This window comes from Scyliorhinus torazame, chromosome 25, assembly GCF_047496885.1.
Source record: "Scyliorhinus torazame isolate Kashiwa2021f chromosome 25, sScyTor2.1, whole genome shotgun sequence".
NCBI classification, from domain to species: Eukaryota; Metazoa; Chordata; class Chondrichthyes; order Carcharhiniformes; family Scyliorhinidae; genus Scyliorhinus; species Scyliorhinus torazame.
The window spans coordinates 42685581-42829759 of NC_092731.1; the positions used below are offsets into that span (position 1 = coordinate 42685581).

General features: G+C 50.1%; 1 protein-coding gene across 4 annotated transcripts; it reads right to left on the reverse strand.

The window, feature by feature from the left end:
• Nucleotides 1-23589: 23589 nt before the first annotated feature.
• On the reverse strand, nt 23590-106497 carry LOC140402506 (pancreatic secretory granule membrane major glycoprotein GP2-like). 4 transcript variants are annotated; one of them, XM_072490364.1, is made up of 9 exons: nt 106456-106497; nt 65454-65553; nt 59397-59446; nt 45122-45281; nt 39280-39356; nt 39010-39174; nt 34921-35019; nt 27328-27410; nt 23590-24852 (listed from the first exon to the last, which is right to left on the reverse strand). In XM_072490364.1, exons 3-9 carry the CDS (start codon nt 59428-59430, stop codon nt 24787-24789), a joined length of 684 nt encoding a protein of 227 aa, XP_072346465.1. In that variant the 5' UTR covers nt 59431-59446; nt 65454-65553; nt 106456-106497; the 3' UTR covers nt 23590-24786. The 4 variants fall into 4 exon arrangements, with proteins under 4 accessions (XP_072346465.1, XP_072346463.1, XP_072346466.1 ...); XM_072490362.1 differs by lacking the exon at nt 106456-106497 and adding an exon at nt 69142-69209 and having other exon boundaries at nt 65454-65556; XM_072490365.1 differs by lacking the exon at nt 106456-106497 and adding an exon at nt 69142-69203 and having other exon boundaries at nt 65466-65553.
• Between the last annotated feature and the right edge of the window lie 37682 nt (nt 106498-144179).

The following is a 144179-nucleotide window of genomic DNA, read 5'->3' on the forward strand; positions in this document are numbered from 1 at the left end:
TGTTCCCTTCCCCACTGCCTCACTACATGCTTTGGCTTCCTGAATATCGGCTACCTTAGTTGCTGGACTACAAATCCGGTTCCCATTCCCCTGCCAAATTAGTTTAAACCCTCCCGAAGAGTACTAGAAAACCTCCCTCCCAGGATATTGGTGCCCCTCTGGTTCAGATGCAACCCGTCCTGCTTGTACAGCTCCCACCTTCCCCAGAATGCGCTCCAATTATCCAAATACCTGATGCCCTCCCTCCTACACCATTCCTGCAGCCACGTGTTCAACTGCACTCTCTCCCTATTCCTAGCCTCGCTATCACGTGGCACTGGCAACAAACCAGAGATGACAACTCTGTCTGTCCTGGCTTTTAACTTCCAGCCTAACTCCCTAAACTTGTTTATTACCTCCACACCCCTTTTCCTACCTATGTCGTTGGTACCAATGTGCACCACGACTTCTGGCTGCTCCCCTCCCCGTTAAGGATCCTGAAGACACGATCCGAGACATCCCTGGCCCTGGCACCCGGGAGGCAACATGCCTTCCGGGAGTCTCGCTCGCGACCACAGAATCTCCTATCTATTCCCCTAACCATTGAATCTCCTACAACTATTGCTTTTCTATTCTCCCCCCTTCCCTTCTGAGCCCCAGAGCCAGACTCAGTGCCAGAGACCTGGCCACTAGGGCCTTCCCCCGGTAGGTCATCCCCCCCAACAGCATCCAAAACGGTTTCCTTGTTTTGAAGGGGAACGGCCACGAGGGAACCCTGCACTTTCTGCCTGTTTGTTTTTTTCCCCCTGACTGTAACCCAGCTATTCTTGTCCTGTACCTTGGGTGTGGTTACCTCCTTGTAACTCTTCTCAATCACCCCCTCTGCCTCCCGGATGATCCGAAGTTCATCCAGCTTCAGCTCCAGTTCCCTAACACGGTCTTTGAGGAGCTGAAGTTGGGTGCACTTCCCGCAGGTATAGTCAGCGGGGACACCGGTGGTATCCCTCACCACCCACATCCTACAGGAGGAGCATGCAACTGGCCTAGCCTCCATCCCCTCTTACCTGACAGAATATAGCTGCCCAGTGAACTAACTAGATCTCCGCCCCCCGACTCTGCTCCCAGTCAGCTACACTTTCTGTAAACTCCTGGCTCTCTTCGCACTCTTTGCGGAAATGTCGGAAACAAAATGAAAGCAGCACCTTACTCCCTCCTCACCTACCTCCCTCGGTCACCAAACTCTCACTATAGCACTCAAAATGCACCAAATTCAGCACTCCCTCGGTCACCAAACTCTCACTATCGCACTCAAAATGCACCAAATCCAGCACTCCCTCGGTCACCAAACTCTCACTATCGCACTCAAAAAGCACCAAATTCAGCACTCAGTGCAAACAAAGTCTGCACTGTAGGGGATCACTTTTATACTGTGAATCTAGCCTCTGAAAACTGGCCTAATCCAATTAACTAATTAACAAGCTCCAGCTGCAAGTGCCTACAAGGAGAAGCCTGTTTAAAGCTTATTGAAAATTCACCTTCTTCTAAACCAAACAGCAACTTTTAAGTTAATTAACTAAATAAAAGAAAGACTAAACTTGAGATAAAAATGAAGCCTTATACTCCCTCGGTCACCAAACTCTTACTATAGCACTCAAATGCACCAAATTCAGCACTCAGTGCAAACCCTTCCTCTTTTTGCTAACGAAGCGCATAACCTCATATGTATCCACATTACACTGCATCTGCCATGCCTATACCCACTCACACCTTGATAGTTTGCGTGGTAGTTACCGAAAGGAGCATCATCTGGAATTAAACAAGATGCAGTTAATCTGGGAGGTCGTAAACAGAAAGATTTAAAGGCCTTTCAGCGACCTGGAATGCTGTCGGGGGCTCAATGTTGCAAACATTGGCGGATGTCACTTTACTGGATGCTGGAACGATGACAGAGTGAATTCCAGGGCCTCAGTCAATTTACAGGAGCAGACAAGGGCCATCGCGGGAATTGGCACTTGTCGTAACTGGGAGTATGAAGGATATCGGAAATTGCAGCAATTAGGACCTTGGAAGGCTACCAATCTCGCTGCATGGGACAGGATATTTACGGGAGCTGGAGAAAGTCACGGATATGGGGAAGGACTGGGCATTATAGGGACTTACAGATTGTTGTCGATGTATAAAATTGATGCACATATAGGGAGGGTTCAATATGCAGCCAGGTGATCTGGTTATATTGTATTGTCCCAAGGAGTTTACAGGGAGGCTGGAATGGCTGCAGGGAGTTAAAGAAATAGGGAGGACAGCAGTGAGTGTAAACATATAATCAAGGCTGGGAAAAGTTTTGGCATAGTTTTGTAGAGGATAATGAAGAATAAGGGACATTAAAGCAGGTGGTGGGGTACAGGGATAACGACAGTTTCAGTGACTGTTTCAGTTTATACAGTGAATGATTGCTGTGGGCGTTACAGGATCGAACAGAGTAAATAAGTTAGATTTTCTGAACGGTTTTTGCAGAGATAGACGGTGGTGCAGGGCCTGGAATAATCTGTCAGAATCATAGAATCCCCACAGTGCAGAAGGAGACCATTCGGCCCATCCAGTATACTCAGACCCTCTGAATGAGCTCCCTGCTTTGGCCTACTCCCCCGCCCTGTTCCATTAACCCCATTAAGCCACCAAATCTTTTGGCAGCACGGTAGCACAGTGGTTAGCACTGCCGCTTCAGAGCACCAGGGTCCCAGGTTTGATTCCCGTCTTGAGTCACTGTCTGTGCGGACTCCACACGTTCTCCCCGTGTCTGCGTGGGTTTCCTCCCGGTGCTCCGGTTTCCTCCCACTAGTCCCGAAAGACGTGCTGTTAGGTAACTTGGACATTCTGAATCCTCCCTCTGTGTACCCGAACAGGCGCCGGAATGTGGTGACTAGGGGCTTTTCACAGTAACATCTTTGCAGTGTTAATGTAAGCCTACTTGTGACAATAAAGATTCGGATTAATAATCCAGCATGACCAGTTCATCGGCCGTGCACATCTTTGCGCGGTGGGAGGAATCTAGAGCTTGCGGAGGAAAGGCACGAAGGCAAGTGTATAATGTGCAAATTCGACAAAGACTGTCACCCAAGGTTGAAGTTGAATCTGGGTCCCTGGCGCTTACAGCCGAAAGTGCAAAACATCATGTTACCGTGCTGCGGATTTATGGAGATAGCTATTGTTTTCGGGGTTGCAGATGTTTCTGTGTGAATATCGTGGCATACACTCATAACCATAGATGTTTACAGCAGGGAAACAGGTCCTTCAGCCCAGCTTGTCCATGCCACTACCTCTATCAATCCATTCCAGATGCTCACCACCCTCTGTGTGAAGACACTGTCACTCTGGTCTCTATTGGATCTCTCCCCTCTCAGCTTAAACCTATGCTTTCTAGTTCTAGACACCTATACCTTTGTGAAAATATGTTGACTATCTACCTTATCTATACCCCTCAATATTTTAGGACCTCTATAAGATTACCCCTAAGCCTCCGACGTCCCAGGAAAAAAGTCCAAGCCTATCCTGCCTCGCCTTGTAGCTCAGACCATCAAGTCCTGGAAGCATCCTCGTCAATAACTTCTGCACTCTTTCTCGTTTCACAATATCCTTTCTGTAATAGGCTGACCAGAGCTGAACACGGCCCATGCGTGATCTTACCAATGTCTTGTACAACTTCAACAAGTCGTCCCAACTCCTGCATTCAATATTCTGACCAATAAAACCTAGCACACTGAATGCCTCCTTCGCCACTCTGCCCACCTGCGACTCCACCTTCAAGGAACTTTGAACTTGTACCCCGCGATCTCTTTGTTTTGTAACTACCTCTCCCCAGCTCCCTGCCGTTAATTGAGTAGGTTCTACCAAAATGCATCACCTCACATTTATCCAAATTAAACTCCATCTGCCATTCATCGGCTAACTGGCCCAATTAGTCAAGATCCTGTTGCAATCTTTTATAAACTTCTTCACTATCCACCATGCCACCAATCTTGGTGCCATCAGCAAACTTACTAACCATGACTTCTACATTCTCATCCAAATCACTATTATTTACAGCAAATAACAGTAGGCCCAGCACTGATTCCTGAGGCACACCGCTGGTCACAGGCCTCCAGTTTGAATAAAAACCTTCCACAACCAACATTTGGCTCCGGAGCCAATGTTGTATCCAATTGCTACCTCACCCTGGATTCCGTGAGATTTAAACTTTTGCAACAACCTACCATGTGGTACTGTGTCAAAGGCCTTGCTAAAGTCCATGTAGACAACGCCAACCGCACTGCCCTCATCTACGTTCTTGGATGCCCCTTCAAAAACCTCAAAATTGGTGAGCCATAATTTCCCCTTACAAAGCCATGCTAACTTTCCATAATTAGCCCTTGCCTGCCTAAATGCCTGTCCCGCATAATACCGTCTTACAATTTACCCACGACAGAAGTAAGGCAAACCTGTCTGTATTTCCCAGGTTTATCCCGACAGCCCTTCTGAAACAAGAGCGCAACGTTTGCTACCCTCCAATCTTCATACACCTCTCCTGCTGCTGTCGATAGTTCAAATATCTCAGCTAGGGGGCTGGCAATTTCATCCCTAGCCTCCCATAATGTCCTGGGATACATTTCATTAGGTGACTGGGATTTATCATCATAGAATTTAAAGTGCAGAAGGAGGCCATTCGGCCCATCGAGTCTGCACTGGCTCTTGGAAAGAGCACCCGACCCAAGGTCCACACCTCCACACTATCCCCATAACCCAGTAACCCCACCCAACACTAAGGACAATTTTGGACACTAAGGGGCAATTTATCATGGCCAATCCACCTAACCTTCACATCTTTGGACTGTGGGAGGAAACCGGAGCACCCGGAGGAAACCCACGCACACACAGGGAGGATGTGCAGACTCCGCACAGACAGTGAGCCAAGCTGGAATCGAACCTGGGACCCTGGAGCTGTGAAGCAATTGTGCTATGCACAATGCTACCATGCTGCCCTATCTATCCTAATGCGCTTTAATACCTCCAGCATCTCCTTTCTGCAATATGTACACTCCTCAAGACATCACTTTTTATTTCCCCAATTTCCCTCATATTCGTGTCTTTCTCAACTGTAATTACTGACGAGAAATATTCATTTAGGACCTCTCCCACCCCTTGTGGATCGGCACACAGATGATCTTGTTTATCCTTAAGAGGCCGTCCCCTCTCAAAGTCACCGTTTTAGCGTTTATGTGTCTGAAAAGGGTCTTTGAATTTTCCTTTGCCTTATCTGCCAAGATAATCTCATATCATCTTTTTGCCCTCCTGATTTCTCTCGTAACTCTACACCGACAAGCCGTGTCCTCTTGGATTGGATTGGATTTGTTTATTGTCATGTGTACTGAGGTACAGTGAAAAGTATTTTTCTGCGAGCAGCTCAAAAAATCATTAAATACATGGGAATAAAAGAAAATACATAATAAGGCAACACAACATGTACAATGTAACTACATAAGCACTGGCATCGGGTGAAGCATACAGGGTGTAGTGTTAATGAGGTCAGTCCATAAGAGGGTCATTTAGGAGTCTGGTGTCAGTGGGGAAGAAGCTGTTTTTGAGTCTGTTCGTGCGTGTTCTCAGACTTCTGTATCTCCTGCCCGATGGAAGAAGTTGGAAGAGTGAATAAGCCGGGTGGGAGGGATCTTTGATTATGCTGCCCGCTTTCCCCAGGCAGCGGGAGGTGTAGATGGAGTCAATGGATGGGAGGCAGGTTCGTGTGATGGACTGGGCGGTGTTCACGACTCTCTGAAGTTTCTTACGGTTCTGGGCCGAGCAGTTGCCATACCAGGCTGTGATGCAGCCCGATAGGATGCTTTCTATGGTGCATCTGTAAAAGTTGGTGAGAGTCAATGTGGACGTGCCGAATTTCCTTAGTTTCCTGAGGAAGTATAGGCGCTGTTGTGGTTTGTTGGTGGTAGCGTCGACGTGGGTGGACCTGGGATCCATTTGATCCCAGCTGCCTATGCAGTTCATTTGCCTCCTTCTTCCTTCTGACCAGGGCCTCAATAACCCGAGTCATCCTGGGTTCCCTTCTTGTCCGAGCTTTATCCTTAACTCTCAGAGGAATGTGCTCATCTTGAACCCTAGTTGATATATTTTTGAAAGATTCCCACTTACCAGCTGTCCCCTTGCCTACAAATAGGCACCCCCAATTACCTTTTGAAAGTTCCCACCTAATACCCTCTCAATTGGCCTTGCCCCAATTTAGAATTGCAACTTTTGCACTGGAACTATTATTCTCCATCGCTATCTTAAAACGCTTGGAATTATGGTCACTTGTACCAAAGTGATCCCTCACTAACATTCCGTCACCTGTCCTTCCTTATTCACCAAGAGGAGGTCAGGTTTCGCTCCTTCTCCAGTCGGGCCATCCACATGTTAAATGTGGAATTGTTCCTGATTACACTTGACAAATTGCTCTCCGTACAAACGCTTAGTGCTGTGGCTGTCCCAGGTAATGTTGAGAGAGTTAATGTCCCCAAATATTACCACCCTGTTTTTCCGGCAGGTATCTGTTATCTCTTTACCTATTTGCTCCTCAATATCCCACTGACTATTTGGGAACTATAGTATAATCCTACCAAAGTGTCCTCACCCTTATATTTCAGTTCAACACTTATAGGCTCAGTGGGCGAAACCTCAGATATATTCTCTCTCTGTACTGCTGTGATACTGTCCCTAATCAAAAACACAACTCCCCCTCCTCGCTTACCTCCTGTTCTCTCTTTCCTGTTGCATCTGTACCTCAGAACATTGAGCTGCGAGTCCTGCCTCTCCTTTAGCCAAGTTTCAGTAACAGCATTAATATCTCAGTCCCATGTACCTATCCATGCCCTGAGTTCACCTGCCATGCCCGTTAGGCCTCTTGCACTGAAATAAATGCAGTTCAATCTGTTTCTCTACCTTCCACTTTTCTTCTTACAGACTTTTGTTTCTATCCTCTCTTCATCGCCCACCGACTTCCTATATTGGTTCCACCCCCCGGCCCCGTTATTTTAAGCCCTCTACAACAACACGAGCAAACAACCCCCCTCGGACATTGGTTGCAGTCTTGCAAAGGTGTAGACTGTCCGATTTGTAATTGTCCCACCTCCCCCACAACTGGTTCCAATGTCCCAAAAATCGGAAACCCTCCCTCCTGCGCCAATTAGGAGTTAAACAAAAATGTAGGACCTCAAAGGTGGTAATCTCAGGATTGTTACCAGTGCCACAAACCAGTCAGAATAGGAATGTCAGGGTAAATAGGATGAACGCGTGGCTCGAGAGAAGGTGCAAGAGGGAGGGATTCAAATTCCTGAGGGATGGTACCTGTTCTGGGGGAAGAGGGATCAGTACAAACCGGACGGTCTGCACCTGGGCAGGTCTGGAACTGATTTTGTGTGGGGTGGGGGGGGGGGGGGGGGATTGCTAGTGCTGTTGGGGAGGGTTTACACTATTGTGGCAGGGGGTTGGGATCCAATGCAGTAATGTTGCCACCCAGGTTGATAGGGTTGTTAAGAAGGCGTATGGTGTGGTGGCTTTCAGGAAGAGGGGGATTGAGTTTAAGAGCCGTGAGGTTTTGCTGCAGCTTTATAAAACCCTGGCTAGACCACACTTAGAATATTGTGTCCAGTTCTGATCGCCTCATTATAGGAAGAATGTGAATGCTTTGGAGAAGGTACAGTGGAGATTTACCAGGATGCTGCCTGGACTGGAGGGCATATCTTATGAAGAAAGGTTGAGGGAGCTAGGGCTTTTCTCATTGGAGCGAAGAAGGCAGAGAGGTGACTTGATAGAGGTGTACAAGGTGATGAGAGGCATGGATAGAGTGGACAGCCAGAGACTTTTCCCCAGGGTGGAAATGGCTGTCACGAGGGGACATAATTTTAAGGTGATTGGAGGAAGGTTTTGGGGAGATGTCAGAGGTCAGTTCTTTACACAAGAGAGTGGTGGGTGTGTGGAATGCACTGCCAGCAGAGGTGGTGGAGTCAGAGTCATTAGGGACATTTAAGCGACTCTTAGACAGGCACATGGGCAGCAGTAAATTGAAGGGGTGTAGGTTAGGTTGATCTTAGATTAGGGTAAACGGTCGGCACAACGTCGTGGGCTGATGGGCCTGTACTGTGCTGTACTGTCCTATCTTCCTATGTTCCTCGCAGAGAGAACATTCTGAGCCCGCTCTAAAAGGAGACGCATCCTAATATCACTGACTCTCCCAAGTCAGATGCAGAACTTTCCTGCGCAATTTTCTGATTAAAACGTCACTTTTGATGAATGTAGGGATTTCAGATGCTTTGTAGTCTAGTTATTTGGTGCAGTATAGTTATTTGGTGCAGTATAGTTATTTGGTGCAGTATAGTTATTTGGTGCAGTATAGTTATTTGGTGCAGTATAGTTATTTGGTGCAGTCTGGGCAGAAAACCTGGGTTGCAGTGTGTTTGACTGCTGTGGTCATGCTTTGAAATACATCCTCGTTTGAAAGATTTGGAGCCAGAGGTGCAGTTAACTAATTGTAAAGAGTTTTGACAAATTCAACATTGTTTCGAATAAGGGGATTCACTGGGAGTTGATTAGTTGTCAGCTTGGTAAGATGTTCTCATTGGACTTCCGGTGGTGCCCTCGAGGAAGCAGGTCGCAGGTCGGATCGCTCCCGCCCGAGATGGGCAAACGGACCTTTTCCAACGGACTTTTTCGGGACCTGGCGACCTGAATCGGTGGAGGGGACGATAGGGAAGAGGCTTTCCCCTCAGGGTATGGACAGCTGGACCAGAATTGATCAAGTGGAGCGGCAAGGATCGAAGCGGGAGCAGCGGGGACCCCAGACCGGACGGTGAAGCATGGCGGGTGGCAGGGACCAGGGAGCGGAGGCTCACTGGCCAAGGGAGCAACAGATGGAGTTCTTCAGGAATTGCTTCGCCGAACTGAAGAGGGACATGTTGGACTCGATGAGGGCGGTAATGGACCGAATGGTCGAGACACAGGCGGTCCAAGAGAAGGCGATGGGCCAAGGCGGAGAGGAGCAGCAGATGGGAGAACTGCGAGGTGCGCATCTACCAGGACTTGGGAACGGAGCTGGCCAAGAGGCGTGCAGGATTCATCAAGGTAAAGGCAGCCCTCTACAAAAAGGAGGTGAGGTTTGGAATGCTGTATCCTGCGAAGCTTTGGGTCACGTTTGAGGAACTCCATTACTACTTTGAGACACCAGAACAGGTTTGGGCTTTTATTAAAGATAAGAAGCTGGACGGGAACCAATGGGCACTTAGTGTTTTCAGTGCTGTACAGTGGCGGTGGTCTGTTAACCTAACTGGCTCTGACTAGGAGTGGACTTTTATTAAGAGTAGAAGCTGGACTTGAACTAAAGGACTCGGGGCTCTCAGAGCTGTTGTGTGGCGGCGGTTTGTTCAATTATCCTGTTCTGTAATGTTTTATCCAGGATTGTTTTCAGCCGGGACAGAGAGCGGGGGCTGGAGGGCGCACTGCTTAGGGTGTTTTGGGGAGATTGAAACGAGGGTGGGGGGGAGGTAGAGAGAGGGGCCCTGCATAGGGGGCCCTGCACTTGGTATCTTTTGGCGGGAGATCGGGGCCTCTGATAGGGGGATGGGCTAGGGGCTGGTTAAGGGACTTGAAACGGCACGGGGAGATACAATCAGGTTAATGGGTCCTGTGTGTGTGGGGGGAGGGCCCGAGCACTCGGGCGGGAGACAGTCAGGCGCCAAGGGCAGGGGTCAGCGTAGCTAGCGTAGCTCACGGGGCACCAAGGAGAGTAGGAGGAGGGGCGGGCGAGGGCCAAGCGCAGGGCTGGCCTGGCAGGTCAGGCCTCGGGGGGGGGGGGGAGGGGAGGTGGAGGGGGGGGGGGTGCAGCTAAGAAGTAGAGCAGAGGAGAATTAAGTGGGCAAGGGGGGGTGACCAGGGATCCCCCCGGGGGAGAAAGTCGCTTGCAGTCTCTCAGGGAACAACGCAGGAAACTGGCAGCAGCAACACCCGAGAAGGGGGGTGGGGGAGGGTGGAGGGGAGGGGGTGTGGGGGGGAGGGGGGTGTGGGGGAGGGGGTGCGTGGGCGTGGGGGGTGTGGGGGGGTGAGGGGCTGTGGGGGTGGGGGTGTGGGGGTGGTGTGGGGGTGGGGGGGGGGAGGATTAGAGCCACAATAGTTTAGTTCAACACGTGGGGCATGGGAAAACAGAGCTGATAGGGGAAGTGCCTTATGAACATTATTATTCTTTCCCACTGTTCGTTTTCACTATGTTAAGGCTCTTTGCACAGGGCCTTTTTTTTTCTCTGTAAATGTTACAAATTTGTTTTAAATAAAAAATTTCCAACAAAAAAAAAGATGTTCTCAATGATGGGCGGAGCTAATACATCAGGCATCTTGCAGTAGGCAGGTCACTTGTGCTCTGAATAAAGCTGTGCCCAGAAGTGAAACTTTTGTTGCTCACTGCAGTTCCGTGAAAATAAATTAACCACCTTCAAAGCAGTGGAGGCTTGTCTGATAGCAAGGGGGAGCTGAAACTCGCATGTAAATATCTTCTCAGTACATCCAGTGTCATGGGACTGTCCTTTTAAGAAAGGGTTTTGTCTTATCACAGGGCTTCAGTGATGTCATTTTGTGGGTGGAGCTGAGTGGTGGCTGTGTGAGGTTTTTGCTTTCGCTTGAAAATTTGACTGCGGTGGACTCAGAGTGAGAAAATAATTATTTTGGCCTGTCTCTCTCTATTTGCATTTCAAATATCTGTTCCAGTAAAAACGAAACATTGATTACAGCTGCCTGCTTCGGCAACGTAAAAACATACAGTTTGCTTTCTGGAAGGAGTTAAATCTGTTGGGGAGATGGGATTAGAATCTCCGGGAAAGCCACTCTTATTCAAGTGAGAATGCAGAGTGCTGGGCCACACCCTTGAAAAGGGGTTTTGGTTTGTGGGATTATGTTTTTGAATTGGAACAGTTCAGCAATAGTTAATTAAGTGTTATACACAGATCACTGTAGCTGTGGGGTGCTTTCTGTTTGTAATTGACAAAATGTCTTGCTTATATATATGTCAACTAAGTTCTTAGAATAGAGCTTGTTTTGATTAAAGTGTCAAGGAAGACAAACAAACCATACCTGAAGGGAAGGCTCTTGTGCTTATCCTACCCAAATTCAATATAATGTTTGTAGGTCAGGTGGACTTCATAATATAATTTGGAATTTCTGAAACCTTGCCCGAAACAAAATTGTGTGCTCATGGGATAAAAGTCTATCATTCGCGATTGGGTTTGGCTTAGTGAACTTAAGGCAGGTGAGGGGTCAACTTATTTGTGTTTGCTTTTCAGGTGTTGCATTCAAGTTTCAATAGGGAGTGCGTTGTAGACAACGGCTCATTCAGAGGGTTAGAAGTTTTTGGGGGTGGAGAAGGTCATGCACCAGTACCTTACAAATGGAGAAAAAAGAAAGGCTTATCGAAATGGCAACAAGAGGTGATTTGTGAAAGGTTGATTGATTGAGTGATTGATATTTATTGTCAAATATTCAGAAGTACAGCGAAAAGTGGGGCTGGTTTAGCACACTGGGCTAAATCGCTGGCTTTTAAAGCAGATCAAAGCAGGCCAGCAGCACGGTTCAATTCCCGTAACAGCCTCCCCGACCAGGCGCCGGAATGTGGCGACTAGGGACTTTTCACAGTAACTTCATTGAAGCCTACCAGTGACAATAAGCGATTTTCATTATTCATTTTTTTCATTTCTAGTATTTTTCTGTGGCCAAGGGAACGTACACAGCACGTACATAGTAGGCAAAAGAATAATCAACAGAGAACATTGGCAAATGGTACATCGACAAACAGTGATTGGTGACAGTGCGGAACAAGGGCCAAACAAGAGCAGCATAGGGCATTGTGAATAGTGTTCTTAAAGGGAATAGATCAGTCCGAGGGAGAGTCGTTGAGGAGTCTGGATGCTGTGGGGAATAAGTGGTTCCTATGTCTGGATGTGTGGGTCTTCAGACTTCTGTATCTTCTGCCTGATGGAAGGGTCTGGAAGAGGAAAAAGCCTGGGTATGAGAGGTCTCTGACAATGCAGTTTACCTTCTGAGGCAGCGAGAGGTGTAGACAGAATCAATGTGGGGGTGGCAAGCTTCTGTGATGCGTTGGGCTGAGTTCGCCGCACTCTGCAGTTTCTTGCGATCTTGGGCCGAGCAGTTGCCATACCGAGCTGGAATGTAGCCGAAAAGGATGCTCACTATGGACATATGTAGAGGTTTGTGAGAGCAGGTGCAGACATGCCGAATTTCGTTAGCTTCCGCAAGAAGTAGCGACGTTGTTGGGGTTTCTTGACTGTTGCATCAACGTGAGTGAACTAGAACAGACTGTTGATGATAGTGACCCCCAGTAACTTAAAGCTGTCAAACATCTCCACTTCGGTGCCATGGATATCGGCGGGGATGTGCGTTGTGCTGCGCTTCCTGAAGTCGATGATCAGCTCATTGGTCTTTCCAACATTTAGAGAGAGTTTGTTTTCTGTACACCATGCAACCAAGTGATCAATCTCCCTTCTGTAATCTGATTCGTTGTTGTTTGAGACACGACCCACCACAGTCGTATCAACTACAAACCTATAGATTGAATTGGCGTTGAATCTTGCCACAGAGTCGTGTGTGTATCCGGAGTAAAGTTGAGGACTGAGCACACATCCTTGCGGGGCCCCGGTGTTGAAAACACAGAAGAGAGTTATTAGTAATTAGTAAATTGGTTATAAGTAATCATATTAACGCTTTGTACCATGAAAGGGAATCAGAAAACCAGATATCATAGGTGCCCAAGGGGGATATTGTAAGAAGCAAGGAACCTATCAGATGAGGAGGAACCAGGCTGCAACCTCCCACCACCAATGGGACACAGGCGCCGACCGGCTTGGACACAACAACGAGCCCAAGGACAACCCCCAGACCCGAATGTGATGAGCAAATGACTGGCCACACAACTGGACACGGGTCAGTCCTGACCCCCACTGACGGATTAGGGACAATGGAACCTGGATATGAACATGTAAATGTCATGATCAATCTCACCAGCCGACATATCCCGGCCTCTTGCTGTGACATGAGCTATTGGTGCCCATGGAGAGGGAAATTTTGGAAGGGACAGCTCTGAAAATGCGTAAGCGACAGACAAGAAGCCTGGTGGCGTTGGCGGTTGGAGGATATGGGGCAGGAGTGTCAACGATAAACTCCCTTGGCATTGCAGAGGTAAGTGATGAGATAGAGCGTATGAAAGGACAAGTGAGAACTGAGGTCAGAGGGCGTATACCAAGACACCGATACAGCAGCAGATCTCAACGAACAAGCCAATAGGTGAGTATGGGAAAGCTCAAACAGTTCCAACCATTTCAAGGGACCATTAATGAATTAATCAATAGACAAGTTGATATTTCAAAAGAAATACACAGGTTGCAAATGTGCAGCATCTCTGTAATACAACTGCTTCAGAATCCCCAGATTAACCTCTCCCACATTGATCAGCACCAGGGCTCATTGGGTGAGAAACAATCAATTGAAGGCTTGGGTAAAAATGGCCCACCAAGATCCGGATAATAACCCCACCCTCCTAGTGGGGATGATGATGGATATTCCCGAGCGGAGGAGACTAGCACTCATGAGCTCCTCCGGGTAAACAATGTGGGACACTATGGGAGTGGGGTGTTAGGCTGAATGAGGCCTCTGAAAATGAAATCAACCTCAGCCAATGCAAATGATGTGGAGGCTTTGTAGAGGGTGCGGAAGCGGTCTAGGAGGATGTTGCTTGCTATGGAGGGCATTAGCTATGAGGAGATGTTAGATAAACTCAGTTTTTCTCAGTGGATTGACGGAGGTTGAGAGGCGACCTGATAGAGGTCTACAAGATTATGAGTGACATGGACAGAGTGGATAGTCAGATGCTCTTTCCTAGGGTAGGAGACTCAAATACAAGGGGACATAGGTTTGAAGTGCGTGGGGAAAAGTTTAGACCAGATGTGCGAGGCAAGTTTTTAGCACAGAGGGTGATAAATATTGGAACGCGTTGCCTGGGGAGGGGGTGGGAACCGGTACAATAGGAACATTTAAGGGGCAACTAGACAAATCTCTGAATAGGGTGGGAATGGAAGGATACGGACTCCGTAAGTGCATTGGGTTTTAGTTTAGGCAGGTACCATGGTCAGCACATGCTTGGAGGGCCGAAGGACCTGATCCTGTGCTGTATTGTGCGTTGTTCTTTGTTCTAACTGGTTGTGTCCAGAGAAGGACATTAATGCAGAAGACTACTGCGGGTACACTACATGCGAGGAATGCACATGAGCAGTAGATGGGACCAACCAGACTGTCCTAAATAGCGCAAAATACATAACTTACTGTATTGTAATCTCACAGAGCGAAGATGCCTCGTCCTAATATTATTCTGGCCAATTTAGCTGAAACAATTAACATTGGCGATCTCCAGTTTATCCCGGTTGACGATGAATGTGGACTGAAAATGATGACATTGAGCGGAATGATAATGACCAACATAATCCACGGCTGTGCCCAGAAGGAACTACCACACATACCGCAACAAGAGCAGACTGGACTGAGCTCAAAAACAGAGGCTCTGGAATAAAGAGCAGGAGCAGATTAAGACGCACGAGCATGGCTAAGGAAATGTTTAAATCCCAGAGTTTCTTCAGCAAGATCTGGAATTGGGGACTGAATACCAATATCCACCCATGGATATGAATTCTATCACACGTGGTTGTAATCTTGTAGTCACGTGTCCTGATTGTGTTCATTGTTGCAATATGTTGCCTCAAGCGACGAATCAGGAAATGGTAAAGGGAAATGTGTCCCTGAAATATCGAAGAACTGCTGTGACTATTGCCCATTAGTACTTCCAGCCCTGAGCCCAAGCTCCACAATATCAGTCTGTCTATTCAATAGCCTATTCTTAGGTGAACCAAGAGCCAGATGAGGGGACTGAAGGGGTGTTCTGGGCAAAAGACCATTCGATCAAAGTTGCTGGGACATGTGGCACATACATAGGCAAGTTTGTTACACAAAGTCTAGGAAATCAACAGTAGAAAATGTATTCCCTTAGCAGAGGCAATTGTAGCAATTATTAACTATTAAATATATAATCTGAAAGAATTGTAGTAATGAAACATATACATTTTTGTAAACAGTAAAAGGCTCACATGGCAGAACGGGATTAAGCCAACTGAAGTTAGCCACATCCTTCAGGGACGAGGAGTCACATATAATACAGTCTGGTCAGCTGAAAGCATTTTTTATCAGCAGCCCCAGACAGCACTGATGGATAGAGACAATAGCTCCAGTCAGGGACCAGGCTGAGACAGGACGGGCTGTATATACAAAAAAACGAAGAACTGCAGATGAAGGGTCTGAAAAACATCAAGAGAGTATGGGTAAAACGCTAAATGCCAACGACCTAATCACACAGATCCAAGCTACCGAGAGGCAGAGGTCCATTGGTCAATGTATGCATCTATAACAATAATGATTGGAGCATGTCCAGCCAAGGTGGGCTACCAGTCTTTTGAAAATGGCATTTTGAAAATTGGATGCAGTTGAACCGTGATGTCACAGCCTGCAGGTAAGTGATTGGCTGGTGACTGGTAAGTAGTTTTTCTTTTCCCTGAGGTGTTATCGTGCGGGGCGCAGTGGCTGCTGAGTGAATGCTTGCTGAGAAGGGGAGTAATTTTTTAAAAAACTTACTGTTGGAAGTTTCCAGCTGAATCCAGTCGGAGTGAGGACAGAGTGACTGCTGGGTAAGTAATAAAGATTTAAATTGTTTGCACATGCCCATAACCGCTGATTGCTGTTCTTGTATGGGATGCAGTAGTTGCTGGTTAAGTGTTTTATTTTTACCTGTATTTAAGTTGGGCAGTTCCTAAACCCTAGACACTACACTTGTACTGTCCCCCAGACTTCCACCTGTTTTAACATAGGGGGTAGAGTGAATAACAGGTAAGCTCTTTCTTTCTTTTTCTTTTTTTTTATCTAGAGGGGATGGCAGGGAAGGCAGTGCAATGTTCCTCCTGCAGAATGTTTGAGGTGAGGGACGCAGTCAGTGTCCCTGCTGATTTCACCTGTGGGAAGTGCACCCATCTCCAGCTCCTCAGAAACCGCGTTAGGGAACTGGAGCTGGAGCTGGATGAACTTCGGATCATTCGGGAGGCAGAGGTGGTCATCGATTGTAGCTTCAGGGATGTAGTTACTCCGAAGAATCAAGATAGATGGGTGACGGTGAGAGGGGCTGGGAGGAAGCAGTCAGTGCAGAGATCCCCTGTCGCCGTTCCCCTCAGTAACAAGTATACCATTTTGGATACTGTTGAGGGGGACGACCTACCAGGGGTAAGCCACGGTGAACGGATCTCCAGCACTGAATCCGTCCCTGTGGCTCAGAAAGGAAGGAGGGGGAGCAGGAGAGCAATGGTTATTGGGGACTCGATAGTTAGAGGGACAGATAGACGGTTCTGTGGCAGCGAAAGAGACTCACGGATGGTATGTTGCCTCCCGGGTGCCAGGGTCCATGAAGTCTCGGACCGTGTTTCAGAATCCTTAAGGGGGAGGGGGAACAGTCACAAGTCGTGGTACACATCGGTACCAACGAAATAGGTAAGAGAAGGGACAGGGATTTAAAACAGGAATTTAGGGAGCAAGGGTGGAAGCAGAGAGGCAGGACCAACCATGTTGTCATCTCTGGTTTGTTGCCGGTGCCATGTGCTAGTGAGGTGAGGAACAGGGAGAGAGTGCAGATAAACACGTGGCTGCAGGGATGGTGTAGGAGGGAGGGTTTCAGTCACGTGGATAATTGGAGCACATTCCAGGGGAGGTGGGACCTGTACAGACAGGACGGTTTGCACCTGAACCAGAGGGGCACCAATATCCTTGGAGCAGCACGGTAGCATAGTGGTTAACACAATTGCTTCACAGCTCCAGGGTCCCAGGTTCAATTCCGGCTTGGGTCACTGTCTGTGCGGAGTCTGCACATCCTCCCCGTGTGTGCGTGGGTTTCCTCCGGGTGCTCCGGTTTCCTCCCACAGTCCAAAGATGTGCAGGTTAGGTGGATTGGCCATGATAAATTGCCCTTAGTGTCCAAAATTGCCCGTCGTGATGGGTGGGGTTACTGGGTTATTATGGGGATAGGGTGGGGTGTTGACCTTGGGCGGGGTGCTCTTTCCAAGAGCTGGTGCAGACTCGATGGGCAGAATGGCCTCCTTCTGCACTGTAAATTCTATGACACCCTGGGAGGGAAATTTGCTGCAGCTCTTCGGGGGGTTTAAACTAATTTGTCAGGGGGCTGGGAAAACGAGCTGTAGTCCAGAAGCCAGTGTTGAGAGTAGTGAGGTACTGAGGAGGGTATCAAGGTCGCAGGAGTGTACCAGCAGACAGAAAGGTGTGTCGACTTCAATGCAAGGAGCATCCGGAATAAGGTAGGTGAACTTGGAGTATGGATTAGTACTTTGGACTATGATGTTGTGGCCATTACGGAGGCATGGTTAGAACAGGGACAGGAATGGTTGTTGGACGTTCCGGGGTATAGATGTTTCAGTAGGAGTAGGGAAGGTGGTAAAAGAGGTGGAGGAGTAGCATTGTTAATCAAGGATAGTTTAACGGCTGCAGAAAGGCAGTTCGAGGGGGATCTGCCGACTGAAGTAATATGGGCCGAAGTTAGACATAGGAAAGGAGCGGTCACGTTGTTAGGAGTTTTCTATAGGCCCCCAAATAGTAGTAGAGATGTGGAGGAAGAAATTGCAAACAGATTATAGATAGGTGTGGAGGTCTCAGGGTAGTTGTCATGGGTGACTTTAACTTTCTAAATATTGATTGGAACCTCTATAGGTCGAACAGTTCGGATGGGGCAGTTTTTGTACAGTGTGTGCAGGAGGGTTTCCTGACACAATATGTGGAAAGGCCGACAAGAGGGGGGGCACATTGGATTTGGTACTGGGTAATGAACCGGGACAGGTTTGTTTGTGGGAGAGCACTTTGGAGATAGTGACCACAATTCGGTGTCTTTCACTATTGCAATGGAGAGGGATAGGGCCATACTGCAGGGCAAGGTTTATAATTGGGGGAGGGGTAATTATGATGCGATTAGGCAAGAATTAGGGAGCATAAGATGGGAATAGAAACTGTCAGGGAAAGGCACAAATGAAAAGTGGAGCTTGTTCAAGGAACAAATACTGCGTGTCCTTGATAGGCATGTCCCTGTCAGGCAGGGAGGAAATGGCCGTGTGAGGGAACAATGGTTCACAAAAGAGGTTGAATGTCTTGTCAAGAGGAAAAAGGAAGAGGATGTAAGGATAAGAAAACAAGGTTCAGTTGGCTCGCTTGAGGGTTACAAGGTAGCAAGGAATGAGCTAAAAAAGGGCTTAGGAAAGCTAGGAGGGGGCATGAGAAGTCCTTGGCCGGTCGGATCAAGGAAAACCCCAAGGCTGTTTACTCTTATGTGAGAAATAAAAGAACGACCAGGGTGAGGGTAGGGCCGGTCCAGGACAGTAGTGGGAACTTGTGCATGGAGTCTGAAGAAATAGGAGAGGCGTTGAATGAATACTTTTCTTCAGTGTTCACCAAGGAGAGGGGCCATGTTTTTGAGGATGAGAGTGTGATACAGGTGGGTAGGCTGGAGGAGGTAGATGTTCTGAGGAAGGATGTATTAGCAATTTTGAAAAACCTGAGGGTCGACAAGTCCCCTGGGCCAGATGGGATGTATCCAAGGATTCTTTGGGAGGCAAGGGATGAGATTGCAAAGCCTTTGGCTTTGATCTTTGGGTCCTCACTGTCCACGGGGGTAGTGCCAGAGGACTGGAGAGTGGTGAATGTTGTTCCTCTGTTCAAGAAAGGGCATAGGAATGACCCTGGTAATTATAGGCCAGTTAGTCTTACTTCGGTGGTCGGTAAGTTAATGGAAAAGGTCCTGAAGGATAGGATTTATGACCATTGGAAAGATGCAGCTTAATCCGGGATAGTCAACACGGATTCGTGAAGGGTAAGTCTTGCCTCACAAATTTGATTGAATTCTTTGAGGAGGTAACTAAGTGTGTAGATGAAGGTAGAGCAGTTGATGTTGCACACATGGATTTTAGTAAGGTGTTTGATAAGGTTCCCCATGGTCGGCTCATGAAGAAAGTAAGGAGGTATGGGATAGAGGGAAATTTGGCCAATTGGATAAGTAACTGGCTATCACATAGAAGACAGAGGGTGGTGGTGGATGGAAAATTTTCAGACTGGAGACCAGTTACCAGCGGTGTACCACAGGGATCAGTGCTGGGTCCTCTGCTATTTGTGATTTTTATCAATGACTTGGAGGAGGGGGCTGAAGGGTGGGTCAGTAAATTTGCTGCTAACACCAAGATTGGTGGAGTAGTGGATGAGGTGGAGGGCTGTTGTAGGCTGCAAAGAGACATTGATTGGATGCAGAGCTGGGCCGAAAAATGGCAGATGGAGTTTAACCCTGATAAGTGCGAGGTGATTCATTTTGGTGGAAAACATTTGAATGCGGATTACAGGGTCAACGGCAGGGTTCTGAGGAATGTGGTGGAACAGAGAGATCTTGGGGTTCATGTCCACAGATCTCTGAAGGTTGCCATTCAAGTGGATAGAGCCGTGAAGAAGGCTTATAGTGTGTTAGCGTTTATTAACAGGGGGCTTGAGTTTAAGAGCCGCGGGGTTATGCTGCAACTATACAGGGCAGCACGGTCGCACAGAGAATAGCATTGTGGCTTCACAGCACCAGGGTCCCAGGTTCGATTCCCTGCTGGGTCACTGTGTGGAGTCTGCATGTTCTCCTCGTGTCTGCATGGGTTTCCTCCGGCTGCTCCGGTTCCTCCCACAGTCCAAAGACGTGCAGGTTAGGTGGTTTGGCCATGCTAAATTGCCCTTAGTATCCAAAACGTTTAGGAGGGGTTATTAGGTTATGGGTATAGGGTGGAAGTGAGGGTTTAAGTGGGTCGGTGCAGACTCGATGGGCCGATTGGCCTCCTTCTGCACTGTATGTTCTATGTATGTTCTATGTATGACCCTGGTGAGACCACATTTGGAGTATTGTATGCAGTTCTGGTCACCTCATTATAGGAAGGATGTGGAAGCATTGGAAAGGATGCAAAGGAGATTTACCAGGATGTTGTCTGGTTTGCAGGATAGGTCTTATGAGGGACGGTTGAGGGAGCTAGGGCTTTTCTCTTTGGAGCGGAGGAGGATGAGAGGCGACTTAATAGAGGTTTATAAGATAATGAGGGGGTTAGATAGAGGGGACGTTTACAGACTATTTCCTCGGGTGGATGCAGCTGATACAAGGCGGCATAACTTTAAGATTCAGGGTGGGATATAGGAGTGATGTCTGAGGTAGGTTCTTTACTCAGAGAGTGGTTAGGGTGTGGATTGGACTTCCTGCTGTGATAGTGGAGTCGGCACTTTAGGGACTTTCAAGCGATTATTGGATAGGCACATGGAGCACACCAGAATTACAGTGAGTGGGATAGCTTGATCTTGGTTTCGGACAATGCTCGGCACAACATCGAGGGCCGAAGGGCCTGTTCTGTGCTGTACTGTTCTACGTTCTGTGTATAGCTGCCGAACGAAAAACAATGTAAATTCAGAGTTAATCTGGAACCTGCCCCAGATTGCTCTCCCAGGTATGTGCGGCAAGCTTTAAAACTAAAGAATGTATTTAACCAGAGTTGCTGTCTCCGTGAGTCCTTGTGTCGGCTGAACCGTAATTAAGAAGCAAAATCCCCCACGTGAGAGGCAACTTAACCCTTAGTCTATCAAAAGGCTCCTACACGTGGTAAACACGGCTTTTCCCACCATCACCGTCAGTGGGATAAACACGGCTTTTCCCACCATCGCCGTCAGTGGGATAAACACGGCTTTTCCCACCATCACCGTCAGTCGGGTAAACACGGCTTTTCCCACCATCACCGTCAGTGGGATAAACACGGCTTTTCCCACCATCACCGTCAGTGGGGTAAACACGGCTTTTCCCACCATCGCCGTGAGTGGGATAAACACGGCTTTTCCCATCATCACCGTGATGGGATAAATACTGCTTTTCCAACTCATCGTCACCCTCAGCCAAATTCGGGAAAAATTCAGCCTCAGTCTCCATATTTAAACGAGGATGTGCATGTATTGGAGGTGGAACAGTGATGATGGATAGATTAATCGCTGAGATTCGGGGTAGAGTAAAACTGTTGATATTGTCTCAAGATCAGAGAATAAAACATACACGATTCCGTGAGGCGTTTGTTGACACTGAGAAAGTTTTTCTGGTGGTCTCGGAATCTAATCCACGAGAATCAGACTCAGGATGAGAGGATTATAGTAACCTTGCTGTGCAGAAGCAGAATCACAGATCTCTGAAGACAGCAGGACAAGTAGATCACAGCGCCAGGGACTCGGGTTCGTGTTCAACCTTGGGTGACTGTGTGTGTGGAATCTGCACGTTCTCCCCTTGTCTGCGTGGGTTTCCTCCGGTTGCTCTGTTTCCTCCCAGAGTGCAAAGATGTGCAGGTTAGATGGATTAGCCAGGCTAAATTCTCCATTAGTGACCAACAGGTTAGGTGGGGTTGCAGGGATAGCACGGGGGATTGCGCAGAGGTAGGGTTCTCTTTCGGAGAGTCAGTACAGACACGCTGGGCTGAATGGTGGTCTTTTTCACTGTAGGGATTCTATGATCATTTAAATCGGAGATGAGGACAAATTTCTTTTCAAAGTGTTATGGATCTTTGAAGATCTCCACTCCAGAGAGTTGTGGAAGCTCCATCTTTGAAGAGTGGGAAAGAGAGATTGTTGTTCTCAAAATTCAAGGATGTGCGAGGGCAGTTTTTTACACAGAGAATAGTGGGTGCCTGGAACTCGCTGCTGGATGTGGTGGTGGAAGCAGGGACGATAGTGACGTTTAAGGGACCTCTTCACAAATACATGAACAGGATGGGAATAGAGGGATAAGGACCCTCGAATTGAGGAAGTCTTTAGGTTAGGGGGCAGCGTGGTCAGCACAGGCTTGGAGGGCCGAAGGGCCTGTTCCTGTGCTGTACTTTTCTTTGTTCTTTGTTGGGAGTGGCCAGGAAAGTCGAGGTGAAGCCCAAGGTCAGCATGATGATTTTGAGAGGTAGAACAGGCTCGAGGGGCTGAATGATCTCCTCCTGCTCCTATATCTTGTGTTTTTCAGCCTTGTGAACAGCGACATTTCATCAGCAGAAAACTTGGCAAAATGGCCAGACTGAGAGAGGAAGATGAAGCAGGTAGAGGACAGAGGCACAGAAAGATCCCACTGGGAGGAACAAGCCTAACATCAGTATCAGCGTCAGAATAAACTTCAATCTGGACCAGGATGGTTTTCACTCCCAATCGGATCATAAGAACATAAGAACTAGGAGCAGGAGTCGGCCATCTGGTCCCTCGAGCCTGCTCCACCATTCAATGAGATCATGGCTGATCTTTTGTGGACTCAGCTCCACTTTCCGGCCCGAACACCATAACCCTTAATCCCTTTATTCTTCAAAAAACTATCTATCTTTATCTTAAAAACATTTAATGAAGGAGCCTCAACTGCTTCATTGGGCAAGGAATTCCATAGATTCACAACCCTTTGGGTGAAGAAGTTCCTCCTAAACTCAGTCCTAAATCTACTTCCCCTTATTTTGAGGCTATGCCCCCTAGTTCTGCTTTCACCCGCCAGTGGAAACAACCTGCCCGCATCTATCCTATCTATTCCCTTCATAATTTTATATGTTTCTATAAGATCCCCCCTCATCCTTCTAAATTCCAATGAGTACAGTCCCAGTCTACTCAACCTCTCCTCGTAATCCAACCCCTTCAGCTTTGGGATTAACCTAGTGAATCTCCTCTGCACACCCTCCAGTGCCAGTACGTCCTTTCTCAAGTAAGGAGACCAAAACTGAACACAATACTCCAGGTGTGGCCTCACTAATACATTATACAATTGCAGCATAACCTCCCTAGTCTTAAACTCCGTCCCTCTAGCAATGAAGGACAAAATTCCATTTGCCTTCTTAATCACCTGTTGCACCTGAAAACCAACTTTTTGCGACTCATGCACTAGCACACCCAGGTCTCTCTGCACAGCAGCATGTTTTAACATTTTATCATTTAAATAATAATCCCTTTTGCTGTTATTCCTACCAAAATGGATAACCTCACATTTGTTAACATTGTATTCCACCTGCCAGACACTAGCCCATTCACTTAGCCTATCCAAATCCCTCTGCAGACTTCCAGTATCCTCTGCACGTTTTGCTTTACCACTTATCTTAGTGTTGTCTGCAAACTTGGACACATTGCCCTTGGTCCCCAACTCCAAATCATCTATGTAAATTGTGAACAGTTGTGGGCCCAACACTAATCCCTGAGGGACACCACTAGCTACTGATTGCCAACCAGAGAAACACCCATTAATCCCCACTCTTTGCTTTCTATTAATTAACCAATCCTCTATCCATGCTACTACTTTCCCCTTAATGCCATGCATCTTTATCTTGTGCAGCAACCTTTTGTGTGGCACCATCTGTACATTGCTCCAACAGAAACACCTTTCACACCTTGTGGTCAAGAATTTATAGATTTATTGAGCACACACTTCATGCAATAACATTGAAACACCCGCTTAACCGATCAGCCCACATGTGATGGTGAGGGATTCGAACATCTTACACTTCTCAGCTTAATATTCAGTGAAACAAACTCCCCACAATCCCAATCCTCAGGACAGTCGACTGCTTCATTCGAGACCTTTCTGACCACAGGTTTGTGGCTGTGAAAGTCCATTAATGGGAAGCTCACAGACCTGATTGTGTAATAGAAACAAGAGACAAACCAGTGAGCTGTAAATGCTGAGGCGGTCAGGCAGTAACTGTGGAGAGAATCCCAGTTACTGTTTCAGGGTCAGGAGCCAAAGCATTGCGCTCAAACAGGAATCTGGGGTTTTCTCCACAGCCGCTGCCTGATTGGCTGAGAGTTCAGTGTCTGCAGGAGTTTTCCCGGATATTAGTCCTAATCACGGCTCGCTCACACGAGCAGGTTCCCAGCTTCACGCTGCACAGTTGTGACCAACAGGACATTTCCACCGGGTCTATTGGTTGACATGAGTGAAGGTGGGAACACATTGCTCTCTGCTCCATCAGGAATATCGCTCCTCCAGATAAGGAGGATCTGATTGGACCCACCACATATCAGAAAAGCTGATTCCCTCCCTTGTTTAATAGGCTCCTGGGATCAGTTATCAAATATTTCACTTTGATCAACAGAATGTGTTCCTGTGAAGGAAACAAGAATCCTGGATTTAATTCTGTCCCAACAACACCATTGTCGAGGAACCCTGAGGGAAAGGATGATCTCTACCCAGAGGTTGTGCTGGGATTCACTGTTGTCTGGACACCCATTCTCGCTGCTGACAAATCTCTGAATTCAGCAACTGGACACAGATCTTTATAAAATCCTCTCATTCAGCAGACGGTTAAAAAGGGTCATTTGGGGTCAGTCTCTGTCCCACAGCCCAGTGGTCAGGAGTTCCAAATGGAGGTTATACTTCCCTATTCCACAAAGCAAAAACTAAAAGCTCCCACATTCCCCAATATGAAGAAGAATCAATCACGATGTAACATTAACACAGCGAGCGATTAACCCTTTGCTCGCTGCTGAACATTGGAAAGCTATTACTGAGCGAAGCTGTGAACACACAGGTCACTAGGTGCTCACTGGTACAATTCATCACCCTCAATCTTCTGGAGCAGCCACAGCCCAGAGCTAATCGTCTCCGACACTCAAATGAAGGTCCAGATCCGGGAATCGATTCCTGAGCGCCAGCTTCAGCTACATCACAGACAGGAGAAATGGTTAATATTGCAGTGAGGGTGGGGGGGATTGTGGGGTAGTGTTTGGGGACAAAAAGCCACCTTCACTGCCAATCACTGGCTGGAACGGCACAGGCTGTAAGGAACGGGGCAAATTGCTGCCAATATTTGAAACGGAAAGATCCGAGGGAGAAATGGATTCAGGGACAGACAGTGTGGGAGAGGCTGTGAGAGTAACAGAGAAAGTGGGAGACAGGATGAGGCAGAGAGATAGACTGGAGTGGAAAGAAGGAAGGGATCAGGGGTGAGCTAGCAAGGTGGATACAGAACTGGCTAGGCCATAGAAGGCAGAGAGTAGCAATGGAGGGATGCTTTTCTAATTGGAGGGCTGTGACCAGTGGTGTTCCACAGGGATCAGTGCTGGGACCTTTGCTCTTTGTAGTATATATAAATGATTTGGAGGAAAATGTAACTGGTCTGATTAGTAAGTTTGCAGACGACACAAAGGTTGGTGGAATTGCGGATAGCGATGAGGACTGTCGGAGGATACAGCAGGATTTAGATTGTCTGGAGACTTGGGCGGAGAGATGGCAGATGGAGTTTAATCCGGACAAATGTGAGGTAATGCATTTTGGAAGGTCTAATGCAGGTAGGGAATATACAGTGAATGGTAGAACCCTCAAGACTATTGAAAGTCAAAGAGATCTAGGAGTACAGGTCCACAGGTCATTGAAAGGGGCTACACAGGTGGAGAAGGTAGTCAAGAAGGCATACGGCATGCTTGCCTTCATTGGCCGGGGCATTGAGTATAAGAATTGGCAAGTCATGTTGCAGCTGTATAGAACCTTAGTTCGGCCACACTTGGAGTATAGTGTTCAATTCTGGTCGCCACACTACCAGAAGGATGTGGAGGCTTTAGAGAGGGTGCAGAAGAGATTTACCAGAATGTTGCCTGGTATGGAGGGCATTAGCTGTGAGGAGCGGTTGAATAAACTCGGTTTGTTCTCACTGGAACGAAGGAGGTTGAGGGGAGACCTGATAGAGGTATACAAAATTATGAGGGGCATAGACAGAGTGGATAGTCAGAGGCTTTTCCCCAGGGTAGAGGGGTCAATTACTAGGGGGCATAGGTTTAAGGTGAGAGGGGCAAGGTTTAGAGTAGATGTACGAGGCAAGTTTTTTACGCAGAGGGTAGTGGGTGCCTGGAACTCGCTACTGGAGGAGGTAGTGGAAGCAGGGACGATAGGGACATTTAAGGTGCATCTTGACAAATATATGAATAGGATGGGAATAGAAGGATACGGACCCAGGAAGTGTAGAAGATTGTAGTTTAGTCGGGCAGCATGGTCGGCACGGGCTTGGAGGGCCGAAGGGCCTGTTCCTGTGCTGTACGTTTCTTTGTTCTTTGTTCTTTGAGAGAGAGAGCGGGCCAGACAGGAGCAGAGAGGGAGAGAGAAAGAGAAGGTGTTATATTCTTTGTTGTAGCCCCAAAGCGAGAGAATCCGAGGTGACACACGGTGCAAGGGGTTTATTTACAAAATGCTGCCCAGACAGGGCACACTGGTGAACTTCACAAAAGCCCGCAGAGCGCTCCGATTATGTCATTGCGTAACACGTGACATTAACACGTGGGTGGCACGGCGGCACAGTGGTTAGCACTGCCGCCTCACAGCACCAGGGACCCGGGTTCAATTCCAGCCTCGGGTGACTGTGTGGAGTTTGCACGTTCTCCCCGTGTCTGCTTGGGATTCCTCCGGGTACTGCGGTGTCCTCCCACAGTCCAAAGATGTGCAGGTTAGATGGGGTTATGGGGCTACGGGGAGAGGGCAGGGGAGTGGGCCGAGATAGGGAGCTCATCCCGAGGCTCGGTGCAGACATGATGGGCTGAATGGCCTCCCTCGGCACTGTCGCGATTCGAGGGATTCGGTTGTTATATTACACCAGCCAATGCTGTTACTCTGATACATAACAGAAAGTAAAAGATGGGCAGATGGAGACAAAGCAAGAGATTGAGAGAGAGAGAGAGAGAAGGTGAGAGAGGGAGAGTGAGAGAGAGAGAGAGAGACAGAGGACAGACAGAGAGTGATGCAGCAGCAGAGATAGACAGAGAGGAGAGAGAGAGTGAGGGAAAGATGCAGAGACAGAGAATGACAGAGGGAGAGGGGGTGACCCCGGGGTCAGCAGTGCAATGTGGGACTGCTTCACATCTCATTCTGCCCCTTGTTGTGTGATGAGATCAGCCCAATGGGACTGACTGTGACAAAGCCCCTGCTTTAGTTACACTGTCGAGGCTCTGACACCAACACAACAACAGGAGGAGACCACTCAGCCCATCAAACCTGTTCCAGGGGATAGGAGGGCTGCCTGGGTAATATGAGGGTGAGCAGAGGGGGAGTGGAGCTGCTGTATGTGACGTGGAGACTCCTGATCTCTGAATTCAGACAGTGAGAGGCAGGTGTTGGTGTCAATATTTAATCGCAAAACAGTTTCTCACCTCCAGAATGATTTTCTGAATCGATGCAAGATCAAAGTCTCCCATTAATTTGATCACCAGTTTAAACTCTTTGCCGTTAACTCCTAAAGACAACAATCACAGCATGAGAATGTTAAACACACTAATCACAGCTCAGAATGTGTGTGCACAGCAAGAAGTCTGACATCATCAGGTTAAAGTCCAACAGGTCTGTTTGGAGAATGTGTGTGTGAGAGAGAGACAGCAAGATAGAGAGAATGTGTGAGAGAGACAGCAAGATAGAGAGAATGTGTGTGAGAGAGAGAGACAGCAAGATAGAGAGAATGTGTGTGTGTGAGAGAGACAGCAGATAGAGAGAATGTGTGTGTGTGAGAGAGACAGCAGATAGAGAGAATGTGTGTGTGAGAGACAGCAGATAGAGAGAATGTGTGTGTGAGAGAGAGACAGCAAGATAGAGAGAATGTGTGTGAGAGAGAAAGACAGCAAGATAGAGAGAATGTGTGTGTGTGAGAGAGACAGCAGATAGAGAGAATGTGTGTGTGAGAGACAGCAGACAGAGAGAATGTGTGTGTGAGAGAGAGACAGCGAGATAGAGAGAATGTGTGTGAGAGAGAGAGAGACAGCAAGATAGAGAGAATGTGTGTGAGAGAGAGACAGCGAGATAGAGAGAATGTGTGTGAGAGAGAGAGAGACAGCGAGATAGAGAGAATGTGTGTGAGAGAGAGACAGCGAGATAGAGAGAATGTGTGTGAGAGAGAGAGAGACAGCAAGATAGAGAGAATGTGTGTGAGAGAGAGACAGCGAGATAGAGAGAATGTGTGTGAGAGAGAGAGACAGCAAGATAGAGAGAATGTGAGAGAGAGAGACAGCCAGATAGAGAGAATGTGTGTGTGAGAGAGAGGGACAGCAAGATAGAGAGAATGTGTGTGTGTGAGAGAGGGACATCAAGATAGAGAGAATATGGGTGTGATAGAGACAGCAAGATAGGGAGAATGTGTGTGAGAGAGAGATACAGCAAGATAGAGAGAATGTGTGTGTGAGACAGACAGCAAGATAGAGAGAATGTGTGTGAGAGAGAGACAGCAAGATAGAGAGAATGTGTGTGTGAGAGAGACAGCAAGATAGAGAGAATGTGTGTGTGAGGGAGAGACAGCAAGATAGAGAGAATATTTGTAAGAGAAAGAGACAGCAAGATAGAGAGAATGTGTGTGTGAGAGAGACAGCAAGATAGAGAGAATGTGTGTGTGAGGGAGAGACAGCAAGATAGAGAGAATGTGTGTAAGAGAGAGAGACAGCAAGATAGAGAGAATGTGTGTGAGAGAGAGACAGCAAGATAGAGAGAATGTGTGTATGAGAGAGAGAGACAGCAAGATAGAGAGAATGTGTGTATGAGAGAGAGAGACAGCAAGATAGAGAGAATGTGTGTGTGAGAGAGAGAGACAGCAAGATAGAGAGAATGTGTGTGTGAGAGAGAGAGACAGCAAGATAGAGAGAATGTGTGTATGAGAGAGAGAGACAGCAAGATAGAGAGAATGTGTGTGTGAGAGAGAGAGACAGCAAGATAGAGAGAATGTGTGTGTGAGAGAGAGAGACAGCAAGATAGAGAGAATGTGTGAGAGAGAGAGAGAGACAGCAAGATAGAGAGAATGTGTGTGTGAGAGAGATAGCAAGATAGAGAGAATGTGTGTGAGAGAGACAGCAAGATATTGAGAATGTGTGTGTGAGAGACATACAGCAAGGTAGAGAGAATGTGTGTGTGAGGGAGAGACAGCAAGATAGAGAGAATGTTTGGAAGAGAGAGAGACAGCAAGATAGAGAGAATGTGTGTGTGAGAGAGAGAGACAGCAAGATAGAAAGAATGTGTGTGAGAGAGAGACAGCAAGATAGAGAGAATGTGTGTGAGAGAGAGACAGCAAGATAGAGAGAATGTGTGTGAGAGAGAGAGAGACAGCAACCCTCAAGTGTATTGAAAGTTAAAGAGATCTAGGAGTACAGGTCCACAGGTCATTGAAAGGGGCAACACAGGTGGAGAAGGTAGTCAAGAAGGCATACGGCATGCTTGCCTTCATTGGCCGGGGCATTGAGTATAAGAATTGGCAAGTCATGTTGCAGCTGTATAGAACCTTAGTTAGGCCACACTTGGAGTAGTGTTCAATTCTGGTCGCCACACTACCAGAAGGATGTGGAGGCTTTAGAGAGGGTGCAGAAGAGATTTACCAGAATGTTGCCTGGTATGGAGGGCATTAGCTATGAGGAGCGGTTGAATAAACTCGGTTTGTTCTCACTGGAACGAAGGAGGTTGAGGGGAGACCTGATAGAGGTATACAAAATTATGAGGGGCATAGACAGAGTGGATAGTCAGAGGCTTTTCCCCAGGGTAGAGGGGTCAATTACTAGGGGGCATAGGTTTAAGGTGAGAGGGGCAAGGTTCAGAGTAGATGTACGAGGCAAGTTTTTTACGCAGAGTGTAGTGGGTGCCTGGAACTCGCTACCGGAGGAGGTGGTGGAAGCAGGGACGATAGTGACATTTAAGGTGCATCTTGACAAATACATGAATAGGATGGGAATAGAGGGATACGGACCCAGGAAGTGTAGAAGATTGTAGTTTAGTCGGGCAGCATGGTCGGCACGGGCTTGGAGGGCCGAAGGGCCTGTTCCTGTGCTGTACATTTCTTTGTTCTTTGAGAGAATGTGTGAGAGAGAGAGACAGCAAGATAGAGAGAATGTGTGTATGAGAGAGAGAGACAGCAAGATAGAGAGAATGTGTGTATGAGAGAGAGACAGCAAGATAGAGAGAATGTGTGTGAGAGAGACAGCAAGATAGAGAGAATGTGTGTGAGAGAGAGACAGCAAGATAGAGAGAATGTGTGTATGAGAGAGAGAGACAGCAAGATAGAGAGAATGTGTGTATGAGAGAGAGACAGCAAGATAGAGAGAATGTGTGTGAGAGAGAGACAGCAAGATAGAGAGAATGTGTGTGAGAGAGAGAGAGACAGCAACCCTCAAGTGTATTGAAAGTTAAAGAGATCTAGGAGTACAGGTCCACAGGTCATTGAAAGGGGCAACACAGGTCGAGAAGGTAGTCAAGAAGGCATACGGCATGCTTGCCTTCATTGGCCGGGGCATTGAGTATAAGAATTGGCAAGTCATGTTGCAGCTGTATAGAAGCTTAGTTAGGCCACACTTGGAGTAGTGTTCAATTCTGGTCGCCACACTACCAGAAGGATGTGGAGGCTTTAGAGAGGGTGCAGAAGAGATTTACCAGAATGTTGCCTGGTATGGAGGGCATTAGCTATGAGGAGCGGTTGAATAAACTCGGTTTGTTCTCACTGGAACGAAGGAGGTTGAGGGGAGACCTGATAGAGGTATACAAAATTATGAGGGGCATAGACAGAGTGGATAGTCAGAGGCTTTTCCCCAGGGTAGAGGGGTCAATTACTAGGGGGCATAGGTTTAAGGTGAGAGGGGCAAGGTTCAGAGTAGATGTACGAGGCAAGTTTTTTACGCAGAGTGTAGTGGGTGCCTGGAACTCGCTACCGGAGGAGGTGGTGGAAGCAGGGACGATAGTGACATTTAAGGTGCATCTTGACAAATACATGAATAGGATGGGAATAGAGGGATACGGACCCAGGAAGTGTAGAAGATTGTAGTTTAGTCGGGCAGCATGGTCGGCACGGGCTTGGAGGGCCGAAGGGCCTGTTCCTGTGCTGTACATTTCTTTGTTCTTTGAGAGAATGTGTGAGAGAGAGAGACAGCAAGATAGAGAGAATGTGTGTGTGAGAGAGAGACAGCAAGATAGAGAGAATGTGTGTGAGAGAGAGAGACGGCAAGATAGAGAGAATGTGTGTGTGAGAGAGACAGCAAGATAGAGAGAATGTGTGTGAGAGAGAGAGACAGCAAGGTAGAGAGAATGTGCGTATGAGAGAGAGAGACAGCAAGATAGAGAGAATGTGTGTATGAGAGAGAGACAGCAAGATAGAGAGAATGTGTGTGAGAGAGAGACAGCAAGATAGAGAGAATGTGTGTGAGAGAGAGAGACAGCAAGATAGAGAGAATGTGTGAGAGAGAGAGACAGCAAGGTAGAGAGAATGTGTGTGAGAGAGAGACAGCAAGATAGAGAGAATGTGTGTATGAGAGAGAGACAGCAAGATAGAGATAATGTGTGTGTGAGAGAGAGACAGCAAGATAGAGAGAATGTGTGTGAGAGAGAGAGACAGCAAGATAGAGAGAATGTGTGTGTGAGAGAGAGAGAGAGACAGCAAGATAGAGAGAATGTGTGTATGAGAGAGAGACAGCAAGATAGAGAGAATGTGTGTGTGTGAGAGAGAGAGACAGCAAGATAGAGAGAATGTGTGTGAGAGACAGCAAGATAGAGAGAATGTGTGTGAGAGAGAGACAGCAAGAGAGAGAGAATGTGTGTGAGAGAGAGAGACAGCAAGATAGAGAGAATGTGAGAGAGAGAGACAGCCAGATAGAGAGAATGTGTGTGTGAGAGAGAAGACAGCAAGATAGAGAGAATGTGTGTGTGTGAGAGAGGGACATCAAGATAGAGAGAATGTGTGTGAGAGAGAGACAGCAAGATAGAGAGAATGTGTGTGAGAGAGAGGCAGCAAGATAGAGAGAATGTGTGTGTGATTGAGAGAGTGAGATAGAGAGAATGTGTGTTGAGAGAAAGACACAGCAAGATAGAGAGAGTGTGATTGTGTGAGAGAGAGGGACAGAAGGGGAGAGAGAGAACGTCCTGTGCAAATAACACCAAAATACCCCAAGGAAGCCAACAAACAATTCGGTACAAGGCAAAGCCGCCATCACTCGGGTCAGTGCACGCACCCCACCCCCAGCCCCCAACTCTACCCCCCCCCCCCCGACTCCAGCAACAGCCCCACATTGGTGGAGAGGCGCCCGCACGCAGCACAGTCCACCAGGAAAGGACAGGCAGCTCACAGTGAGGAGAGAGACAGAGCGAGAGAACACCCCTCCCCCTCACTCGCCCCGGGAAGGACACCTCAACCCCAGTGCACAGAAGCAGGAGGGCCGCAACTGGCGAGCACCCAGGCGCTAAGCCCAAAGTAAAAAACAGAATAAAAATATAATAACCATGTAATCCCACAACAATAAATTAAAACCAAAACATGCTATGGACAAGCAGTGCACATAGTCTATTGGACCCAAAAAGAAAATGGTGGAAAATCTCAGCATGTCTGGCAGCATCTGTAGGGAGAAAAAGAGCCAACGTTTCGAGTCCAATTCCAGCATCCGGTCTCCGGACACCATCCAGTCCAAAACTGCAAAAGTGAGTCCGTTCTCCTCCACTTTCAGCCTGACAGCGGGCCAATCAAAACCGCCCCGTGCTCCACTCCCAGACAGTAAGCCAAAAGGCAGCCAGTGACAAGTACTGGTCCCAGGCGTGGCAACTGCAGGCAGACAAACTCTATCCTCTCTCTCCCCTGCAAACGGGGCATGGAGTGGTCTGAAGTTTTATTGTGACTAGTGAGGAACAAAGTGAGCTGTACCCGGTCAGTCTGGCATCTCGTGGAGTCCGTGTCTCCGTCTCCCACTCCCCTAATTCATGCCATCTCACTCCCCTCACTCACTCCATCCCACTCCCCTCACTCACTCCACCCCACTCCCCTCACTCACTCCATCCCACTCCCCTCACTCACTGCAGCCCACTCCCCTCACTCACTCCATCCCACTCCCCTCACTCACTCCATCCCACTCCCCTCCCTCACTCCATCCCACTCCCCTCACTCACTCCATCCCACTCCCCTCACTCACTCCATCCCACTTCCCTCACTCACTCCATCCCACTCCCCTCACTCACTCCATCCCACTCCCCTCACTCACTCCATCCCACTCTCCTCACTCACTTACTCCATCCCACTCCCCTCACTCACTCACTCCATCCCACTCCCCTCACTCACTCCATCCCACTCCCCTCACTCACTCCATCCCACTCTCCTCACTCACTCCATCCCACACCCCTCACTCACTCCATCCCACTCCCCTCACTCACTCCATCCCACTCCCCTCACTCACTCCATCCCACTCCCCTCCCTCATTCCATCCCACTCCCCTCACTCACTCCATCCCACTCCCCTCACTCACTCCATCCCACTCCCCTCACTCACTCCATCCCACTCCCCTCACTCACTCCATCCCACTCTCCTCACTCACTCACTCCATCCCACTCTCCTCACTCACATACTCCATCCCACTCCCCTCACTCACTCACTCCATCCCACTCCCCTCACTCACTCCATCCCACTCCCCTCACTCACTCCATCCCACTCCCCTCACTCACTCCATCCCACTCCCCTCACTCACTCCATCCCACTCTCCTCACTCACTCACTCCATCCCACTCTCCTCACTCACTCACTCCATCCCACTGTCCTCACTCACTCCATCCCATTCTCCTCACTCACTTACTCCATCCCACTCCCCTCACTCACTTACTCCATCCCACTCTCCTCACTCACTTACTCCATCCCACTCTCCTCACTCACTCAGTCCATCCCACTCCCCTCACTCACTCCATCCCACTCGCCTCACTCACTCCATCCCACTCCCCTCACTCACTCCATCCCACTCCCCTCACTCACTCCATCCCACTCCCCTCCCTCACTCCATCCCACTCCCCTCACTCACTCCATCCCACTCCCCTCACTCACTCCATCCCACTCCCCTCACTCACTCCATCCCACTCCCCTCACTCACTCACTCCATCCCACTCCCCTCACTCACTCCATCCCACGCCCCTCACTCACTGCAGCCCACTCCCCTCACTCACTCCATCCCACTCCCCTCACTCACTCCATCCCACTCCCCTCACTCACTCCATCCCACTCCCCTCACTCACTCCATCCCACTCCCCTCACTCACTCCATCCCACTCCCCTCACTCACTCACACCATCCCACTCCCCTCACTCACTCCATCCCACTCCCCTCACTCACTCCATCCCACTCCCCTCACTCACTCCATCCCACTCCCCTCACTCACTCCATCCCACTCCCCTCACTCACTCCATCCCACTCCCCTCACTCACTCCATCCCACTCCCCTCACTCACTGCAGCCCACTCCCCTCACTCACTGCAGCCCACTCCCCTCACTCACTCCTTCACACTCCCCTCACTCACACCATCCCACTCCCCTCACTCACTCCATCCCACTCCCCCCACTCACTCCTTCACACTCCCCTCACTCACACCATCCCACTCCCCTCACTCACTGCAGCCCACTCCCCTCACTCACTCCTTCACACTCCCCTCACTCACACCATCCCACTCCCCTCACTCACTCCATCCCACTCCCCTCACTCACTGCAGCCCACTCCCCTCACTCACTCCTTCACACTCCCCCCACTCACTCCTTCACACTCCCCTCACTCACACCATCCCACTCCCCTCACTCACTGCAGCCCACTCCCCTCACTCACTCCTTCACACTCCCCTCACTCACACCATCCCACTCCCCTCACTCACTGCAGCCCACTCCCCTCACTCACACCGTGCAGAGTAATAATTGCCACTCTCTCAGTAGTGGATTTGACGATTGCTCCGGGAGTTTTCCAGGTGAACTTTGAGTTTAAAATCCCTCTGGATGTTTGTACCTGATGATGATGATGTAGCATTTGGGACAGTCATTGAAGATGCAATGTGTGCCCGAGTGGTCTGCGGTGTGGGTGGGAGAGTTGGAACAACAGCTTCAGCTGGAAATAAGGGACACAAAGAGAGGGAGACTGAGTGAGGACAAAATCACAACATCAAAACAAAATACCAAAGTGCCGGGAATCTGAAGTCATTACAGAAGCTTCTGGAAAGAGCACATCTGACAGCATCTGTGGAGCGAGGACCAGAGAGCCTTGCAGATTGATAAACTGTTTTTGGCCGAGGGACAGCAGCCTACAAGGTTAAGTCTGTTCCACAGACAGTGCCAGACAAGCTGAGTATTGCAGATTCTTCTGTGGGGCTGGTTTAGCACAATTGGGCTAAATAGCTGGCTTGCAATGCAGAACAAGGCCAGCAGCACGGGTTCAATTCCCGTGCCGGCCTCCCCGAACAGGCGCCAGAATGTAGCAACGAGGGGCTTTTCAAAGTAACTTAATTGAAGCCTCCTTGTGACAATAAGTGATTATTATCATTATTACCACAATCACCAAACTCCGTTTCAAACCCTTCCAATAATTCAGCAAATGAGAGAGAGGAGGCGGAACAGCCTCCACAATCATACAAATGTGACTCCTACCCAGACTGGTCCCCACACGGACAGTCCACATACTCCTGACCCCATAACAAACCCCTCCCATAACAAACCCCTCCCATAACAAACCCCTCCCATCCCCTCCCATAACAAACCCCTCCCATAACAAACCCCTCCACCCATCAGTAAGCCCCCCACCCTGCACACCAAACCTCGACCCGAACAAGCTCACCTCTGGGGTAGAGGATCCCAAACAGTCACAACTCTGTCAGTTTATCATTTTTTAAAGTTTCCCTCCCTCTCGGCCCGAACTGGCTTCCCCGTATTTTGAATTTGTGCCTCATGGTTCCAGACTCCCAAACCCGGGAAAACAGCTCAGCCACACCCACCCTGAGCCATGCCCACCCTGAGCCACACCCACCCTGAGCCACGCCCACCCTGAGCCACGCCCACCCTGAGCCACACCCACCCTGAGCCACACCCACCCTGAGCCACATCGAGCCTGTCTCTGCATTAAGTATGTTTTAGGTTTCAGTGAGTGTTCATCGGGTCAGAGAGTTTCACAACACAGAAAGAGGCCCTTCAGCCCATCGGGTCAATGCTCACCTTCAAATACCCGTCAATTCCAATCCCATTTCCCAGCACTTGGTCTGTTGTCTTGTTTGCTTTGGCATTTCAAGTTCTAAACGCTACTTAAATGTTCTGAGGGTCCCGCCTCCACCCCCTTTCAGGCAGCGAGTTCCAGATTCCCACCTCCCTCTGGGTGAAAAAGCCTTTCCGCAAATCCCCTCCATGTCTCCTGCCGCTGGTCTGAAATCTGTGCCCCCTGATTATTGGCCCCTCAACTGAGGAGAGAGGTTTCTTCCTGTCCACCCTTTACATGTCCCTCAAATTGTGTACACCTCACTCCGGTCCCCCTCGGCCTTCTCTGCTCCATGGAAAACCGCAGCCTAACCAGGGCAGCGTGGTCGCACAGTGGTTAGCACTGTTGTTTCACAGCTCCAGGGCCCCAGGTTCGATTCCCGGCTGGGTCACTGTCTGTGCAGAGTCTGCACATTCTCCCCATGGCTGTGTGGGTTTCCTCCGGGTGCTCCGGGTTCCTCCCACAAGTCCCGTAAGATATGCTGTTCGATAATTTGGACATTCTGAATTCTCCCTCTGTGTACCCGAACAGGCGCTGGAATGTGGCGACTGGGGGATTTTCACAATAATTTAATTGCCCTGTTAATCTCAGCCTACTTGTGACAATAAACATTATTGTTATTAGAGCTGGAACGCTCCAACCCAGGAACATCCTGGTGAATCTCCTCTGCACCCTCTCCAATGTAATCACATCCTTCCTATAATGTGGTGACCAGAACCGTACACAGTTTCCCAGCCAGGGTCTAAGCAGTGTTTTATACAGCTCCATCATTACCTCTCTGCTTTTATATTCTATGCCATGGCACGTATCCCATATGCTTCTTAACCACCTTATCTACCTGTCCCGCTGCCTTCAGGGATCTGTGGGCATGAACCCGAAGATCCCGCGGGCCCTCTGTGCTTCCTCGTTTCCTGCCGTTCACTGTACATTCCCTTGTCTTGTTCCTCCTCCCAAAATGCATCACCTCACACGTTTCAGGGTAAATTCCACTTGCCGCTGTTCTGGTCCTCTAACCAGCCCGTCTATATCATCCTGAGAGAATACATGTCTGGGTTCTTCAAACTCTCTTTGTAAGACAGACCAGACACCCCACGAACAAGTCTGGTGAACCTTCGGTAAACTCCAGCAATGGGAATAATATCCTTCCTCGGGTAAGAAGGGGATTTGAGGAAAACAGTTTTACCCAGAGGGTGGTGGAGGCGGATCTGGAACACACTGGCTGGGAGGGTGGTGACGGTCTGGAACACACTGGCTGGGAGGGTGGTGACGGTCTGGAACACACTGGCTGGGAGGGTGGTGACAGTCTGGAACACACTGGCTGGGAGGGTGGTGATGGTCTGGAACACACTGGCTGGGAGGGTGGTGACGGTCTGGAACACACTGGCTGGGAGGGTGGTGACGGTCTGGAACACACTGGCTGGGAGGGTGGTGACGGTCTGGAACACACTGGCTGGGAGGGTGGTGACGGTCTGGAACACACTGGCTGGGAGGGTGGTGACGGTCTGGAACACACTGGCTGGGAGGGTGGTGACGATCTGGAACACACTGGCTGGGAGGGTGGTGACGGTCTGGAACACACTGGCTGGGAGGGTGGTGACGGCCTGGAACACACTGGCTGGGAGGGTGGTGATGGTCTGGAACACACTGGCTGGGAGGGTGGTGGAGGCGGTTGCCTCACATCCTGTAAAAAGTACCTGGCTGAGTTCTTGGCACATTGTAACATTCGAGGCTGTGGGACAAGTGCTGGCCAATGGGATGAGGTGGGCAGGTCAGCTGCTTTTCATGCATCGGTGCAGACTCGATGGGCCGAAGGGCCTCTTCTGCACTCGGTGATTCTGTGATTCTATAAGGAACCACATCGACACAAACCACTCGGGGTTTGGTCTAATCAGAGTTCTATAAATTTGCAGCAAGATTTTGCTGCTCCTGGACTCCAATTCTCTGCTGACAAAGCCTAACATACCATTCACTTCCTAACTGCTCGTTGTAAATGCATGCTGGGTCTCAGTGACTTATTGATGAGGACTCCCAGCTCCCTTTGTACGTTTACACTTTCTAATCTCTCACCATTTGAGAAATAATCTGCACATCTGTCCCTCCCACCAAAGTGATGACCTCACATTTTCGATGTTCTCTTCCATCTCCCATGTTCTTGTCCACTCACTAAATCTGTCCAAATCCCCGTGAAGACTCTTTGTATCTTCCTCACAGCTCACATTCCCACTCACATTGCTCCTTTCACAATCTTGGAAAGATTACAATTGGTTCCCAACGTCCAAATCATTGATCAAGAACAGCTGGGGCGGTCCAGAGAGCTGAGCCTTGTGGACCCCACTCGTCAGAGGCTGTCAATGTGAGAGTCACCCCTTTATTCCCACTCTCTGTTTTCTGCTTGTGAACTAATCCTTAATCTTTGCCAACATCTTGTTTAGTTTGTTGACCAAACTCCTGTTGGTAACTTTATCCAAAACTTTCTGAAAATACATAAACTCTTCATGCCCTTTCTCAATTCTGTCAGTAACGTCCCAAAAAACGTCCAACATGTTCATCAAACATCTTCCCCCACATTAACCCATGTCGACTGTGTCCAGTCAGATCCTCATTCTCCAAGTGTCCATTTCTCACATCCTTTGGAATTGATTTGAGCGTTTCCCCTCCGACTGCAGCAAGGTGACTGAGTTGGGAAAGGGTTACAAAGGAGCTGTAACAGTGTCTGATTCAGTTCCTGTCGCTGGAAATTACACTTTGGGTTTCAGTCCCTTACAGCAGGAAGGTCTGATGTAACTTTGTCATTGCTGCTGCTGACCTGGGACATCCCAGAATTACCCATTTACACCATTTAAAACCCCAATATACCTGTGCAGTAAGCGAGGTTACAATTTGTTGTCTTCTGCAAGTAATAAACAAAGTAATCGCTGCAGCGTTTGATCTTTATTTCCTGAGTCCAGTGACAGGGATTTCCACTCCAGTGAAAACAAACTCTCCTCGTCACCTCCCCATCACCCGGAGTGGGATGGGAACCTGAAATGAACAGAGTGAAACAGAGGGAACAGAGTGAAAAGTGTATCCAGTGTGAATACTGTTGGACAGTCAATGTAAATCTGAGATAATAGAGTCTGAAATTACCGTTTAACCAGCCCGGGGCGTTTGTGGAGCAGTGATTGATTGCGACAACAGTCTCAGGAATGATCGATCCACCAGGACTGAAAGAACAATCACACAGTCAGTCGCTGTACTGGGGAAAGCAAAATACAATGAAGCTGGAATTACTCAGCTGGTCAGGCAGCCTGTGTGGAGAGAAACAGAATTAACCTTTCTGTTTGTGATGACCCTTCGTCAGGACAGGGGAGTTATCACAACACCAAACATTAACTCTGATTCTCTCCACAGAAGCTGACTGAGCTGCTGAGTATTTCCAGCCTGTTCTGTTTCCATTTCACATTGTATTCAGGAGGACGTGTGTGAAATGTGCAATGAGATAAACTCAGCCAGGGAGGAACTATTACCATGTTTAGCACCCTGGAAAGTGGACATATCCCCTGAAAGAGACAAAATGTACCCGAGGCTGCTGAGGAGAACAAGGGAAGATGTAACAAAGACTCAAAGCAGCTTCACCCATCGACCGTGGCGAAAGGTGTGGATCCGGAGATCTGGAGGACTAATAACATTGATAAAACCAGGATGAAGAGACAGGAGCACTAAGGACAGACCACTCCGCCTGATGTCTGTTGTGGGTAAATTACGGGAAATAATTGTGTGAGATGATATCTACCATGTTGAAGAAAGACATAAATTCATCAGAGTCAGGATAGATTTGCTCGGAAATCAAGTTTGACTAATGTGATTGCATTGAGGAAGTTACGTGGAGAGTTGATGAGGGTAATGTGCATGATGTAATTCACATGGGTTTTAGCAGGAGTTTGGACAACATCCAACAAGACAGACAGATCAGGGAATTAGAAGCTGATGAGATGCAGACAAAGTGGTGAACTGGACCCCAACTGGCTCCCTGTCACAACAGGCTTCTGGGTGGTGTTATTGAGATTCACCACGGAGTGAGTGTCCCTCACCATGGAGTGAGTGTCCCTCACCACGGAGTGAGTGTCCCTCACCACGGAGTGTGTGTCCCTCACCACGGAGTGTGTGTCCCTCACCACGGAGTGAGTGTCCCTCACCACGGAGTGAGTGTCCCTCACCACGGAGTGAGTGTCCCTCACCACGGAGCGAGTGTCCCTCACCACGGAGCGTGTGTCTCACCACGGAGTGAGTGTCCCTCACCACGGAGTGAGTGTCCCTCACCACGGAGTGTGTGTCCCTCACCACGGAGTGAGTGTCCCTCACCACGGAGTGTGTGTCCCTCACCACGGAGTGTGTGTCCCTCACCACGGAGTGAGTGTCCCTCACCACGGAGTGTGTGTCCCTCACCACGGAGTGAGTGTCCCTCACCACGGAGTGAGTGTCCCTCACCACGGAGTGTGTGTCCCTCACCACGGAGTGAGTGTCCCTCACCACGGAGTGAGTGTCCCTCACGTCGGAGTGTGTGTCCCTCACCACGGAGTGTGTGTCCTTCACCACGGAGTGAGTGTCCCTCACCACGGAGTGTGTGTCCTTCACCACGGAGTGAGTGTCCCTCACCACGGAGTGAGTGTCCCTCACCACGGAGTGAGTGTCCCTCACCACGGAGTGTGTGTCCCTCACCACGGAGTGAGTGTCCCTCACCACGGAGTGTGTGTCCTTCACCACGGAGTGTGTCCCTCACCACGGAGTGTGTGTCCTTCACCACGGAGTGTGTGTCCCTCACCACGGAGTGAGTGTCCCTCACCATGGAGAATATGTACTTCACCACGGAGTGAGTGTCCCTCACCACGGAGTGTGTGTCCCTCACCACGGAGTGAGTGTCCCTCACCACGGAGTGAGTGTCCCTCACCACGGAGTGAGTGTCCCTCACCACGGAGTGAGTGTCCCTCACCATGGAGAATATGTACTTCACCATGGGGTATGCGTCCCTCACCACGGAGTGTGTGTCCCTCACCACGGAGTGTGTGTTCTTCACCACGGAGAGTGTCCTGCACCGGTGCCAGAACCAAGATCTTCACGGCAGTCACCATCTCGCTGTGTTGACCTGGTTGTGTCGCGGGGTCAGTCTGATCTCCTCAGACAGAAGCATTCAGACTCTTCAGTCCCGGCTTTCAAACTGAGGAGTGAAGCTGACGTTCCTTCCTGATGTTCCAGATGTTTCCGTTGCAGTCCAGTGACTTGAGGTCTGACCAAGTCCAGAGGCTCCACATCTGACTGGGACTCATCATATTCCTGGCCTCCAGCAATGCTCTGAGAGGAGGCAGCCTGGGCCATCTCTGCCTCTGCCTGGTCAGAGAGACTGAGCTGCTCACCAGGTTGTGACCACACGGCATCTTTAGAACAAGATCCCCCTGAGCTAGGTATCTCTGCGCTGCTGCAGGAGGTGGATGAAAACTATTGCGGCTCTTCAATGACAACATCGGAGACCTCGCTGGTGTCAGAGCTTTCTTAGGTCTGGCTGGGAGCTCCCAGGACTACTCCCCGGTACCGGAGCCATGACTCATGTCAGGTTGGTGATATGGATGATGGTGTTCTGGCTCGTCCCTCGGTTTATTGGTCACCTCACCCTCAGCACAGGGGTGATCGACTTCCTCCCCAATTAGCTTGAGGATTCCCTCCTTGAAGTCCGCGAGGCCTTTCAGCTTGGACACCCATCCGCTCGTCTGGAATCTCTGTTTTATTGTGAGCCAGCTTGTCCTGCATGGAGACAGGTGGAGAGAGTGTGTGCTGGACGTGTGCCAGGGCGGAAGGTAACAATGCCAGGCAGCTGTGGGTGGTGAGTGGAGGTGGAGGGGTGATGAGGTGCTGACAAAGATTGGAAGAGTTGCAAATAGTGAAGAGGATTGTCAGACACGGATTGTGTCTTGGGCAAAGAAAGGGCAGATGGAATTTAATCCGGACAAGTGGCATTTTGGAAGGTCCAATGCATGTAGGAATTACACAGTAAATAGTAGAACTCTTGCGAGTACGGACACGCAGTGGGCGTACATGTCTACCAATCACTGAAAGTGGCAATGCTTGTGGATAAGGTGGTGGTTAAGACGGCAGGTTGGCCTTCATCGGTCGGGGATTGAATATAAAAATTGCCAAGTCATGTTGCAGCTGTACAGGACTTTAGTTGGGCCTCATTTGGAATATTGTGTACAATTCTGGTCGCCACATTACCAGAAGGATATGGATGCTTTAGAGAGGACAGAAGCGGTTTACGAGGGTGTTGCATTGTATTAGTTCCTCGTTAGTATAGTGGTTAGTATCCCTGCCTGTCACGCGGGAGACTGGGGTTCAATTCCCCGACGGGGAGAGTTTGTACTTTACCAAAAAAAAATTGGGAATTATTTTTTATGGGCAGCACGGTAGCCTTGTGGATAGCACAATTGCTTCACAGCTCCAGGGTCCCAGGTTCGATTCCAGCTTGGGTCACTGTCTGTGCGGAGTCTGCACATCCTCCCCGTGTGTGCGTGGGTTTCCTCCGGGTGCTCCGGTTTCCTCCCACAGTCCAAAGATGTGCATGTTAGGTGGATTGGCCATGATAAATTACCCTTAGTGTCCAAAATTGCCCTTAGTGTTGGGTGGGGTTAACATAGAACATAGAACATAGAACAATACAGCGCAGTACAGGCCCTTCGGCCCACGATGTTGCACCGAAACAAAAGCCATCTAACCTACACTATGCCATTATCATCCATATGTTTATCCAATAAACTTTTAAATGCCCTCAATGTTGGCGAGTTCACTACTGTAGCAGGTAGGGCATTCCACGGCCTCACTACTCTTTGCGTAAAGAACCTACCTCTGACCTCTGTCCTATATCTATTACCCCTCAGTTTAAAGTTATGTCCCCTCGTGCCAGCCATATCCATCCGCGGGAGAAGGCTCTCACTGTCCACCCTACCCAACCCCCTGATCATTTTGTATGCCTCTATTAAGTCTCCTCTTAACCTTCTTCTCTCCAACGAAAACAACCTCAAGTCCGTCAGCCTTTCCTCATAAGATTTTCCCTCCATACCAGGCAACATCCTGGTAAATCTCCTCTGCACCCGCTCCAAAGCCTCCACGTCCTTCCTATAATGCGGTGACCAGAACTGTACGCAATACTCCAAATGCGGCTGGACCAGAGTTCTGTACAGCTGCAACATGACCTCCCGACTCCGGAACTCAATCCCTCTACCAATAAAGGCCAACACTCCATAGGCCTTCTTCACAACCCTATCAACCTGGGTGGCAACTTTCAGGGATCTATGTACATGGACACCTAGATCCCTCTGCTCAGCCACACTTTCAAGAACTTTACCATTAGCCAAATATTCCGCATTCCTGTTATTCCTTCCAAAGTGAATCACCTCACACTTCTCTACATTAAACTCCATTTGCCACCTCTCAGCCCAGCTCTGCAGCTTATCTATATCCCTCTGTAACCTGCTACATCCTTCCACACTATCGACAACACCACCGACTTTAGTATCGTCTGCAAATTTACTCACCCACCCTTCTGCGCCTTCCTCTAGGTCATTGATAAAAATGACAAACAGCAACGGCCCCAGAACAGATCCTTGTGGTACTCCACTTGTGACTGTACTCCATTCTGAACATTTCCCATCAACCACCACCCTCTGTCTTCTTTCAGCTAGCCAATTTCTGATCCACATCTCTAAATCACCCTCAATCCCCAGCCTCCGTATTTTTTGCAATAGCCTACCGTGGGGAACCTTATCAAACGCTTTGCTGAAATCCATATACACCACATCAACTGCTCTACCCTCGTCTACCTGTTCAGTCACCTTCTCAAAGAACTCAATAAGGTTTGTGAGGCATGACCTACCCTTCACAAAGCCATGCTGACTATCCCTGATAGTTACTGGGTTATGGGGATAGGGTGGCGGTGTTGACCTTGGGTAGGGTGCTCTTTCCAAGAGCCGGTGCAGACTCGATGGGCCGAATGGCCTCCTTCTGCACTGTAAATTCTATGATAATCTATGATTGTATGGAGGGCATTAGCTACGAGTCGAGGTTAGACAAACACGGTCTGTTCTCACTGGAACGATGGAAGTTGAGAGGCGACCTGATAGAGGTCTATAAGATTATGAGTGCCATGGACAGAGTGGATAGTCAGATGCTCTTTCTGAGGGTCGGAGAGTCAAGTACTCGGGGACAGAGGTTTAAAGTGCATGGGGAAAAGTTTAGAACTGATGTGCGAGGGAGATGTTTTAAACAAAGGGTGGTAAATATATGGAACTTAATGCCTGGGGGGGGGGAGCAGGTACGTTGGTGGCAATCAAGCGGAAACTAGACAAATATATGAATAGGGTGGGAATGGAAGGATACGGACTCCGTAAGTGCAGATGGTTTTAGTTTAGGCAGGTACCAAGGTCAGCGCAGGCTTGGAGGGCCGAAGGGTCTGTTCCTGTGCTGTATTGTCCTTTGTTCTTCGAGATGCAGGGGAGGTGCAGATGTGTGTGGGAGAGGGAGTGGTGCTGGCAGTGAGTGAGCTCCCTGTGAGTGTGCGAGTGATGGGAGGAGTGACGTATACTGGCAGAACGCAAATGGTCACTCACCCTTTTCCGGCGCTGGGTGCCTGTCCTCCTCAGCAGGCTGTTAGCACTGAGCAGAGCTGTCACCGCTTTCCCTGGTGGGTCAGTGCCCCAGCTCGATGGTCTGCTCCCTGGGAGCGGGTACAGGCCCTCACGCTGCAAATCCACTGTATCTGGGAAAGATCCGCCCTTTATCTCTGTTCTATTTCCCTGGGAATCTCCCATTATTCCCCATGTTTCACTCTGCAGAAGCCACATCTTCCCTTTCCCAGTATTCCCTCCCTGCCCCATTGTTCTGAATAACGATCCCACTTTCTCTGCAGTTCCTGATGAGTTTAATCGCGTTTTCCCCTGGATCTTACCTGTTGAATCTGGACCATCCCGCGACAAGATTTCTGTCACATTGCCAATCAGCGGAACAGTTTTGATTCAGACACTTTACGCTCCTCCATGGCTGCTCCAGAACTTTGTGATTCACACACGGGTCGACAGATATGGAGACGGCAGCTGAATGACAGCAAGCTGTTTATTGTTAAAATAAAGATTAGGAAATATTACACACTGGCTCGGCTGCATTGCAACAAACTCATTTTCAACCAGTGTCTGCTATCAATCCCTGAATTGGAAGCTGGAATCTCTGCTCCTTCTCCAAACCAGTTTACTCCTCATCTCCCAGCTCCGTCTCTGGGGATCTGTGACCCTGGGGATGGAGCATGTAGAACCCAACACTGTATCTGCAGCTCAACACAAACTGTGGACATCGCAGGTGTTAAGATACCAGACAAGACACGTGGCAGGGGGTGAGGGGTGACATGATCATGGACGGAAAGGGGCCATCTGGAATGGGCTCAGTACAGGGTGGATTTAATGGAGGGAGTTAAATGGGGAGATGATGGATGGTAGAGGGGATTGGAGGCATAGGCCTCCGCTAAGGCTGGTAATATGGAACGTCCGGGGACTGAATAGAACATAGAACATAGAACGATACAGTGCAGTACAGGCCCTTTGGCCCACGATGTTGCACCGACATGGGAAGTCAAAAAACAAAAGCCATCTAACCTACACTATGCCATTATCATCCATATGTTTATCCAATAAACTTTTAAATGCCCTCAATGTTGGCGAGTTCACTACTGTTGCAGGTAGGGCATTCCACGGCCTCACTACTCTTTGCGTAAAGAACCTACCTCTGACCTCTGTCCTATATCTATTACCCCTCAGTTTAAGGCTATGTCCCCTCGTGCTAGCCATTTCCATCCGCGGGAGAAGGCTCTCACTGTCCACCCTATCTAAACCCCCAATCATTTTGTATGCCTCTATTAAGTCTCCTCGAAACCTTCTTCTCTCTAACGAAAACAACCTCAAGTCCATCAGCCTTTCCTCATAATGGGCCGGTTAAAAGGCCGGGGCTGTTCGCGTACCACAGGAGTTTTTAAGCGGGGTTGGTCTTTCTGCAGGAGATGCACCTCTGTGTGGAGGACTAGGTTAGGTTAAGGAAGGGGTGGGTCTGGCTGGATTTTCGCTCGGGGTTTGATTTCAAATCGAGGGTAATGGCAATTTTAATGAGCAAAAAAGTGGGATACGTGTGTGCAAAGGAGGTAAGGAATCTGGGTGGGAGATATGTGATTGTGAGTGGGGTATTGGAAGGGGCACCGGTGGTGTTGGTAGATGTGAATGCCCCAAATTGGGATGATGTGGCTTTTATGAAGGGGTTGCTGGCAGCAATCCCGGATTTGGACAAGAACCAGTTGTTCATAGGAGGAGATTTCAATTGTATCTTAGAACCAGGGTTGGATAGGCCGAACCTCAGGTCAGTGGGTGGGGTGTGAATGGCAAGGGCTCGGGGGGTTTATGGAGAGGATGGGTATGGTGGATCCATGGCGTTATCAGAACCCAGGGGGAAGGGAGTATTCCTTCTTCTCACACGTCCACTAGTTTTATTTGAGGATTGATTACTTTGTACTGGGTCGGGAGATTTTGGTTGGGTTGGAGAGGTCAGAGAATGTGGGGATAGTTATCTCGGAGCATGCGCCCCACTGGCTGGAGAATCGGTTCAGATCAGGACGAGAGCAGAGGCTGGGGTGGAGGTTTGACTCGTGGTTGTTGGCGGATGGAGGTTTCTGTGATAAGCTGCCGGCGGTGATTAAGGAGCATGTGGAGTTGAATCAGAATGGGGACGTGTCGACGGCTATTTGTTTAGGAAGCACTGAAGGCAGTGGTCCGGGGGTGAAATTATTTATTTTAAGGCTCGTGTGGATAGGGAAAGGAGGAAGGAACATGACCGTCTCGTGAGCAAGATAGTGGAGGTGGACAGAGAATATTCGAGGGTGCCCACTGTGGAGGGATTGGCGACGAGAAAAAAGTTGCCGGGGCACTTTGACAGGCTGACAACAGGGAGTGCGGTAGGGCAACTGCGGAGGGCAAGAGGGGTGCAATATGAGTATGGGGAGAAGGTGAGCCGCATGCTGGCGCACCAGCTGCGGAGGCAGACTGCATCCAGGGAAATATTGAAGATGTGGACTGGGGCTGGGGATGTGGTGTCAGAGACAGGGAAGATAAATGAGGCAATTAGGGAGTACAAGCAGGGTCTTTAAGAGGCAGACCCGGGGAGAGAGGAGGGGGAAATGGGCGGTGTCAGGACAAGCTGGAATTTCCCTAAGTGGAGGAAGCAAAGAGGCAGGCGTTGGAGGAGCCCCTGGGGCTGAGGGACGTGCAGGATAGTATCAGGGGTATGAAGTCGGGGAAGACCCCAGGGCCGGATGGGTACCCGGCAGAATTTTATCAGGAATTTGCGACAGACCTGGCACCACATCTGTTGGGGCGTTTGATGAAGCGCTGGAGAAGGGGGAGTTGCCGGAGACGATGACGCAGGCAGTAATCAAACTAACCCGATAAAGGGGAAGGACCCGGTGGGATGTGCGTCGTATCGGCCCATATCGCTATTGAACACGGATGTGAAAGTATTGGGTAAGTTGTTGGCGGGGAGGGTGGAGGAGTGTGTCCCGGGGGTGGTGGTAGAAGATGAAACAGGCTTTGTGAGGGGCAGGCAGCTCGCGAGTAATATCAGACGGCTGTTGAATGTGGTGATGAATCCGTCACGGGCTCTGGTACCGGAGGTGGTGGTGTCCGTGGACGCGAAGAAGGCATTTGATCAGGTGGAGTGGCAGTACTTGTTGAAGGTTTTGGGAAGGTTTGGGTTTGGGCCGAAATTTGTGGCCTGTGTACCGTTGCTGTATGTGGCACCAAGGGCGAGGATGAATGATATGAGCTCACGAAGCTTTGACTTACACAGGGGTACGAGGCAGGGGTGCCCGCTGTCGCCGCTGCTTTGCACTGGCCATTGAGCCATTGGCGATGGCTCTCAGGGGTCGGCAGAGTGGCGGGGGATTATGAGGGACAGAGGGAGCAACGGTGTCGCTCTATGCCGATGACCTTTTGCTGTATGTTTCGGATCTGTTGGAGAGTATGGGAAGGGTTATGGGCCTGTTGGGGAGGTTTGGAGGGTTCTCGGGATACAAGTTGAATGTAAGGAAATGCAGGGTTTTCCCGGTGAATGAGCTGGCACAGTGGGATAATTTAGGGGGGGTGCCATTTACGGTAGTGAGGGATAGGTTTAGGTATTTGGGGATTCAGGTAGCAAGAGAATGGAGGGGGCTCCATAAGTGGAACTTAACAAAGCTGGTGGAGGTGGCGAGCGAGGATCATCAGAGGTGGGATACGCTGAATTTAACGCTGGCGGGGAGGGTCCAAGTGGTGAAAATGAATATTCTGCCGAGATTCTTGATTATCTTTCATGCCCTCCCGATCTTTGTACCAAACGCCTTTTTTCGGAAAGTGGAATTTGTATGGACGGGGAAGGTGCCGGGGTGGGGGGGGCCCTGCTACAGAGGCAGAGGCCGCAGGTGGGGTTGGCGTTGCCGAACTTTCTTCATTATTATGGATGGGGGATGTGGACAAGGTGCGGCGGTGGTGGGAAGGAGAAGAGGGAGAGTGGGTTAGGATGGAGGAAGAATCTTGTGAGGGGTCTAGTTTGAGGGCTATGGTGACGGCAGCATTGCCAATGGCTCCGAGTAGGTATTCAGGGAGCCCAGTGGTGCAGTCCACGGTGAAGATATGGAATCAGCTGAGGAGGCATTTTAGGGTGGAAGGGATGTCGGTGCTAACACCGCTGTGCGAGAATCATGGGTTTGCGCCGGGGGGGTGGAGGTGGAGGTGGAGGGAAGTGAGGCTGGCGAAGGTGAGGGGTCTCTATTTGGAGGAGGGTTCGCCAGTCTGGAGGAGATAAGGGAGAGGGTAGAGCTGCCGAGGAGGAGTGAGTTCAGGTATCTGCAGGTTAGAGACTTTGCACGAAATGTCTGGAGGGGGTTCCCTTAGTTGCCGGGATACACCCTGCTGGAGTGACTGCTGCTTCCGGATGTGGAAGGTGAGGGGAGAATTGGGGATATAGACAAGTGGCTGGGGGAGCAGCGAGGCAAGCGGGTGGTGACGATGCTCTTTCCAAGGGTAGGAGAGTCAAGTACTCGGGGACATAGGTTCAAAGCCCGTGGGGAAAAGTTTAGAACAGATGCACGAGGCAAGTCTTTTACACAGAGGGTGGTAATTATATGGGAAGCGCTGCCTGGGAGGTACAATAGTGGCATTTAATGGGAATCTAGACAAATGTATAAATAGGGTGGGAACGGAAAGTTACGGAATCCGTAAGTGTGGGCGGTTTTCGTTTAGTCGGGCAGCATGGTCAGCACGGGCTGGGAGGGCCGAAGGGCCTGTTCCTGTGCTGTATCATTCTTTGTTCTTCACCCTCACTCCCCAAACCCTCTCTCCCCAAACCCACCCACCTTCCCTCCCTCCCCAACCCCCCCCTCCCCCCCTCCCCAAACCCCCCCTCCCCCCTCCCCAAACCAACCCTGCACTTCCCCAAAACAACCCACTGTCCCTCCCCAAACCCTCCCTCCCCAAACCCCCCCTCCCCAAACCCACCCTCCCCCTCCCCAAACCAACCCTGCACTTCCCCAAAACAACCCACTGTCCCTCCCCAAACCCTCCCTCCCCAAATACCCCCTCCCCCCACCCCCCTCCCCAAACCCACCCTACCCCCTCCCCAAACTCACCCTCCCCAAATACCCCCTCCCCCCACCCCCCTCCCCAAACCCACCCTACCCCCTCCCCAAACTCACCCTCCCCAAACACCCCCCCCCCTCCCCAAACCCACCCTGCACTTCCCCAAACCCACCCACCGTCCCTCCCCAAACCCTCCCTCCCCAAACCCCCCCTCCCCAAATCCCTCCTCCCCCACCCCCTCCCCAAACCTACCCTCCCCCTCCCCAAACCCTCCCTCCCCAAACACACCCACCTTCCCTCCCTCCCCAAACCCTCCCTCCCCAAATACCCCCTCCCCCCACCCCCCTCCCCCTCCCCAAACCCACCCTACCCCCTCCCCAAACCCACCCTCCCCAAACCCACCCTCCCCAAACCCCCCCTCCCCCATCCCCAAACCCACCCTGCACTTCCCCAAACCCACCCACCGTCCCTCCCCAAACCCTCCCACCCACACCCCACCTCCCCCTCCCCAAACCCCCTCTCCCCCCTCCCCAAACCCCCCTCCACCCTCCCCAAACCCACCCTCCCCCTCCCCAAACACACCCTCCCCCTCCCCAAACCCCCCTCCCCAAACCCACCCTCCCCCTCCCCAAACACAACCTGCCCCCCTCCACAAACCCCCCCTCCCCTCCCTCCCCAAACCCTCCCTCCCCAAATCCCCCCTCCCCTCCCCAAACCCCCCCCTCCCCCAATCCCCCCTCCCCCTCCCCAAACGCACCCTCCCCAAACCCCCCCTCCCCCTCCCCAAACCCACACTGCACTTCCCCAAACCCACCCACCGTCCCTCCCCAAACCCTCCCTCCCCACACACCCCTCCCCCTCCCCAAACCCCCCCCCACCCCAAACCCCCCCATCCCCCCTCCCCAAACCCACCCTCACCCCTCCCCAAACACACCCTCCCCCTCCCCAAACCCCCCTCCCCAAACCCACCCTCCCCCTTCCCAAACACAACCTGCCCCCCTCCCCAAACCCCCCCTCGCCTCCCTCCCCAAACCCTCCCTCCCCAAACCCTCCCTCCCCAAAACCCAGCCTTGCCCCCCAAACACTCCCTTGGCCCCCCAAAACCTACCCTTTCCCCCAGACCCTCTCTTGCCCCCCAAACAATCATTGCCCCCCCAAACCCTCCCTCGCCCCCCCCAAACACTCCCTCGCCCCCCCAAACCCTCCCTCGCCGTCCCAAACACTCCCTCGCCGTCCCAAACACTCCCTCGCCGTCCCAAACACTCCCTCGCCTCCCCAAACCCTCCCTCCCCAAATCCCCCTCCCCAAACCCCCCCTTCCCCTCCCCAAACCCCCCTCCCTAAACGCACCCTCCCCCCTCCCCAAATGCACCCTCCCCCCCTCCCCAAACCCCCCCTCCCCCCTCCCCAAACTCCCCCTCCCCCCAAACTCACCCTCCACTTCCCCAAACCCACCCACCGTCCCTCCCCAAACCCACCCTTGCCCCCCTAAACACTGCCTTGCCCCCCCAAAACCTACTCTTGCCCCCCAGACCCTCTCTTGCCCCCCAAACAATCCTTGCCACCCCAAACACTCACTCGCTCCCCCAAACCCTCCCTCGCCATCCCAAACACTCCCTAACCGTCCCAAACACTCCCTCGACCCTCCAAACACTCCCTTGCCACCCCAAAACCTACCCTTGCCCCCCAAATCCTCCCTTGCCACCCCAAACAATCCTTGCCCCCCAAACACTCCATTCACCCCAAAACACTCCCTCGCCCCCCCAAACACTCCCTCGCCCCCCCAAACCCTCACTCGCTCCCCAAACCCTCACTCGCTCCCCAAACCCTCACACGCTTCCCCAAACAGTCCCTTGCCCCCAAACCCTCACTCACCCCCAAACCCTCACACGCTTCCCCTAAACCCTCCCTTGCTCCCCCTAAACCCTCCCTCACCCCCCAAAACCTCATTCCTCCCCCAAACTCTCACACGCTCCCCAAACTCTCCCTCGCTCCCCCAACCCCTCCCTCGCTCGCCAAGCCCTCCCTCGCACCCCAAAACCCTCCATCACTCCCCAAACTCTCCATCAATCCCCCAACCCCTCCCTTGCTCCCCAAGCCCTCCCTCGCACCCCCAAGCCCTCCCTCGCTCCGCCTAAACCCTCCCTTGCTCCCCCAAATGCTCCCTCGCTCCCCCTAAACTCTCCCTCGCTCCCCAAACCCTCCCTCGCACCCCCAAACACTCCCTCGCACCCCCAAACCCTCCCTCGCACCCCCAAACTCTCCCTCGCTCCCCCAACCCCTCTCTCGCTCCCCAGGCCCTCCCTCGGCACCTCAAACCCTCCCTCGCTCCCCCCAAACCCTCCCTCGCTCTCCTAAACCCTCCCTCGCTCCCCCAAACACTCCCTCGCTCCCCCAAGCCCTCCCTCGCTCCCCCAAGCCCTCCCTCGCTCCCCCAAGCCCTCCCTCGCTCCCCCAAACCCTCCCTCGCTCCCCCAAACCCTCCCTCGCTCCTCCAAACCCTCCCTCGCTCCCCCAAACCCTCCCTCGCCCCCCCAAACCCTCCCTCGCTTCCCCAACCCCTCACTCGCCCCCAAACCCTACCTCGCTCACCCAAACCCTCACTCGCCCCCCGAACCCTCCCTCGCCCCCCCCAAACCCTCCCTCGTCCCCCATACCCTCACTCCCCCCAAACTCTCGCTCCGCCCAAACTCTCGCTCCGTCCAAACCCTCCATCTCCAAAGCCTTCCTCAGCAAACACTCCCTCCATCTCGGAACACTCCCAATCCAAACTATCCTTCCCCAGATCTTCCTTCCAAAGCCTCATTTCACACAAACTCTCCCTCCCTAAACCCTCCTGATGCCCATGATACCCCTCGCCAAGCCCTCTGCCACCACTTCCACCTCTCCACCCAAATTCTACCTCCACCCAAACTCTCCCTCCATCACCTACCACTACATCTGCCCTCCAACCACTCAAACCCTCCCTGCAGCCTCTCCCACACCTCACCTCCCTGCAGGATCCCACCTCTCCCCAGGGCATAGCTTCCCTCCACAGCGTCACACTGCCCAGTGCCCAAGCTCTCTCCAGCACCACACATCCCTCCAGCGTCTCCCTCACTCCAGTATCCCGCCTCCCTGCATCGCCTCTCCTCCCTCCAGTGCTTCCCCTCCCTGCATCACCTCCTCTCCCTCCAGCGCCTCCCCTCCCTCCAGCGCCTTCCCTCCCTCCAGCGCCTCCCCTCCCTCCAGCGCCTCCCCTCCCTCCAGCGCCTCCCCTCCCTGCAGCGCCTCCCCTCCCTCCAGCGCCTCCCCTCCCTCCAGCGCCTTCCCTCCCTGCATCACCTTCCCTCCCTGCATCACCTCCCCTCCCTGCAGCGCCTCCCCTCCCTCCAGCGCCTTCCCTCCCTCCAGCGCCTCCCCTCCCTGCATCACCTTCCCTCCCTCCAGTGCCCCCCCCCTCCAGCGCCTCCCCTCCCTCCAGTGCCCCCCCTCCCTCCAGTGCCCCCCTCCCTGCATCACCTCCCCTCCCTGCAGCGCCTCCCCTCCCTCCAGCGCCTCCCCTCCCTGCATCACCTCCCCTCCCTGCAGCGCCTCCCCTCCCTGCAGCGCCTCCACTCCCTCCAGCGCCTCCCCTCCCTCCAGCGCCTCCCCTCCCTCCAGCGCCTCCCCTCCCTCCAGCGCCTCCCCTCCCTGCATCACCTCCCCTCCCTGCATCACCTCCCCTCCCTACATCGCCTCCCCTCATTCCAGCACCTCCCCTCCCTCCCACACATACTCTCCCCCCAGCGCCTCCCCTCCCTCCATCGCCTCCCCTCCCTCCAGCGCCTCCCCTCCCTCCAGCACCTCCCCTCCCTCCATCGCCCCCCCTCCCTCCTGCGCCTCCCCTCCCTCCAGCGCCTCCCCTCCCTGCATCGCCTCCCCTCCCTCCAGCGCCTCCCCTCCCTCCAGCGCCTCCCCTCCCTCCAGCGCCTCCCCTCCCTCCAGCACCTCCCCTCCCTCCATCGCCCCCCCTCCCTCCAGCGCCTCCCCTCCCTCCAGCGCCTCCCCTCCCTCCAGCGTCTCCCCTCCCTCCAGCACCTCCCCTCCCTCCAGTGCCCCCCTCCCTGCATCGCCTCCCCTCCCTCCAGCGCCTCCCCTCCCTCCAGCGCCTCCCCTCCCTCCAGCGCCTCCCCTCCCTGCATCGCCTCCACTCCCTCCAGCGCCTTCCCTCCCTCCAGCGCCTCCCCTCCCTGCATCACCTTCCCTCCCTCCAGTGCCCCCCCCTCCAGCGCCTCCCCTCCCTCCAGTGCCCCCCCTCCCTCCAGTGCCCCCCTCCCTGCATCACCTCCCCTCCCTGCAGCGCCTCCCCTCCCTCCAGCGCCTCCCCTCCCTGCATCACCTCCCCTCCCTGCAGCGCCTCCCCTCCCTGCAGCGCCTCCCCTCCCTCCAGCGCCTCCCCTCCCTCCAGCGCCTCCCCTCCCTCCAGCGCCTCCCCTCCCTCCAGCGCCTCCCCTCCCTGCATCACCTCCCCTCCCTGCATCACCTCCCCTCCCTACATCGCCTCCCCTCATTCCAGCACCTCCCCTCCCTCCCACACATACTCTCCCCCCAGCGCCTCCCCTCCCTCCATCGCCTCCCCTCCCTCCAGCGCCTCCCCTCCCTCCAGCACCTCCCCTCCCTCCATCGCCCCCCCTCCCTCCTGCGCCTCCCCTCCCTCCAGCGCCTCCCCTCCCTGCATCGCCTCCCCTCCCTCCAGCGCCTCCCCTCCCTCCAGCGCCTCCCCTCCCTCCAGCGCCTCCCCTCCCTCCAGCACCTCCCCTCCCTCCATCGCCCCCCCTCCCTCCAGCGCCTCCCCTCCCTCCAGCGCCTCCCCTCCCTCCAGCGCCTCCCCTCCCTCCAGCGCCTCCCCTCCCTGCATCGCCTCCACTCCCTCCAGCGCCTCCCCTCCCTGCAGCGCCTCCCCTCCCTCCAGCGCCTCCCCTCCCTCCAGTGCCCCCCCTCCCTCCAGTGCCCCCCCCCTCCAGCGCCTCCCCTCCCTCCAGTGCCCCCCCTCCCTCCAGTGCCCCCCTCCCTCCATCGCCTCCCCTCCCTCCAGTGCCTCCCCTCCCTGCAGTGCCTCCCCTCCCTGCATCGCCTCCCCTCCCTCCAGTGCCTCCCCTCCCTGCAGTGCCTCCCCTCCCTCCAGTGCCTCCCCTCCCTCCCACACATACTCTCCCTCCAGCGCCTCCCCTCCCTCCAGTGCCCCCCTCCCTCCATCGCCTCCCCTCCCTCCAGTGCCTCCCCTCCCTGCATCGCCTCCCCTCCCTCCAGCGCCTCCCCTCCCTGCAGTGCCTCCCCTCCCTCCAGTGCCTCCCCTCCCTGCAGTGCCTCCCCTCCCTGCATCGCCTCCCCTCCCTCCATCGCCTCCCCTCCCTCCAGTGCCTCCCCTCCCTGCAGTGCCTCCCCTCCCTCCAGCGCCTCACCCCCCCGCCCCGCCCCTCACCCCTCCACCTTTTTGTTTGTTTGGAACGGAATACATCAGTTCTAGGTTTGGAAAGTCCATCTCCCTGCCCCTGGGTACGGGCTCTCCACAACACTTGGCTCTGTCTCAACTGGTACCTGGTTCAGGGAATAAACCAAAGTGACAACGTTTCGAGATTCTTGCCCCCAGCTGCTCAAATCCCCGATTCAGAACCTGTGTCCAAGTCCTGTGTGTGTCATTGAATCCCATATGAGACACAAACACTGGATCCTCCCCTTCTCACGGCCAAGTTCCTCTCCAGACAGGAGATATCCTGAACCCCGGCACTGGACGGGCTCCGGATTGTGCCTGCAGAGTACAGTCTCTCTGCCCCTGACCAAACTGTCTCCTATCACAAAGCTTCTTGTTCTCCAAGCACTGGAGATGGCAAACTTCACCAAGGTGCCATGCTCAGTCCCCTCTTCCACACTCCAGTCCTTCTCCTCATCCACACAGGTAACACACACCTCATTCCTGTTGGGCGAAGTCAGGGACTGAGGCTCCTCCATCACCACCTTCCCTGAAATCACACCCTCCGGTCCCTCACCGTTGGCCTGGGACTGCCCCCTGGAACTGAGTATCCAGGAAACTCTCCCATTCCCCGTGACTTCGCAATGTCCACAACTCAGACTCCAGCTCAGCAACTCGCAGCCAAAAGTTTCCTGAGCTGCAGACACTTTCTGCTGATATGTGTCCGGCGTTGCGATGTCTCCCACAGATTGCTACCTGTTGCAGTCATGACCACCACATGCCCGTCCAAGGTGACTTACTGCATTGAGAAGTCAAAGAGCTGGCTAATTTATCAACTACCGGCAAGTTATAATCTATTAGTTCAGAGACACAAGTGAGGCTGGGGAGAAAGGAAAACGAGTAAAGACCAGCAGTTTTTTCAACATTGTCCCTCAGATAAACAAAGCTGTCAGCTCCCCCGGCAAACTCTCCGACTGAGGTCATTGTGTAAACTCCCCCGGCCATCCTCAAACTCAAATCCTCTCAGATCCTTATGTCGCAATGTGCTCTGGCCCTACAATCCATGTCCCTGATCCTCAAACTCCATCCCTCCGCCCACAATCCATGTCCCTCATCCTCAACCTCCATCCCTCCGCCCACAATCCATATCCCTGATCCTCAAACTCCATCCCTCTGCCCCCAATCCATGTCCCTGATCATCAAACTCCATCCCTCCGCCCCCAATCCATGTCCCTGATCGTCAAACTCCATCCCTCCGCGCACAATCCATGTCCCTCATCCTCAAACTCCATCCATCCGCCCCTAATCCATGTCCCTGATCGTCAAAATCCATCCCTCCGCCCACAATCCATGTCCCTCATCCTCAAACTCCATCCTTCCGCTCCCAATCCATGTCACTGATCCTCAAACTCCTTCCCTCCGCCCACAATCCCTATCCCTGATCCTCAAACTCCATCCCTCCGCCCACAATCCATGTCCCTCATCCTCAAACTCCATCCCTCCGCCCCCAATCCATGTCACTGATCCTCAAACTCCATCCCCCCACCCACAATCCATGTCACTGATCCTCAAACTCCATCCCCCCATCCACAATCCATATCCCTGATCCTCAAACTCCATCCATCCGCCCACAATCCATGTCCCTCATCCTCAAACTCCATCCCTCCGCCCCCAATCCATGTCACTGATCCTCAAACTCCATCCCCCCACCCACAATCCATGTCACTGATCCTCAAACTCCATCCCCCCATCCCCAATCCATGTCCCTCGTCCTCAAACTCCATCCCTCCGCCCACAATCCATGTGACTGATCCTCAAACTCCATCCCTCCGCCCACAATCCATATCCCTGATCATCAAACTCCATCCCCCCGCCCCCAATCCATGTCCCTGATCGTAAAACTCCATCCCTCCACCCCCAATCCATGTCCCCCATCCTCAAACTGCATCCCTCCACCCACAATCCATGTCTCTGATCCTCAAACTCCATCCCTCCGCCCACAATCCCTATCCCTCATCCTCAAACTCCATCCCTCCGCCCACAGTCCATGTCCCTGATCCTCAAACTCCATCCCTCCGCCCCCAATCCATGTCACTGATCCTCAAACTCCATCCCCCCACCCACAATCCATATCCCTGATCCTCAAACTCCATTCCTCCGCCCCCAATCCATGTCCCTGATCGTAAAACTCCATCCCTCCACCCCCAATCCATGTCCCTCATCCTCAAACTGCATCCCTCCACCCACAATCCATGTCTCTGATCCTCAAACTCCATCCCTCCACCCACAATCCCTATCCCTGATCCTCAAACTCCATCCCTCCGCCCACAATCCATGTCCCTCATCCTCAAACTCCATCCCTCCGCCCACAGTCCATGTCCCTGATCCTCAAACTCCATCCCTCCGCCCCCAATCCATGTCACTGATCCTCAAACTCCATCCCCCCACCCACAATCCATGTCACTGATCCTCAAACTCCATCCCCCCGGCCCCAATCCATGTCCCTCGTCCTCAAACACCATCCCGCCGCCCACAATCCATGTCCCTGATTCTCATACTCCATCCCTCCGTCCAGAATCCATGTCCCTCATCCTCAAACTCCATCCCTTCGCCCCAATCCATGTCACTGATCCTCAAACTCCATCCCTCCGCCCCCGATCCATGTCCCTGATCCTCAAACTCCATCCCTCCACCCACAATCCATGTCCCTCATCCTCAAACTCCATCCCTCCGCTACCAATCCATGTCCCTGATCCTCAAACTCCATCCCTCCGCTCCCAATCCATGTCCCTCATCCTCAAACTCCATCCCTCCACCCACAATCCATGTCGCTGATCCTCAAACTCCATCACTCCGCTCCCAATCCATGTCCCTCATCCTCAAACTCCATCACTCCGCTCCCAATCCATGTCCCTGATCCTCAAACTCCATCCCCCCACCCACAATCCATGTCACTGATCCTCAAACTCCATCACTCCGCTCCCAATCCATGTCCCTGATCCTCAAACTCCATCACTCCGCTCCCAATCCATGTCCCTGATCCTCAAACTCCATCCCTCCGCCCACAATCCATGTCACTGATCCTCAAACTCCATCCTCCCACCCACAATCCATGTCACTGATCCTCAAACTCCATCCCCCCGCCCCCAATCCATGTCCCTCGTCCTCAAACTCCATCCCTCCGCTACCAATCCATGTCCCTGATCCTCAAACTTCATCCCTCCGCTCCCAATCCATGTCGCTGATCCTCAAACTCCATCACTCCGCCCACAATCCATGTCCCTGATCTTCAAACTCCAACCCTCCGCCCACAATCCATGTCACTGATCCTCAAACTCCATCCCCCCACCCCCAATCCATGTCCCTCGTCCTCAAACTCCATCTCTCCGCCCACAATCCATGTCCCTGATTCTCAAACTCCATCACTCCGCCCACAATCCATGTCCCTCATCCTCAAACTCCATCCCTCTCCCCACAATCCATGTCCCTCATCCTCAAACTCCATCCCTCCGCCCCCATCACAACACCCATTCCCTCCACCCAATCAGTGGAGGCCACAACCTCATCCCAACATTCGAAGCTGGGGAATGTCTTCCCGAGAGATCTCAGTAACTTCATCTTCCTCTCGTTCCCGAATTCCTTCCTAAATACACACCCTTCAATAAAACCTCTCCAAAAATCACTTTCTCGGATAAAACTGCAGTTCTTTGATCAGATCTTTGATCCGAATATCAGGAGCTGTTGGAGTGAGAGATTCACATTACACAGAAAGGGCCCTTCAGCCCATCAGGTCTGGGCCGGTCAAAAACAACCAGCTGACTATTCTAATCCCATTTCCCGGCACTTGGCCAAGAGCCGTGTCTGCCCGGGGATCACAAGCGCACATCGAAACACTTCTTAAATGTTATGAGGGTCTCTGCCTCCACCTCCCTTTCAGGCAGCGGGGTCCAAACTCCCACCACACTCTGGGTGAAAAGGTTTCCCTCACATCCCCTCTGAACCTCCTGCCCCTCACCTGAAATCTCTACCCCATGGTCATTGATCCCTCCACCAAGGGGAAAAGTCTCTTCCTCTCTACTCCATCTATTTTCCGGGGATGATGCTGAATGATCACAATTGTATTCGGTGTCCTGAATGAAGGTTACTTACTCAGATAGCCCAGAATCAACAACAACATCTTCATCTCTCTCAGTGATATTCTGTAATTGAAAATGGACAATCCACATTAGAGAAAATTACAGAGATGGGAAAATGATAGAGAATGTGAGTGAGATAGCAGACATTGAGTTTGTTTACCGATAGAGAGTGAAGTCTCTCTCTGGGAGTGGGATAGTAGACATTGAGTTTGTTTACCGATAGAGAGTGAAGTCTCTCTCTGGGAGTGGGATAGTAGACATTGAGTTTGTTTACCTATAGAGAGTGAAGTCTATCTCTTGGAGTGGGATAGTGGACATTGAGTTTATCTATCTACAGTGAGTGAAGTCTCTCTCTGGGAGTGGGATAGTGGACATTGAGTTTGTTTACCTATAGAGAGTGACGTCTCTCTTGGAGTGGGATAGTAGACATTGAGTTCATCTATCTATAGTCAGTGAACTCTCTCTCTCTCTGGGAGTGGCACAATAGACATTGAGTTTATCTGTCTGTAGTGAGTGAAATCTCTCTCTCTGGGAGTGGGAGAGTAGGCATTGAGTTTATCTATCTATAGTGAGTGAAGTCTCTCTCTGGGAGTGGGATAGTAGACATTGAGTTTACCTATCTATAGTGAATGACGTCTCTCTCTGCGAATGGGATAGTAGACATTGAGTTTATCTATCTATAGTGAGTGACGTCTCTCTCTGGCAGTGGGATAGTAGACATTGCGTTTATCTATCTATAGAGAGTGAAGTCTCTCTCTGGGAATGGGATAGTAGACATTGAGTTTATCTATCTATAGTGAGTGAAGTCTCTCTCTGGGAATGGGATAGTAGACATTGAGTTTATCTGCCTTTCGTGAACAAAGAGCAAGAACAAAGAACAAAGAAATGTACAGCACAGGAACAGGCCATTCGGCCCTCCAAGCCTGTGCCGACCATGCTGCCCATCTAAACTAAAATCTTCTACACTTCCTTGGTCCATCTTCCTCTATTCTCATCCTATTCATGTATTTGTCAAGATGCCCCTTAAATGTCACTATTGTCCCTGCTTCCACCACCTCCTCCGGCAGCGAGTTCCAGGCACCCACTACCCTCTGTGTAAAAAACTTGCCTCATACATCTCCTCTAATCCTTGCCCTTCGCACCTTAAACCTATGTCCCCTAGTAATTGACCCCTCTACCCCGGGGAAAAGCCTATGACTATCCACTCTGTCTGTGCCCCTCATAATTTTGTAGACCTCGATCAGGTCATCCCTCAACCTCTGTCGATCCAGTGAGAACAAACCGAGTTCATTCAACCGCTCCTCATAGCAAATGCCCTCCATACCAGGCAACATCCTGGTAAATCTCTTCTGCACACTCTCGAAGCCTCCACATCCTTATGGTAGTGTGGCGACCAGAATTGAACACTATACTTCCAAGTGTGGCCTAACTAAGGTTCTATACAGCTGCAACATGACTTGCCAATTCTTAGACTCAATGCCCCGGCCAATGAAGGCAAGCATGCCGTATGCCTTCTTGACTACCTTCTCCACCAGTGTTGCCCCTTTCAGTGACCTATGTACCTGTACACCTAGATCTCTCTGACTTTCAATACTCTTGAGGGTTCTACCATTCACTGTATATTCTCTATCTGCATTAGACCTTCCAAAATGCATTACCTCACATTTGTTCGGATTAAACTCCACCTGCCATCTCTCCGCCCAAGTCTCCAAACAATCTAAATCCTGCTGTATCCTCTGACAGTCCTCATCGCTATCCGCAATTCCACCAACCTTTGTGTCGTCTGCAAACTTACTAATCAGACCAGTTACATTTTCCTCCAAATCATTTATATATACTACAAACAGCAAAGGTCCCAGCACTGATCCCTGTGGAACACCACTAGTCACAGCCCTCCAATTAGAAAATCACCCTTCCATTGCTACTCTCTGCCTTCTATGACCTATGACACCGTGAGAACGTGCAAACCCCGCACAGACAGTGACCCAAGCCGGGAATCTAACCTGGGACCCTGGAGCTGTGAAGCAACAGTGCTAACCACTGTGCTAGCTTGCTGCCCGTGTCCTCCGGTACTGGCCCAGTTAAGTTTTGATGCACTAAGCGTCAAGAACCACAAAGACATGTGAGACTTTAGCCAAGGCTTTAATACACTACATAGGAAGCTTACCCGACACAGACGACCCCAGACAAAATGGGTCAGGTCTCAGAAGCTGGGTCTTATACCTAACTCCCGGGGGAGTGGCCAAGGCGGAGCTCTCCGTGGCCAGGTCAGGTTACATACAGGTGACCGAACCTCTACAGAGCTACAGTACAATACACAGGATTACACGGCCACGTTACACACAACTATTATATAACTATGTACAATGCTAGGGAAGTACAGGGGTGTATCACCACAAGTTTGCAGTGCCAGTGGGAGGAGACTTTATTAACATAGGGAAGGTCAAAGTGTCATTTGATAGCGTATCTCAAGCACATCTATCTCATTCCCATGGAAACGCAAGCTCATTTGACTGTGGTGGAAGAGATGTAGGATTGTTGTGGTTCAGAACCCACCTCCCCAATTCTGGTTATTCTCCTATCAGTTTTTAAAAAAGCCTTGTATTTATATAGCACCTTTTGTGATCACCAGAACTCACAAAGTACCTCACCTTACCCAGAACCCGGAACGCAATTGCATGCTGGCCGGACAATTAATGGGGAGGCAACGTGAAATGCATGCTGGAAAAGGGACCGTGATGTCGGAGGGAGGGTGGGGAAAGGGTGGGCACCAAGAAAAGGGAGGTGTGGGCTGGCACTTCTATTTTTAAAAAAATAATTTTTATTAAAGGTTTTCATAAAATATCAATAACAAAATGAGACAGAAAAAAGAACCCAACAGGGTTAAGTACAAAACACAATCTAAAAAAGCAACCCCCCAAACCCCTCCCCCCGTACATAAATAATAAATTAACATTAACACCCCGACTTAACACAACAGGTGTATACACCCCCTCAGACCCTCCAGTGTAAATAACATGAACAAAAAAAGTAAACCACCCCCCCCCCCCCCCCCGAGCTGCTGCCATTGACCAATGTCTATCGTTCTGCCAGAAAGTCTAAGAACGGTTGCCACTGCCTGAAGAACCCTATTACCGACCCTCTCAAGGTGAATTTCACCCTCTCCAATTTAATGAACCCTGCCATATCGCTGATCCAGGATTCCACACTTGGGGGCCTCGCATCTTTCCACTGAAGGAGAATCCTTCGCCGGGCTACCAGGGACGCAAAGGCCAGAATTCCGGCCTCTTTTGCCTCCTGCATTCTCGGCCCCTCTGCCACCCCAAATATTGCGAGCCCCCAGCCCAGTCTGACCCTGGATCCTATCACCCTCGACATCGTCCTCCCTACGCCCTTCCAAAATTCCTCCAGCGCTGGGCATGCCCAGAACATATTATTGTGATTTGCTGGGCTCCCTGAGCACCTAACACACCTGTCCTCGCCCTCCAAAGAGCCGGCTCATTCTTGTCCCGGTCATGTGTGCCCTGTGCAGCATCTTAAACTGTATGAGGCTGAGCCTCGCGCACGAAGAGGAAGAATTCGCCCTCCCTACGGCATCTGCCCACGTCCCCTCTTCGATCTCCTCTCCCAAATCCTCCTCCCACTTACCTTTCAACTCCACCACCGAGGCCTCCTCCTCATCCTGCATCACCTGCTAAGTTTCCGAGTGAAGTCTCTCTCTCTGGGAGTAGGATAGTAGAAATTGAGTTTATCTATCTATAGTGAGTGACGCCTCTCTCTGGGAATGGGACAGTAGACATTGAGTTTATCTATCTATAGAGAGTGAAGTCTCTCGTTGGGAGCGGGATAGTAGACATTGAGTTTATCTATCTATAGTGAGTGAAGTCTCTCTCTCTTGGAGTGGGATAGTAGACATTGAGTTTATCTATTTATAGTGAATGAAGTCTCTCTCTGGGAGTGGGACAGTAGACATTGAGTTTATCTATCTATAGTGAGTGAAGTCTCTCTCTCTTGGAGTGGGATAGTAGACATTGAGTTTATCTATCTATAGTGAGTGAAGTCTCTCCCTGGGAGTGGGATAGGAAACATTGAGTTTATCTATCTATAGTGAGTGAAGTCTCTCTCCGGGAGTGGGATAGGAAACATTGAGTTTATCTGTCTATAGTCAGTGAACTCTCTGGAAGTGGGATAGTAGACATTGAGTTTATCTACAGTGAGTGAAGTCTCTCTCTGGGAGTGGGATGGTAGACATTGAGTTTATCTATCTATAGTGAGTGAGGTTTCTCTCTGGGAGTGGGATAGTAGACATTGAGTTTATCTATCTCTGGTGAGTGAAGTCTCTCTCTGGGAGTGGGATAGTAGACATTGAGTTTATCTATCTATAGTGATTGAAATCTCTCTCTCTGGGAGTGGGATAGTGGACATTGAGTTTATCTATCTATAGTGAGTGAAGTCTCTCTCTGGGAGTGGGATAGGAGACATTGAGTTTATCTATCTCTGGCGAGTGAAGTCTCTCTCTCTCGGAGTGGGATAGTAGACATTGAGTTTATCTATCTCTGGCGAGTGAAGTCTCTCTCTCTGGCAGTGGGTTAGTAGACATTGAGTTTATCTATCTACAGTGAGTGAAGTGCATTACAGCCAGGTTATGCACTTTGGTCTCAAAAATGAGAAGGCTGACTATAATCTGAATGGCCATAAATTAGGAGAGGGGAGTGTGCAACGAGACCTGGGTGTCCTCGGTGCAGCAGGCGGTAAAGAAGAGAAATGCAATATAGGCCTTTATTGCGAGAGGATTCAAGTACACGAACAGGGCCTTGGTGAGACCACGCCTGGAATATTGAGTGAGATTTAACTGAATGGGCTTAATGTCCCATAGCGAAAGCAGTTAGGCTCTGGTTTCCCAACATTGAGAAACACAATGCTGTAATGTCACTCGGGTCAGATAGGGGGTCTTAGGGGGGATTGTGCGCCTGAGGCTGTACATAGCCCCATTTCCTACACTGAGCATCTCCACCCGCTGGAACTCCTCAATGTGGCGGGAGAGCAGATGCCATTTTTAAACCGTGACCTCATTTGTGGAACCCCCAACGCGATCCCCAACTCAACCCCCAATACCGAACTCACTATGCGAGGATTTCCAGGCCCATCTGTAACATCACTGGCAACCCCCCTCCCCCTCCACCCCCACCCCCCACCCCACCCCCCACCACCCGAACACCCGGGCAGGACACCCCCCCGGCCAGATCGCCACCCCATAAAATGCCAGCTTGGAACCTTGGCCAACCTGGTATCCTGGAAGTGCCTCTGCAGCTGGCAGTGCCAGCTTGTCCAGGTGGAACCAGCAGTGCCAGGGTACCACCCTACCCAAAGGACATGTACCTGGGGGCCTCCGAGCGCCTGGGAGACCCCCACGAGTGCAGCTAGTCAGCCTCACGAGTGCCAATCCCCACCCTGGAGAATGGGACACCGTTTTTCAGTGGAATTGCTCCAGTTCCACAAGGCACGGTGCGAGCCCATTAACCCATCCTGAATTGCTCCGGGACCGGTGCCTCTTTCGTGGTTGTAGAACATCACCGATTCAGTCCCGGCGTCAGCACGTGGGCTCTGAATTGGAGAATCTGAAATGGAGAATCCCGCCCATTATACTTTCACCCCAACATGTTCATATTTCTTGGTACAATTCACAAGCCCTCTCCTCCCCTACCCCACACCAATCATTAAACCACTTTTGGGTTGTGACTTGCTGAGTAAATCCTCCAGATCCATCTCCAGTCTCCTCACAGACACAGCTCATTAATGAGCTCTGTATCGGGACTGGAGTTACAAAGTCCTGAGCGAATGTTTAAAAGCAGTGGCAACCAGGGGCTGGTTAATCACAGTGGGCTAAACCAGTTTACAGCTGGCTTGTAATGCAAAACAAGGCCAGCAGCGTGGGTTCAATTCCCGTACCGGCCTCCCCGAACAGGCGCCGGAATGTGGCGACTACTAACTTTCACTGTAACTTCATTGAAGTGGACTTGTGAGAATAAGCGGTTATTATTATTAAACCTTCTCATCATCTAATTCATACCTGATTGCTTACCGGAGCTTCAGGTGTTGCCGTGTGAGCTGGAGCAGGTTCACTCAGGTTGCTTGTTCCTCAGTGTTGAACAGTCCGTGACAGCCTCTGTCTGCTTATAAGGCAAATGGATTGGACCAGAAACTGAGATTTGTATCAGATTAATCAAAGCACCATTATCGTGGAGCCATTTAAAACGTAATCAAAGAGTGAAACGTGTTGGTCTAAATAATAATTTGTGGTCAGGTGGATATCATCTCCGTAACTAGGTCCTGGAGATAAGTCTGACAATATTTACATTACTCTCGCTGAAAAGAATTGTGGTGAGTTTCTAAATCCCCCTGGAAGGTGGGTCCAAACGTATTGATTGTCAATCGGTGCAGTAAACGCACCTATTGACAGGGTGTGATGAGAAGCTATTTGCTAAGTCTATACAAGACTTGTATTTTTTCCAAACTAACACTGACCATTTGCTGGGTGTTTGTCGGCTGAGCCGCATTCGGCTCAGTGTATTTGTTTAACTGTGTGTAATCAATGACTAATCACCGTTTGCCATCTGTTTTAGCAACTCCGAACATGGACGAGTAGAACCGTGAAGATTTTCTGATTAAATCACCTTGTTCAAGTGAATCAATTGCTTTAATAAAGTGACTCTGACACGTGTGCTCGGGAATGTGTCATTGCTTCAGAACAGGAAATTGATTAAACCTCGTTTAGTTGTACCAATCTATAATTTGCCACAATGATTAATATGTCAGGTATCCCAGTACTTGTTCAAGGGGTGTTTTAATGTTGCTCTCACTGTGCTGTCTGTGTGACGTTCGAGCTGTTTTACAACATGCTCAGCTCTTTCATCCACGTCAGAATTGACTGGAGATGTAGGAAACCACAGGTTTGAATCTTGAGCCCCAATTAGTAACAGAACCTTTCTACCTGAAGGGAATATCTGATTTATTTCGAACATCGCAGTTTTTAACTTGTGCTGAATTCCGTTTCATTCTCCAGTCAAAAACCTGAGTGAGCTGTGATTTGCCAGTGATTTCTTTGTGTTCTATTGGCTCCCCCGGCCGGCACTTTGAATTTACTTGGGGATGGACAGTTGAGATATCTGCCCCTGTGTCAATTAGCTGTTCCAAGTAAATCTCTGATTTGAATGTCTACGTAAGGGATCTGATTCTCCTGCCTGGGGCTTGGAAGGCAAATTTCCTTTTGGCCTTCCCAATAGGAAGTGGGCAGCACGGTAGCATTGTGGATAGCACAATTGCTTCACAGCTCCAGGGTCCCAGGTTCGATTCCCGGCTTGGGTCACTGTCTGTGCAGAGTCTGCATGTTCTCCCCGTGTGTGCGTGGGTTTCCTCCGGGTGCTCCGGTTTCTTCCCACAGTCCAAAGATGTGCAGGTTAGGTGGATTGGCCGTGCTAAATTGCCCTTAGTGTCCAAAATTGCCCTGAGTGTTGGGTGGGGTTACTGGGTTATGGGGTTGCGGGGATAGGGTGGAGGTGTGGGCTTGGGTAGGGTGCTCTTTCCAAGGGCCGGTGCAGTTCGATGGGTCGAATGGCCTCCTTCTGCACTTTAAATTCTATATTAAATTTTTATATATTGTTGAGTCTGATCATGAGGATTCCCTGGCCGTCTAGACTTTCCCGTGTTAGTCCGGGTTAGTGCTAGGGTCTGCTGAACTCTTGGTGTTTGGGTTTGACGATTCCTATTTCCTCGCTGTGGCCTGGGAGTTCATGGAAACTGTCCTTAACTGTCCTTGATTTTCCCACTGATTGTCCTAATATCCAGAATTCGGAATTCTATTTCTCGGGGCTGCTGTCTCGGTGGTTGTTGTCGAGGGAGTATCCTGATGATAATTGCCCTCTATGGGACTGAGGTCGCTGTGATTTTCAGTTATCTCTTCTCGGAGACAGGATCTACTCCCATTTGGAAGCAAATGGACGTATTAGTGAGAGGCAGCACGGTTTTGTGAAGGGGAGGTCGTGTCTCACTAACTTGATAGAGTTTTTCGAGGAGGTCACAAAGATGATTGATGCAGGTAGGGCAGTGGATGTTGTCTATATGGACTTCAGTAAGGCCTTTGACAAGGTCCCTCATGGTAGACTAGTACAAAAGGTGAAGTCACACGGGATCAGGGGTGAGCTGGCAAGGTGGATACAGAACTGGCTAGGCCATAGAAGGCAGAGAGTAGCAAGGAGGGATGCTTTTCTAATTGGAGGGCTGTGACCAGTGGTGTTCCACAGGGATCAGTGCTGGGACCTTTGCTCTTTGTAGTATATATAAAAGATTTGGAGGAAAATGTAACTGGTCTGATTAGTAAGTTTGCAGACGACACAAAGGTTGGTGGAATTGCGGATAGCGATGAGGACTGTCGGAGGATACAGCAGGATTTAGATTGTCTGGAGACTTGGGCGGAGAGATGGCAGATGGAGTTTAATCCGGACAAATGTGAGGTAATGCATTTTGGAATGTCTAATGCAGGTAGGGAATATACAGTGAATGGTAGAACCCTCAAGAGTATTGAAAGTCAAAGAGATCTAGGAGTACAGGTCCACAGGTCATTGAAAGGGGCAACACAGGTGGAGAAGGTAGTCAAGAAGGCATACGGCATGCTTGCCTTCATTGGCCGGGGCATTGAGTATAAGAATTGGCAAGTCATGTTGCAGCTGTATAGAACCTTAGTTAGGCCACACTTGGAGTATAGTGTTCAATTCTGGTCGCCACACTACCAGAAGGATGTGGAGGCTTTAGAGAGGGTGCAGAAGAGATTTACCAGAATGTTGCCTGGTATGGAGGGCATTAGCTATGAGGAACGATTGAATAAACTCGGTTTGTTCTCACTGGAACGAAGGAGGTTGAGGGGAGACCTGATAGAGGTATATAAAATTATGAGGGGCATAGATAGAGTGGATAGTCAGAGGCTTTTCCCCAGGGTAGAGGGGTCAATTACTAGGGGGCATAGGTTTAAGGTGAGAGGGGCAAGAGTAGATGTACGAGGCAAGTTTTTTACGCAGTAGTGGGTGCCTGGAACTCGCTACCGGAGGAGGTAGTGGAAGCAGGGACGATAGGGACATTTAAGGGGCATCTTAACAAATATATGAATAGGATGGGAATAGAAGGATACGGACTCAGGAAGTGTAGAAGATTGTAGTTTAGTGGGGCAGCATGGTCGGCACGGGCTTGGAGGGCCGAAGGGCCTGTTCCTGTGCTGTACATTTCTTTGTTCTTTGAGACTGTCTTTTAAATCGTTTGCTGCTGTGAGTCCCCTATTTTTAGTTGTCTCTGTTTTTTAACCAATGTCAATTTTGTTCCTTAGCAAACTTGTAAAGAAATTTTAAGATTTTTTTAACTTCAAATGGTGAAAGTACAAATTCAATTACTGACAAACTGCAAGCTGAGCTCTGACCTTGACTCAGAACGGAATTTAAGATTTTCTTAACAAGAGCTTTTCTAACATTCACAACGGAATTAATTCTTTATGTTAACAATTTTTTCTGACATTCACTAAAATGTTGGCTGCTTTTGGGAGGAAGCAGTTAGCTGCGGAGAATTGCACCGTAACAAAGACAACTGCAGTCTCCAGATTTCCACTTTAAACTGGTACCATTCAGTCGCTGTCAATCCACAAATAAATATCAAGTAATTTAGACCCAAGTTTCTGGGCAATTCCAATTAATTGCCTGCTGAAATAATTAACTTACCTCCAAAACCCAATGTGCAGAGAGTGGGTGGAGATCTCGGTAATCCATTGGGTCCCTTTATACAAAGAACAAAGAAAATGACAGCACAGGAACAGGCCCTTCGGCCCTCCCAGCCTGCGCCGATCCAGATCCTTTATCTCAACCTGTCGCCTATTTTTCAAGGATTTACTTCCCTCTGTTCCCCGCCCGTTCATATATCTGTCTAGATGCATCTTAAATGATGCTATCGTGCCCGCCTCTACCACCTCCGCTGGCAAAGCGTTCCAGGTACCCACCACCCTCTGCGTAAAAAACTTTCCACGCACATCTCCCTTAAACTTTCCCCCTCTCACCTTGAAATCGTGACCCCTTGTCATTGACACCCCCTCTTGGAAAAAGCTTGTTGCTATCCACCCTGTCCATACCTCTCATAATTTTGTAGACCTCAATCAGGTCCCCCCTCAACCTCCGTCTTTCTAACGAAAACAATCCTAATCTACTTAACCTTTCTTCATAGCTAGCACCCTCCATACCAGGCAACATCCTGGTGAACTTCCTCTGCACCCTCTCTAAAGCATCCACATCCTTCTGGTAATGTGGCGACCAAACTTAATATTGCTCTAACTCAACCCCCCCCCCCCGAAGGAATGTGTCTGTTTACACTAGAAGCTGTTGCAGGCGATATCTCAAAACCTGTCTGATAAGCGCTCTCTCTGCAGTCCAAACCCTTTTGGCTGCTGTTAACCTATTGAGGGACTTCTGCTTTGACTGCCCAATGTCAGCAGGTGCCCTGTGCCCGGGGTCATCAGGTGCCCAGTGTCTGGGGTCAGCAGGTGCCCTGTGCCCGGGGTCAGCAGGTGCCCTGTACCCGGGGTCAGCAGGTGCCCTGTGCCCGGGGTCAGCAGGTGGCCTGTGCCCGGGGTCATCAGGTGCCCAGTGTCTGGGGTCAGCAGGTGCCCAGTGCCTGGGGTCAGCAGGTGCCCAGTGTCCGGGGTCAGCAGGTGCCCTGTGCCCGGGGTCAGCAGGTGCCCTGTGCCAGGGGTCAGCAGGTGCCCTGTGCCCGGGGCCAGCAGGTGCCCTGTGCCTGGGGTCAGCAGGTGCCCAGTGCCTGGGGTCAGCAGGTGCCCTGTACCCAGTGTCAGCAGGTACCCAGAGCCCGGGGTCAGCAGGTGGCCTGTGCCCGGGGTCAGCAGGTGCCCAGTGCCTGGGGTCAGCAGGTGCCCAGTGCCTGGGGTCAGCAGGTGCCCTGTACCCGGGGTCAGCAGGTGCCCTGTGCCCGGGGCCAGCAGGTGCCCTGTGCCCGCAGTCAGCAGGTGCCCAGGGTCAGCAGGTGGCCTGTGCCCGGGGTCAACAGATGCGAAGGGCCCGAGGTCAGCAGGTGCCCTGTGCCCGGGGTCAGCAGGTGCCCTGTGCCCGGGGTCAGCAGGTGCCCTGTGCCCGGGGCCAGCAGGTGCTCTGTGCCCGGGGTCAGCAGGTGCCCTGTGCCCGGGATCAGCAGGTGCCCTGTGCCCGGGGTCAGCAGGAGCCCTGTGCCCGGGGCCAGCAGGAGCCCTGTGCCCGGGGTCAGCAGGTGCCCTGTGCCTGGGGTCAGCAGGTGGCCTGTGCCCGGGGTCAGCAGGTGCCCAGTGCCTGGGGTCAGCAGGTGCCCTGTACCCAGTGTCAGCAGGTACCCAGAGCCCGGGGTCAGCAGGTGGCCTGTGCCCGGGGTCAGCAGGTGCCCAGTGCCTGGGGTCAGCAGGTGCCCAGTGCCTGGGGTCAGCAGGTGCCCTGTACCCGGGGTCAGCAGGTACCCAGAGCCCGGTGTCAGCAGGTACCCTGTGCCCGGGGTCAGCAGGTACCCTGTGCCCGGGGTCAGCAGGTGCCCTGTGCCCGGGGTCAGCAGGTGCCCTGTGTCCGGGGTCAGCAGGTACCCTGTGCCCGGGGTTAGCAGTTGCCCAGTGTCCGGGGTCAGCAGGTGCCCTGTGCCTGGGGTCAGCAGGTACCCTCTGCCCGGGGTCAGCAGGTGCCCTGTGCCCGGATACAGCAGGTGCCCAGTGCCAGGGGTCAGCAGGTGCCCTGTGCCCGGGGTCAGCAGGTGCCCTGTGCCCGGGGTCAGCAGGTACCGTCTGCCCGGGGTCAGCAGGTGCCCTGTGCCCGGATACAGCAGGTGCCCAGTGTCCGGGGTCAGCAGGTGCACTTCCCCCACCCCCACTCCTCACCCCACCCCCACTCTCTCTCCCCCCCACTCCTCACCCCGCCCCCTCTCCTTCTCTCTCCACACTTTCCCCACACCCACTCCTCACTCCCAGCCCATTCTCTCCTCCACCCGAACTCTCTTCCCCAACTCCCCTACCCCCACTCTCTCCCCTCCACCCCCCGCACTCACTCTCTCCCCCGCCCACACTCTCTCCCCCGCCCACACTCTCTCCCCCTTACCCACTCGCTCCCCCGTCCACACTCTCTCCCCCGCCCCCACTCTCTCCCCCTTACCCACTCTCTCCCCCGCCCACACTCTCTCCCCCTTACCCACTCTCTCCCCCTTACCCACTCTCTCCCCCTGTTGCTCTTTTTAACCTTATTCTATTTGCTCTGATTACGCCACCTTTGCTCATGAGTCGCCAGGTATCTTTATGATACAGCCACGTGGTTCAAGTTTAGGTTATGATTAATAACACAGCACACCGCTTAGTAAGGATTAAAACAACGGTCATTTATTATATACAACAAGCAATATTAATACCCTAATACTACTTTCTATATAATAAACCTATCACTACTGGCCAATACTTAACTTAGGAAGAGCCCACCAGGTCAGGGAAATGAATGGCTTGTCCAATCGGATCTGGCCCGCGGGATTCAAAAGGCTGCTACAGGTCGGTGGCTCGGTGTCTCTACCGGATAGCGATCGCTGGATTCAAACTTACTGTTGCCGGTTGCTGTTCTTGCGAAGGTCTCGAGCAGGCGAAGAGGAGAGAGAGAGAGATCTGAACTTGGACCCTCACTTTTATAGGGCCCAGGGGCTTCCCGCCTCCCGGGGCGGCCCTTGACCCTGAGTCCCAAGTGATTGGATCTGTCCCCAATCTCTGGGGTCGATGTGTCCAATGGTGAGGCGATTCCTCGATCGGGGGGTGGTCGCTCACCTGTCTTTGTTTCGGCCACTGCAGGCGCCGACAGGTCTGGCCCGGTATTCAATTGCTAATATGTTGCAATTGTTCCCGGGGATAGCCGATTTAACTGTGGATGTCTGGATAGATGGGCTGCAAACAGTCCTGAATGAAACTGCAAATACCTGGGTTGATGGGCTGTTGATAGCCCTGAGTATCGATCTGGGCTAACTTCCCAGAGCCGAATATGCAATACTGTCTGCAGCTGCCTGCTTGTGTCTCGTTAGCTGCTTTTCCCAGCAGTCTTTCGGGTTAGCCATTTCATACTGGGTTTTGGACAGATTAATCGTAACGCAGCCATTTTACGTGGCTACAGTCCCGTCTTGTGATCCTAACGCGAAGCGTGAAGGATCACATAAATCTTCATTCCCTGTCCGGGTGGGGTGGGGGGGCACCTCCTACATGGCCACTACTCTGACCCTAGCTATGCACAAAAATTTACCTAAACAATTCTTGAGGGCGCTATGTCAGGCAGGGGCATGTATCTATAAAAAAATAATCTGGGAACCTCTAATTTTACCTAAACAATTTTTCAAGCATTATACAATCTTATCTCTCTAAACATACAATAACAATCACAACATTTAATATATTCTTTCCTGGCTTGGCAATCAAGCTCAGGATCATACATTTCCATTCATTTTCTTTTTATTTACAGGAAAAACCGCCAGTGCATGTTTTATTATTCATATGTCGCGGGGGTCTGGGGTCTGGTCATAGCTGAATATCGGGGATCGGATCCGATAGACCGGGGTTCGAGCGCGGTACGCTCTCCTTTTCCACTTGCGGAGGCGCATGGTCTGTACCGCACAACTGAGTATAGCCAATGCCAACAGTGCCTCAATGATGTACGACAGGGAGTACCAAGTTATGAACTTGGCACACCAGGATAATGCAGCGTGGCTGGTGACTGGGCCCTCGGTAATACTGGGCCGTGAAGTGTTAACAGTAAAGGGGTTTGGAGTGATGGGGTCCGCGTTCCCGCGCAACCAAAGGTTCATCAAAAGAGTGTTGAGCACGAAGAAAGGAGTCCTCATGGCTGTCTTCTTTCCTTCCTTTTCCTGTGTTCGCTGGTTTTCTCTGGACTTGGAGCTTCTGGAGTTCTGTAAGACAAGCGTAGTGTGTGTAAATACTTCGGTTTAATACCTGGTGTGTTAGTGTGTCTGTCCTTCTTGGGGCCAATTAAACCCTTATAATTGGTCACAGTCTGTGACTCTGCCCCCATTTTTTTTTTCAAAACAAATGTTTGGACACGGCACACTTCCCAATGGTGGACCAGTGCTAGGTTTATCATCCAAATGTTCTGGGATGTAAATAGCATGTGGCAGCAACCCTAAGGTTGCCTAAATAAAATAAACTGTTTTTGAAAGAAAAGGTCGAATGAGGTGCGTGTGGGCTGCGACGGGTAAGATTTGGGTGGAGTCCCCGGGTAGGACGGCTACCAATACCGTATCTTCCCTACCCGAGCGGTTTTGACCAACGGGGGGGGGGGGGTCCCCAGGCAGGGCGGGTCTCACGCCGTTTCTCCACTGCCTGAGCGACCAAAGAACGGACAAAAATGTAGTCATCATGGTGGGGTTACTGATCTGATTCTACCATCCAATCAGAAGAGTAGCTACGATCGGGCGTCTGGTCTGGTGACCACGTATCAGATGAAAAGCTAGTTCCTCTGAATGGGCGTCTGGTCTCGGGGGGGCCTCTGAGGCAAGTCCTCCGAGGTTTCGGCAGAATGGGTGAGTGGCCGCGGTGGGTGTCAGTGGGAAAAGTTAAAAAGTTCAGGTGAATGGGTGTGGGGCGGTGAGAAAATTCTCCTGTAGGACGAACAACATTTAACAAACAGACAGACAACATAAAACATTCTGCAGGTTCCATCAGGAAGGACAACACTTTTCACCAAGTGTCTCCTTTAAATCATCATGTGGACACCTCAGTCCTCGGTTGCGAACAGGGTCGCAAAAGGATTGGCGGAGTCAGGCCCAAGGTCATCACCGTCTCCCGGGTGCCAAACTCTGGAGTGGATCAGGGCGGAAAGGGCTGCGTGGTGTGAGTTGGGATCGTCCTCGTCGTTGCGGACGAGTCTGCAGGAGTTGTCGTGGTGCCAATGAGTAGGGTCGAGTTGGGTGGGGACAAAGTCGGAGTCGTCCGTGTAGTTCGGTGGTCGGTGGTGGGGTTTATTTCAGTAGGTGATGAGGAAGGGGTCACTGGAGTCGAGGTCGGAGTTGCTGGGTGTGGGACCAGGATAGTAGGGAGGCGTGCTGTGGCTGTCGTCAGAGTCACAGTCGCTGTCTGTGCTGCTGCAGTCTGTGGGCGTTCCGGGGCGGAGCGTAAAGTTCGTGGGTGGAGTCGGGGGCGAGTCCGTGTCTGGGCTGGATGTGGAAGGGGTGGGGGTGGTCACGTTGGCTGTGGGCGGGGTTTGGTCGGCTGCGTCAAGCATGACGTGGTGGGAGTGGTTTGACTGTGCTCCATAAACCTTGAGCTGGTTTATGTGAAACCATGCAGTCTTACCATTTTGGTATTTAATTTTATATACCGACGGGCTTATTTTGTCCGTAATTGAATAAGGACCCGAGTATTTTGGAGACAGAAACGTGCTGGGGTTGTACACGGACAGCATTACTTGCTGTCCTATGTTGTACTCCGTCGCATGTACTGCCTTAGCAAAACAGGGCTTGCTCTGTTTTCTGTTAGTGCCCAGTTTAACAGCGGCTGCTAGCTGAGCCGTTTTTATATTTGCAAGTAGTTGTTCCACGGCCTTCTCGTGGGTGAGGGCCGTGACTTCGGGGCTGGTTAGGTCTAAACCCAACAAGTATTCTGTCCCTTTCATGGGGCGTCCGGCCATGAGGGTGTGTGGGGTGAAACCTGTGGAGGTGGAAACAGTGTTACGCAAAAACATCAGTGCAAAGGGGAGGACCGAATCCCAAGTGGTGTTGTTCTGCTGGACCATTTTTCTGAGGGTGGTTTTTAGGGTCCGATTCATGCGCTCCACTATACCACTCGACTGAGGGTGGTACGCAATGTGAAATTTTTGGGTTATGCCAAATATCGTGAGGACGTTCTGCATGACCCGTCCCGTAAAGTGAGAACCTTGGTCCGATTCAATACTGCGGGGGAGTCCCCATCTTGTGAAGATGGGGTGGGTTAGGATTTTGGCGGTGGTTTTCGCGGTGTTGGTGCGGGCTGGAAATGCTTCCACCCGCTTTGTAAAAGTGTCAATGACCACCAGAACATATTTATAGCCATTCCTGCAAGGGGGCAATGGACCTATAAAATCGATCTGGAGGTTAGTCCAGGGGCCGTTAACGGGTCGGGTGTGGCTGAGATGTGCCTTTTTGGCATACCTATCTGGGTTGTTCTGAGCGCAGATGAAGGTGGCGGTGTTGACCTTGGGTAGGGTGCTCTTTCCAAGAGCCGGTGCAGACTCGATGGGCCAAATGGCCTCCTTCTGCTCTGTAAATTCTATGATAATCTATGATAATCCACATAAACCCTGATGGGGTCACACGTGTCCGGGTGAGGGGGGTTCTGAGATGGAGTGGCTAGTTTTCTGGGGGGTGTTCTGGCTATAAAGGGGCCTGTATTATGGTGGGGTGAGATGATTTCACACCCGTGGGGGGTTCCGGGGTATTGTAGATTGGACAATCTACAATAACTACATGATAGCGGACGCTAAGTATGTGTGAGTCTTTGTCCGTTTGACTGTGATGTCCCGTCCTTGTAAGAGAAGGGTCCACCTAGCAGCGCGGATTTGGCTGACAGTACCGTCTTTAAGTCGTCCGTCCAGTAAGAGTTGTGTGGGGGTGTGCTCGGTCAAGATGGTGATGGGGTTCAGTCCGGTAATGTAGGAAAAGTACTGGACTGCCCCGAAAACTGCGAGCAGGTGCCTCTCACAGGCTGAAAATCCCTGCTCCACAGCGTCTAAAATTCGGGAGGCATAAGCTCCGGGTCTTAGCTGGTCGTGCCGTTCCTGTAGGAGCACGGCTGAAAGGGTGCGGTCTGTGGTCGCTACCTCTATGGCGAAAGGGGAAAGTGGGTCGGGAACTTGTCGTGCGGGGGCGGCTCTGAGTGCCTGTTTTAATGAGTCCACAGCATCCGTATGCTGCGGAAGCCATTCCCAGGGGGCTCCTTTCTTTAGGAGGTCTGAGAGGGGCGCTGCCTTGCTGGCGAAACCATCAATGTGGTTTCGGCAGTAGCCAACCAATCCTAAAAACGACCGGAGGGCTGACACGTGTTGGGGAAGGGGCAATTTAGCGATCGAGTCAATTCTTTTGTGCTCGATCTCGCGTTTGCCGTGTGTGATAATAGTACCCAAATATATCACCTTTTCTTCCAATATTTGGGCCTTTTTGGGGTTTACTTTACAGCCAATGGAGTGTAGTAACTCCAGGAGTTCGGACAGAAGCTCAATGTGCTCTTCCTTTGTGTCTGTCTGCAGTAGTAGATCGTCTACATACTGTACCAGGCATTCGGGGCGAGAAGATTTTGCTAGTCCATTTGCCAGCTGTCGGTGGAAAATGGAGGGGGAGTTGTGGAAGCCTTGTGGCAGGCATGTCCACGTGTACTGCTGAGCTCGGAAAGTGAAGGCAAATTTGTACTGGCACGCCTTTGCCAATGGAATGGACCAGAATCCATTACTGACGTCCAAAACCGTGAAATATCGGGCATGGAGTCCCTGTTTGAGCATGGTCTCGGGACTTGTTGCAACGGTGGGGGCTGCTGCGGGGGTGACTTTATTGAGTTCCCGATAATCAATGGTCAAACGCCATGATCCGTCGGGTTTCCTTACTGGCCAAATCGGGGCATTGTTAGTCGAGGCTACCGGTCTTAGGACGCCTTGTTCTAACAAGCTTTCTATGACCTTTAGGATTTCTCCCTTCGCTTCTAGGGGAAATCCGTACTGTTTCTGGGGTCTTGGCTCCGGTCAAACAGAAACCTCGGAAGGACCACCATTTTGACCGACTGCACTCTACCCGCCAGCGAGAGCGGTAACATGTCCCATCTTTTGAAATCCTCCTCCATTTGCTCCACCAACCTCGTCAGATTCAGTTTATGTAGGGTCCCCCAACTCCTGGCTATCTGGATCCCCAGATACCGAAAGCTCCCCTCCGCCCTCCCCAGCGGTAGGTCCCCTATCTCTCTTTCTTGGTCCCCCGCCTGTCACTCTTCCCTACATTGAGCTTATAGCCCGAAAACTCCCCAAACTCCCTTAGAGTCTGCATGACCTCCACCATCCCCTCCATTGGATCCGCCACGTACAGCAACAGGTCATCCGCATATAGCGACACCCGATGCTCTTCTCCCCCCCTTCCATTTATTAGACTCCCTCAATGACATGGCCAATGGTTCGATCGCCAATGCGAACAACAGGGGGGACAGGGGGCACCCCTGCCTCGTCCCTCGGTACAGTCGAAAGTTCTCCGACCTCCGCCGGTTCGTCACTACACTTGCCATCGGGGCTCTGTAAAGGAGCTTAACCCAATTGATAAACCCTACCCTGAACCCAAACCTGCGCAGCACCTCCCAGAGGTACTCCCACTCTACTCGGTCAAAGATCTTCTCCGCGTCCATAGCTGCCACTATCTCCGCCTCTCCCTCCTCCGATGGCATCATTATCACGTTGGTGATAGGCAGAAGGCAGCACATTGGTGTTTAGTTGCCTGCCCTTTACAAATCCCGTCTGGTCCTCGTGGATTACCCCCAGGACACAGTCCTCGATCCTCGTGGCCAGCACTTTTGCCAGCAACTTTGCATCCACATTGAGGAGCGAGATCGGCCTGTACGATCCACATTGTAGTGGGTCCTTGTCCCGCTTTAGGATCAAAGGAATTGTCGCTTCCGACATTGTCGGGGGCAGGGTCCCCTCCTCTCTTGCCTCATTAAAGGTCCTCACCAGTAGCGGGGCCAACAGGTCTGCGTACTTCCTGTAGAACTCCACCGGGAATCCGTCCGGTCCCGGGGCCTTCCCCGCCTGCATGCTCCCCAAACCCTTGCTCAGCTCCTCCAACCCAATTGGTGGCCCCAAACCAGCCACCTCTTGCTCCTCCACCCTCGGGAATCTCAGCTGATCTAGGAATCGTCTCATCCCCTCTTCCCCCGCTGGGGGCTGGGATCTGTACAGCTCTTCATAAAAGGCCTTGAATACCTCGTTTATTTTCGTCGTACTCCGAACCGTGGCTCCCCTTCCATCTTTGACTCCCCCTATTTCCCTCGCTGCCATCCTCTTACGGAGCTGGTGTGCCAGCATCCGACTAGCCTTTTCCCCATACTCGTAGGTCGCCCCCTGCGCTTTCCTCCACTGTGCCTCTGCCTTCCCTGTGGTCAACAGGTCAAACTCCGCCTGGAGCCGTCGTCTTTCCCCAAGTAATCTTTCCTCCGGGGCCTCTGCGTATCTCCTGTCCACTCTCAAAATCTCCCCCACTAACCTCTCACTTTCCATACCCTCTGTCTTCTCCCTATGAGCCCTAATGGAAATTAGCTCTCCCCGATCACCGCCTTCAACGCCTCCCATACCACTCCCACCCGCACCTCCCCGTTGTCGTTGGCCTCCAAGTACCTTTCGATACACCCCCTCACCTTCCCACACACCACCTCGTCCGCCAGCAGTCCCACATCCAGCCGCCACAACGGGCGTTGGTCCCTCTCCTCTCCCAGCTCCAGTTCCACCCAGTGTGGGGCATGGTCCGAAACGGCTATAGCCGAATACTCCGTCCCCTCCACCCTCGGGATGAGCGCCCTACACAGAACAAAGAAATCTATCCGGGAGTAGGCTTTGTGTACATGGGAGAAGAAAGAAAATTCCCTGGCCTGCGGCCTTGCGAACCGCCATGGGTCCACTCCCCCCATCTGATCCATAAGCCCCCTAAGTACCTTGGCCGCCGCCGGCCTCTTTCCAGTCCTTGATTTGGAGCGGTCCAGTGCTGGATCCAACACTGTATTCAAGTCCCTTCCCATTATCAGGCCTCCTATCTCCAGGTCCAGAATGCGCCCCAACATGCGCTTCATGAATCCTGCATCATCCCAGTTCGGGGCGTATACGTTTACCAACACCACCCACATCCCTTGCAGCCTACCGCTCACCATGACATATCGCCCTCCATTGTCCGCTACAATAGTCTTGGCCTCAAATGACACCCGCTTTCCCACCAATATTGCCACCCCTCTATTCTTTGCGTCCAGTCCCGAGTGGAATACCTGTCCTACCCATCCCTTTCTTAGCCTGACCTGGTCCGCCACCTTCAGGTGTGTCTCTTGGAGCATGGCCACGTCCGCCTTCAGTCCCTTTAAGTGCGCGAACACTCGAGCCCTCTTCACCGGCCCATTCAGGCCCCTCACATTCCACGTTATCAGCCGGATTGGAGGGGCTCTCCCCCCCCCCCCCCCACCCCACGCCCCGCCGACTAGCCATCTCCTTTTCTGGGCCAGTCCCCTGTCCACGCCTCCCTCACCCTCCAATCCCCCAGAGGGGGGATCCCCGTCCCGACCACCTCTTCTGTGTCCCATTCCCTTTCGGCCAGTGCAGCAGCAACCCTTTCCCCCCCCCCCCTTCCCCTCCTCCCCTCCCCCCGCTAGACCCCTGCCTAGCTTTTTTGCTCCCCCCATGTCACTCCCGTAAGTCAGCTGACGCCTGCTGACCCCGGCTTCCCCCGCTGTCCCATTGACCTCCCCGCGTGGGAGTCTCCCAATCCATATGTATTCCTTCGTTCCCCTTCACACCTTTCTTCCCGCGCGCGGGAAAACACCCCGCGCTTTCCAAAGCCCGCTCCGCCCCCTCTGGCGCAGCTCCTGTCGCGGCCTTGTCTCTCTCCCCCAGCCCATGTAACATTTCTGCGCGTGATTGACCCCCTATATACAACAACCATCACACATCAAACCTCAAACATCCCCCCTACCCTCACAAACCCTCAGTTAGAGTCCAACTTTTCGGCTTGTACAAAGGTCTACGCCTCTTCAGGCTTTTCGAAGTAATAGTGTTGGCCCTTGTATGTGACCCACAGTCGCGCTGGCTGCAGCATTCCGAATTTCACTTCTTTCCGGTACAACGCCGCTTTGGCCCGGTTGAAACCCGCTCTCCGCTTTGCAACCTCCGTGCTCCAGTCCGGGTATATTCGGATCTCTGCATTGTCCCACTTACTGCTCTGCTCCTTCTTAGCCCATCTCAGGACCCACTCTCTGTCCGTGAACCGGTGGAACCTCACCACCATCGCCCTTGGCGGCTCATTTGCCTGGGGCTTCTTCGCCAGCACCCGGTGTGCCCCGTCCAACTCCAGCGGCCTCGAAGGGGCCTTCGTGGCCATCATCGCCTCGAGCATCGTGCTCGCGTATGCCCCGGCATCAGCCCCCTCCACTTCCTCAGAGAGACCCAGGATTCGCAGATTCTTTCTCCTCGACCTGTTCTCCAGGTCTTCGAGTCTTCCTGCCCACCTCTTGTGTAGCGCCTCGTTCTGCTCCACTCTCACCGCCAGGCCCACGAGCTCGTCCTCGTTCTGACTGACTCTTTTCTGTACCTCCTGGATCTTAGCTTCGTGGACCTTCTGGGTGATCCTGAGTCCTTCAATTGCCGAAAGCATAGGCGCTAACATCTCCTTGCGCATCTCCTCGCGCTGCTCCTCGAAGCAGCGCTTGATGAACTCCTGCAGCTCCCCTTTGTCCCTTGCCGCCGCCATTTTGTTTTCTTTCCCTCGCTTCTCCCGTTGCTCCAGTGCCGCTCCTTTGGCCGTTTCACTTCTGGTCCGTTTAAAAAGTCTATGGAAACTCCTGAAAAAGGTCTGAGAGTCAGTTCCAGACGGGAGCTGCCGAATGCGCGACCTACTCCTCCATGGCCGCCACCGGAAGCCTTGTCCCCGCTTCTTCAATGGCCCTGGTAGATCCTTTCACAGTTGTTCCCTCTGCTGCTAGAATTCACCTTTGATAGAGTCAAGTCAGATTGCAGCTTTAAGCTTGCCCTTCCCCCGCCTGCATGCTGGAAGAGGCCCTTGTCTAAACCTGCAGCCAAAGCCAAATCCTTTACTGCTTCTGCCGGGTCTGGCAGCCAAAAGACACAACATTCCTGGGGACACCGTCAGGGGGATGCTGCAGTCTTCTTCCTACACCGGGAAATGTCAAACAAATGCCGGGGGGGCCCTGTAAAAGAGCCCAAAAGTCCGTTCCAAGCGGGAGCTACCGAATATGCGACCTAGCTCTGCATAGCCGCACCTGGAAGTCCGCTTTACCTGCTCTCTCATCCAGGCCGTACATGGCCGCCTGGTGTTTGACGGTGGCAAAGAAATGGTGTGGGTCTGAAGCGGGGAGGAACAGTGTGATTTTGGCACATGCGTCCCGTAATTGGGTCACTGTGAGGGGGGTGGAATATAAGACCTCCGCCTCGTCTGCTGTGGCGGTGCGGTGGGTTGTTACAGGGTTCATGGGAGCCTGTATTATCTTTTGTGTGGGGGGTGGGTGTGCTTTCCTCCTTTGGGGTTTTCCCTGCGCACATGCTCCCTGAACATATCTCTGCCCTGTCTCTTGCAATTCTTCACAATCAGGGCCGTCTTCCTGGTCTAAACTTTCCCCAAAGGTTTCTTGAAATCCCTTTTGGACAGAAAGCAATGCTTTCAAGTCTGCAATCTGCTTTCGGCACTTTGCATGGTCCAAAGTACTCTGCCTTTGTTCCGTGGTTGTGGCGTGGAGCGCTCTCAAGGCTGCCTTGTTTCTGGAGCTTCTCTAACTGGTTTTCTGTTTCTTTCTTTACCAGGACTGCACGCTGCAGGTCCTGATAAGCCTTTTCATATTGTGACTGGAAACTACTCAAGTGCGCCAGACAAGATTGGTGACCCCGTTTGGCGTCAGTCACCTCTTCGTCCTTTGCTGCTAATTTCCCTTTTAACTCCAGGTTCTCTTTCTCAATTTCGCATACATCGATTTTACCCATCCGATGTATGCCTTCTATTTCCTTGCGGAGCGTCCTGACGACCTCCTCTGTGCCTCGCAATTGTGCCAGACAGGACACAATTGCCATCGGCTTGCGCGCTTTTACTAAACTCTTTTTGTGGATCTCACTCAGGTTCTCCCACCAAGTATGCCCTATACTTCCAGGACCTGAGTCGTCATTATTACAGAAATCCTTCCACATGGGTCATCCTTTGCCCTGCAGAATTTTGCGGATTTCCACTTCCCAAACGGGACACTGTCCCGCTCCTACGCTGCTGACTGGTGCGACAGCAAAATCTTCGGGGTTCCTGAGGCGCTGCATCGCTTGCATTGCCTGCATGGCTCTCTCTTATCTGCTCGTTATGTTCGAATTTGGAACAGGGGGCTAAGGTGGTGTGGTAGATGCGGGTATGGCTTGCGCTAATTTCCAAAATACCAACTGCCGATAGTTTTGACGCAACAAAAAATCTATCAGTTTTGCCTTATAACCCTGTTAGTTACGCATGCATATACACACTTCCGAATTGTGAATTATTAACCAGAACCGCTTGAACACTTGTGGGTTTTTTTTGTTTCCGATTGGATTCTAATTCAAAATGTTGGGGTTCTCCCAGAGTGGTTTTCCACTTCTAAGTCGGGTCCCTGCGGAGTCGCCAATTGTGTTGCTCCTTTTAACCTTCGTCTATTTGCTCTGATTACGTCACCTTTGCTCATGAGTCACCAGGTATCTTTATGATACCGTCACGTGGTTCAAGTTCAGGTTATGATTACTAATACAGCACACCGCTTAGTAAGGATTAAAACAACGGTCATTTATTTTATACAACAAGCAATATTAATACCCTAATATTAATATTTATATAATAAACCTATCACTACTGGCCAACACTTAACTTAGGAAGAGCCCACCAGGTCAGGGAAACGAATGGCTTGTCCAATCAAATCTGGCCCGCGGGATTCAAAAGGCTGCTACAGGTCGGTGGCTAGGTGTCTCTACCGGATAGCGATCGCTGGATTCAAACTTACAGTTGCCGGTGGCTGGTCTTGCGAAGGTCTCGAGCAGGCGAAGAGGAGAGAGAGAGAGATCTGAACTTGGACCCTCACTTTTATAGGGCCCAGGGGCTTCCCGCCTCCCGGGGCGGCCCTTGACCCTGAGTCCCAAGTGATTGGATCTGTCCCCAATCTCTGGGGTCGATGTGTCCAATGATGAGGCGATTCCTCGATCGGGGGGTGGTCGCTCACCTGTCTTTGTTTCGGCCACTGCAGGCGCCGACAGGTCTGGCCCGATATTCAATTGCTAATATGTTGCAATTGTTCCCGGGGATAGCCGATTTAACTGTGGATGTCTGGATAGATGGGCTGCAAACAGTCCTGAATGCAACTGCAAATACCTGGGTTGATGGGCTGTTGATAGCCCTGAGTATCGATCTGGGCTAACTTCCCAGAGCCGAATATGCAATCCTGTCTGCAGCTGCCTGCTTGTGTCTCGTTAGCTGCTTTTCCCAGCAGTCTTTTGGGTTAGCCATTTCAAACTGGGTTTTGGACAGATTAATCGTAACGCAGCCAATTTACGTGGCTACACCGCGCTAAATTCCCCCTTCATTGGGAAAAAAGTGAATTGGGTGCTTTAAATTTAAAAGAAAGGAAGAGCTGGGTGGGACAGACAAACCAGTCAGGTTATGGGGCGGGGGGGGGGGGGGGGGGGGTCGTCGGTGGCGGGGGGGGGGGGGGGGTGGGGGGGGGGGCTGGGGGGTGGGGGGGACATACTGCTCAATAAGAAGACGGCATTCCCGGTGACAAAGACGGTGATGGACCCAGGGGTATGTCACGGTTAGCCGTGTCCTGGAAGGGGCAACAATGGTGTTTGTAAATGTAAACGCCCCCAACTGGGACAATGCTGACTTTATAAAGAAAACCGTGGCAGAAATCCCCGACATAGACTCACAACAGCTCATTCTGGGCAATGACTTTAACTGTGTACAGGTCCCATGGACAGACAGATCCTGCCCCAAATCGGCAAAACAGTCAGCGTGGGGAGGGAAGTAAACACCTTTAAGGAACAGAGGGGGACAGTCGACCAATGGAAGTTCACACACCCAAGGGAGAAGGAGTTCTCTTTCTTCTCCCAGGTCCACAGGGTCTACACTGGGATCGACTTCTCCGTAGTGGGGAAATCAGAGCTTCCAGGGATAGTAGGAGGGGAGTTCTCCTCAATAGTAATCTCCAGTCACATTACCTGGACGTGAGATTGGAGACGGGCCGGGCCCAATGCCCCCCATGGAGGCTGGACACGGCCCTCCTCACCGACAAGGCGTTGTGTGAACGGACATCACAAGCCATCAACGGTTATGTAACCTGCAACCAAAATGGGAAGCTCTCCCCCTCCACGTTCTGGGAGGCACTGAAGGTGGTGATAAGAGGGGAGGTTATTGCGTTCGGGGCAGTTAAAGACGGGAAGGAGAGAATGGCGAGGCAACAGCTGATCGACTCCGTACTGGAGGTGGACCGGCGATACTCCGCGGCCCCGACCGTGGAACTACTGGCGGAGAGGAAAAAGCTACAAATGGACTTTCAGCTGCTCTCCACTGGGAAAGCAGTGCACCAGCTCCACCAGACACGGGGGACATTTTACGAGCGTGGAGACAAGGCCAGGCGCCTGCTGGCTCACCAGCTGAGGAAGCAGGCAGCCACGAGGGAAATAGCTCAGGGGAAGGATAGGAACGGCAGACTGGACGCAGCACCAGAGGAGATTAACAAAGCCTTTGCGACCTTCTACCGAGAGCTGTACACCTCCGAGCCCCCGGAGGGAGACTCGAAGATGAAGCAGCTCCTCGACGGACTGGACATGCTGATCGTGGGGGAGGAGGGGTATGGGGCCTGGAAGCATCATTAGAACTGAGGGAATCATGGAGAGCATCAGCTCCATACAGGCAGAGAAGGTGCCGGAGCTGGACAGATTCCCGGCGGATTCTCCAACACATTCACGCCAGCACTGGCCCCGCCCCTGCGGGAGATGTTCGCTGACTCGCGATCAATGGGAATCCTGTCACCAACGCTGGCTCAGGCCTCAATATCACTGATCCCCAAAAAAGACAAAGACCCGACGGAGTGTGGGTCACACAGACCGATCCCACTCCTTAATACTGAGGCTAAGATCCTGGCGAAGGCCCTCCCGAGGTGGATGGAGAGCTGCAAAATCTCCCCTGTAAACCCACAGGGTGGAGGGGCAGAGCTGGAGAGGCTGCCGTTCAAACTGGCCCAGACCAAAGTCCAATACCTGGGCAGCCAAATAGCCCTCGGCCGGACACGGATCCACAAATGGAAGCTGCCGAGTCTGGTGGAGGAAGTTAAAGGGGATCTGCCGAGCTGGGACTCACTCCCGCTCCCCCTGGCGAGGAGAGTGCAGACGATCAAGGTCAACGTGCTGCCCAGGATCCTCTTGGCATTGCCTGGGCACTGGCCGACGTGGTGTTGACACTGAGGGAGGTGGCACAGTCGCTTGTTGATGTGACACATTCCCAGAAGTTGGTGGCACAGTCGCAGCGTGATGTGGCGCAGTCCCAGATGGAGCTGTGCCACTCCCTGTGCTCCATAGCCATGAGCGTGCAGACCCTGTTCGAGACCAGAGCGGACCTCTGGGACTGACAGCGACAGATGATGGGGAGCCTCAGGGGATAGCTCCGCTCGTACCCCCATCCCATGGAGTAGCCCGCAGGTCATCGGGCACCCCGAGGGAGGAAGAGGTGATGGGGCCCGCCCTTAAGGCACATTAGAGACGCCCGCAGGGGAGGTGCTGGAAGAGCGCAGCATTTCGATCTCACCTGTATGATGCGTGGATGAAGGACACAGACCAGCTGAACGTTCATTGAGTGGAACACTTTCGGTTTGTGTGCAGTGGCCTGTTATCCGCAGGTGCCCATAGGGCGACATGCATCCTGTCGATCCTTCCCTGGATCCGATGCATCTCACCGATGGCAGCGAACCCTGCTGCCCTGGCATCCTGGTGGGGTCAGCCCACATCCAAATGGATATATTGAGCCGCCTTTGCATACACGGTCTCCGTGACAACGCGAATGCACCTGTGCACCGAGGTCTGTGAGATCCTGGCCAGGTCCCCACTGGCGCCTGGAAGGACCCCGTCGCGTAGTTGTTCAGGCCGACCGTCACTTTGACGGAGACCGGAAGCGGGTGTCCTCCCCCGTACCCCTGTGGTGCCAGGTGTGCCATAATATGTCAGGTATGTCGCACTGTCCCTCTGCTCAGCCGGAGTCTTCGACAGCTCGGTCCAGCAGCTCCTCGAATGTCAGGCGGTGCCAGTACACATGAGGCCTCATGTGGCGCTTCCTCCTTCACGGCCTGTTGGGTGGCTGACTCTCCAGCCTGGGCGGCTGCCACCTGCCCCGTTGCGGCCTGCTCTGCTGCTGCAGCCTGCCCCTCCTCTTCGCGCGGCTCCCCCTCATACGGCCTCAGGGCATCTCACAGAGCTGCGGCGACCAGCAGGGCGACTAAAACTGGTACGTAATCGACAGTTTGAATTCTCCCTCTCTGTGCCCGAATCTGGCGACTAGGGACTTTTCACAGTAACTTCACTTCAGTGTTATGTTCGCCTACTTGTGACAATAAATGATTAAATATTATTACTATTAATGATCTGGAAGAAGGGACTGCAATGTTTACAGATGACACAAAGGTCTGAAGAGTGACAGTAGTACTGAGAAAGCAGGGGGGCTGCAGAAGGATTTGGACAAGCTAGGAGAGTGGGCAAAGAAGTGGCAGATGAAATAGAATGTGGAAAAGTGCAAGGTTATACAATTTGGATGGACAAATGGAGGAAGGGATTGTTTTCTAAATGGGGAAATGCTGAGAAAATCAGAAGCACGAAGGTACTTGGGAATCCTTGTTCGCGATTTTTTTAAGGTTAACGTGAAGGTTCAGTCGGCAGTCAGGACGGCAAATGCAATGTTCGCATTCATGTCAAGAGGACTAGAATACAAGACCAGGGATGTATTATTGAGGCTGTATAAGGCTCTGATCAGACGCCATTTGGGGTATTGTGAGCAGTTTCGGGCCCCGTATCTAAGGAAGGATGCGCTGGCCCGGGAAAGGGTCCAGAGGAGGTTCACAAGAATGATCCCTGGAATGAAGAGCTTGTTGTCTGAGGAATGGTTGAGGACTCTGGGTCTGAACTCATTGGGATTTAGAAGGATGAGAGTGGAAACTTACTTATTGAAACTTACAGGATACTGCGAGGCCTGGATAGAGTGGACATGGAGAGGATGTTTACGCTTGTAGGAAAAACTAGAACCAGAGGACACCATCTCAGACTAAAGTGACGATCCTTCAAAACAGGGATGAGGAGGAATTTCATCAGCCAGAGGGTGGTGAATCTGTGGAACTCTTTGCCGCAGAAGGCTAAGGAGGCCAAGTCGCTGAGTGTCTTTAAGACAGAGATAGATAGGTTCTTGATTTATACGGGGATCAGGGGCTATGGGGAGTAGGCAGGAGAATGAGGATGAAAAAATATCAGCCATGATGTGTGTCATGATGTGCACTGATGCACGTAATGAGACACAGACAGGCAGTGATAACCCACAGCAAGCTGTGTGCATTACCCCAGAAGTTCAATAAAACGTATTGAACTAACGTCAAAGTTTGGTGTCTTCTTTCCAGTACAACTGCATCCAGTTGCAGTCCGTGTTACCCCAGAGTGAATAACACAACATGGTACCAGGAGTCTACTTCATCTAAGTAATTTATCTTGAATAATTCAGTGATGACCAGCAAGTGCCTTCCAGCGGCACGGAGAAGATCCAGGCCCCTCCACAGCTCCGGATCTCCGGCAATCTCAGCACCAACTGGCAGGTCTTCAAGCAGAAGTTTGGTCCCTACATTGAGGCCTCGGGCCTTGAGGATGCGCTGCTCCTATCAACTACGACGGCCCAAGCCATCCAGATTTTCAACTCGCTCACTTTTGCCGAAGGCGACGACAAGATGAAATTCAAGACCGTTTTAGCTAAATTCGACAGTTACTGTGAAGTCGAAACAAATGATAGCTTTGAGCGCTATGTCTTCCAGCAACGCCTTCAGGGTAAGGATGAACCTTTCCAATCCTTTATAACTCATCTCCGTATATAAGCGCAGTCCTGCAACTATGGTGACACCGCTGATTCCATCATCAGGGATCAGATCGTGTTTGGGGTCCACTCCGACTCTTTGCGGGAGCAACTCCTCAAAATTAAAAACATGACCCTGCCAGTCGCAATTGAGACGTGTAAAGTGCATGAACAGGCGAGAAATCGGTACTCCCGTTTCAAATCGGCAGAACAGGAACAACTTGCCTCCCACGAGGCAGAGAGTGTACAGGCCATCGCCCGGATGCGGCACCTAAGTATCGATGAAGGCAGCCATTTTGCGCTTGTCATAATATATACCCATGAACATCATGAGGTAAAAGCAGGAAGTGACAGACACCCAGGTGAGCCAATCAACATACAGAACAGAACACGACCAATCACCAGACAGGACACCAGAGGGGGTGGCTTCCAACTATAAAACAAACGAGGCATCAGCACTCTGCTTCTTTCCACTGGTGACAACTGTAGTGACAGTCAGGGTGTACAAATCATTCAACACCTTCTACACGTGGATTAGAGCTAGCCTGGTCCAGATAGTTAGTGATTGTTTACTTCGAGTAGCAGAGGGTCAACCCAAAGGCAGCTGTGTGCTTCGTTACTGATGTTCAATAAATCTTATTGAACCAATGCCTATGTTTGGTGTATGCTTTATCATTTAACTGCATCGTGTTGCAGTCCGTGTTACTCCAGGGTGAATAACACGACAGCGCGCTTTTCCCAGGGTGCCACGCATGCGCACCACGAACTGGAGAACGCAGCGGCCGAACACCAAACTGCGCAGGCGCGAATGTCGGCTGACCGCACTGCACATGTGCGACGATGCACAGAGCGTAACGACGTCAACGTCATGACGTGCCTGAACTGCGGCACCGCCCACTTAAAGCAGCAATGTCCTGCAAAAGGCAGACGATGTTTAAACTGTGGGAAGCCTGGACATTATGCCGCCTTGTGCAGGTCTGCACCACCGGTCAAGGGCCAGCGATCCCATTTCCAACGCAAACGCGTTCGATGTGTACAGCAAGGTCTACTGGATTCTGATCCTGGTAGCACTGCAGATCCAGAGGGTGACTGCCTGGAGTCCCCATATCGTGTGGGCATCATCACTACATGTGAACATGCCTCCTCAAATTCAGCAAAACGCCTATTTATGCTCAATGTGGATTCTGCGGACGAATGGCGTGCTGTCGTACACGTTAACCAACGCAGCATCCAGTTCAAGCTGGTCACTGGTGCTTCAGCCAATCGCATCTCTCCAGCTGATTTTCACCACATAGAAAACAACCCAAAATTCATCCGCCAGCCTGCCAGCTCCTCGATTATAATGGCAATGCCAAAACTGCACTAGGATCTTGTCATCTGTTTGTCTCCAACAAGACCATCAATGCCACACTGCGATTCGAAATCGTCAAGCCTGACAAGGCATCCCTGCTCGGTGCCCATGCATGCCAGCTACTCAACCTCGTACAGCGAGTCCATGCCATGTCCTCTGCCAATGTGGATCTTCCGGCTGACATTGATGACATCCTTGCTCAAGATCCGGATGTGTTTGATGGAATGGGTACGCTGCCATACTGCTACATGATCCTACTCAGGCCTGATGCCAGGCCTGTAATCCATGCACCACGCCGGGTGCCGGCTCCTCTGAAGGAACGTTTAAAGGCGCAGCTGCAGGAGCTCCAAGACCAGGGCATAATCTCTAAAGTGACGGAAGCGACTGACTGGGTCAGCTCGATGGTCTGTGTGAAAAAGCCCTCAGCAGAGTTGCGGATATGCATCGATCCCAAAGATCTTAACCAGAACATAATGTGGGAACACTACCCGATCCCGAAGCGGGAAGAACTGAAAAGTCATATGGCCCACGCCAAATTCTTCATGACGCTAGATGTATCGCGTGGTTTCTGGCAGATACAACTGGACGAGTCCAGCAGGAAGCTCTGCACGTTCAATACACCTTTTGGAAGGTACTGTTATAGCCGCATGGCGTTCGGCATTGTTTCAGCCTCTGAAATCTTCCACAGGGTCTTGGAGCAGATGATGGAGGGCATTGAGGGTGTGCGGGTCTATGTAGATGATGTAATCATTTGGTCCACGACCCCCGAGGAACACATATCTCGTCTCAAACAGGCAACATGTCCATGCAAACGGCCTCAAGTTGAACAAGGCCAAGTGCTCCTTTGGCATATCAACCATCACGTTCTTGGGCGACCAGATATCCCAGCAGGGTGTGCAACCAGAGTCAGACAAAGTCAAGGCCATTGACGCCATGAAGACCCCGGAAGACAAAAAGGTGGTACTACGCTTCCTCAGTATGGTAAACGTCTTGGGAAAGTTCATTCCCAACCTTGCATCACACACCAGGGCTCTCAGGCATCTGGTGAAGAAGTCCACTGCATTCCAGTGGCTACCCACACATCAAGTGGAGTGACTTGAGCTAAAGGTAAAGCTCACCACTGCTCCAGTACTAGCGCTTTTTGACCCGGACAGGGAGACAAAAATCTCCACGGACGCAAGCCAGGACGGCATTGGTGCGGTGCTCCTCCAGAAGGATGACTCCTCATCCTGGGCACTAGTGGTTTATGTGTCAAGGGCCATGACTCCTTCTGAACAGAGGTATGCCCAGATAGAAAAAGAGTGCCTGGGCCTCCTAGCCGGCATTGTAAAGTCCCATGACTACATCTACGGTCTACCAACCTTCACAATGGAGACTGACCACAGACCCTTGGTCCATATCATTCATAAGGACTTGAATGACATGACGCCCAGGCTATAGCGCATTCTCCTTCGACTCCGCAGGTACGATTTTGAGTTAGTATACACACCAGGCGAGGAGCTGAGAATTGCGGATGCCCTGTCCCGCTCCATCACCTCGCCCTGTGAACAGGTTGTCTTCATCCGCCACATTGAGGCACAGGTGCAGCTGTGTGCCAGCAACCTCCCGGCCTCAGATGAAAGAGTGATCAACATTCGTGAAGAAGCTGCCAAGGACCCTCTTCTGCAGCGGGTAATGCACCACCTCGCAAATGGTTGGCAAAAAGGGCAACGCCCTCAGTTCTTTAATGTGAAGGACGACCTGACAGTCGTCGAGGGGATCCTCCTCAAGCTAGATCGTATTGTTATTCCTCACAGTCTGCAGAGTTTAGTGCTCAAACAAATCCACAAGGGACACCTCGGTGTGGAAAAGTGTAGGCGCAGGGCCCGGCAGGCTGTCTATTGGCCTGGGATCAGCCAGGACATATCCAACATGGTCCTCAATTGTGTGACCTGCCAGCGTTTCCAGCCTGCTCAGGCGAAAGAAACACTCCAGCAACACGAGACTGTGACCTCTCCATGGTCCAAGGTGGGAATTGGCCTTATTCACGCCAATGGGTGTGACTATGTGCTCATCATAGATTACTTCTCAAATTACCCGGAAGTTGTGAAGCGGTCAGACCTCACATCAAGGACAGTCATCAAGGCCTGCAAGGAGACATTTGCCAGGCATGGTATTCCGCTCACTGTCATGAGCGACAATGGTCCCTGCTTCCACAGCCAAGAGTGGTCCAATGTCACCAAGTCGTACCAATTCAACCACATGACCTCAAGCCCACACTACCCGCAGTCCAACGGGAAGGTCGAGAAAGGGTCCATATAGTGAAGCAACTGCTCTGCAAGGCTGCGGACTCTGCTTCTGACTTCAACCTTGCGCTGTTGGCGTACAGGGCAACCCCTCGGTCAACCGGTATGTCTCCGGCTCAACTCCTCATGAATAGAGACCTGCGGACGACTGTTCCAGCCAGACACTTACCAGACCTGGATCCCCTCCCAGTGCTGCAAAAGGTGCAGCAGCTCAGGAACCGGCAAAAGCTGACGTACGATGCTCCTGCTCCCGATTTGCCTGTGCTATCTCCGGAAGATGCTGTTTGGATCAAGCTACCTGATGGAGGCTGGTCAGCTCCAGCTGTTGTTGTGCGACAGGCTGCTCCCAGATCGTTTGTAGTACATTCGGCTGATGGCTCCATTGTCAGGCGCTACAGAACAGCACTGCTCAAAGTTGCCTGCCCACCACCAGATCCTACTTTTCCATACGTTGTTATGCTTCCTCCGGACACCTCGCACCACAAGGCCACCAATCTGGCAGCAATCCCTCCTGCCCAGGCAAGCCAAGGTGTCTTATGGTCTTATCTGTGTGAAAAAATAACGAGGTTTGTCCTTGAACTCGTCATGTCTCGTCTTAAATTGTCTTTGAAGTTTTGAGGGTTTTAAACTTCCATTTGCCAGTGCTTCCCTGCATATAACACACATGAACTTTGCACCCTGATTTGCAGAGTGATAATCACTAACCCACACCCCAAGTGATCATCTTTAAGCTGCTTTGTTCCGGTTTTCAGCTTCTTTTCACGGGTTGTTGAGCAGAGGCCCTGGAGCTCACACCAGCACTGCCGGCAGCTACAAAATGGAGGCGGGCACTTTTGCGATCGCGGTCAGCGTCACATGGCACCGTAATCGGGAACGCCGAAACGCATGGCCCCGGGATGAGGAACGGCAAGATACATAGTCCTGTGACCCTCCCGACACCCACCCACGACTCACCCACGGGTTACCACCCTGGGTTTGAAAATGACAGTGCTGGAGCAGGTTTCTGTCTTTCTCCATTATTTTTGGGACCTGGGCATCACTGGCAACGCCAGCATTTCTTGCCCTTGCCCAGCTCTGGAACTGAGGGGCTAACTCGGACATTTCAGAGGCGTCGTTAAGAATCAACCACATTGCTGTAGGTTTGGATTCACTGGTAGAACAAAGGCCAAAGAACAAAGAAAATTAAAGCACAGGAACAGGCCCTTCGGCCCTCCCAGCCTGCGCCGATCCAGATCCTTCATCTAAACAGGTCTTCTATTTTCCAAGGATCTACTTCCCTATGTTCCCCGCCCGTTCATATATCTGTCTAGATGCATCTTAAATGATGCTATCGTGCCCGCCTCTACCACCTCGCTGGCAAAGCGTTCCAGGTACCCACCACCCTCTGCGTAAAAAACTTTCCACACACATCTCCCTTAAACTTTCCCCCTCTCACCTTGAAATCGTGACCCCTTGTAATTGACACCCCCACTCTTGGAAAAAGCTTGTTGCTATCCACCCTGTCCATACCTCTCATAATTTTGTAGACCTCAATCAGGTCCCCCCTCAACCTCCGTCTTTCCAACGAAAACAATCCTAATCTACTCAACCTTTCTTCATAGCTAGCACCCTCCATACTTGGCAACATCCTGGTGAACCTCCTCTGCACCCTCTCTAAAGCATCCACATCCTTCTGGTAATGTGGCGACCAGAACTGCACACAGTATTCCAAATGTGGCCTCACCAAAGTCCCTTACAACTGTAACATGACCTGCCGACTCTTGTACTCAATACCCCGTCCGATGAAGGCAAGCATGCTGTAGGCCTTCTTGACCACTCTATCGACCTGTGTTGCCACCTTCAGGGTACAATGGACCTGAACTCCCAGATCTCTTTGTACATCAATTTTCCCCAGGACTCTTCCATTGACCGTATAGTCCGCTCTTGAATTAGATCTTCCAAAATGCATCACCTCGCATGTGCCTGGATTGAACTCCATCTGCCATTTCTCTGCCCAACACTCCAATCTATTTATATTTTTCTGTAGTCTCTGACAGTCCTCCTCGCTATCTGCAACTCCACCAATCTTAGTATCATCTGCAAACTTGCTAATCAGACCACCTATACCTTCGTCCAGATCATTTATGAACATCACAGACAACAGTGGTCCGAGCACGGATCCCTGTGGAACACCACTAGTCACCTTTCTCCATTTTGAGACACTCCCTTCCACCACTACTCTCTGTCTCCTGTTGCCCAGGCAGTTCTTTATCCATCTAGCTAGTACACCCTGAACCCCATACGACTTCACTTTTTCCATCAACCTGCCATGGGAAACTTTATCAAACGCCTTACTGAAGTCCATGTATTTGACATCTACAGCCCTTCCCTCATCAATTAACATTGTCACTTCCTCAAAGAATTCTATTAGGTTTGGAAGACATGACCTACCCTGCACAAAACCATGTTGCCTATCACTGATAAGTCTATTTTCTTCCAAATGTGAATAGATCCTATCCCTCAGTATCTTCTCCTACAGTTTGCCTACCACTGATGTCAAGCTCACAGATCAAGAAATTCCCTGGATTATCCCTGCTACCCTTCTTAAACAAAGGGACAACATTAGCAATTCTCCAGTCCTCCGGGACCTCACCTGTGCTCAAGGATGCTGCAAAGATATCTGTTAAGGCCCCAGCTATTTCGTCCCTCGCTTCCCTCAGTAACCTGGGATAGATCCCATCCGGACCTGGGGACTTGTCCACCTTAATGCCTTTTAGAATACCCAAAACTTCCCCCTTTCTTATGCCGACTTGACCTAGAGTATTTAAACATCCATCCCTAGCCTCAACATCTGTCACGTCCCTCTCCTTGGTGAATACCGATGCAAAGTACTCATTAAGAATCTCACCCATTTCCTCTGACTCCACGCATAAATTCCCTCTTTTGCCTTTGAGTGGGCCAATCCTTTCTCTAATTACCCTCTTTCTCCTGATGTACGAAAAGGCCAGACCGGGTAAGGACGGCAGATTTCCCTCCCCAATGGGCATTAGTGAACCAGTTGGAGTTTTCAGAGAATCGATGATAGTTTCACGGTCACCATTACTGAGACGAGCTTTCACTTCTCGTGTTTTTAAAATTATTAACTGAACATTTAAATTCCACCAGCTGCCGTGGTGGGATTTGAACCCGTGTCCCCAGAGCATCAGTCTGGGTCTCTGCGTTACTAATCCCCCTCCCACCACTTTGTTTAAAGTCTGCTCCACAGCCCTGGTCATGTGATTTGCCAGGACCCAGCTCCCAGCGCCGTGCAAGTGAAACCCACCCCAATGGTACAGCTCTCTCTGTCCTCAGTACTGATGCCAGTGCCCCATGAATGGTGACCCATTGCTCCCACACCAATCTCTGAGCCACGCACTCAACTCACGGGTCTTTTCCGGCCCACACCGGAGTCCGACCACGCGGCCGCTCCCTCCAGACTCCAACCACGTGACCTGAGCCAACCACGTGGTGTTCAGCCTGTAGTAACTGGGGGAAGAAAAGGTTAAAAAGACGGGGCCTTTCTGGGCCTTTCCGGGCCCCCATCCAGGCCAACCTCACCGTGACTAGACTGTGGGGGCGCGAGGACCTGCCAGCGAAGTGGGAATGGCCGAGCCAACACCGGAGCGACAGGGATCCGACCACATCGGAAAGCGAGCCCAATCTCACTGCCCCACGAGACCAGACCGGCCCATGTACAACACCCTCCAGTGAGCCGGACACCACCACCATCATCCACGACTCCTCCGAACGCAATCACTTACTTTACGCAAAGCCAGCCCTGCCATCCAAGAGTAGTCGCCCACCCAGGAAGCAGGGAAAATGCGCCGGCCTGAAGGTGAAACTTAAATTACGCGGCTTCAAGACTCCTCTCCCCAGCGTAACCCTGGCGAACGTGCAAGCGATTGAGACAAGCTGGATGACCTCAACACTAGACTTACCTCCCAGAGGAAGCGAGAAACTGCTGTGTGCTCTGCTTCACCGAGACATGGCTCACTCCGGCCACACCAGATTGTACCGTCCAAACCGAAGGCTTCTCGATTCACCGCACAGTGGCCTCAGGCTAGTCGAAGGACGGGGGTGTTTGCCTCCTCATCAACACCTCCTGGTGCTCGGCTGTGGGGTCCCTAGCGTGCCACTGCTCCCCTGGCCTAGAATACCTGACCGAGAAGTGTCGCCCCTTCTACCTCCCACGGAATTCATCTCTGCACTCATCACAGCATCTGCATCCCACTCCAGGCGGACGGGAAGAAAGCATTTGCCGAACTCCACTCCACCATCAACAACCAAGTAACTAATCACCTCGAAGCCCTGACAATTGTGGCTGGAGATTTCAACCAGGCCAACCTCAGGAAGGTCCTCCCCAAACTCCAGCAACATATCTCCTGCCCCACCAGAGGTACAAACACCCTGGACCACAGCTACATGAGCATCAAAGGTGCCTACCACTCCATTCCCCGACCACACTTTGGCAAATTCGACCACAAGTCGATACTCCTACTTCCGGCTTACAAACAGTAACTCGAGCGTGCTGAGCCAGTCAAGGAAACCATGCAGTGCTGGGCCGAGGCATTCGAGAACATCCTCCTCGGCTGCTTGGAGTGTGGACTGGTCCATATTCAAGACCGCGGCAGCGAACCTGGACGAGTGTGCAATCAGCGTCACAGACTTCATCAGTAAGTGTGTTGAGGATTGTGTACCAAAGAAGACAATTCGGGTATTCCCCAATCGGAAACCCCGGCTCAACCAAAGGGATCACTCGCTGCTGAAGCTCCGGGCGGAGGGGTTCAGGTCTGATGACCCTGACCTAGATAAGAAATCCAGGTACGACGTACGGAAAGCCATCAGGGACGCCAAAAGACAATACCGCATCAAACTGGAGTCCCAGGCTAAGGCAATAAACCCACAACGACTATGGAAGGGCCTACACAAGATCACAGGCTGTAAAGCAAGGCCAGGCGGAATATCTGGGGCTGGAACATCCCTCCGCGATGAACTGAACAGGTTCTATGCCAGCTATGAGCAGCCAGCCAATGCATCAGTGCCACCCGCCCCAACAGCCCTGGACACACCCATACCCACGATGACAGCCTCAAGAGGCGAGAGCTGAATCCGCGGAAAGCGACAGGCCCCGACGGAGTCCCTGAGCGAGCACTCAGAGCCTGCGGAGCGAGCTGGCGAGTGTATTCGCAGGCATCTTCAACACCTCACTCCTCCGCTCTGAGGTCCCCACCTCCTTCAAGAAGACCACCATAACACCAATACCAAAGAAGACAAGGTAGTGTGCCTCAACGACTACCGACCGGTCGCCCTGACGTCTATTATCATAAAATGCTTCGGGTGGCTAGTCATGAGACGGATTAACGCCAGCCTCCCAGACGGTCTCGATCCACTGCAGTTTGCCTATCACCACAACCGGTCCACAGCAGACACTATCTCGCTGGCTCTGCAATCAACACTCGAACACCTCAACAACAAGGACACCTTTTTTATAATATCTCTTTATTCGCATTTCTCATATTTATAAACAATTGTATATATGTCACATTTTTCTTACCCTCGTTAATTTACTTTATTGTACAGAAAGGTTTATTTTGTCTTTCTTTTAATTGGTCCCATATACATTTTGTCCCTCCCCATTCCCACCCCCCTGCCTTTTGTAATCCCCCTGTCCCTCCCCCTACCCACCCCCCCTGTCCCTTCGTCCTCCTGTGCTTTGTTTTTATTTCTGGGGGGGGGGGGGGGCGGATGTTAACCCTCCTCTTCTTTTTGTGGTTTCTCCACCTCCCTACCCTCCCCTCCCCGCCAGTGACAGCGGGAGCATGTCCCACCCTCCCCGCCAGTGACAGCGGGAGCATGTCCCACCCTCCCCGTCAGTGACAGCGGGAGCATGTCCCACCCTCCCCGTCAGTGACAGCGGGAGCGTGTCCCAACCTCCCCGTCAGTGACAACGGGAGCATGTGCCACCCTCCCCGTCAGTGACAACGGGAGCATGTCCCACCCTCCCCGCCAGTGACAACGGGAGCATATCCCACCCTCCCCGCCAGTGACAACGGGAGCATGTCCCACCCTCCCCGCCAGTGACAACTGGAGCGTATCCCACCCTCCCCGTCAGTGACAACGGGAGCGTGTCCCACCCTCCCCGCCAGTGACAATGGGAGCGTGTCCCACCCTCCCCGCCAGTGACAACTGGAGCGTATCCCACCCTCCCCGTCAGTGACAACTGGAGCGTATCCCACCCTCCCCGCCAGTGACAACGGGAGCAAGTCCCACCCTCCCCGCCAGTGACAATGGGAGCGTGTCCCACCCTCCCCGTCAGTGACAACGGGAGCCTGTCCCACCCTCCCCGCCAGTGACAACGGGAGCGTGACCCACCCTCCCCGTCAGTGACAACGGGAGCAAGTCCCACCCTCCCCGTCAGTGACAACGGGAGCATGTCCCACCCTCCCCGCCAGTGACAGCGGGAGCGTGTCCCACCCTCCCCGTCAGTGACAACGGGAGCATGTCCCACCTCCGAAAGTCCTCCTTCAATTGTTCAACCAATCAGGTCAATAACTGCTCCCACCCCCGTGCTCCCTGAATTCCCAAGTAACAGAAACTCCCACCCACCACTTTAAACAGCAGCTTCCCCCCCGTCTCCTCTCCTGCTCCCTGGCCTGGATCACAAAAATCTCACTTTTACCCAGAATCAATTTGCACCCCGAGAACCGGCGAAATTCCGCTGGGATCTGCATGACCTCCCCCGTCCCTCCTGACGGGTCAGAAATATATCGGAGTAGGTTGTCTGCTCATAATGAGACGGTGTATTCCAGCCCCTCCCCCCCCCCCCCACCCCGGACTAGTCCCTTTCAGTCCTTTGATGCTCTCAGCGCCATCGCCAATGGCTCTATAGCCAAGGCAAAAATAATGGGGAGAAAGGACATCCTTGCGTAGTCCCCCGGTGCAGTCTAAATTAGTCCGAACTCACCCGGTTCGTCCGCACATTCGCCACCGGTGCCTGGTACAGCAACCGATCCCAAGCCCAAACCGTCTCAGGATCGCCCACAAATAATTCCACTCCACCCAGCCAAAGGCCTTTTCCGTGTCCATAGCGACCACTACCTCCACCTCCCTCCCCTCGGAGGGCATCATGATCACATTTAGGAGCCTTCTAACGTTGGCCGTTAGCTACCTGCCTTTAACAATCCCCATCTGGTCTTCCCCTATCACCCCCGGAACACAGTCCTCCACCCTGAAAACCAAAATTTTGGCCAGCAGTTTGGCATCGACGTTCAGTAGGGGGAGTGGTCTGTATGACTTGTAGCGCACAATGACTTACGAGAGAGACGAGAAGTGATGAAGTCGATCCAGGCTTTATTAAGCAAGTCTTGTCCCCAGCAGTTCAGCAACAGAATGAAGCGGCGGGGAGAAGCTCGGGTTCTTATACTCCGCCTTCAGGGCGGAGCCAGGAGTCAGCAGCCAACCAGGACCCGGGATCTGTCAGCCAATAGCATCACGGCTTCACAGTCCCACATGACACCTAATACATACCACCACATTCACCCCTTGTTAAAAAGGAACCTGGCGGGGTGGTGGTTTGCATGGTGGTAGGGGTTTACAAGGCTGGTCCTGGGAGGAAAATTTCGGACATGTTACTATAGTTTTAGCCCTACACTGGGCTATGTACAAAGTTTGTGAAACTATTTACAAATATTAGTAAGAGAAAAACATTTTTTTTTTTTGTTACAATACAACAACATTCTTGGTGTCACGCGGATGCCACGAGTCGAGCGGGCGGTCTGGTCTTCCCCGTCGATCGCCTCAGCCCCGGTGGTGGTGCAGGTGCTTGATCAGGCGTTGTCGTCTCCGGGAGCGTTTTGGTGTTCGTTCCTGTTTCACTCCTGGGCGGGCGCTAAGTGGACCGATCCTCCCGGGAAGGGGGCGGTCGTGGGGTGCGCCGGTGGTATGGAGGGGATGATCGGTGTCGGGGGGGTGTGTGTGTTGCCGGCGGGCGCCAGGTCCCGCAGGGAGACCGTATCCTGTCGGCCGTCGGGGTACTCCACGTAGGCGTACTGCGGGTTCGCGTGGAGAAGGTGAACCCTCTCGACCAACGGGTCCGACTTGTGCGCCCGCACATGTTTCCGGAGCAAGATGGGTCCTGGGGCCGCCAGCCAGGTCGGCAGTGTCGTTCCGGAGGAGGACTTCCTGGGGAAGACAAGGAGGCGCTCATGAGGCGTTTGGTTAGTGGTGGTACACAGCAGCGACCGGATGAAGTGGAGAGCATCCGGGAGTACCTCCTGACACCGGGAAACTGGGAGATCCCTGGACCGTAGGGCCAGCAGGACTGTCTTCCAGACCTTGCCGTTCTCCCTCTCTACTTGCCCATTCCCCCGGGGGTTGTAGCTGGTCGTCCTGCTCGAGGCTATGTCCTTGCTGAGCAGGAACTGGCGCAGCTCGTCACTCATGAAGGAGGACCCCCTGTCGCTATGGATATATGCGGGGCAACCGAACAGTGTGAATATGGTGCCAAGGGCTTTAATGACTGTGGCCGCGGTCATGTTGGGACAGGGGATGGCGAAGGGGAAATGAGAGTACTCGTCCACCACGTTCAGGAAGTATGCGTTGCGGTCGGTGGAGGGGAGGGGCCCTTTGAAATCCAGACTGAGGCGTTCAAAGGGGCGGGATGCCTTGATCAGGTGCGCTCTATCCGGCCTGAAAAAGTGCGGTTTGCACTCTGCGCAGATGTGGCAGTTCCTGGTGACTGTACGGACCTCCGCCACAGAGTAGGGGAGGTTGCGGGACTTTATGAAATGGTAGAACCGAGTGACCCCCGGGTGGCAGAGGTCCTCGTGGAGGGTTTGGAGGTGGTTAATTTGTGCGTTGGCACATGTGCCGCGGGATAGGGCATCGGACGGCTCGTTCAGCTTTCCGGGACGGTACAAGATCTCGTAGTTGAAGGTGGAGAGCTCGATCCTCCACCTTAAGATCTTGTCATTTTTAATTTTGCCCCGCTGTGCATTATCGAACATGAAGGCTACCGACTGTTGGTCGGTGAGGAGAGTGAATCTCCTGCCGGCCAGGTAATGCCTCCAATGTCACACAGCTTCCACTATGGCTTGGGCTTCCTTTTCCACTGAGGAGTGGCGGATTTCTGAGGCGTGGAGGGTTCGGGAGAAAAAGGCCACGGGTCTGCCCGCTTGGTTAAGGGTGGCCGCCAGAGCTACGTCGGATGCGTCGCTCTCGACCTGGAAGGGGAGGGACTCGTCGATGGCGCGCATCGTGTCCTTTGCGATATCCGCTTTGATGCGGCTGAAGGCCTGGCGAGCCTCTGTCGGCAGGGGGAAGGTAGTGGTCTGTATTAGCGGGCGGGCCTTGTCTGCATACTGGGGGACCCACTGGGCGTAATATGAAAAGAACCCCAGGCAACGTTTCAGGGCTTTGGAGCAGTGGGGGAGGGGAAATTCCATAAGGGGGCGCATGCGTTTGGGGTCGGGGCCTATTATCCCATTGCGCACTACGTATCCCAGGATGGCCAACCGGTTTGTGCTAAAAACGCACTTTTCCTCGTTGTATGTGAGATTCAGGGCATTAGCGGTCTGGAGGAATTTTTGGAGGTTGGTGTCGTGGTCCTGCCGATCGTGGCCGCAGATGGTTACGTTGTCGAGATACGGGAACGTGGCCTGCAACCCGTGCTGGTCAACCATTCAGTCCATCTCCCGTTGGAAGACCGAGACCCCGTTCGTGACACCAAATGGGACCCTTAGGAAGTGGTATAGACGCCCGTCTGCCTCGAAGGCTGTGTACTCGCGGTCACCTGGGCGGATGGGGAGCTGGTGGTAGGCGGACTTGAGGTCCACGGTGGAGAAAACCTTATACTGGGCAATCCGATTTACCATGTCGGATATGCGGGGGAGAGGGTACGCATCTAGCTGTGTGTACCTGTTGATGGTCTGGCTATAGTCTTTGACCATCCTTTGTTTCTCCCCGGTCTTTACTACTACCACCTGGGCTCTCCAGGGACTATTGCTGGCCTGGATTATGCCTTCCTTCAGCAGCCGCTGGACTTCGGACCGAATGAATGTCCGGTCCTGGGCGCTGTACCGTCTGCTCCTAGTGGCGACGGGTTTGCAATCCGGGGTGAGGTTTGCAAACAAGGACGGCGGTTCAACCTTGAGAGTTGCGAGGCCGCAGATAGTGAGTGGGGGTATTGGGCCGCCGAATTGAAATGTTAGGCTCTGCAGGTTACACTGGAAATCTAATCCCAGTAATGTGGGCGCGCAGAGTTGGGGAAGGACGTAGAGCCTGTAGTTCTTAAACTCCCTCCCTTGCACCGTTAGGTTCGCGATGCAGAACCATTTGATCTCCACGGAGTGGGATCCTGCAGCTAGGGAAATCTTTTGCGTACTTGGATGGATGGTCAGAAAACAGCGTCTTACCGTGTCGGGGTGAATGAAACTTTCGGTGCTCCCGGAGTCGATCAGGCATGGTGTCTCGTGTCCGTTGATCAGCACCATTGTTGTCGTCGTCTGGAGCGTCCGGGGCCGTGATTGATCCAGAGTCACCGAAGCCAGTCGTGGTAGTAGTGTCTCGGCGTCTTCTTCGGACCCCATGGAGCCGTCGATGCTGGGGTCCATTGTTGTCAACCAAGATGGTGGCGTCCATGAATCGCACGTGGTCGGGGGTGGACAAAATGGCCGCCCCTATGGGTCGCACGTGGCTGGAGGGTCACAGGATGGCGGCGCCCATCCTCCCCTCGTGGTGCCCGGGACCCAAAATGGCGGCACCCGCGGGTCGCACATGGGGTGCTGGGGGGGTTGGGGAGCGTTCGGGCTATGCTGGGCTCGTTCTTCTCCGGGGATTGCGGCGACCCCCCGGGACCGGCACACAGCCGCGTAATGGCCCTTCTTGCCACAGCTTTTACAAATAGCTGCGCGGGCCGGGCAGCGCTGCCGGGGGTGTTTCGCTTGCCCGCAGAAATAGCAGCGGGCCCCCCCGGGATGGTCTAGCGCTTTAACCGCGCAAGCCTGTGAGGGGGGGGGGTTGTCGTGACGGGGGTCCACGGAGCCCAAGGGGCTGCCGCGTGGTTGGGGCCGTAGGCGCGGGCGTTTTGCGAGGCCACATCTAGGGAAGCTGCGATGACCCGTGCCTCTGAGAGTCCTAACGACTCTCTTTCTAAAAGTCTTTGGCGGATTTGGGGAGAGTTCATACCTGCCACAAAAGCATCGCGAATTAGCATGTCCGTGTGTTCCATCGCGTTCACCGGCGGGCAGCTGCAGCCCCGTCCCAAAATTAGCAGCGCGGCGTAGAATTCTTCTAGCGATTCTCCAGGACTTTGCCGTCTCGTTGCGAGTTGGTGGCGCGCGTAGACCGGTTCACGGGGTGAACGTAGATGCTCTTCAGTAACGTGAGCGCCGTCGGGAAATCCTCTGCGTCTTCTATGAGAGGGTAAATTTCCGGGCTTACCCTCGAATGCAGGACCTGCATTTTCTAGTCTTCTGTGATCCGGCCGGGGGCCGTTCGGAGGTAGCCTTCAAAACATGCTTGCCAGTGTTTAAATACTGCTGCCGAGTTCGCTGCGTGGGGGCTGATCCGCAGGCATTCCGGGGCGATCTGGAGCTCCATAGTCTTTTAAGCTCGCTTAATAAATTGTAGCGCACAATGACTTACGAGAGAGACGAGAAGTGATGAAGTCGATCCAGGCTTTATTAAGCGAAACTTGTCCCCAGCAGTTCAGCAACAGAATGAAGCGGCGGGGAGAAGCTCGGGTTCTTATACTCCGCCTTCAGGGCGGAGCCAGGAGTCAGCAGCCAACCAGGACCCGGGATCTGTCAGCCACTAGCATCACGGCTTCACAGTCCCACATGACCCCTAATACATACCACCACATGACTCACATAGCTCTGGGTCCTTCTCCCGCTTCAGGATCAATGAGATTGAAGCCTGCGATATTGTTGGGGGAAGGACACTTCACGTCCTTGCCTCATTAAATGCCCTCACAGCTATATTGGTTTTTGATTAACTTGCTGGCCTCGAACAGGGTTTGGAACAGGCTGATGAATTGTCCCCAAGTAGGAAGCTTCCTCTGACCCTCGGGTGGCGAACTTAATCTTCTCCAGGTGGAGAAAGTCCGAGAGGTCAGCGAGCCAGACTGTCGCTGTGGGTAGTGCTGCCGATCGCCACCGAGCAGGATTCTCTGGTTTGCGATTAGGGAAGCGGAAGCAATGGCGTTAGCCGCTTTCCTTTTTGCGTAGTTCTGGTTGATCCGATGTCCCAAAGGTTGCCACTATTAGGCATGGCTTCACCCTCACCCCCACAAACTTGGGCATTGCCTCGGTCGGCAATTTTATTATTCAAATCGCGAATCATGTTCTGTGTCAGTTCGACCATAAGACATAGGTGCAGAATTAGGCCACTCGGCCCATCGAGACTGCTCCACCATTCAATCATGGCTGATATTTTCTCATCCCCATTCTCCTGCCTTCTTCCCATAACCCCTGATCCCCTTATTAATCAAGAACCTATCTATCTCTGTCTTGAAGACACTCAGTGATTTGGCCTCCACAGCCTTCTGCGGCAAAGAGTTCCACAGATTCACCACCCTCTGGCTGAGAAAATACTCCTCATCTCTGTTTTAAAGGATCGTCCCTTTAGTCTGAGATTGTGCCCTCTGCTTCTAGTTTTAAGTTCAAGTAGAAACATCCTCTCCACGTCCACTCTATCCAGGCATCGCAGTATTCTGTAAGTTTCAATAAGATCCCCCCTCATCCTTCTAAACTCCAACGAGTACAGACCCAGAGTCCTGAACAGTTCCTCATATGACAAGCTCTTCATTCCAGGGATCATTCTTGTGAACCTCCGTTGGACCCTTTCCAAGGCCAGCACATCCTTCATAGATACATCGATACATAGCAGATAGGAGCAGGAGAAGGTCTTTTGGCCCTTCGAGCCTGTTCCGACATTCATCACGATCATGGCTGATCATTCAACTCAGTAGCATAATCCTCCTTTCTTCCCATAGCCTTTGATCCGATTCACCCCAAATGCCATATCCAGCCGCCTCTTGAATATATTCAATGTTTTAGCATCAAGTATTTCCTGTGGGAATGAATTCCACAGGCTCACCACTCTTTGTGAAGAAATGTCTGCTCATCTCTGTCCGAAATGGTTTCCCCTGAATCCTCAGACTGTGACCCCTGGTTCTGTGCACCGCACCAGGCCCTGAATAATTGCAGCAACACATCCCCGTTTCAATTCTCGAGACCTCTCGCAATGAAGCCAACATACCATTAGTTTTCTTTACCGCCTGCTGCACTTGCACGCTTACCTTCAGGCGACTGGTGCACAAGAATGCCCAGGTCCCGCTGCACACTCCCCTCCCCCAATTTACAACCATTCAGGCAGTAATGGATATTTAGTATAATATAATATTTGATATCATGATGGGGCCCAAAACTGCTCACAATACTCCAAATGATGTCTCACCAGAGCCTTATACAGCATATGAAGTACTTCACTGCTCTTGTGTTCTATCCCTCTCGACACGAATGCTGACATTGCATTTTCCTTCCTTATTGCCAATTGAACCTGCACATTAACCTTAAGAGAATCGGGAACAAGACTCCCATTGTGCTCCTGATTTCATAAGCATTTCCCTTTTTAGAAAATAGTCTATGCCTCCATGTCTCCTTCCAAAGTGCATAACCTCACACTTCCACATTATATTCCATCTGCCAATTCTTTGCCCACTCGCCTATCCTGTCCAAGACCTTCTGCAGCCTCCCTGCTTCCTCAATACTACCGGTCTCTCTACAGATCTTTGTATCATCTGCAAACTTAGTAACAGTGCCTTCAGTTCCTTCTTCCAGATCATTAATGTATATTGTGAAAAGTTGTGGTCCCAGCACAGACCCCTGAGGCACACCACTAGTCACCTGCTGCCATCCTGAAAAAGACCCCTTTATCCCCACTCTCTGCCTTCTGCCAGTCAGCCAATCCTCTATCCATGCCAGGATCTTACCCTGAACACCATGGGCTTTTAACTTATTTAACAGTCTCCTATGCGGCACATTGTCAAAGGCCTTCTGGAAATCTAAATAAATCACGTCCACTGGTTCTCCTTTGTCTAACTTCCTTGTTACTTCCTCAAAGAACTCTAACAGATTTGTCAGACATGGCATCCCCTTGAATAAACCGTGCTGACTCAGTCCTATTTTACCAGGCACTTCCAAGTACTCCGCGATCTCATCTTTAATAATTGACTCTAAAATCTTACAAATGACCGAAGTCAGGCTAACCAGCCTATAATTTCCCACCTTCTGCTTCCCTCCCTTCTTTAATAGTGGTGTAACATTAGCCACTTTCCAGTCCCCTGGGACCCTTCCTGCTTCCAGTGATTCCTGAAAGATCACAAACAATGCCTCCACAATCTCTTCACATATCTCTTTTACATCCCTGAGGTGTAGTCCATCCGGTCCAGGAGATTTATCCACCTTCAGACTTTTCAATTTCCCCCGAACATTCCCCTTAGTGATGGTCACTGCACTCACCTCTGACCCTTGAGTCCCCTCGAGCTCTGGCATCCCTCTGGTGTCTTCCGCAGTGAAGATTGATGCAAAGTGTTCAAGGTGAAAATATTCACAAGAAGGCCTGAGGATGAGTAAAGAAGTAGTTTATTATATCAGATCTGGGAGAAAAGGCCTGAGGCTCCCCAGCCTATTGACAGCACTCTTTCTCACTTGAGCTGAGGCTCACACGGGTTAATATACAGATACAAGGGGCGGATTCTTATTTACATACAATCAATCAACTGTATTCGCGTCACACTTTATTACATGCAGTCAATCAATTTTCTTAGCATCCCAGTTATCACATATATGGTTAAAGTGGGTGTTGTCTTACCCGCCCCTAACTTCATACAGAAGTCATTCAAAACTAACACAAGGATATGTCCTGTCTACAGCGGGGGACCTTGAGCTTTATCAAGGATACATTGCACTCCTTGTTCTGTGAAGCTGTTCTCAGCGGCTGTTGGAATACTCTCTATACATACCCACGGTTGGTTCTCATGAGGCAGCTTAAGTTCAGCGATTTTGTGTCTTTAATATTTTGTGTCTTTAATATTGCTAAAACAGCTGACAGCCATTTTGTGTCCTTCCTGATATTAACAAGCATTGTGTACACACTATCTGTTTCTACAAACTGCCTCTTCTAAACAGGCATCTGAGCCAATGAGTACCATTTGTCTCAGCAGAACTATTCAAAAGTAATATAGGAGCACAAATGTAGTTACAGGGCCACCTATAATTTATATCATAGTCCAGTATCAGAAAATGCCCTCCAACACAAGCCATCTCTTTGTTTCCTATTATTACTTGTCCAGCCGCATTTTCCAGTGGTCCAATGTCTATTTTGCCTCTCTGTTACCTTTTATATATTGAAAAAAAAGTCATCCTATCTTCTATTATATTACCAGCTAGCTCGCACCCATACTTCATCTTCTCCCCCCTTATTGCTTTTTTAGTTATCGTCTGCTCACTTTTAAAGGCTTCCCACTAATCTTCGCCACTTTGTATGCTTTTTCTTTGGCTTTAATGCTGTCCTTGACTTCCCTCATCAGCCATGGATGCCTTGTCCTTCCTTTGGCATGTTTCCTTCTCCTTCGGATGAATTTCTGTTGTGCCTCCCGAATAACCCCCCAAAACTCCTGCCATTGCTGTTCCACTGTCTTCCCTGCTCGGCTCCTTTTCCAATCAACTCTGGCCAGCTCCTCCCTCATGTCTTTGTAGTTACTCTTATTTAATTGTAATACCGTTACATCTGACTCCAGCTTCTCCCTCTCAAACTGCAGGGTAAATTCTATCATATTGTGGTCACTGCTCCCTAAGGGTTCCTTCACCTTAAGTTCCCTAATCACGTCTGCCTCATTACACATCACCAAATCCAGAATTGCCTGTTCCCTAGTCGGCTGTGTCAGAAGCTGCTCCAAAAAATTATCTTTTATACATTCCACAATTTCCTTTTTGTGGGATCCACTACCAACCTGATTTTCCCAGTCCACCTGCATATTGAAGACCCCCATGATTATTGTAATATTGCCTTTTTTACGTGCCTTTTCTATCTCCTGATTTATTTTCTGCCCCACCTCCTGACTACTGCTCGGGGGCCTGGACATAACTCCCATCAGGGTCTTTTTACCTTTGCGATTTCTCAACCCTACCCACAGAGATTCTATGCCTTCTTGTCCGATATCGCTCCTTGCTAATTAACTTCATTCCTTGTAACACTGCAATCCCGTCCCCTTTGCCCATTTGCTTGTCCTTTCAATAGGACATATATCCTTGCATATTTAGATCCCAGCCCTAATCCACTCGAAACCACGCCTCTGTGATGCCCACAACATCAAAGAACAAAGAAAAGTACAGCACAGGAACAGGCCATTCGGCCCTCCAAGCCCATGCCGACCATGCTGCCTGACTAAACTACAATCTTCTACACTTCCTGGGTCCGTATCCCTCTATTCCCATCCTATTCATGTATTTGTCAAGATGCCCCTTAAACATCACTATTGTCCCTGCTTCCACCACCTCCTCCGGTAGCGAGTTCCAGGCACCCACTACCCTCTGTGTAAAAAACTTGCCTCGTACATCTACTCTAAACCTTGCCCCTCGCACCTTAAACCTATGCCCCCTAGTAATTGACCCCTCTACCCCAGGGAAAAGCCTCTGACTATCCACTCTGTCTATGCCCCTCATAATTTTGTAGACCTCTATCAGGTCGCCCCTCAACCTCCGTCGTTCCAGTGAGAACAAATCAAGTTTATTCAACCGCTCCTCATAGCTAATGCCCTCCACACCAGGCAACATTCTGGTAAATCTCTTCTGCACCCTCTCTCAAGCCTCCACATTCTTCTGGTAGTGTGGCGACCAGAATTGAACACTATACTCCAAGTGTGGCCTAACTAAGCTTCTATACAGCTGCAACATGACTTGCCAATTCTCATACTCAATGCCCCGGCCAATGAAGGCAAGCATGCCGTATGCCAATTTCTATGCGTGCAACAAGCTCATTTACCTCGTTCCTTTTGCTGCGCGCATTTATATACAACACCCTCAGTTCATCATTGAACACTTGTCACCATTTCTGTTCTGCCCGAGGGTGGTGTTGTTACCTTATTCTGGTTCATTATTCTCCTTCAGTTATCAGACCTTCTCAACTAACATTCTGGTTCCCAACCCCTTCCATAATAGTTTAAATTCTCCCGCGTTTAATGGTAACTTCCACAATATGATAGTGGATGATTCAGCGACAGTGAAGCCATTGAATATCAAGGTGCAGAGTTAAATTATCTCTTGTTGGATGTTGACACTTGCCCAGCACGATAATTTCTTGCCACTTGTCAGCCGATACCTGGATGTTTTGAAGGTCAGGCTGAATTTGGACTTTAATTGTACTAGTATCTGTGGAACCGCGAATGGCGCTGAACATTATGGAAATATCTGCAAACATCCTGCTTCTGACATTCTGTTGCGAAAGAAGGTCAATGATGAACAAGTGAAGATTTCTGTACCTAGGACTTTATCTTGAGGGGAAAGACCCTCTTGGATATCAAGTCCCTCTTCGATAGCGGATGACATCAAGGAGAAACGTTAAAACCAAAAAGGGACTGGAGCAGCCGATGGGGTAATCGAGGGTAGTCGTCGGACGACGGCCCAAGCGGGCATGGGGGGGGGGGGGGGGCTGGTGAGCTCGCCTACGTACTGTTTTTTCTTACTGATAATAAGAATTGATAATTGATAATATTAGTTGTATAAATCTACAGGGCGTGGCCTTGCCCTGCTGCAGGTGACTACAAGGGAGAGAATTGATTGGTGCGTCGCAGGTAAGGCTTGATATCGGGATCAGAGCTGAACAGGATAAATCTGGAGTACGTCTGAGAAGGTAAGTGGTTCTCCAAAAATCAGGTGACTCCTGTCTTTAACCCTTTCATTCCTACGCTCACCGGAGTAGATTCTGAGCCTCTCATTGGAGTAGATTCTGAGCTACATTTTCGAAGGTAAAACTTGTGTTTTGTGATTTTTTTTCTTGGATTGTTTATTGTCACGTGTACCGAGGTACAGTGAAAAGTATTTTTCTTCTCACCCTTACTAGGGCGTAGCAAACTAGACTCAGCCTCCTCGGCCAGCAGGTAGGTGATTAGCTGGTGACCGTAAGTAGTTTTTCCTTCCATTTTTTTCTTGTCATTGTAGTTGTTGTTGGAAGATAACTTAAGGTTTTAGACATGGCAGGAGATCCCAGACCCGTGTCATGCTCGTCATGTGCGATTTGGGAGTTCAGGTTCATGTACACTGTCCCTGGCCTCTTCACGTGCAAATGTGTCCAGATGCAGCTCCTGTTAGACCGCATGACGGCTCTGGAGCTGCGGGTGGACTCACCTTGCAGTCGTGGATAGCACGTTTAGCGAGTTGGTCACACCTCAGGTAAAGTGTACATAGGGAGATAGGAAATGGGTGACCACGAGACAGGGAAAGAGTAGGAAGGCAGTGCAGGGATCCCCTGCAGTCATCTCCCTGCAAAACAGATATACCGCTTTGGATACTGTTGAGGGAGATGGTTCCTCAGGGGAAGGCAGCAGAAGCCAGGTTCATGGCACCGTGGCTGGCTCTGCTGCGCAGGAGGGCAGGCATAAGAGTGGTAGAGGTATCGTGTTAGGGACCCGCTTGTAAGGGGAGTAGGCAGGCATTTCTGTGGATGCAAACAAGACTCCCTGAAGGCATGCTGCCTCCCGCGTGCAACAGTCCTGGATGTATCAGAGCAGCTACAGGACATTCTAACAGGGGAGGGTGAACAGCCAGCGATCATGGTGCATACAAGCACCAACGATATAGGGAAAAACGTGATGAGGTGCTACATGCTGAATTTAGGGACTTAGGAGATAAACTAAAAAGTAGCACCTCAAAGGTTACAATATCAGGATTGCTATCAGTGCCACGTGCTAGTCAGAGTAGGAATGACAGGATGAATGCGTGGCTTGAGAGACGGTGCTGTTGCTCTTATTAGCCTTAGTTTTCTTAGCTCTAATTCTGTCACCTTTGCTCACGCATCGCCAGGTATCTTTCTGATACCGCCACGTGGTTCAAGCTCGAGTTATGATTAATAATGCAGCACACCGCTTAGTAAGAGTTAAAACAACGATCATTTATTATATACAGCAATAAATACTTATACAATAATCCTACTTCTAGACTAACACCTACCACTAAAGGCCAATACTTAACTTTGGGGATGGCCCACCAGGTCAGGGAAACGAATGGTCTTTTGAATTGGTCTGAGCCTGCGGGATTCAAAGGCTGATACAGGTCGATGGCTAGGAGTCTCTATCTGGTAGCGATCGCTGGAGTCAAACTTACTTGTTTCTTCTTCGAAGGTTCTTGCGAAGGTTGCGAGCAGGAAGAGAAGAGAAGGGTCGATCTGAACTTGGCCCCTTACTCTTATAGTTCCCAGGGGCTTCCCGCCTCTCGGGGCGGACCTTGACCCTGGTTCCAAGTGATTGGACTTGGTCCCAATCACTTGTTTTGATATGCTCCAGTAATGGGGCGATTCCTTGATCGGGGGGGTGGTCGCCCACCTTTCTTTGTGTTAGCCTCCCTGGCGCCAAGAGGTCTGGAGTAGCTTTATGTTGCTAATGTGTAGCAATTGTTCCCGGCGATCGCTGTTTACTATGCAGATGGCTGGATTGTTGTGGGGCTAATGGCTGCAGGTTTCGATCTGTCTGGATTCCCCCAGAGGCGAATACACGGTTTTACCTGCAGCCGTCCGTTTGAGTCCTGCTGGCTGATTTTCCCATCAGCCTCTGCCGTTCGCCATTTTGGATCGGGGTTTGACCAATTTAATCGGGAAGCAGCCATTCCCTCCTTGTCATCCTAACGCGAAGCGTGAAGGATCACATAAATTTGTTTCTTCCATTCCCTGACCAGGGGGGACACCTCCTACATGGCCGCTGCTCTGACCCTAGCTATGCACAAAATTTTACCTAAAAATTCTAAGGGCTCTATGTCAGACAGACACATGCATTAACAATTAAAACTAGGAACCTCTAATTTTACCTTATTACACTCTGCTCCATAAACATTGCATTATCCTATCTTCCTAAAATATACAACAAAAATCACATAATTCTATCATCTTTCCTGGCTTGGCAGTCAAGCTCAGGATCATAGTGTTTTTTCAAGAAAATGTTGTACATTCCTTTATTTATAGTCGTAACGCAAGTGAATGCTCTTTATTATTTCATTTGCGGGGGTCGGGGGTCTGGTCGTAACCGAATATAGGGGATCTGATCCGATATACCGGGGTTCGAGCACGGTAGGCTTTCCTTCGCCATTTGCGGAGGCGCATAGTCTGCACTGCACAGCAGAGTATCGCCAACGCTAACAGTGCTTCAATCACGTAGGACAGGGAGTACCAGGTTATGAACTTGGCACACCAGGATAATGCAGCGTGGCTGGTGACTGGGCCCTCGGTCCTGCGGGGCAGTGAAACATTAACGGCAGGGAGGTTTGAAGTAATGGGGTTCGCGTTCCCGCGCAACCAAATGTCCATAAGAAATATGTTGAGCACGATGAAAGAAGTCCTCATGGTTGTCCTCTTTCTTTCTTTTGATCTTTGTTTTCTCTGGTCCTGGAGCTTCTGGAGTTCTGTAAAACAAGCATAGTATCTGTAACTACCTTGGTTTAATATCCGGTATGTTAGTGTGTCTGTCCTTTGGGGCCAATTATTCCCTGAAAATTGGTCACCATGTGTGACTCCCTCAAATTTTATTTTTTTCAAAACGACTTGTAGGACACGGCACACTTCCCAATCATGACCAGTGCTAATTTATCATCCAACTGTTCTAGGATGTAAATAGCATATGGCAGCAACCTAAAGGTCGCCTAAACAAATAAGAACTTTTTGAAATGAAAGAATGTCAAATGAGGTGTGTATGGGCCGCAACGGGTAAGATTTGGATGGAGTCGCCGGGTAGGACGGCTACCAATACCATATCTCCCCTACCCGAGCGCATTTGACCAACGGGGGGGTCCCAAGGCAGGGCGGGTCTCACGCCGTTTCTCCACTGCCTGAGCAACCGACAAGAACCGGCAAAAATGTAGTCATCGTGGTGGGGTTGCTACAGTGATTCTATCCTCGAATCAGAAGAGCAGCTACGATCGGGCGTCTGGTACCCGAACAGGTATCAGCTGACAAGCTAGTTCCGCTGAACAAGCGTGGGGTCTGTTGACCAGGTATCTGCAGATAAGTTGGTACCGCTGAACAAGCGGGTGGAAAAAATTCTCCTGTCGGACGAACAACACTTAAACAAACGTACGAACAACATAAAACATTCTGCAGGTTCCATGAGGAAGGACAACACTTTTCCCAAGTGTCTCCTTTAAATCATCATGTGGACACCTCAGTTCTCGGTTGAGAACAGGGTCGCAAAGGGGTTGGCGGCTTGGGAGTCAGACCCGAGGTTGTCCCCTTCTCCCGGGTGCCAAACTCTGGAGTGGATTAGGGTGGAAAGGGCTGCTTGGTGTGAATTGGGGTCGCTCGTCGTTGCGGACGAGTCTGTAGGAATTGTCGCGGTGCCAATACTTTGTGTCGAGTTGTGTTGGGGCAAAGTCGGGGTCGTCCGTTTGGATCGGTGGTCGGTGGTGGGATTTGTTTAGAAAAGTGATCATGTAGGGATCACTGGAATCAAAATCAGAGTTGCTGGGTGTGGGTCCGGTTGTATGGGGATAGTAGGGAGGCGTGCTGTGGCTATCGGCTGAGTCACAGTCGCTGTCTCTGCTGCTGCGGTCTGTGGGCGTTCCGGGGCGGAGTGTATATTTTGGGGGTGGAGTCGAGGGCGAGTCCGTGGTTGGGCTGGACGTGGTGGAGGTTGGTCGGGTTATGTTGGCTGTGGGCGGGGTGTGGTCTGCTGCGTCAAGCATGACGTGGTGGGCGTGGTTTGACTGTGGTCCATAAACCTTTAACTGGTTGATCTGAAACCACGCAGTCTTACCATTTGGGTATTTTATCTTGAACACTTTATCCGCAATGGAGTACAGACCCGAGTATTTTGGAGACAGAAATGTGCTGGGGTTGTATACAGACAACATCACTTGCTGTCCTATATCATACTCCGCTGCATGCACTGCCTTATCAAAACAGGCCTTGCTCTGTTTCTTTTTGGTGCCCAGTTTTACAGCGGCTGCTAACTGAGCCGTTTTTACATTAGCAACTAATTGCTCCACGGCTTTCTCGTGAGTGAGGGCCGTAACTTCAGGGCTGGTCAGGTCTAAACCCAACAAGAATTCTGTCCCTTTCATGGGGCGTCCAGTCATGAGGGTGTGTGGGGTGAAACCTGTGGAGGTGGAAACTGTTACGCAAGAACATCAGTGCAAAGGGGAGGCCTGAATCCCAAGTGGTGTTGTTCTGCTGGACCATTTTTCTGAGGGTGGTTTTTAGGGTCCGATTCATGCGCTCCACTATACCACTCGACTGAGGGTGGTACGCTATGTGGAATTTTTGGGTGATTCCAAATATCGTGAGGACGTTCTGCATGACCCGTCCCGTAAAGTGAGAACCTTGGTCCGATTCAATACTACGGGGGAGTCCCCATCTTGTGAAGATGTGGTGGGTTAGGATTTTGGCGGTGGTTTTCGCGGTGTTGGTGCGGGCTGGAAATGCTTCCACCCAGTTGGTAAAGGTGTCTATGACCACCAGAACATATTTATAGCCATTCCTGCAAGGGGGCAATGGACCTATAAAATCGATCTGGAGGTTAGTCCAGGGGCCTTTAACAGGTCGGGTGTGGCTGAGTTGGGCCTTTTTGGCATATCTATCTGGGTTGTTCTGCGCGCAGATGAGGCAATTCTCAATGTAATGGGATACATCTTCCTTGAGATTTGGCCACCAACAAAGCTGTTTGAGGTGGGCTGCAGTGGGATCGATTCCCTGCTGTCCATGACCATCATGGAATAAACAAATCATTTGGTTCCTATCCTGTTCAGGAACTACATAAAGGGTGTCCTTTAACACCACACCGTCATGTGTGGTTATTGTATTTCTGTACCTCTCGTATGAGGCTGGAAACTTCCCTTTCACAATCTCAGTGAGAGCGCTATCCTGCTTCTGGGCCTCTACTAGATCCTCGATCCTAGTCTGCGTGACCTGAACTGCACTCACTGGCGCACTCACTGGGGCGCTCTCGGGGGGCTTCCAAAAGTACCCATGCCTGGATCCTGCCTTAGCCAGTGCGTCGGCTTTTACATTTCCAGGGGGGGGGGAGGAACGATGGTGGCTGCGGACTTTTATGATGCCAAAAGTCCTGTTCTGGGCTTTCTCTAGAATATGGCGGAGAAATAGGGCTGAGGGGAGTGGTTTCCCGTCCACGGAAACAAATCCTCTTGTTTCCCACAGGGGCAGAAATTCTGTGAGGCTGTTGCAGACATCGAGGCTGTCTGAGTATATGTCTGATGGGCTGGGGAAGGAATCTGGGTGATCTACTATGTACGCGATGGCCGCCTAAGTGTCCCAGGAGTTTTAATGCTATTTCCTCGAGGGCGCGTCCCTGCGCGTCCTCAACATAAATCCCGCAACCTCGGTATGCGCTGCCCATCTAAGACTGTGGAAGATCCATCCACATAGATCCTAATGGGTTCACACGTGTCCGGGTGAGGGGGGCTCTGAGATGAGTCTGATATTTTCCTGGGGGGTGTTCTTGCTATAAAGGGGTCTGTATTGTGGAGTGGAGAGATGATTTCACACTCATGGGGGGGTTCCGGGGTCTTGCAAATTGTCCGCTAAGTATGTGAGTGTCTTTGTCCGTTTGACTGTGATGTCCCGTCCTTGTAAGAGAAGGGTCCACCTAGCAGCGCGGATTTGGCTGACGGTACCGTCCTTAAATCGTCCGTCCAGTAAAAGTTGGGTGGGGGTGTGTTCGGTCAAAATGGTGATGGGGTTCAGTCCGGTATGTAAGAAAAGTACTGGACCGCCCAGAAAACTGCGAGCAGGTGCCTCTCACAGGCTGAAAATCCCTGCTCCACAGCATCTAAAATTCGGGAAGCATACGCTATGGGTCTCAATTGATCATGCCGTTCCTGCAGGAGCACGGCTGAAAGGGTGCAGTCTGTGGTCGCTACCTCTATTGCGTAAGGGGAAAGTGGGTCGGGAACTTGTAGTGCGGGGGCGGCTATGAGTGCCTGTTTTAATGATTCCACAGCATCCGTATGCTGCGGAAGCCTCTCCCAGGGGGCTCCTTTCTTTAGGAGGTCTGAGAGGGGTGCTGCCTTGCTGGCGAAACCGTCAATGTGGTTTCGGCAGTAGCCAACCAGTCCTAAAAACGACCAGAGGGCTGAAACGTTCTGGGGAAGGGGCAATTTAGCAATCGAGTCAATCCTTTTGTGCTCGATCTCGCGTTTGCCGTGTGTGATAATAGTACCCAAATATATCACCTTTTCTTCCAATATCTGGGCCTTTTTGGGGTTTACTTTACAACCAATGGAATGTAGTAATTCCAGGAGTTCGGACAGAAGCTCAATGTGCTCTTCCTTTGTGTCTGTCTGCAGTAGTAGATCATCTACATACCGTACCAGACATTCGGGGCGAGAAAACTTTGCTCGTCCATTTGCCAGCTGTCGGTGGAAAATGGAGGGGGAGTTGTGGCAGGTATGTCCACGTGTACTGCTGTGCTTTAAAGGTGAAGGCAAATTTGTACTGGCACGCCTTTGCCAATGGAATGGACCAAAATCCATTACTGACGTCCAAAACCGTGAAATATCGGGCATGGAGTCCCTGTTTGAGCATGGTCTCGGGACTTGTTGCTACGGTGGGGGCTGCTGCGGGGGTGACTTTATTGAGTTCCCGTTAATCAATGGTTAGGCGCCATGATCCATCGGGCTTTCTTACTGGCCAAATCAGGGCATTATTAGTAGAGGCTACTGATCTTAGTACGCCCTGCTCTAATAAGCTCGTGATTACTTTTGAGATTTCTCCCTCTGCTTCTAGGGGAAATCCGTACTGTTTCTGGGGTCTAGGGTCCGGTCCTGTTATTTGCACGGAGCCGGTCATCCGTCCACAGTCGTGCTTGTGGGTCGCGAATGCTGCCCTGTTCTTTTGCAGGACTGCCCTAACCTGTCGGTCCGTGCTGAGTATGGTGGGATTGAACCAAAACTCGCCCACTGCGCTAATTTTGTTCATATAGTCCCCTTTGGTGAGGGTTGCGGGGGCTCTAGCGGATTTCGCCATCTTCCAGACACACTGGTTGACTGGATCGAAGGATAGGTGGTGGGAATTCATAAAATCAATCCCCAGGATGTGTTCTGCTGTGTGGGGCAGGTCGACTAAAACTACGGGGTGTTTTGTGCTAATGGCTCCGATTTGGATGGGTACAGGGGCTGTAATGTGTCCCTGCTGTGAGTGGCCTGTAAAGGCGCTGAGGGTGATAGTGGCTGTAGTGGGCCTCGTGTCCTGACAAAGGGTGGAGGAATTTATGGTGGTGCGGGACCCTCCTGTGTCCCAAAGAAACTCGATAGGCTGTCCCCTAATCTTTGCTGCGACTACGGGTCTTCCTGACCTATCCCAAAGGGTATCGCAGACCCAACTGGGGGAGCCCGTACACAGTCAGTCCGTTGCGGTCAAGTCCGTCTGATCCGAACGGGCGCTAATGCTATGTATGGGCTCTGCCTTTTTCTTATTGAGTTTGCCTGTTTGTTGGGCTCTCTGTTGCTTTTTGGGGCCATTGCACTATTTCGCAAAATGTCCCAACTGTCCGCAGTTGTAACATTCTTGCGATTTGGGTGGGGGGCTGTTCTTTCCCTCGTTTACCCAGGCGGGGTTGTGAGGTGTTGCTTTTACTGCCTGCATGTCTGCGGTGGCTTGCTTTTCCTCGGTGGTTTTAGCGGCGGGTCGATTGTGAACAGACTGCTCCCAAACGCGGGACAATCTTTTACCCACCCACTTCTCGTTATGAGCCTCCTCCGAGGGATCATAACTATTACAGGCTTGTTGTCCTGCCTCTGTGGCATGGGAGATAAGGGTGCGGGTCCATTTGGCCATATTGTCTGGGGACAAATGGGCACTGTCTCCGTCTCCGAAAACGGCTGCGAAGTGAATCCACAGGCGTCCTGCGAACGCTGTGGGGTGTTCAGACTTCGTCTGCCTCCACTTATTGAGGCCATCTACGGGGTCACCCACGATATACCCAATCGCATCCAGGATCGCGGTATGCATTTCTGCAAGGGTGCCTCCTCCTACATTCTGTGGGTCGGGAAGGGCTGCTGCTACCGATTGGTCTAGGCTTAGAACCATGAGCTTTACATGCTCTCTCTCATCCAGGCCGTACATGGTCGCCTGATGTTTGATGGTGGCAAAGAAATGGTGTGGGTCTGAAGCGGGGAGGAACAGTGTGATTTTTGCACACGCGTCCCGTAATTGGGTTACTGTGAGGGGGGTGGAATATAGGAATTCCACCTCGTCCGATGTGGCGGTGCGGTGGGTTGTTACAGGGTTCATGGGAGCCTGAACTACCTGCTGTGTGGGGGGTGGGGGTGCTTTCCTCCTTTGGGGCTTTCCCGGCGCACATGTTCCCTGAACATATCTCTGTGCAGTTTCCTGTAATTCTTCCCAATCAGGGCCGTCTTCCTGGTCTAATTTTTCCCCAAAGGTTTCTTGAAATCCCTTCTGGACAGAAAGCAGTGATTGCAGGTCTGCAATTTGCTTTCGGCACTTCGCATGGTCTATGGTGCTCTGCCTTTGTTCCGTGGTTGCAGCGTGGAGCGCTCTCAAGGCTGCCTTGAGATCACTACATTGCTTCTGTAGTGTCTCCACCTGTTTCTCTGTTTCTTTCTTTACCAGGACTGCACGCTGCGTGTCCTGGTAAGCCTTTTCATACTGGGACTGGAAACTACTCAAATGCGCCAGACAAGACTGGTGACCCCGTTTGGCGTCAGCCACCTCTTCGTCCTTTGCTGCTAATTTCCTTCTTAACTCTAAATTTTCTTTCTCCACCTCGCATACATCGACTTTACTCATATGGTGTATGCCCTCCACATCTTTGCGGAGGGTCTTGACGACCTCCTCCGTGCCTCGCAATTGTGCCAGGCAGGACACAATTGCCATCGGCTTGCGCGCTTTTGCTAAACTCTTTTTGTGGATCTCACTCAGGTTCTCCCACCAAGTATGCCCTATACTTCCGGGACCTGAGTCGTCATTATTGCAGAAATCATCCCACATGGGCCATCCTTTGCCCTTGAGTTATTTCCGCATTTCCTCCTCCCAAATGGGACACTGTCCCACTCTACTGCTGCTGATCGCTGAGACCGCAAATTCCTCGGGATTCATGAGGCGTTGCATTGCCTGCATGGCCATCTCTCCTATCCGCTTGCTTCGTTTAAATTTGGAACAGGGGGCTAAGGTGGTGTCGTAGATGCGGGTACGGCTTGCGCTAATTTCCAAAAATACAGACTTCCAACAGTTTTGACACAACAAAAGCTATCAGTTTTACCTTATAGCCCTGTTAGTTACGCATGCCTACACACACATCTGAATTATGACTTATTAATCAGAACTGCTTGAACACTTGTGGTTTTTTGTTCCCAATTGGATTCTAATTCAAATTTCTTGGGTTCTCCAGGAGTGGTTATCCACTTCTAGATCGGGTCCCGTCAGGATGTCGCCAAAATGTTGCTCTTATTAGCCTTAGTTTTCTTAGCTCTAATTCTGTCACCTTTGCTCACGCATCGCCAGGTATCTTTCTGATACCGCCACGTGGTTCAAGCTCAAGTTATGATTAATAATGCAGCACACCGCTTAGTAAGAGTTAAAACAACGATTATTTATTATATACAGCAATAAATACTTATACAATAATCCTACTTCTAGACTAACACCTACCACTAAAGGCCAATACCTAACTTTGGGGATGGCCCACCAGGTCAGGGAAACGAATGGTCTTTCGAATTGGTCTGAGCCTGCGGGATTCAAAGGCTGATACAGGTTGATGGCTAGGAGTCTCTATCTGGTAGCGATCGCTGGAGTCAAACTTACTTGTTTCTTGCGAAGGTTGCGCGCAGGAAGAGAAGAGAAGGGTCAATCTGAACTTGGCCCCTTACTCTTATAGTTCCCAGGGGCTTCCCGCCTCTCGGGGCGGACCTTGACCCTGGTTCCAAGTGATTGGACTTGGTCCCAATCACTTGGTTCGATATGCTCCAATAATGGGGCGATTCCTTGATCGGGGGGGTGGTCGCCCCCCTTTCTTTGTGTTAGCCTCTCCTGGCGCCAAGAGGTCTGGAGTAGCTTTATGTTGCTAAGGTGTAGCAATTGTTCCCGGGGATGGCTGTTTACTATGCAGATGTCTGGATTGTTGTGGGGTTAATGGCTGCAGGTTTCGATCTGTCTGGATTCCCCCAGAGGCGAATACACTGTTTTACCTGCAGCCGTTTGTTTGAGTCCGGTTGGCTGATTTTCCCATCAGCCTCTGCCGTTCACCATTTTGGATCGGGGTTTGACCAATTTAATCGGGAAGCACCCATTTTAGGTGGCTACAGTGCAACAGGTAGGGAATTCAGATTGTTGGGACAATGGAACCGGTTTTGGGAGAGGCAGGACCATTAAAAATCAGAAGGTCTGCACTTGGGCAGGACTGGAACTAATATCCTGGGGGTGGGGGGGCGTTGTTTGCTAGCGCTGTTGGGGAGGGTTTAAACGAATGTGGCAGGGTGATAGGAACCAATGCAGAAAGTTGGAGGGTAGTAAAGAGGGGACAGACACTAGTCAGGATTTAAGTGGAAGGCAGCAAAACAGATTGAACTGCCTCGTATAGTAGGGGGTGGGAACCAGAGCAGTAGGACAGCGGGAGAAATAACTGAGGGAGAGCTACAGACTAAGGCAAGTTAGATTAAGAGGAGGAGCAGGCAGGGAATGGTTGGTCAACACAGCAGGGCTGGTGGGCTGAGGTTTATTCGTTTCAATGCGAGGAATATTTCAGGTAAGACAGATGAACTTAAGAGTACGTGGAATTATGATGTTGCTGCAATTATAGATACTTGGTTGAAAGAGGGACAGAATTGGCAACTAAACATTCCAGGATTTACATGCTTCAGGCAGGATAGAGGGGGGTGCAAAAGGGGTGGGGAGTTGCATTATTGGTTAAGGAGAATATCACAGCTATGCTGAGGGAGGACACTTGGAGGGTTCAGGATGCGAGGCAATCTGGGTGGAGCTCAGGAAACGAGGTGTGGTGTCACAATGTTGGGGTTTACTACAGACCGCCAACAGCCAGCGGGAGATAGATGAGCAGATATGCTGACAGATATTAGAAAGACGCATGAACACGAGGAAGAAGGTTGTCGTGGTAGGGTATTTTAACTTTCCCTATATTGACTGGGACACACTTACTGCTAGAGGCATGGATGGAACAGAATTTGTAAGGAGCGTCGAGGAGGGTTTCTTGAAACAATATGTAAACAGCCCGACTTGGGACGGGGCCATATCAGACCTGGTGCTGGGAAATGAGCCCGGCCAGGTGATCGAAGTTTCAGCAGGAGATTATTTCGGGAAAAGTGACCATAATTCTGTAAGTTTTAAGCTGCTTATGGAAAAGGACAAGATTAGTCCTCAGGTGAAGGTGTTAGACTGGGGAAAGATTAATTACAACAGCATTAGGCAGGATCTGGGCGAGCCTGTTTGAGAGAAAATCGACATCCAGCATGTGGGAGGCTTTCAAGTGTAGTTGAATTAGAATTCAGGACCGGCATTTACTGTGAGGAAGAAAGGTAAGGGTGGCAAGTGTAGGGAATCCTGGATAACGAGGGGCATTATTGTTATGGACCAAGTTTAGAGAACCCCAATGTCTATCATGGAATTCACCTGACACATAACGTCTAATAGATTGTGGTTATGGGGAGCACAAGGGCCCACTCTACAGGTGTATGTGCAACAGAGAGCTAAAAGTATTTTCTTAAACAGAAAACAATGTTTATTCTATGAATTCCATTGACATTTTTAAACACAAAAAATAAACATCTTAGGAACCATCAACTAAAATACTCCCCCCAAAGAATACAGTACTCTATAAGAAACCCTTAATCTTCCCTTGCAACATCCATAAGACAAAATACTCTTTTTAACACAGAGATCATGTTTAAATTCACTACTGAGAGCAGTTAGCACTTTGAAATCCTCAAGTGATTTGGGAACATTCTTTAGAATGCAGAGAGCTGGTTATCATACAACTGTTTGCCTTGCCTGCATCTATCCAGCTCTCAAAAAGAAACTAAACACACCCTGTAGTTGCCTTCTCAAAGCGAAAGTGAAAGACAGAGAGCCCAGCTCCACCCACTCTCTTACATCACTGCAGCTATCTGGCAAAAAAACATTTCTTAAAAGGTACACCCACTACAGCTATTCGATAGACATCCATTTCTTAAAGGTACTTGACATTATACCGCCCGCCAAGAAAAAAAAATAAACCATCAACAAGATGATTTCTTTTTTCACCTTTTCACAATCCTTTAAGAAATATGGGCAGTGAATATACGTTTTTTTTAACAAAATAAAACACGCAAACATTTATAATAACACTGCCCCTTTTAGTTCTTCTTCCTCCAGCTGGAATCTTTCTTCATTGACAGTCTCTTTGAACAAGAAGGTCTCTGCACGATCCATCCATTTCGCTATGCCTCAGCATTTCTCGTTAAAGTCAGATTCTTTAGTTTAATCTGACCACAGAGTTCCTTGTAATTCTCCAACACAGGAGCATTGGTTATCACACAGCCTTTATGCAGTCAAATGCCTGTTGAAACTCTGCTGTCCGCTTAAATTAGCGACGTTTCTTCAGCAAGTCCGTCAGTGGAGCAACCACATTGATAATATTTGGCACAAACTTCCAGTAGAATCCACTCTTGCCATGAAATCGCATTATTTACCTTCTTGTCAAGGGTATTGGAAACTCCCCAATAACTCCTGTTTTCACATCCCATGGGACCATTCGACCTGCATGTTGAAACTCACTTGGGCTTTTCCAAAATCACTTTTGACTAGGTTTACCACCAAACCAGCCTCCTGAAGTCAATCGAATAACTCCATCAGATGCTTTAAATGTTCTGTCCATGTCTGGGTGAAAATTACCAGATCGTCGATGTATACCGGGGCAGCACAGTAGCATTGTGGATAGCACAATTGCCTCACAGCTCCAGGGTCCCAGGTTCGATTCAGGCTTGGGTCACTGTCTGTGCGGAGTCTGCACATCCTCCCTGTGTGCGCGTGGGTTTCCTCCGGGTGCTCCGGTTTCCTCCCACAGTCCAAAGATGTGCAGGTTAGGTGGATTGGCCATGCTAAAATTGCCCTTAGTGTTGGGTGGGCCTACTGTGTTATGGGGATAGGATGGAGGTGTGGACCTTGGGTAGGGTGCTCTTTCCAAGAGCTGGTGCGGACTTGATGGGCAGAATGACCTCCTTCTGCACTGTATTTTTTATGATTCTATGATACCGCACAATTGGGTAATCCTGAAATGACTGTGTTAGTTAACCGTCGAAATGTGGCTGGGGCGTTTTTCATGCCAAATGGCATAACTTTGAATTGGTATGTACCATCTGGAATCACAAAATCTGAAATCTCCTTCGCCCTTTCGGATAAAGGTACCTGCCAGTAACCTTTAAGTAAATCCAGTTTGGAAATAAAAGCTGATCGTCCCACTTTCTCAATGCAATCCTCCAAGTGTGGGATAGGATAAGAGTCCGTCCTTGTAAATGCATTAAGCTTTCTATCGTCCACACACAACCTTTGAATACCATCTGGTTTTGGTACCATCAATATGGGTGAGCTCCATTGGCTGCAACCCACTTCAATTATGCCATTTTAAGCATACTTTCAATGTCCTTGTTAACCTGTACCAATTTTAAAGGTTTAAGTCTATATGGATATTGTTTAATTTGAACAGCATTTCCCACATCTACATCATGTATAGCCATTTTAATACTTCCCAATTTATCTCCACAAACTTGCCCATGTGATATCAACAACTCTTTCAGGTCAGTCCTTTTTTCCTCTGGAAGTTAACTCAACAATTTATCCCAATTTTTAAGAACATCCTCGTTTTCCAATTTAATGTGAGGTATGTCAAATTCAAAGTCATCTCGATTTGGTGCATCGCTTTGAGTTAGAATCATTAAAACCTCCTCCTTTTGCTCTCCTTCCCTATCAAAGTGTCTTTTAAGCATATTCACATGACACACTCGGTGAGTTTTCCTTCTATCTGGCGTTCTTACCACATAATTCACCTCACTTAATTTCCTTTCAATCTGATAAGGTCCACAAAACATTGCTTTTAAAGGTTATGAGGGGCATAGACAGGGTGGGTAATCAGAGATGTTTTCAAAGGGTAGAGGGGTCAATTACTAGGGGGCATAGTTTTAAGGTGCGAGGGGAAAGGTTGAGAGATGTACCAGGCAGGTTTTTTTTTACACAGAGGGTAGTGGATGCCTGGAAGTCGCTGCCAGACGAGGTGGTGGAAGCAGGGACGGTAGTGATGTTTAAGGGGCATCTTGACAAATACGTGAATAGGATGGGAATAGAGGGATACGGACACAGGAAGTGTAGAAGATTGTAGTTTAGTCGGGCAGCATGGTCGGCACGGGCTTGAAGGGCCGAAGGGCCTGTTCCTGTGCTGTACGTTTCTTTGTTCTTTGTTCACCTACCACTGGTAACAATACTAAAACTTTATCTCCACTGGCAAAACTACAAACTTTGGATTTCTTGTCTGCTACCCGTTTCATCACATGTTGTGCAATTTCTAAATGCTGCCTAGCCAATGCCCCTGCTCTATTTAATCGCACCCTAAAATTTGACACGTAACCCAATAATGTAAGTTCCGATTTCTCACTCACCAATTTTTCCTTAATCAATTTAAGTGGTCCTCTTACGTCATGACCAAACATTAGTTCAAAAGGTCTGGTTGACTCATTAGGTGCATCCCTAATTGCAAACAGTAGAATGGATTCGAATTTGTTCTTTGTTCAAGTATGCCATTGAAAGCATACTTTCAATGTCCTTGTTAACCTGTTTTCCTTTATCCCAAATTCCTTTATCCCAATCCTCTGGATAATTTTGACAATAAGCCCTCAACAATGTCTTTAATGTATGATGCCACATTTTTAATGCTCCCTGCGATTCTGGATGGCACGCAGTTGATTTAAATAGTTTTATTCCTAAGCTATCCACAACTTCTTTGTAAAACTTTCAGGTAAAATTTGTTCCTTGATCCGATTGTATTTGGGTAGTCCATATCTGGTTAAAAAAATTAAGTAACTCCTCCACAATATTTTTAGCTTTAATATTACGTACAGGAATGGCCTCTGGAAACCTGGTAGACACATTCATTAAAGTGAAAAGGTATTGATTCCCACTTTTCGTTTTTGGAAGCGGTCCTACGCAATCAATTAGGACAATTATAAAAGGTTCCTCAAATGCTGAAATGGGTATTAGGTACGCTGGTTTTCTCACTGCTTGAGGTTTCACTATCACTTGACACGTGTGACATGATCGACAAAATTTAACTACATCTTTATGTAGTCCAGGCCAATAAAAATGTTTCTGGATTTTAGCTTTAGTTTTCCTTACTCCCAAATGACCTCCAACTGGTACCTCATGTGCTACTCGCAACACCTCCTTTCTATACCCTACCGGCAATACTACTTGATGAACTTTTGCCCACTTTTCATCCGCCTGCATATGTAAAAGTCTCCATTTTCTCATCAAGACATCATTTTTACGGTAATAACACTCAGGTATACATTCAGATTCCTCTTCCGTGTATGCTTTCTGATACATTTGTTTTATTTCTATATCTTTCTCTTGTAACTCCACCAATTTTCCTGAACTAAAAATATCCACCTCATCCTCAACCTCTTCTTGTTCTTTTTCAACCATCTGATCAAAAATCGTTACTGATAATTTAACTTCAACTTCATCTTCACGCTTTGATTTCTCCTCGTCTTAACCTGTGACTTTGAGACCTTGTTACTACACAATCCGGAAAGATCCCAGGATATTCGTCATTCAACACTTCAGTTGTCTGATTTTCCACTGGCTTATCAACCTCAGTAGGCCTCAGTCCCACCTGCGATCCAACTATATCATTACCCAAGATAATCTGTATTCCTGGACAAGATATTTTCGCTGTTACTCATACTACCGCTTCACCACTCTTCACTAGACTTTCCAACCTTACCTTATATAATGGAACATTACTCTTCTCACCCTGAATTCCACATATCACCATCTTTTCTGGCAATATTCTTCCAAACTACATAACCTCATCCCTCACCATTAAAGATTGACTAGCTCCCGTATCTCTTAAAATTGTGACTTCTTTACCAACCCCTCCTGATACACATAAGTAAACTTCACCCACACAAGTAAACTCTTTTCAGAGATTTGGAACCTTCTTATCAATCACCTCTTGATCAGGCTGTACAATCTTTTGTACCTCCTTCGCTTCACTTGGGCTATCTTTTACCACTTTAACAAACCCCACTGTCTTATCCTGTTTTACCACATTAGCCTTTCTAGTGCTTTTCTTCAATCACCAACACTGTGATTTTACATGGCCTAGTTTATTACAGTGAAAACATTTGAAACTTTTCATTTCTCTTCCACCCTCCTGGATTTATTTTTTAATCGGAGGTACACTCTCCTTGTTATCTCCCATCAGATCTCCTTTACCTCTACCACTTGAGTCTTGAGTTCTTTTCCCCAGTTTCTATCCTTCACAGGCTGAAACTGATATCATAAACCAAGCTTTGTTTTATGAACTAATTCATAATCATCTGCCATTTCTGCGACTAATCTCGCAGTTTCAACCCTCTGCTCTGCCACATGAGTTCTCAGTACATCAGGAATTGAATTTTTAAACTCCTCCAAAAGTATTAATTTCTGAGAGCTTCATACGTTTGGTCTATTTTCAAAGCCCTGATCCACCGATCATAATTAATCTGTTTGATCCTTTCAAACTCCAGTATGTTTGACCAAATTATTTCCTTAAATTTCTAAACCTTTGTCTGTCGGCTTCAGGCACTAGTTCATATGCACCTAAGATCGATTTTTTTCACCTCCTCATACGTCCCAGATACCTCCTCCGGTAGTGATGCCCTACCTACCAGCTTTGTTTGAATCAGTAGTAACCACATGTCCGGTGCCCATTTCATTTGTTTAGTTACCTTCTCAAATGAAATGAAAAAGACTTCTACCTCCTTCTCATCAAACCTTGGCAATGCTTGGACATATTTAAATAGATCCCCACCAAACCTTCGACAATGACGCTCTTTCTCTTTATCCTCATCACGATCCTCCAACTGTACGTTTCCCTTTATATCTGCCAATTTTAACTGACTGACATGTTTCATGGCCGTTTTCTGAAGTTCAACCTCTCTCTCTTTTTCCCTTTCCTCTCTCTCTTTTTCTTTTTCCCTGATCTGTACCTCCCTTTCACTTTCTTTTTGTTCTGCTAGGGCTATTTTTTCTTTGTTTCTTTCTTCTCTGTCCTTTTCTTTTTCCTCTCTCTCTCTCTTTTTCTTTTTTCCTGATCTGTATCTCCCTTTCTCTTTCTTTTTCTCTCATTGCATATTCAAGTTGCTTTAATTCTTTTTCATGTTCAAGTTGCTTGGTTTGCAACTGAATTTTTGCCATTTCTACTGAGTCAGACTGTATCTTAGGCAATTTTAAATGCTGAGCTAGCACTGTAAGTACCTCTTCTTTTCGTATTCTGTCAGATAATGTTAACTGAAATGTTTTTAACAAATCCAAGAGCCTATTTTTAGTCTCTGTTCGTAAGGTACTGGGTGTGACCGTTTCCACCCCACAAAAGCTTCAGAGCCTCTGAAAGAGCCATTGTCCACAACGCACTCCCTACTTAAACTGAAATACCACACCAGAAAAGCAACCACAATATGCTCATCCCTCTGTCTTTAATTTCACAAAGCCACCCCAGTAGATAGACTTTTATCACCCTCGAACACCCAATTGGTTATGACCAGGGTTTAGAGAACCCCAAAATGTATCATGGCGTTCACCTGACCTGACCCATAATTTTGAATAGAGCGTGGTTATGGGGAGCACAATGTCCCACTCTACAGGTGTATGTGGAACAGAAAACTAAGATTATTTTTAAACAAACACAATGTTTATTCTATGAATCCCATTACATTTTTAAACACACACAGTAAACATCTTAGCAACCATCAACTAAAATACTCCCCCCAAAGAATACAGTACTCTACAAGTAACCCTTAATCTTTCCTAGCAACATCTATGAGACAAAATAACCTTTTTAACGCAGAGATCAGGTTTAAATTCACTACTGAGAGCAGTTATCACTTTGAAATCCTCAAATGATATGGAGACAGTCTTTAGATTGCATATAGAGATCCTCATACAGCTGTTTGCTTCGCCTGCAGCTATCCAGCTCTCAAAACGAAACTGAGCTGCCAGCTCAAAGCGAAGGTGAAAGTCAAACAGCCCAGCTCCACCCACTCTCTGGCATCACTGCAGCGATCCGACAAACACCCATTTCTTATAGGTACACCCACTACAGCTATTTGATAAACACCGGTTTCTTAAAAGGTACTCGCACATGAACTTATGAACTTTGTAAAAAATAAAAAGGAAGCATTCGCAACGTTTAAAAGGCTTAGGACAGATGAAGCCCTTGAAGAATATAAAGCAAGTAGGAAGGAACCTAAGGTAGGAATTAGGAAGGCTAAAAGTGGTCATGAAATGTCATTGGCAAACAGGATTAAGGAAAATCCTGAGGCGTTTCATACATATGTAAAGAGCACGAGGATAGCCAGAAAAAGTGTTGGTCCATGAAAGGATATTGGAGGAAATCTATGTATGGGCGAGATGACAGAGATACTAAATGCATACTTTGCATCAATATTCAGGAACTTGCTGGGACCTTGACAGTATTCTTTGTATCCTTGTTGGCTACAGGTGAAGTTCCAGAGGACTGGTGAGTAGCCAATGTTGTTCCATTGTGTAAGTAGGGCAGCAGGGAAAATCCAGGAAATTATAGGCCGGTAAGGCTGGTGTCAGTGGCAGAAAAACTATTGGAACAGATTCTTAGCGATAGGATTTACTCCCATTTTGGAAACAAATGAACTTATTAGTGATGGATAGCATGGTTTTGTGAAGGGGAGGTCATATCTCATTAATTTGATCAAGTTTCTCGAAGAAGTGACATCGATGATAGGTGGGGGAAAGGTAGTAGATGTTGTGTACATGGACTTCAAAAAGCCTTTGACAAGGCATCTCATGGTAGACTGATACAAAAAGGTAAAGTTATATGGGATCAGAGGAGAGCTGGCAAGTTGGATACAGAACTGGCTTGGGCAGAGAAGACAGAGGGTAACAGTAGAAAGGGTGCTTTTCTGAATGGAAGGCTGTGACTAGCGGCGTTCCGCAGGTATCAGTTCTAGGGCCTTGGTTGTTGATGGGAGATATCAATGATTTGGAAGAAAATGTAGCTGGCCTGATTAGTAAGTTCGCAGACGACATAAAAATTGGTGGTGTTGCGGATAGTGAAGAGGATTGTCAGGGAATACAGCAGGATATAAACTGGTTGGAGTATTGGGAGGATAAATGTCAGATGGAGTTTAATCTGGACAAGTGTGAGATAATGAACTTTGGAAAGTCCAATACATGTCGGAATTAAACAATAAATGGGAGAACTCGTGAGTACTGACAAGCAGAGAGAACTTGGCGTGCATGTCCACCGATAACTCAAAGTGGCACCACATGTGGATAAGGTGGTCAAGAAGGCATATGGCATGCTGGCCTTCACTGATCGGGGCATCGAATATAAAATTTGGCAACTCATGTTGCAGTTGTACAGGACCTTACTTGGAATATTGTGTCATTCTGGTCGCCACTCTACCAGAAAGATGTGGATGCTTTGGAGAGGGTACAGGAGCGGTTTACCAGGATGTTGCCTGGTATGGAGGGTATTAGTTATGAGGAGATATTAGACAAACTTGGTCTGTTCTCACTGGAACGACAGAGGTTGAACGGCGACCTGAAAGAGGTCGAAAAGATTATGAGTGGCATGGACAGAGTGGATAGTCAGATGCTCTTTCCTTGGGTAGGAGAGTCAAGTACTCGGGGACATAGGTTTAAAGTGCGTGTGGGAAAGTTTAGAACAGATGTACGAGGGAAGTTTTTTTTTACACAGAGGGTGGTAAATATCTGGAACGCGCGGCCTGGGGAGGTGGTGGGAGCTGGTACAATAGCGGCATTTAAGGGTCAACTAGACAAATATATGAATATGGAGGGAATGGAAGGATATGGACTCCGTAAATGCAAACTTTAGGCAGGTACAATGGTCGGCGCAGGCCTGGAGGGTGGAAGCGCCTGTTCCTGTGCTGCATTGTTCTTTCTTCTTTGTTCCATGAATCTTCTCTGAAATGCCTCTATTGCGACTACATCATTGCTCAAGTATGTGGGGCAAAACTGTGCACAGTACGCAAGGTGCAGTCTGACTAATGTTGTGTATATTTGCAGTAACACTTCCCAACATTTATATTCGATTGTTTTGGCCGTAAATGCCAACATGCAGTTTCCCTCCTATTACCTGCTGGACCTGTATGCTGCCAGTATCTGCAATTCATGCACGAGGACAGCCAGACCCCTAGGAACCAAACCACTCTGGTGTTTCCCTCCATTTGTCCCGTTGCAGTTTTCCCACTAAAATGGCGAAAGTCACATCTGTCGACGTTCACCTCGATCTGCCAAAATTTGACCCACTCACCTGATCTTGCTTTATAAATCTGCAAATTTCCTATTTCCTTATTGCAACTTACTATACCACCTATTTTAGTGTCATCTGCAAATTTGCTTATAGTGTTTTGTATCCCACACCCAAGCCTTCCAGGTATCATACAGAGGGAATCCTGAGGACTACAACGTGGGGCACGCCACCATTTACATCTGGCAAACCAGGAGAATGCCGCATGTCACAACTCTGCCTTCTTTCGGTTGGCCAGTCTTCTACCCATGCCAATCAATTACCCCCAACCCCAGGTGATATTATATTGTGTATCAACCTTTTGGAAGCACTTCATCAAATGCCTTCTAGTCGTTCAGCAACACCACATATATGGGATCCCCTTTCTCCAGTTCGAAGGCCTCCAGCAAATAAAAGAAACACGGTCAGTCTGTCAGGAAACCATGCTGACGCAGATAGTTTGCCTTCTGTCATATGTCCACTTATTGCTTCCTTGCCAATGGGTTCTAATAATTTCCCAATGGAAGGTGTTAAACTAACTGGTAAATAGTTTCTTACATTGCGCGTGCTTCTTGTTTTTAACAAGGGCGTCAGCATATTTCCAATCGACTATACCGCTTCCAAACTCCAGCCATGTTTCCATTTTAACCAATGGGTCCATTATCTCCGCTGAAACTTCCTTTACGGTCAGAGGATCGGCCACCAAGCCTTGATAACGCGTTTTCTTTCACACTTTTTCCTTATTGATCATAATTGTCCTATTTCCTACCTTTTTATAACCTCTTCATGACCTGTGACTATGGGTTGGTACTAGTGCAGCACTGTGAGTCGCCCGGTGGCACAGTGGTTAGCACTGCTGTTTCACAGCGCCCGGGACATGTTTCCAATTCCGGATTGGGGTGAATGGTTGGTTTCTCCAGGTGTCTGCGTGGGTTTCCTCCGGGTTCCTACCACATTCCCAATATGTCCAGGTTTCGCTGGCCATGCTAAAATAAACCCTGAGTTTCCAAAGATGTGCAGGTCAGGCGGGGTGACAGGAATGTGATAGGGAGTGAGCCTCGGTAGGGAGCTCTTTCGGAGGGCCGCTCAACACTCCATGGGCAAGAGGAAATTCTCATTCACTCTAGTATTTCGATGCCTTTCTCTGCTTCCTATAGTGCCCTGCAACGTTATTATAATATACAAAATGTAGGTATGGATTGGGTTAGAACATGTTTGTTCAGTGAAAGTAATTGTCGGTTTCCATGGATCATAATTGCGTCCCTGGATGCCTCATCGCTTCTATTTAAAAGAACATGTGTCACTGTGTTACCCCAGAGTCCGCGGGAGCATCACCACCGACAGTGACAGGCATCAGCGGCCCCAGAGCGAGGGAGAAGACAAGCGGCAATCTTACATCAATAGACTAACAAAGTTCCAGCAACTGATCAGATTCTGAGATCAATTGATTGGATTGTGCTGACAATGGATCAGAATCTGCGAGCAGTAGATTGGGCTGTTGCAGCAATGTACCAGAATCCCAGAACAATTGATTGGAATGTTTCAACCATGGGCCCGAATGTGAGAACACACTGGGAAGTATCAACAATGGACAAGAGTTTATCCTCCGCCCTTTTTTGGCTTTCGTTTGGTTGGATTCCTGCCGCAGAGCGTATCAAAAGCATACTTACATTAATTCAAGTGGGTTACTATCCGTTGCTGGCGATTGTTGGCGTGCCTGGTAAGTCTCTCTATATAGTGAATCATCATTTCATCCATGTTACTGTATTACTATACTTCCCATTTACTGTGTCCTGCGCGTTGTTCGTGTTGCTTCTATTCAGTTTCTGGATACAGTTTAGCCAGTACATTCTTATTCTGGTTATTTCAAAAAATGGGATGACCAAAGTTACCCTCTTCAGTTGAAACCCCAAACTCTGTTGCCTATTCGCTGACTGCACTTTCTTACCAATATCAAAGAACAAGAACAAAGAACAAAACAGCACCGGCCCATCGGCCCTCCAAGCAACTCTAGCAATCATATTCACCCTGAACTTCGCCCTATACCATCTCCAGCATTACAACCACTTCCAGAGGATTGCATCCCATCGCTGCTCAACGGTACGCATATCTGTTCTTTGTGATATGCAGAGATAACTATTCCAATCTTCTTCAAGCCATACTCTCAGTTACAAAGCTGCATTAAAAAATCGCAGCCAAGCCTCTGATGTTCATTTCCACACGAAAGCAGAGGCCCAGGCAGCCACCAGCAGGGCTGTATTGCAGGTGGGAGCAATCGAGTAAAGCAAGGCTTCCTGGGAATTCCTGGGGGGAATTTAAAGTCCCAATGTTTTTCTTAAATTTCTCCTCAAATCTAATCAAGTATGTCATCAGCAGTTGCTTTAAATAACTCTGTAAACAAGCTAAGTTCTTTCATTCTCGCAGTTAGTCAGGGTAAATGCTCCCAAAGCTCTGGGAAATGAATATTAACTCGTTTTAATCACTTTCAGTCACGCGTGTCGTCTCACTTCAATTTTCTATCCTGATTGTTTCCCTTAGCACCTTCTACCTTTCTGAAGCTTCATGATTGGTTTCGACACTAAACAGGGAAATCAATTAATTGCTTGGTGCGCCTATGCTAAGTGCTAGGCTCTCTTCTTTCTCCAGGGTTCAAAACTGTGCTCATAGAACATAGAACATAGAACAATACAGCGCAGTACAGGCCCTTCGGCCCACGATGTTGCACCGAAACAAAAGCCATCTAACCTACATATGTTTATCCAATAAACTTTTAAATGCCCTCAATGTTGGCGAGTTCACTACTGTAGCAGGTAGGGCATTCCACGGCCTCACTACTCTTTGCGTAAAGAACCTACCTCTGACCTCTGTCCTATATCTATTACCCCTCAGTTTAAAGTTATGTCCCCTCGTGCCAGCCATATCCATCCGCGGGAGAAGGCTCTCACTGTCCACCCTATCTAACCCCCTGATCATTTTGTATGCCTCTATTAAGTCTCCTCTTAACGTTCTTCTCCCCAACTAAAACAACCTCAAGTCCATCAGCCTTTCCTCATAAGATTTTCCCTCCATACCAGGCAACATCCTGGTAAATCTCCTCTGCACCCGCTCCAAAGCCTCCACGTCCTTCCTGTAATGCGGTGACCAGAACTGTACGCAATACTCCAAATGCGGCCGTACCAGAGTTCTGTACAGCTGCAACATGACCTCCTGACTCCGGAACTCAATCCCTCTACCAATAAAGGCCAACACTCCATAGGCCTTCTTCACAACTCGGAAGGAGTTACATACAAAATGTAAGATGTACCGTAAATAATTCACCGATTTAATTACTGCGATTTTAAGACATCTTAAGTATCGCAGGACAAATGTTATCCCGAACCTCGAGCCTGCAGAGCTCATTGGCCTGCCAAACACGTCTGGGGTAAATATCTGGGGCTTGCGGAGCTTCGGGTCAGGGGCATTGCTCTGGAGTCCGAGTTGCGGACATTGGGACACATCAAGAAAGGATATAGTGACATGGTCCATTTCGGTGCGGAGGCGAACTCTTAGGACAGCTTCTTGTGGTTTGCAAAGTGTTGAGGAACAGAGGCGGGTGTCTGTAACTGAGGGAGGGCCGCTGACCCAAGCATTTCACCAGGGCCAGTCTGACAGGTTTGAGGTTCTCTCAGCTGTTTGGGTTGAATGGGGGAATGAAACGTGGATGACGATGCAGCCACTCTGGGACAGAAAGCCTTTCAAGTCGGGGGGAAGATAATAAGTAGTGCTAGCTGGGGAAATATAACGAAGGGACCTTGACGTTGTTCTCTGCAGCAAAGGGCCAGATACCTTACAGATGTATTGCCTGCTGGGTGCCAGGGTTCAGGACTTCTGCTCCGCGATGGAGATGGACGTGCTATGGGAGGGAGCAAATCGAGTTTTCGTGATCCATGTAGGTACAAGCGATGTAGGTAGAACGAGGAAAGAGTTAATGCACAGAGAGTTTGAGATACGAGGAAGTGAATTGAAAAATGGAACCCTCAAGGTGATAATCACAGGAATAGTACCTGAGTCGCTTGCCAATTGCCTTCGGCCATGTAAACTTAGAAGGATGAATCATTGGCTCAAAGACTGGCGTCGGAGAAGTAGGTTTCATTTTGAGGGTCACTGTCATCAGTATAAGGCAAATGGGGGCTGTATCGATGTCATGGCCTACTTCTGAATCATGCTGGGACCAGTGCACTTGCAAACAGTATTACCAGGAAAATAGAGAAGGGATAGGACTAAATTTGGCGTATTGGTGGTTCTGGAGCCGTCAGCTTACAAGGAAAAAAGAAATGGCAACACGGTAGCATGGTGGTTAGCACAAACAGCTCCAGGGTCCTCGGTTCGATTCCCGGCTTGGGTCACTGTCTGTGTGCGGAGTTGGCACATTCTCCCCGTGTCTGCGTGGGTTTCTTCCACGTGCTCCGGTTTCCTCCCACAGTCCAAAGATGTACAGGTTCGGTGGATTGGCCATGATAAATTGCCCTTAGTGTCCAAAATTGCCCTTTGTTTTGTGTGGGGTTACTGGGTTATGGGGACAGGGTGGAGGTGGGGCTTGTGTAGGGTGCTCTTTCCAAGAGCCGGTGCAGACTGGATGGGCCTTCTGCACTGTAAATTTTAGGATGTCTAGGATAAGGCACCATTAAGAAGCAGCTATTTAGGTCATGCGACCCAAACATGGCTGGAAGGGGCAGTGTGCCCAAATATGTAGAAAATAAAAACAGGAGAAAACAGAGTTAAAGTGTTAAAATATGAATAGGTAAAATCAATGGTGCTTTACATAAATGTACCTCGTTTTGGAACAGCATTAATTAATTAATAGCACACATTGTGGCTCATGTTTACAATTTGTATTGATTGCGGATACGTGGCTCCAAGATCAAAGCTATGCACTAAATATTCAAGTGCATGTGATTTTTCTTTACGACAGGCAGGAAGGAAAGGTTTTGGGATAGCTTTGTTAGCACCTGATGGAATATGTAAGATAGAAACAAATGAACTTCGATTTGAAGATGTAGAATCCATATGGTTGGAGATGAGAAATAACTCGGGAATAAGGCATTGGTGGGACTAGTCTGTGGTCCCTTAACAGTGGCTAGACTGTCGGACCGAGATTAAATTAGGAGACAATGAGCGAGTGTAAAAAAGGCAATATGTTAATCACAGGTGGCATTAATTTCCATGAGGATTGACAAAATCAAATTGGCATTGGTGCCATGATGAAGCACTCAGAATGTATTCGGGACGGATTCCTGAAACAAGTTGTGGATCCAAACAGAAATCCGATTATTTGGGAAGGGAACTTTGAAGCCAGGCCGGTTTGACAAACAATCTCCGAAAAAAAGATCTCATAGGAATCATTGAACGTGACATGATCGAGTTTAGCACTAAGCCTGAGAATGAGAGACTTCTTTAAATACAACGGCGTTCAACTTGGACAAAGGTAATTGGACAGAAATGAGGGTAGATTTGGCTACAGTGAGCAGCAAAGGAATTTCACAGATAAGACATTTGATCATCGATGACAGGAGTTCATAGAAACAGTTCTGACTCACAACAAACATATATTTTAGTTACGAAGACGGATTCTGGGAAGGGGATAAAGAGACCATTGTTATGGGCGAGGCATTTTCAGAACTCCAAAATGTATCATGGAGTTCAACCAACCTCCCCCTTTAATGTTTTGTTGCTTTTAAAGAACACGGTGTGGTAATGCAATTATGGACACGTGGGTTTTTAAACACAAAACAATGTTTATTTCCTGAACTCAAATTGACCTTTTAAATAAACATTGGATCTCTTAACACCCCTTACTTCAAACATAACCCCGAAAATATTGCACCATTAAATAATCCATCAGTTATTCCTTTCAACATCCATGAGACTTAACACCTTTAAACAGAAACACATCAGGTTAAAGGCTTTACTATTATGAGTTTAAATCACCCAAATGATCCAGAGATAGTCTTTCATGGCAGAGATCACAGCAGATCCAGCTCACTGCAAAACACAGACACTCCCCAAGCTCTTTTCAAACTGAAACTAAACCTGCAAAATGGCTGATCTAAAGCCCAGCTCCACCCACACTCTGACATCACTGCATTTCTTAAAGGTACAGTGCTTAAACATCCATTTCTTAAAGGCACTCACATGACACCTCCCACCAAAAAAATAAATAAACCATCAACTTCAAGATGGTTTCATTTTACACTTTTCCACCATCCACTAAGAAATGTACACAGTAAATATACCCTTTTGTTTAAAAAAAACAACAACACACGCAAACAGGTATAACAATATAGTGCATTTTCTTTGTTCTACTTCCTGCAACCGAAATCCTTCTCGATTGACAGTCTCTTTGAACAAAGTCTCAGCACGATCCATCCATTCCTCTGCTCCTCAGCAATTCTCATTAGAATCAGGGACGGGATTCTCCGACCCCCCCCCCCGCCGGGTCGGAGAATCGCCGGGGGCTGGCGTGAATCCCGCCCCCGCCGGTTGCCGAATTCTCCAGCACCGGATATTCGGCGGGGGCGGGAATCGCGCCGGTTGGCGGGCCCCCCCCCGGCGATTCTCCGGCCCGCGATGGGCCGAAGTCCCGCCGCTGTCAACCCTCGCCAGCCGGCGTGGATTGAACCACCTTTGGGACGGCGGGGCACGGCGGCGCGGGCGGGCTCCGGGGTCCTGGGGGGCGGCGCGGGCGGGCTCCGGGGTCCTGGGGGGGGGGGGCGCGGGGCGATCTGACCCTAACAGTGAACATAGGCCCCTTAGATAATGATACTGGGGAATAAATTTAAAAAACGGAATCATGGAATTGCATCGGAGTTAAATAATCACTTTACGTCAGTCTTCACGGCAGAAGCCATTGCAAAACTACTAAATGATTCAGTACAGGACGGAGAGGAAATAAATGAAATAACTGTAGATAAAAAGTACGAGTAAAACTGATGGTGCGATGTCTCCTTTGGACCTATTGGGTTACATCCCATGACATGAAAGGACATGGCTGCAATGATAAAGGATGCACTGGTATTAAACTTCCTACACTCTGTAAATTTAGGAAAAATGCCAGAGTATTGCTGACTGCCAATGTAACACTTTTATTCAAAAATATGGGACAGTTGGCTGAAAATCTGTGTACGGGAAAATGTTAGCACACATTACAAAGGATTTAGCAGCAGACCGGTCAGAAACAAAAATCAGATAACCAAGCAGATTTAGCATGGCTTAATGAAGGGAATTCATTACTGATAATTGATTAGAATTCGTTGAGTTGGTAAGGGGCAGAATAGATAAACGAGAACCAATAGGTTTAACATATTTCCATTGACAAAAATGGTTTCATCAGATGCCTCAGAAAAGGCTGGCTCTTGAAATTTCCATGGTATCGGGGTAGTTGAATTGAGGATTCTCCAGATAATTGAAGACAAAGAGTTTGTATAAAACAGTTAATTTCAGGTCGAATCGTGTAACTGAAGGATTGCCACAGGGGTCAGTGCTTGGGTCACAATTTGTTAAAATATAGATTTCTGACCTGGACGAAAGAAGCACATTTACTATTTTCAAGTTTGCGAACGACACGTACATCAGCGGGAAGGGAAGTGGTGAGAATGACAGAGAGTCTACAGTGGGTTATGGACAGGTTTGGTGAGTGGGCAAACTCTTGCAAATGGAATACAATGTTAGAAGATGCGAGGTTATGCATTTTGCTCGGAGATGAATATTATTTTAATGGCGAAAAGCTGCAGAAAGCTGGAACAACTGGGGTTCGGGGTCGTCATGAATGAATTTCAAAAAGCTAGCATGTATGTTCAGCAGGTAATAGCGAAGGAAAATTGAATGTTGAACTTTCTTTAAAAGGGAATGGAGTAAAATATAGGGAAATACTGCTATAACCGTATGAGGCACTCGTTAGAACCTAAGCATAATACTGTGAACAGTTTTAGTCCCATTAGCGAAGGAGAGATATAGCGGCATTGGAATCAATCTGGAGAGGGTTAAACTGGTGGATCCTGACACAATTAATTCAGATACTCCTTGGGATTCAATACGGTAATGCAATTTGTAAAATGGGGCATGCAACATTGTTGTCTTCATTTCGACACTTCCGTCCACTTCGATTGGCCATCTCTGAGTCGCAAAAACATCGTGGCCAAAACTGACACCGCGTTACTCATTATGATCATGGCTGATCATCAAGTTGAATACCCTGGCCCCGCCTTCCCGCCATGCCCCTTGATGCTGTCAGCCCTAAGAGCTCTATCTCATTCCTTCTTGAAATTACACAACATTCTGGCCACAATTATGTTCTGTGGTAGGAAATTACACAGATTCATTACTCTGTCGATGAAACTTCTCCTCTCCTCTGTCCTAAAATGTTTACACCTTATTCTCAAGCTATGACGTTTATTCTAGACTCCCTGACATCAGGAACATCTTTCTGAATCTAAACTGTCTAATCCTGTTCGAATTTTTTAAGTTTCAATGAGATCATCTCTAACTCTTAACTCTAATGAATATAAGCCAACCGACTTAGTCTCTCCTCATACGACAGTCCCGCCATCTCAGGAATCAGCGTGGTAAACAATCCCTGAAATCACTCAGTAGCAAGAACATCCTTCCTCAGATATGGACAACACTGCACACAGCCCTATACAATTGCAGTAAAACATCTCTATTCCTATACTCAAATCCTCACCCTATGAAGGCCAACATACCATTTCCTTCTTTACTGCCTGCTGTACATTTGCGCTTAATTTCAGTTGGTGGACTCCAAGGTATCAGTGAGTATCCACCGCTCTCAATTTGCACACATTAAAAATAATCTGTCTTTCCTGTTATTGCAAAGCAGATAAACCTCACATTTATCCACAGTATACTGTGACCGCCATGGATGTGTTCACTCATTCAAACTGTCCAAATCGTGCTGAAACATCTCTGCTCCTCCTGACAGCCCCACTCCCACTAAACTTTGCATCATCTGCAAAGTTACTTCCATCGTTGAAAGTCTAAATAAACCATGTCCACTGGCTCCTCTGGTCAGCTCTACTACTTACATCTTCAAAGAGTTGCAGTAGATTTGTCAGACATGACTTCCCTTTCGTTCATCCATTTGCTTGTTATACCATTGCTTTCAGAATGCTGTGCGATGAAATCCTTCATAATGTCTCTCGCAGCTTCAGGACGACCGACCTGAGGCCGACTGGTCTGCAGTTCTCTGTTTTCCCTCGAGCTCCCTTTTTGATAAGCAGTATTATATTAACTACTCTCCAATGTGTTGGACCCATTCCTGAGTATAAAGGATTTTTGATAATCACCACCAATGAATCTACTGCTTCGAAGGCAACTTTCTTACGTACTCTGGGAGACAACAATGTTGACAAACTCGGCAGAAAATGTCCATAATAATTCACCATTTCTAAGAATAGATTACGTTCGCATTTGTTTCTGGGGAGCAGTGCATCTTTTAATGCTATAAACATGTCAACTATGGTGTGCAATCCATGTGAATCTATGCAGTAACCCGATTCAGTGAATGCACATTACTCGTTCTGAAGGTGAACTCCGACCACTTGAATTCTTCTTAGCATGTTTTCCAAGTTAGCTCGGTTTTCCAATTCCATTGATCCTGTTATCAATACATCATCAAGCAATACTGTTACACGTGGCGATCATTGCAACAAACATTCCACCATTCTCTGGAATGTGGCACAAGTTGACGACACTCCGAAAGGCATGCATGTGTACTGGAGCAAACAATTTTGTAATAGTAACATAACTTCAGGAAGCATAGTCCAACTCAAGATCTTGATAAACAGGGTTCATGCCTTAATTTGTGTCAGATTGACCTCCAGTCAGGTTTGCACGCTCAATTTCTATCTTTTGAATGGGGTATTCATAACTTGGCAGCCTGATTCCCCCTCAATTTATAATCCTTCGAAATGTGGGCGGTCTTGTGTCATTTTAACGAGGATGCTTTGAAGACTGTTCATTCTATAAACCGAAAATCCCAGATGATGTCCACTTGTTCCAACTTGTTCAATTCTGTCTCCAACTTTCCGAACAAATTTCCCTGGAAAAAGGTGGGTCTGTCCTTGGGTCTACATGTCTCTGAGTACATATCGCCCATTTATAGAACATAGAACACAGAACAATACAGCACAGTACAGGCCCTTCGGCCCACGATGTTGCACCGAAACAAAAGCCATCTAACCTACACTATGCCATTATCATCCATATGTTTATCCAATAAACTTTTAAATGCCCTCAATGTTGGCGAGTTCACTACTGTAGCAGGTAGGGCATTCCACGGCCTCACTACTCTTTGCGTAAAGAACCTACCTCTGACCTCTGTCCTATATCTATTACCTCTCAGTTTAAAGTTATGTCCCCTCGTGCCAGCCATATCCATCCGCGGGAGAAGGCTCTCACTGTCCACCCTATCCAACCCCCTGATCATTTTGTATGCCTCTATTAAGTCTTCTCTTAACCTTCTTCTCTCCAACGAAAACAACCTCAAGTCCATCAGCCTTTCCTCATAAGATTTTCCCTCCATACCAGGCAACATCCTGGTAAATCTCCTCTGCACCCGCTCCAAAGCCTCCACGTCCTTCCTATAATGCGGTGACCAGAACTGTACGCAATACTCCAAATGCGGCCGTACCAGAGTTCTGTACAGCTGCAACATGACCTCCCGACTCCGGAACTCAATCCCTCTACCAATAAAGGCCAACACTCCATAGGCCTTCTTCACAACCCTATCAACCTGGGTGGCAACTTTCAGGGATCTATGTACATGGACACCTAGATCCCTCTGCTCATCCACACTTTCAAGAACTTTACCATTAGCCAAATATTCTGCATTCCTGTTATTCCTTCCAAAGTGAATCACCTCACACTTCTCTACATTAAACTCCATTTGCCACCTCTCAGCCCAGCTCTGCAGCTTATCTATATCCCTCTGTAACCTGCTACATCCTTCCACACTATCGACAACACCACCGACTTTAGTATCGTCTGCAAATTTACTCACCCACCCTTCTGCGCCTTCCTCTAGGTCATTGATAAAAATGACAAACAGCAACGGCCCCAGAACAGATCCTTGTGGTACTCCACTTGTGACTGTACTCCATTCTGAACATTTCCCATCAACCACCACCCTCTGTCTTCTTTCAGCTAGCCAATTTCTGATCCACATCTCTAAATCACCCTCAATCCCCAGCCTCCGTATTTTTTGCAATAGCCTACCGTGGGGAACCTTATCAAACGCTTTGCTGAAATCCATATACACCACATCAACTGCTCTACCCTCGTCTACCTGTTCAGTCACCTTCTCAAAGAACTCAATAAGGTTTGTGAGGCATGACCTACCCTTCACAAAGCCATGCTGACTATCCCTGATCATATTATTCCTATCTAGATGATTATAAATCTTGTCTCTTATAATCCCCTCCAAGACTTTACCCACTACAGACGTGAGGCTCACCGGTCTATAGTTGCCGGGGTTGTCTCTGCTCCCCTTTTTGAACAAAGGGACCACATTTGCTGTCCTCCAGTCCTCTGGCACTATTCCTGTAGCCAATGATGACATAAAAATCAAAGCCAAAGGTCCATTTTACTGAACTAATCACAAAATACATGTTTGTACTTCTTTATTGATTCTATCAGGCCACCGGATTTTATTTGAAACATTTCTGTCCAATTCAATTCAATTTATTTGAACCAGTCGCGGCCCAGTAGACTTGTTACTGGGTCTGATACAACTGTCGGGGAGTTGGGAAGATTAAAACTGGTACTCACTGGTACCTTGGTCGTACTCATGTTCTTCGTGGCCTCATCCATATGGGTCACCAATTTTACTCAAGAATTTTGAAAATCCGTAGGCTGAACATCCCGTCACAAGGACCTGAACATATGCTCCCCTATTCTGGGAACAAACGCTCCCATTCCCATTTCCATCTCTGCAGGTTTACAATTAACCAATGATGGCCGTTTTTACGTTTACTACTGATGAACGATCAATTGCAAAAAGATGAGAGTTGAATGCAACTGAGGCTTTATTATGTGTGGCCTCCTACAGCAGCTGGCGAAATGGTTGCTGTACGGGGAGCACACATTTATACTCCGCCTACTGGGCGGAGCCAGCAGGCAGGGACTACCCCCGTACCTGTAGTACAGGGTCTTACCACACATCGCCTAATATATACAGCAGTGGTGATTACCACAAACACTCAAATCATTTGAAGGGCAATCTTAACAATGTGTACCTGCGATGTGCCTTTCGTGCCGAGCAGCCTTGGCTTGCTCTGACACCGGTGACTCAAGTTCCCCTTCCTGTGGTATCAATTGCACTTTACTTCCCTAAATGTGCAAACTCTTGTGGAGAGATTGCCACCGCATCAGTAACACTGATTCCACCCTTGTTTACTCACCTAAATATTCAGACTCCGCCAGCATCTACATTTGCTTCCCGTTTCAAACTAGCGTTTTCACTTTAGGCGCCACTGCTGACTGCAGATTCCCGCACGAACTGCTGAACAGCGCCACCAGTTTGCGTGCTGGAAAGCTTCTGTCAGCCATTTGGAAAATGATGCTTGTCGCGGCGATCAGGTTTCTCTGGATGTCTGCAGTATTGAATTCACAAAGGAAGCGTTCTCGCAATATATCGTTCAGCGTGGAACCGAAGCCCAGTGTTCTGCCTGCACTTTAATTGTGCTCCGCATTGGTCACTCCTGGGGCAGCTCCTCTGGCCTGAAACTTAAAGCTGATTGGAAGATTGAGGGCTTTGCATGACAATAGGCCTTCACAAAACCCACTATTTCAGTCAATGAACTTGCATCGGGTCAATTCGGGAGCACAAGGCTGCCGATTAAACTGCAGACCGAGGTTCCACAGCCTTTAAAATGTTTGTAGTCTTCTTCCTCTCCTCCTCTGATCAATCGGACATACAATGCTAACCTGGGCGTTCTACATACTGTGTTCAATCCTCAATGGAAGAATCAAACGTGTCTCATCGGTAAAATACACAATGTTTTCCTCCAGCACACTTCTGTTAGCAACCTGAATTTGACAACAACGGGACCTATACTCAGTGTATGGACCACACGTCCTCTTCTTTATCCTCGTCGCCAATGTAACAACTGGCACAGCAGTGGGTAGAAAACAACTCTTGTACAGAGATCTTTGTGGGCAGCACGGTAGCACAGTAGTTAGTACTATTGCTTCACAGCGCCAATGTCCCAGGTTCGATTCCCCGCTGAGTCACTGACTATGTGGAGTCTGCACATTCTCCCCGTATATGCGTGGGTTTCCTCCCACAGTCCAAAGATGTGCAGGTTAGGTGGATTGGCCATGAATTGCCCTTAGTTAGGTTAGGTGGGGTGACTGAACAAACAACAAAGAAAAGTACAGCACAGGAACAGGCCTTTCGGCCCTCCAAGCCTGCGCCGACCATGC

Excerpts from the sequence above, each read along its gene's own strand:
- LOC140402506 (XM_072490364.1), bottom strand. The coding sequence starts at position 59,430 with ATGAAGATGTTGTTGTTGATTCTGGGCTATCTGA. Across the intron at positions 45,282-59,396 it reads GTTGATTCTGGGCTATCTGA|CTTGCTGTCATTCAGCTGCC; the intron begins GTAAGTAACCTT and ends AACAATAAACAG. Across the intron at positions 35,020-39,009 it reads TAACCTCGCTTACTGCACAG|CTGAAGCTGTTGTTCCAACT; the intron begins GTATATTGGGGT and ends CCTTATTTCCAG.